The sequence below is a fragment of the Pagrus pagrus genome (assembly GCF_965226575.1).
Source record: "Pagrus pagrus genome assembly, chromosome: 20".
Taxonomy (NCBI): Eukaryota; Metazoa; Chordata; class Actinopteri; order Spariformes; family Sparidae; genus Pagrus; species Pagrus pagrus.
In genome coordinates, this window is record NC_140207.1 from 20,618,223 (window position 1) to 20,728,809 (window position 110,587).

The 110,587-nt window shown below is 41.5% G+C and overlaps 2 protein-coding genes across 3 annotated transcripts; both read right to left on the bottom strand.

Moving 5' to 3' along the window:
- Positions 1 to 20,815: 20,815 nt before the first annotated feature.
- On the bottom strand, positions 20,816 to 48,862 carry mkxa (mohawk homeobox a). The gene is made up of 7 exons (XM_084340994.1): positions 48,744 to 48,862; positions 47,365 to 47,568; positions 44,737 to 44,896; positions 41,506 to 41,659; positions 37,014 to 37,388; positions 21,686 to 21,719; positions 20,816 to 21,560 (listed from the first exon to the last, which is right to left on the bottom strand). The coding sequence occupies exons 1-7, from the start codon at positions 48,806 to 48,808 to the stop codon at positions 21,353 to 21,355; spliced, it is 1,200 nt and encodes a 399-aa protein (XP_084197120.1). The 5' UTR covers positions 48,809 to 48,862; the 3' UTR covers positions 20,816 to 21,352.
- A 12,888-nt stretch (positions 48,863 to 61,750) lies between these two features.
- On the bottom strand, positions 61,751 to 109,110 carry odad2 (outer dynein arm docking complex subunit 2). Of its 2 annotated transcripts, none has more exons than XM_084340993.1 (21): positions 109,021 to 109,110; positions 107,490 to 107,731; positions 106,991 to 107,148; positions 105,872 to 106,079; positions 105,551 to 105,657; positions 104,861 to 104,997; positions 101,836 to 101,952; positions 97,372 to 97,589; positions 96,693 to 96,836; positions 95,579 to 95,732; positions 86,650 to 86,796; positions 84,255 to 84,464; positions 82,964 to 83,197; positions 82,134 to 82,244; positions 81,818 to 81,972; positions 76,469 to 76,649; positions 76,304 to 76,365; positions 73,789 to 73,903; positions 68,980 to 69,168; positions 68,540 to 68,761; positions 61,751 to 63,042 (listed from the first exon to the last, which is right to left on the bottom strand). In XM_084340993.1, the coding sequence occupies exons 2-21, from the start codon at positions 107,711 to 107,713 to the stop codon at positions 62,926 to 62,928; spliced, it is 3,210 nt and encodes a 1,069-aa protein (XP_084197119.1). In that variant the 5' UTR covers positions 107,714 to 107,731; positions 109,021 to 109,110; the 3' UTR covers positions 61,751 to 62,925. The 2 variants fall into 2 exon arrangements, with proteins under 2 accessions (XP_084197119.1, XP_084197118.1); XM_084340992.1 differs by having other exon boundaries at positions 107,490 to 107,737; positions 109,021 to 109,109.
- Between the last annotated feature and the right edge of the window lie 1,477 nt (positions 109,111 to 110,587).

Sequence of the window (110,587 nt, forward strand, 5' to 3'; positions counted from 1 at the left end):
GCAGGTCCATCAGCTCAGCTCAACTCGGCACAAGTAAAACTGGTGATGAAAAAGCAAAAGCGGTTTGACACGGCACTGCTAAAAGTACTGGTGGAAAAAAATGGCGTTATTATTATCCAGACTTGAGACAGCTAATAGGACAGCGAACTGAGCTAACTTGCAAATGGCAGCTGTAGTTACCAACAGTTAGCTGTGATATGATGCCCCCTATTGGTTTGGAGTATGAATTCATCAGGTGGCCAATTCTTACATATTTCACCTTTAACCACAGTGAATATTTCATTTCAGGAGATCATTTTATCCTCTTACGTAAAGTACTATGGTTTTCTAGGCCACAGACTAACTAGCTGCACAGCAACAACAAAAAACAGCACAGAAGTTGGGCTGTTGTAGTGATGGAAGGCAGGACTAAACACTCTTTTGGCACATCCAGACTCAGTAACATGCCAAACTCCCAAAACTCCTCTGTCCTGCCCCACCTTGTTGCCTTTAGAAGCCTGTGAGCAGCTTGATGGACTGCTTTCTGTCTTGCTGTCTGTGTCTGAGCATGCAGTCAGACGCTAACCTAACAGAGCAGATCTGGCTCTCATTAACGCACTCTTGTCTCCCTGCTCCTCCTCTGCCTGCTGCTGTGGCGGTCCGTATGGATTAGCGCTCAGACGAGCTCCTCAGGAGAGCAGTCATGCTGTCATGTGTAAAAATGTTACGAGACATCGGGCATCGTTTCATAAGGTGTTGGGTTCCCAGACGTCACTCACTTTGTCATGCTCATTGCCGATTTGCTATCAGGTAATTGTTTTGCCATGCTAACTTATAAGAGCAAAGAAGAGAGTGAGAGGATGATTGGAAAGATCACCCTTTGCCGCAAGCACCTGAATTGTATTTCGTAGGGGGGAGCTAATATGTTCGCCATAATGCCGGCCTTGTGATAATGAGAATGTGATAGGATGGGGTGACAGGCCTTCTCCGACTTCTCTTTAACAGAGTCCTTGGACAAGAGAGCAGTGCCCTCAGGTCTTGGGCTAGAACCTTAAATGATAAGTTCACCCAAAAATGAAAATGTAGTTATTATCTACTCACCCCCATGCCAATGGAAAGTTGGGTGAAGTTTAGTAGTCCACAAAACATTTCTGGAGCATTTCACAGCAAAACTGAAGTAGATGGGGACAACCGAAAATGGCTCCACACAGCTCAACCGGCACAACCTAAAGGCCCTGATGCCCCAGGCTGATGGTCAGCTTTCGAAGTCTGTTGGGGCCATCAGTGAGCGTCCATGGTTGTCGTCTGTGTGGTGTGTCTCACACCGTTGGCGCTGGACGGCTCTTCTTGGAAGCCTTGAGGCCGACTGAGCATGTAGAATTGGTGCCGGCTAGTCGGTGAGGTAAATCACTGTTAGGGTAGGCAGATGCACAATGGAGAAACGGGAAAAGGAAGGGAAAGCCCATTAAACCTGTTGCGGTAGTATCCATGATTTCCTCCAATTAGAGCGGTTCCTCTGTATCTTTCACTAGTGCCATTTGCAACTTTTTAACAGACATATTCTTGATTAAATACAACCCCTTTGCGCTGTGTGCCTTCCTTTGTGCCTAGATTATCTGCCGTTTAACCAGCAAAATTGACTTGGACACGCCCTAAACTCATTTGCGCTATGCGCTTTAGATCAAGCCCGGATCAAGTGCCCTGAGTCTTAATAAGAGTTATTTCGCTGTGAAGCTCCAGAACTTTCCGTCACTATGGGGGTGAGTAGATATGACTGAATTACCAGATGAGAGCTGAAATTGTTCAGAATTGTGTGGCTCAGGTCAGAAGTGATTTTTGGGTGAGCTGTTCCTTTACAAACATAATCAAACTTCTCGTTTTTTCTCTCTCTAGATGACCTTCCTTGTTCTGGTCAAGAAGACTCTGAGGCACCTGTAGGTCTGCAGACTGTTTCACTGTTTACGTTCTGAGGTGAGGTAGAGGAAAATGCCCCTTTGCTCCCTCACTTTCCCTCCTCTAAAGTCAGCCAAAGTCGCGCTCTGGCCTCACTTAGGTTACCCTCTCAGCACCAGAAGGCTGTGAGGTAATGACCGGCATGCCCAGAACTGATGGCTCTGTCACTGCAGGTGGAAACACTTTGATTATGTGGAACCGTGTGTTTACATTGTTGCACCCGTTCACATTTAGACCCTTTGACATTTCATCAGCGATGGGGAGCGTTCCTTTTTCAGGACTCTGATGTGTTATGAGCTTTTTGACCTGCTGCAGGGCTTCCAGAGAAGTCAGTCAACCCCCCCTGATGTCTACCCACTATTTTTCAACCTTCATGTGTGGGCCTGCTTTATGTTTTTTTTATTAAATAATATTTAAGCTAAGGTGACTACATGAATGGTCGTAGTGTTAAATGTACAGAGTGAAAACATCTTTGGGGAGTCCTATCAGGACACAGGGGCTTACATACTCACGAGCAGCAGAGCTGTATGCGTACCCATCAATCACACCAGGCCCCTAAACTCAATAAGAACAGGCCTCAGGTAAGCAGAAAACCTCTATCCTTGTTTGGTGTGAACTTCTGGCCCCGGATCCATGTAAATCAATTCAGATAGTAATAGAACTGTAATTGAGTTTCCTCGTATTTGATACTCTGTCAATCTAATTTAAAAACTAAACAATAGTGTTGTAACCCACTCTTGTTATTTTCAAAAACATGGCGCCCTGTGTACGGGCCCTAAAGAAAACAGGAGACAGGGACTCAGAGCTCCTCTCGCAGCGGGGGTTGCTTTCATCCCAGCTTTGGGTTACTGCGGCAATAAGCAGAAGGGCCGAAGAAGGACCAACAGCAGGGGAACTGCATGATGTAGAAATGAAGCACTACCGCCCATGATTCTACTTGTTCACGGTGCTCCCGTTCCATGTGGCCCTCTCCATCTCAGATTCTGCGGGCCATGTCGTCATTCAGCGTGTCTGGACACCCAGCCGGATCTCGCTCATGCTACTGCTACAACATGGAAGCAAACAGGCATATACTCAAGCCATCGGTTTCTATAATAAACTAATCACTTTGTATCAACATGGGCTTGGTGTAAGCTTTCCACATGCTTCAGACGTTTTTGTGGACTGGCCACATGCTTCTACTGCTGTGCTTCACTCCCAGTTAAAAAAATCCACATTAATAAACTCCCCTTTGGGTGAGATGATTGGCATGTATAGAAACAAATTCATTATTTTGTATAAATAATCTGTGCCGTGTTGTAATTGTACTGCTTATTTTTCCTTGCCGGGTTGATCTCGATTTTGGGGTTGGACCAGAGAATTTGTTGTAAACCACCAAGACTAAAGACCCCGATTTCACTGACTTTGAAGAGACAAGGAGGTCCTAAAGGCCCTGGAAGATCCGCTGTTCCTTCATAGAAGCTGTTTTTCCACCAGAACTCAGCCCGGGAGAGTTTAGGGACAGAGTTCAGAGCTTGAACTTTTTGGGACTTGTGGAGTCTTGTCGCTCAAGGCCTTAACCTTATTATGACCATTTGCCCTCTTTTGTGCCGTGGATGTAACCCAAGTTCAGGTTTATTACTGCAAACCACAGGAAGCCACACCACACCAATACACTTTGACTGTATATTGGACAATTGAATTTGAAAACACAAAGCCAACCTCTACCTCTCCCACCCTCCCACCAGCAAGCTTAAGTTAAATAAAGCTCTCTCCAAGGAAATAGTACCCAGGTCACACAAACACAAGAAACCTCTCGTGTACGCGGGTTTCATTTAATTCAGACCCTGCATATCCACTATCCACTTTGTCGCAGGATTTCCTTTCAATCAGATTACGTAGAATAACAGAGGCGTGACAAGTGTTTTGTAATCACATAGCTTGCGAGAGAGAGTGGGGTTCAAGCACAAGTACTTCTGTCTGTCTAATGGCCATAAAGAGGACATTGTTTGATCTCCGGTTACTCAAAGCTACATAAAGATCAAGGAATCAGGGAGCAAATCTTTTTAATTAGGATCGTCCTTGTCAGCATGGCCCAAAGTTCACAGTAGATCTGTTTTGTTGTCATGTGCTGTAAAGGGATTTTTTTTTAAATGGCATAATCACAAAGAAACTACTAATCCGACCAAAGACATATCTACAAACACCTTGTATTTTTTACTTACTCCCAATTTACCAAGTTCAGTAGCTGCATTAGTGCTCTCAAGCCTTAAACTACGATGCTCTACCTGCTGCTCTAATGTCAGTTTTGCACATAAAAGTCTCCATGAACAAGTTAGCACTAATACATAATATACAACATCTGGTGTCACTTTCAATCTAAAGCATCCTGACAAGCAGCACAGTATGACATATTCTGACTTTTGGAACGTTTTTAATGTTGTCACATGGTCGAGGTTGGTCAGGCAATGAAAAAACTACTTGGTTAGGGTTAGGAAAAGATTATACTTGGGGTTAAAATAACTAGCGTAAGTGGTGAAAGTGACGTAAGTCACGTCACGTTACATAGCTGACGTCAGGGAGGGGCACTTCAAGAAGTGCCATAGGGGGAACCTGCAGTTTCTGACTTTGTTGCATGGGCCACTGACCAAGCTGCTGTATTGGAAATGAGAATGGACTGGTTTTGTCAGCCCTTGTGTCTATTTTAATTTATTATAAAGTGTAGTATAAACATACTGTAGTTTAACTGCACTTAACTGCATGAAACCTACCAGACTCAGAGGTTCTGTTGAAAATTCCTGCAACTGTGATATGCTAGATCCTTTATCAATATGCCTTCAGTTTACCTTGGAGGTCAAAACTTGGAGCTGAAAATGACATCACAAGAATAACAAAGTTGGAATAACAGTTCTAGCCAGCCATTGTTAGCAACACCAGTTAATAACAAAGCATTACACGGTATTTTGTGCCTAGAAACACTGAAGCAACATGTCAACAAATAGAAGTTTCTGTGTGTGAGACTGATTTAAAGGGACACAGATGAGACAGAAGTCTTAATAAACAATATCCGCTAAGGAGCAGCCGTCCTGGATGCGTCCGCCTTTCAAAGTTAGAAATCTGACTTCAGGGGGGCGTCACACTCAAAATCGGCGCCAAGGACCGTCAAAATTCCAACTTCTCTGATGAAATGGAACGCACCATAAGCCTGTAGCTGCTGCTACTCTAGTAAGCAAGGCTGTCGACATTTAAGAACAACTTTTTAGGGCTGTAATTTTTTTCCTCCAGTGTGATGGAGTTACCTCCTGCCTCATTAATGTGAACAGATTTAAACTGATGTTTACTGATCTGATACTGATGTGTCAGAAAATCAATTTCTGAATTCCAGGAAACAAGTAGGGAGAAGTAGCTTTACTCAAGGCTTGCTGAGGTCACCTCACAAACTAGCTTTACAGAGTTCTCAAACAAGGGCTAAGGTCTCAGGTTTGAACCTTTTAACAGCAAAAGTGTAGTAACTGCAGATTCACACATTTTACAAGATGATTTTTTAGCATAACTTTCTTTGGCATATTTTTTATATGATAAAAAGAAATGGCAGAAAGTCAGATTCTGGTCGTAACTCACTTTTGACTAAATACGTCACTTGTGTAGTATGTAGTATGTAGTCTTGGCTTTCTAGGGCGACGCTGTTATTGAAATTATGGAAGAGAATGGTTTTTGTTTGTTTCAGATTTCAGAGGAAACTGACACCTTCAGATACCTCACACTTGCTAACCAGATGTGCGTGGATGTCGGCATTCCTCCATGCCTGACTGCATGCAATGTCTTTGAGACTGTGTCTGTGTAAGAGCAGTGTGTTGTACTGGTAGCTACAGCACAGGGGCGGCTATTTTGTCTACACCTCACCACCTCCAGTCGCAATATGGCTCATGTTATTACCCTGCTGAGCTCCAGCTTGTCTTACCATAGAGCAGCACCGACTGCAGTGCTCTCTTCTGTCCTCCTGTGCTTTACATCAGCTTTCACAAACACTGTGCCCGTGGTGGGCTTGAAATAAAAGCCCCCCATTCACACACACCTCTACAAACACATTTCTACCCCACTGCTGCCCTCCTGGGGGTGTGAACAGATAGTGTAACAGCAGTGTGTAGGTGTAGCACGACTTTACTTCCCAACAGTTCCAACCTTGGCTTCTCACCCACAGGGCCTGGGGTGGCTCCCAAATTCACTTATAGTGCTGGATGCCTGGGCTCGGCTTCCCAGCAGGCAGCACTGCTCTCAAATAATTCATCCAATCAAGCAGCAGACAGTAGCACATATATATTTCAGTGAGGTCACGGGCTGCTATCCATTACCACCTCTGATGTGTGGAGATCAAGGACTAGTTCGTCTCAAGAATAGACCAGATATAAATGTGTATTGCATGGTATAAGTATTGCAGTTTTTCTCTGTTCCATTTCTTTTCTGGTCCTGCAGTGCTGGAGTTTCTGCTGTGCTCTTAAAATGGACGTGGATGTGAGTTTCCCAAATTGGGATCAACAAAGGCAACTCTTAGAAGCCAATTCCAAAAAAAGGGGAAACACTTTGTAAAACATAAATAACCTTTGAATGTTTTGAAAGTGATCGACAGTGGCCAACACTAGCCAATAGAGATGTGTCTTACATCTTTCAGTGTAGGTCCCGCCCACAAATGCAGCTCAACAGCAAACAAAACTTTTGGCTTTGCATCTTTAATCACAAATTTGTTTTACTTGCAATAATACATTTTTTAATTGGTGTGTTGACAGTTTTGCTCTCAAATGAATTCTGTTTGACTGCAAATAAAGACAATATTCCATAGAAAGACACACTCACACACACAGAGTGGTAATAACAGAAGACAACACATGTGTTATGGTTCCTGTGCTTCATGTACTCCCTCTTGTTTCAGACACATTTTTGTTTCAGTTCATAAGTTTTGACTGAACTGATTTGTCTCCCTAAATACAAACCAAATGGTCCATTAGGCTCTCTTTCAGTTGCTATATCTCACTGGTCTCCATACTAACTCCGGATCAGCCAAGCTGCCACGGGTGCATTAATTATGACAGTTGTTTCAGGTGAATGGTGTAATATTTGCTTTCTGTCATGGCAACACTGACAAGTTCTAAGTTTCACATAATGTTGGTTGAATGCTTAACATGTGATCTGCTACCACTGGCTTAAAATGCACATTTAAGTTTGTGTAACATGTGAGAGAGAACACAGACTTTCTGCTGAAGTATGACTATAACTTGCCATCTCTACATGCTCCTTGTTAGTAAAGCTGATTCACAGAATGGCCTCCTCTTCGTCCTTCCAACAGCCCTGAAATGAAGCCCGCAATGGTCTCCAACAGGCGACTCTGAATGAAAAGGACACTGTATGTGACCATATATGTCCTCATGAGGTGATCCCCCAGCCATCTGCACCCAAAAATGGTATAAAGTGTGATGATTAAACTTAGAGGAAGAATTCAGAGTGTTGCACAGTGTGAGCACTGTAGGCAGTGAAAGGACCATATATTCCAAAGGCCTCGGGAGGTCTTGTGTGGTCCTTGCCAAATGGTGCTACAGTCAAGCGTTGGGCTATAAAGCGCTACTGTACAAATCGCTGACATGTCCTCTGAGGCACATGAAGCACGGCTGAAGATGAGGCTACTGTATCTGCAACAGGAGGAAACCAATACCGTCACATTTTTGATGACATGTTCCAACCAATCATGCAATATAAAAGCATGTCCAGAAATCTCAACAGACTGAAGTCTGCAACTGTCAAGACCATAAATATGGAATACAAAAATTGCAATAAAAATGTACAGAAATACTATAACAAATACTATAGTTAGTATATATGTTTTAGAATGACAAAGCTGTACAGTTTTGGGCAAAACTCGTCATCATGGGATGTGCAAAAGTTGACAGTATAGAGAATATGTGTCATGGGATGATGGTCAAACATGTCAGCTAATGTAATGTATAGAGACAGAAGTCCACTGGGGGGCGGAGTTGATGAGACCAGCTGCATATGAGAATAAAGGGCAGGGTGATAATTCATCACTGGTGGTGGCTGGACTGGAATTCTGCTCCTAAAAAAGACAAAGATGTGACAGAGCAATTGTGACACATTGTTTTTATTAGAGCATGTTAGGACTGTGTTTATTATACAGTGTGAACAGTGATATGATCAGACTAAGATATAAACAGTGTGAACACTGTAGTGTTTTAAATGTTTTTTGTAAAGCCCTCTGTAAATGTAAGATATGATTAATTATCGATTTTAACTTTACAGACAGGAATTATTCATTATTTCACTCATAAGATGTCACAGCTCATAATACATACATCACAGTGCCATCTGCCCTCGTTCAGGAAGAAAGTAAGGAGCAGCTGTGTCCAAGACTAATGATTTTATATTGTCACATAGTGGAAACATGGACTACAGAGAAAAAACATGTTCATCAATCAGCCACATCATTTTCACAGGACACATGGTTTATCAGCAACTAAGATACTTTCTTGTCACTATCACTCAGACCAGTGGTTGATAAAGCAGGATCTTCCAGCTCTACAGGCCTTGGTCATTTCTTCATGGGGATGATGGCTGGACCTGCTCCTTGTTCATACCTGGAGCAAGAATTTCATGATTTGGGTAAGTGCTATGTAAGTGCTGCTGAAGCATGAAATTGCATCATCTAAATAATAGGACTGCCCCTCACAAAAGAAAAAAAACATAGCAATACAGTAGCAGTGTAAAAATACTAATATTCAACATTTAGTTAAGTAAACACGCAAGTATTATCAGAAAAAAATGCCAGAAATACTAAACAGAAAGTAGTTAATATGGAAGTCTGCCACTTTCAGGATAATGTATTACATAATGACACTACTTTAAAATACAGTACGAGCTTCATTTTATCCTGTAGCTGGTCCCAGCAGAGATAATTAGACCTACTTACTGTAAAGATGAGTAGTTCCATCTATAACAATGCATTATATTTTATAAATGGATCGTTTGTTTATTGAGTAAAATGGAGCTGCCATATAAATGTGGTCAAGTAAAAAGTGCAGTATTTTCCTTTTCAAATGTAGTGGAGTATAATCCAAAGGTACAATTACCTCAAAATTGTAGTAGATGTGCTTAATCGTTTTTCACCACTGGTGACCAGTTGCTATGATGTTGACAGAGCACCAAAGGTATTCTCACTTGTTTACACAATTAACATTGCATTAAACTAGATAACTAGACTAGATATAGCCTATACATATATTTTTAGCATGATGTATTCTGAATTATGGTAAATCTTTAATAACACATTAATTTATATTCATTGGATTTGGGGTACCTCACAAGTTAAAGCTGCTCTTTAATGACACATTACATTTATTTCTGGTCTATTATTGTCCATTTGTATTCATTCCATTGATATGATGAAAAAGTATTGTTGTATATTTTGTTGAGTTGTGTATCACTGTGCATTATCCCAAATGTTTCCAACAATGTTCAAACCCAGAGAAATCCACAAGTTAACTCAAAGTAATGGTCCGCTTGTAGCTATGACTTCGCGGAGCCTCAGTGAGGAAATGAAATCAGCGTGTTGTGACTAAACATAACTTGAATAAAACTTTTTTTTAAAAACATTACCTCATCTGTGAACACTTCTGCCTGAGTCACGTAGATATATTTTCATCGGCAGTGGCAGTTTGTTAAACAATAAAGACAACAACTCCCATGATCCCACATTACTTCAATCTTTTGTTTTGTTTTGATTGAGAGACCCCTACCAGCAGAAATGATATACCGTGCGTTTATATGTGAAAGTAATGCATTTCATCGACACGTGTGCGCAATTACTTATCACTTTACGAGAAACAAGCCATACAAATAAAGATGCATCACTCATCTTCTGAATGGATCTTTTAAAAGAATGATACGTGATGTTAATGTCAACAAAGAGATGAAGTTTGGTGTGAATACAATCACGTATGACTCTCCGCGAATGATTTACTCTGTACTCTAATTCCACCTTGTATTAATCACCAAGTCAGAAAAGTCCGAAAAAATGGTTTGACAATAAACACATCTCTAGTATTAAGCTCTAACATCTGGTTTGGTTGGTGATCAATAATAGTTGCTTTCAGCTGTGGTTTAAACACCGTGAAAACACAACACTACTCTGATGGCAGATGACTTGACTAATAGTTCAGTAAAAGTAATAAAAATGGGTAATTTTGCAAAGTACAGCCAGTGTATGAAGATAAATTTGTTACATGAAGGCTGCATAAATTAGACAAAGTCAGATAATATTTCCAAGTGTGGTCTTCCAGTGGAGGCATAATTTAAGACAAAGAATCACTCCTCCCAGCATTAATGGGCCCTGTGTAAAGAAACATGAAGACTTATCTTTACCCTGCATGTCTGATAAATGTCAGTCCACTCAGTAGAATGGCTGCAGCGAGTAAAGTCGTCATCTGAATTCATCAAACTGCAAATCACCCCTGACGGGATCGTGAATCCAGACAGCTCCGATCCATAATTTTACACCTAAGATGTGTATATATTTTTATGACGGGGTGAGGAAGAAAAAAAATCAAAATAAGAGTTCCATAACTAACATCTGGAGGAATGGGTGCCTGCGTTGGCTGAGCGTGCCCATTCGATTCCAGATTTATGGTAACATTACAGTTTTGGCTCCGGCTGCACACTTGAGCAATGTGAGGCCTATTTATTTGCTGGCCTTCAACACTGGCTGCCACACTGATGCCATGCTGCCTGCCAGGGCTACAGCCTCTCACTCCGTCTCTATGTTTCTCTCCCTCCACCTCCCTGTGTTTTTAAATATCACAATATGATCTTACAAAATGCTAAAATGTGTGTATTACCTTTTTAAATACCACTCTGTTCCGCAATGCCATCCTTTTTTTAAATATGTCCAGGGAGTTTCAGTAGGTCTGGACACATGGAGGTCCGCTTTGTGTGGGATTTTTTGACGATGAAGAGAGGAGACTGGACCCTCCACCCTGTCCCATTCACACACACAAACACACACATGCACATGGCACCGGCAGACATGAGATTGGATCCCGCTCAGTCCGTCAACAATGTATCGTTGTGCTCCCAAACACAAAGTGTTAACGTGAGAAGACCTTCCAGTCTCACTCCAGGCCGCGCTCGCTGCCAAACCGCATTCCTCTAGCAGCTGCCATTTTTTACATCTGCTGCATTGACGTGGTTTCACTTGACTGTAGTGAGGAATTTATTTAGCTTTTCTGTGATGAAATATTACACAGAGACACCGGGCCCTGCTCTCCTATGTGTCTTATTTGTGATCCCCGAGCTGTCATTATGTTATGAGTGGTTGTGGCTTCTGTTTTACTCCGTAGTGCTGCTGTTGCTACAACGCGCAACGGCTGGTGGAAATAGTCTCTGCCCTCGCAAGATTTCCAACAGTGTTCTGATGTGGACCTTGGCTCCAAAATGCTGTGTTAGAACAGATTGATCAGAGAGTCACCAGAAACGAACTGGCCACTTCAAGTCCCAACATGAGCATTTATAGGTGGTTAAGTTTGCCAGTCACTAAGTTAGTGAGGCTAATTTTAACTTGAGTTTTGAACGCACAACAAAACAGAATGAAAATAAACCAAACTATTAAAAACATCAGTTAAAGCTGCAATTATCTATATTTTTAAATTGACAATGGAAAAAATAATCTCATGTGATGCCAGAGGAATCATTTGATGATTTCAATTCTGCATTTCCCCTTGTCTCTAGCTGTTCCGAGCGGTTTAGCCTCTTTTAGCTCATTATGTTGTTTTTCTGGCCCCCAAACTTTAATATTTTGGTTCAGTCTCACTGCTCTCATCTGCGCCATTTTCAGACAAAACAGGCAGCTGCTTTCAGTGAAAAGGCTTTTAATTAACCCCACTGGATGCTACCTGTCCAACACTAGACACGGGGCAACATTATCTATGTAACTTCAGTTTTGTAACATATGTGACATCACTATCTTAGGAAGTCAAAAGAACGCACTGATGACTTTTGCATTCACACTTTGGCATTCACTTAATTCACTGTGGTTACACTGCAGAAGAGGCAGTCACCTGGATGAAAATCCTGTGCTTATTTGACCCAAACATTCATCCCCAACCTCCTCCCAAGCAGACTTTTAGCTCTTTATACGACTTCGCCTGACTTCCTCCTTTGTTGGTGGTCAGCGTAAATATGGGTCGTAATAACCCAGCCTTGCAGTTGACCTATATGGTTGTTTTTCTGTTGAGGCCTGACTATAATTATTAACATTTAAGAAAAGTGTATATTAATAACACTTACATGTGCTTCAGAGGTTTGAATGGTTCCATTCGTGTATAAAAAATCCAACCATGTCACACAGCACAAAAATGTATTGAATTGAGATTATTTTATTACACATACTGGTCCAAAGGTTTAGAATGCACCTCCCCACACAAGTATGTACCGTAAATAAATATTATAAAGCAATTTTTCAACATTTATACGCCACTTATAAATGCATCACGGGAGGGTGAGTGCTCTTCCTTTCTGAGGTTAAAAAAATCCAAGAATTTCTCCTTTACTTGCCCTGTGAACGTGGAGGGATGATACAGCCACGTCAATGAGACACTGTCTGTGCAAATTGCAAACCTTGTGAGATTCCACTTTCTTTAACAGCCCCGTCCACGAGGCTAAACATTTCAGTGCCTGGTTGAGGGCAAACTTTGCACGGAACGGGCAGTACTATCAGCTTTGGAGGATGAACCTTGGAGGGCAAAGCGGCGCTGCTGGTGACACCACAGAATGCGAAAACAGCAATCATGTAATCATGGCATATGGTGCTGCCATGAGTGTTATTTTTGAATTATGCTGCTTCGGTAAGTGGCAACACCCAAAGTTCATTCACAAGAGCCGAAATAAGACAGCAATGAGAGGTTTCTCTCAACGTGAAAATAATACCTTCTTGTAGGGAAATATTTGAATCATCATGACCATGACCTTTGTCTTTTCAACAAGTCCTCTAGAACGTTAGATCCTCCGTATCCCAACATCTATACTAAGGCCTTGACTAATGGTTCCCAAACCTTTTATAGCTGTTTAGTATTCCACAAGCAAAGAAGAGCTGGAAAAATAAACAGAACAATTTTTTAAATTATGTTTTCAGCATTTTCAGTCCTTATTGATGGTGACAGTAGAGGCGGTCAGGAAATATTGTGCAGGAGAGAGAGCAGGGTGACACGCAGCAAAAGCTGCTGTATAAAGTACAAATAAACATCATTTTGACTAAATATTAAACTATTCTTTTATTCAAGGTCCACTTCCTTTGCATTTTCCAGAGTGTACAATCATTTTCTTTTCCCTTGCCTAGGAGGCTATGTTTAAACCCTTGTTTGTTTGTTTGTTTGTTTGTTTGTTGGTTGCTTGGTTGGTCGCTTGGTTGGTTGCTTGGTTGCTTGGTTGGTTGGTTTGCCATTTGGCAGGATTACACAAAAATTATATGTTTTCTGTAAGATAAAGGGATGTACTTTCTTTAACATCGCAAGATAGGGCCTATTTTAGCATTCTCGTTAATTTCTCAGGGATTCATGCATGGATCTCGATTAATAAAATCAGGCGTAATTAGATGGCTGGCATCTATGAGTGACAACATTTTGATGCAGATCCTAATAAACATACAGATATAGCTGATTTAAGTATGCTTTTACAGAGGGTGTTCTTTTTTTTCAGACAAGTAGGGTTGGGAACATGAACCGTGCATTCAGCTGTTGTGGCAGACGTATTTGAAATGACTGGAAAGATGCAGACTTCCCCTGGTGGCAATTCACAATAAATTAGGAAATCAATATAAGACTGTACATAACTGAGCTTGAGAGCTTTTTCAAGTCAGTGATGTGAGGATATTCACACTTATCCACATAAAGGAAATTCACCCAATCAAGTTATCCTGAGGGTTTTTAACACGACTGGTGATGAATTCTTATATTGGCTCATCCTTTGTCACATAACAAAAGTTCTATACTTGCACTGACAAATGGCCAAACTGATGAAGACTGTGAGATGTGGTCAAAACCCATGAAAAAAGCCAGTGGGTTTACAATGTAATTCTTGAAGACGAGAACATGCCTTGATGCTCAAAGCATATTTTTTCCAGCCCAGTTGCTTCAATCTGTGTACAAATGTACGACTTTAAGACTTCCACCCAGACGACTGACGTTGGTGTCCCTCGAGAAACCAAAAGTCAAGTCAAGTTAACGGATATAACATATTTAACTTACAAGTTTGTTAATGTATGTAATGTTATCTTTTCCTCAACCTTGCCAAGTAGTTTTGTAGCTTTAACCTAACAAAACTACAAGTGTTGTGTGTTTATTCATTCATGACAACAATGATCAACTGAGTTTGTCTACTCTCCATTGAAATTAATGGGAAGGATTGGCATATCACAGGCATGCAAAAACAAACATTGGCATATGCACTGCACACAATGTAAAAGTCTTATTTGTACACAGATTGATAAGACTTGGTTGAACAGATGATTTTTGTTCTTTGAATTTCACCCCTTTAATCATCTTATGACCCCTCAGATTCTGCCGCTTATAACACCTGGCTCAGACCGACAGCAATATGTCAGAATTTGCCTTATTTAAAACTTTGGCCAACCATGATGGGATGAGTCAAAAAAAAGGATTGTTTTCTCGTAATTGGCCAATGTGAATCAGAAAATTGGAGTGAAAAAAGATGCAGTAAGCCCAGATCAGATGTAGTATTTCAAACCTGAGGCAGTGACTTTCTTTGGCTTTTGTTTTGGATCTAAAATGAGATGCAGTGCACTTTGGTGGGTTTCCTCTGGAGCCAGCGACTTGTTTTGTGAGTTCCAAATAACTACAAATGACATTATGTCTGACTGAAATTAGATAAGTTTCGAAAACATCTCAGGATAATTTCTGAGCACTGAAACGCTGAAATGCTAACTAGCGTCAGGGGATTTCATGTGTATATGAAAATAGATACGTCAACGTAACTTTTTCTGCCCCTCAGTTTGCACTCTGCTCTCCACGGGTTCCTCTGCATCGTCTGAATCCCATGTTGGCAGCTTGACCCACAAAACCTCTGGATGGGGTCTCGCTGTTTGTAGCAGCTGTTTAGTCGGCCCGTCTCGGGAGCTCAGAGAACGGCCAATTATCAGGATTTAGGCTGTTAGGAAACAGCTGAGGTGCACGCAGCTAGACCGCCTACTCCTCCAGCCCTGTTGCTGTGAGCATGTGTGGAAGTGACTCTTGGATGGACTGAGACATGGGATCCACGGGGGAAATTCACAGGCATTATCTTCCAATAAACAAACTGGGAGATCCACTGCATGTGGCTACGCACGGTGGGTCCGGTTGGAATGTTGGAGGCAAACGGAAAATGATCAGACTAACCTCCAAACAACAGCAGTGAACATGAGACTTGTTGTGTTGCAGGGCTTTGTGGTGAGACTTCAACAGGGATTATGTCAGTGGACAGCGAAGAGGAAGAGGAGGATACGTTCTGCACGGCTGACGCTTGAGTAAGTGCTGTCTCGCTGACAACACAGCGCGCCGCATGTACGAGAAATCGCGGTCGATGAAATCATGTGAATGAAAACTTGACACCAGGTATCAAAGCAGAGATTTCCTGCATTCCTGTTTCATTTCATGAAAAGTGCCTACTTTTTTCTGTGAGAGCGGTTTACTCTGGCAGCCGAGCAGAGCGTTTCTAAGCCATCTACGTTTATCCATTTCCCAAAGGTCTCAGGTCAGAACAATGTGCATGCCTTCACAGTCTGTTCTTACAAGCGCAACAATTGACCCTTTTTGTTTAAAACTGGCATGTGTCACATTTTTCCCTCTGTTTAGGCGCAGACCCTTTTCATAAAACAAAGAAGAGATGATGTCCACCTGGAATAACAGCCGGCATGTCCTCATTTGGCCAAACACAGCGTTTGCTTGTGGTTCTGTGTAAGCACAGCTCTCCCCCTCTTGTTTCTGGTGGTTTATGAAGAAGTTTATTATGAGAAATGAAGACAGGAAATATTTTTCAACTGCCTTGGGTTAGCTGAACACGGAGGAGACTGAGAAACTGCCTTGCAACATGAAGGAGAGCTGGAAAAATGTGGCTTCAATACAATAATAGAATCAAGAAGACAAACACAGAATGTATTGCTCACTTTAGAATGATTTGAGGAAATGATACATGAAGGAATAGAATATATAACAGTGAAAATGTCACGTCTGACACAAAAAAATGCAATCTGGAGGAAAGCAGGAGGGATCTAATTCTTATTTGGGTGAGAACAGCGTGGATCAAAAGGTTTTCTTCATGAGGAAACATTTCAAAGAATATTAAATGTTTAAAGGAAATCCAGAAATCAGAGCTATGACTGAAATAACACGTTGTTACCAGTGTATACCTCCTTCATTTAGGTAATTCATTTAGTCAGTAATCTCTCTAAGTGCTGCACAGTGTAATTCCTCCTCTGTGTTAGCTAATGTTTCTTAGTTTCATCGAGTGGAAGTTCCCAGTGTCACGCAAGCTCGAACTGCACTCACCTGTGGACCCGCCCGACTGGAAAATATGCTAATTTGAGGGCTGTAATTCGTCTGCGAAGTAATAGTGCTTCTCCGAGCCTTTTGTCTCCTGTGTGATTAGCTCCGGTTCAAACAGTGTCCATGATCTGAGCAGTGACCTGCACGCATCACCTCCTCCAACATCCATGAAGTTGCAGCTGGTCCAAAAAACGCCCCCGAAATCCCGAAATGATTGCAAGGTCGGACCAAGTTTTTAATCAGTCAATTCTTTCAGGAATCTAACAATTAGGCCTCGTAATTTTTCTCATATTTTTGTCCAAGGGCAGGAGTTAGCGAAAGACAAAGCCCTGGCTCTAATGAACTGGGGCTCCGTGGAGCATCCTTCACAGCAAGGTAACTAATTACTTCAGCATGCCATGGGAGTCATATTTCCTCATCAAATGGGAAATGATTTTCAGAACATCTGCATTCTTGGAGTTTATTCCGTGTGGTTTCGCCCGCTGTTGGTGGAGTTCAGTTTCTGGCGGACTAAATGGCCAAGGTGAAGTCTGGAGTCTGTCAAGTCGCAGGCCGCGCCAAGCGAGAATCTCCTCATGTCCGTCTCCTGCGCCGAGATAACCGTGCAGTTTCGCAGCGCCTTTCGAATCTGTCAGCAGCAACAGAGAGAGGAGGCACGGGGTGAAAAAAGAACGAAGGGAGAAGCTATAGGCAGCATGGAATATCACTTAGCTTTTCAATGGAAAACGTGGCTCATTGAAGCTGGGGTTTGGGGCTGCTCAGTGCAGAGAGGGATGAGAGGTCAACTAACCTGATAGGATTGTTGCAGGAAGCGTGAGGGCGAGCCATCTCACAGGGCCTTGCTGAGGTCCAGAGGCAGCTGATCCACATAGAAAAACAGCGGGGCACCTTGTCAGGGGTTTGGCACTCGAAAAGGCTGTGTCCTGATTGGTTATAACTGACAATGGAAACGCAGGGCCCGCCAACACTGCGTCTGTAACAAGTTTGTGGCGTTTGCTGCTACCAGTTTGGGGACAGTTGCTGTCAACATCTTTATTCCAGTCTCCCAAATCACTCCCTGCACTCTCGTTTTCTCCTTCAGTATCTTTCTCATTTCGTCTTTCATGACATAAGACGGGTCTTGGCCTCAGCTTTGTGGCAGAGCTCAAGTTCAGGACGAGCCGTGGCATGGTAGAGCCATTAATATTCAGGGAAGAGAATGGAGACTGAGCCCTGAGGGAAAGGACACACCTAGGAAGCATGAGACATAAATTCAGTCTTCCCCTGGCCTCCCTGCCTTCAGACTCACTACGCACAAAGACTCGGTTGTCCATTGTCGCTATCATACAGGATCCACAGTACCACAAGTATTCAAATTATACGTACAGACTTCCCTAGGTATCCACATCATGACAGCAGATAAAAAAACCTCAAAACTTTATAAAGTCTTTATTTAAAGTAATTTATCTCTTGCTGCTGCTGCTGCTGCTGCTGCTGCTGCTGCTGCTGCTGCTCCCTTGAACTCCAGAGAGGCAGATTGTGATCTGATCCTGGGTCGGACAAATAAAGTGAAACGCCCAACATCCTTCTAAAGGTAGCAAAAATACACAGGAGATAGCAAACGCTGGGGCCCCAACCACTAATGTGTGGTGTATGGCTGACGCACATCACCGCTGTATACATTCAGCTCCTCCAATGGTTTTTCATGATTAGTTTGTTTAGCTCCTAAAAACCACTCCGCCCTGTGTGTCGTAAACAAACATCTCCTATATTGTGATCAGTGTCAAGCTTAGAATCAGGACTGTAGCCTGCTGACATCAGCAAAGGAAAACTACAACTGCCTGATTTTGTTTTTGTGTTTACAACTTGTTCCTTCTTTCTCTTTTAAAATACATATATATATATATATATATATATATATATATATTATAAATACACGGACACGTTACCTAAAGCTATTTAAAGAAGATCAGTGGTTGATGATTTAAGTGAAATCTCCAATATTTCTCGAAATAAACAAAATGTAAGACTGCTCCTGATTGTAGCTGCCATTAGCGAGTTGGCTGAGTTAGCTGGGCAGCCCACCTCCAGAGGCTGGAGCTACACTATCAGACCATCATCTTTGTAAAGAACAAAATGGTATTACAAGACGGGATGGGCCGGGGCTAGCTGGCTCACATGCTAACTTCAGTAGACATCTTTGAAGCATAATAACATAATGTCAGCACTGTCACGTCTTCACATTCTGTTATCATGTAATTCATCAACTTAAAATCTTACACATTGCACCATTCACAAATGAATAAAACACACGATGCTTTTCATTTCATTCAGAGGTTTATTCATTGCTTTGACCAAGAAATGACTGTTTTTATAAAAGAAACTTTACATGAGCAACAAGGAGATATGCATTTGGTCATTGGATTGAAAATCCAGTCTCTATCAAAACAAACAAACAAAAAATCTCAATTTATATAACTTAACAATAAAAAAAAAACTATGGTCACCATTTTCTTTGTTTTTTACAAAGTCTGTAATAATAATTTATAGGCTTTAATGCACACCGCTGCTTTCCATTTGTCAGCATGGTTGTGATAGCACGGCTCGTGCTGGAGAAAGGTATGTACAGTACCGAAGTGTTGGCTGTAGTAACCCCTTTGGCTTGTACTTGTATTGTCGTCGTTGGGCAGCGACTGCAGGTGGGAACAACAAAGGCTGCTATGTTGTCTCCCGAGCCTCCTTCCCTCGCTCGGGTATCGTGTGAGGTGTGAGGGTCGCGAGTGGTCCAGAGGTTCAGAGGTGCGATTAGAAACACAAGGAGCTGTCCCGGCACTACCCCGCAGCTACCCTGCCTGGATCAAGTGTATAAAAAACATATGTGGGAGCTCTCAACCCCCATTGCATAAGCAAATAGTGCCCGGGGATTGGCTAGTGCGATTGATTTCATGATACTTCCATAGGCACGCTAACAGGAATAATATAGGGTTGTCCTTCATTTATTTTCCTTCTCTTCACCTTCATGTAAAAACACATTCAATCCATAAGTTCTCAATGGAGGCTGTGTGTTTTCTGACTGAAATCTGTAAGTGCAGCTTCTTCTTTTTTTAACAGTTTGCACATAAAAAACAGGTCAAAAAGTCACTTTGTGCAGCATCACTCCCTCTCAAAGTTCTTGACCACAAGCACAGTCTGGTTGTCCAAAAAAAAACATAAAGAAAAATGCATAATTTATGAAGGAGTGTACATTTTGACACACATAAACAGTACCTTGAAGATATACATAAAATTAAAAAGTCAGCACAGACAGCCAACTTCAGTTTCTCCCATAAGTCTAACTTGGTTTCCCCCAGCTTGTGAATTTGGCATCGTTCACTGCAAACGTTTATAACATATGCACTGTACATAAGGAGACTTTTTTCCATCGGATGACAAAAGGAGCTCTTAATGCCGCACGGTTAAGTGAAACCAAGTACAGAGATTTGTTAAAAAACAAACACAACCACACATATACAGACTGACAATAACAGATACTTTGAACTGTTGCTTGGCCGACAAATAGATAATACTGGAATGTATTTTTAAAGACAAAAAAAAAAAAAAAAAAAAAGAAGCGAGGGGGAGAAAGTCAGACTTTTAAGCCTACCCTCTGGCTTCTTGTAAACAGCAATTTGAACGTAATGCTAAACAGCTGAGAGCGCTGAGGATCAAACGGCTGGGGGAGCTGGCGGTGGCTTTTCTTTTTTACGTTCACTCCTGACTATCTTGTTTCTTGAGCGCAAACATGTGAAAAGGCAACACTGTCCACATTAAAACAGTGATAATGCAAAGCAAAAACATCCCTTTTAGGTGGTGGCATTCTTCCGTTGGGAGCAGATACCTTAATGAACCTTGCCTGTGGATCTACGTACATGTGTGTAACTGAGTGGGTGAACGTGACTTCATACGGGTCCAGCTGAGCATTCGTGCACGTTTCAGCAACTCAAAGCCCAGATAAGAAAGAAATCCTTCGCTCGGTTGATGAAATCCACGGCCGTGATGTGGAAAAAGGCGGAGAACGCTGGCTGCTTCCCAATCTGCTGCTCACGTTAGGGCAACTTATCTGCGTATGCAAGAGTTATTGTTGGCCTGCAGCAGTGAGAGGCTGACTGAGACAAAACAGTGTTCAGTTTACAGTCAATATGAGGACTCCAGTCAAAACAAGGACAATGCCTTTAAGGAAATGACTGCAAGGTATTTTCTGAGAGTGTGTATCGGCATGTGTGTGTGCTATTTGAGTTCATCAATGCCTCTGACAGTGAGCTCATTTAGTCCTTAAGGCACAGGCTGTTATGGGGAGGTTTCATTCACGAAACAAATCCTGAATCACGACTGCGACTCTGAACTTCGTCAAATATTCCTTCACAAAACTCTACAAAGAGGCACCTCAGTATCTGTTTGTTGCATTGACCACAGACGGCGAGTTATCATCTAAATAACAAAGGCACTTTGGCAAAAATACAAATTTTCGTAGCATAAAAAAATGAAAGAATAAAAAAAAAAAATCAGACTTATCAAAAATAAGTTAACATTACAAAATCGTCTTGTTTTTAGGGAAATACTGCAGTGGAAGTATCATCAACACTTGTCTGTCACACATCAACCCAGCAAAGAAAAATGATGGTCAAGGCCTCTTTTGCACGTTTTTAAGTCAAGAAAAGAATGAGAGTTCTCTTTTTGTTTCACACTTTCTCATCTCAAACACCCCCTCTCCTCCTTGAACAACAGTTGTCTTTTCATTCTCTCAAGGGGGGGGGGGGCCTATTTGGACTCTGAAACAGGAATGTTAGCTGGTTTTGCATAGAGAGATGTTAGGATGTAAGACGACGTCGGGGCTAATATTTCTGCATCAGCGGCACTTTAACAGTCTTGATCTCTGCTATATGGGAGGACTTCTGGATGATGCAGCTGGTGGTCCCAGAGGCCCTGTCCTTCCCCTGCGCCAAGTTGGTCAAGGCCATGGCGGCGTTGATCTCCCTCCAGTACGTCTCGTCTTTGCCCTTCACCTTCTCCTTCTGCGCAGCTCCGACGCCACCTCTGCCGCTGGTTATCACAAAACATGCACAGGAAAAGAACAAAACAGAGAGCAGGGGAGTTAGAGGTCAGCTTGTAATGAATGAAAACAGCGGATTTGATCTTGGCTGCGATGTAAAAGACAGTCCACTCACTTGTCACATTTACTTGATCCATGGTCTGTGGTTTCTGAAAGCACAAGAGGGAAAAAAAGGTTAATTTTGCAGCGTTCTCTCGGGTCAATGAGGATTTATTGAAATCTTGCTGAACATGCAGGCTCAGAAGCGTGTGTGCATGGTTTTTGTGTGAGGTCTGCGTGTGTACAACCACGTCCAGCGCAAACATGTGTTGCTCTGTTTTCTCTCTCAATCAGATGGTTGGACAAAACAGACATTTTGCAAGAAGCCGTCAAGAAACAAGGTGACTAATAGGATCGGGTTGAAAGACGTTTCTTATGACTCATAAACTCCATTCTCTAATATTTTGTTGGAAAACAAATGGGCCCGGGCCAACATAATTGAGTTGTCTGAGGAAATCGTATCAAAAAAATGACTGACGGGGGGATGGATGTCTGCTCTCTTCTTTTTTTACTTCAAATGGGAGCAATCTCTGTCTCACATGTAAAACATTAGTGGGGAATAGCAAAGTCATTAAACAATGAACCCAAACTTCTCTTCAGGGCAACCAGGGTGTTTACTTCAGCAAGAGAAAGGCCATGTGCACGTCGCGTGTGTGTGCAGTTATGCTGAACCTGTCCTCTGTCTTGGGTCCAGGTTTAGGTAAGTACTGCCCAGCAGCAGAGTATGATGACACAGGCTTGGCGTTTCGTGAGGCATTAAAAGAGAGCAGAGCATTTGGATTTCCTAGCTGCGCAGCCTCCAGGCACTTTCTTTAAGTTAGCTTAGCAGCTGGGACCCTGTGAGCTTTTAAGAAGTCCAATTTTGACCGGGTGTAGATGAGTGGCCCACCTTAGAGCGTTCAAAAGAGGGTAAACTGTCTTGAAATTTCCAGTTTGTCCAATGGTATCAAAAAGTTCATGTTACCTATCGCTCAGCAATGACTTCCTGCTCTCTTACAGTCACTATTTTCTTCAATTCCCAGAAGCCACACCACGAACACATCACCCAGGGACAAACAGTATCCTGCAGCCCCCACGCCACATTTTCCCGTAAAGCAAATGTCTAAACCTGAGCTGCCGCTTTTACAAGACCTTCTTCGCGCCACCGTCACCGCAACATAACAGTCGACGGGCGTTCCTGAGCGTTCCCTCCTGCTAATGAAAAATCTGCACCCTTCATTTTCACTGGAATTTCATTCCCATGATTGTTAGAAGGGACTGTAAAAGGTTGCGCAAGGACACTGTGTTTGGGGTTTAGCGTCGCTGCAGACAGCCACAGAGATGGAGAGCCAAACTCCCCCAACATCGGAGAAAGCACACACAGGATTTTTACCGTTCTGCTTCGTCACCTCCAGCCCTGCCAAAGCCCTCCATGGACTTTCCAAAGATCTTGATCCATAAGTGCCTAATTATTACACGAACACTTTGCTCTGTTCCTCCCTTGTTTCCCAAAAATGTTCCCATGTAGCGTGACCCATGCTGACAGTAACCAGCTTTGCAAGGAGGTGGGCTAATGTGGGCTTGATTTTGGAATGTCTTGTTGTTTTTCCATTCATTCTATAATAGGTGTACTCTACAGAGATAGACTTCACTCTTCACAATTTCTCTGCTGATGGTTCTTAGGCAGAAGAGAGGAATGTGTGCGCACGTGCGAGAGGGAGATGAGGACATGATAACCCAGAAGTACAAACCGCAGAATGAGATTTGAGGTTTTAGTACGTCAAAGCCATCCAACAAAATCCTTGCATTCTTGTCTGGCCACAACTCCCCGCTGTGCTATCTCTCCCTGGGCCTTTATCTCGCTTTATCAGCCAGTCCATTTTCCTTTATTGATATTCCTCATCCTCCGTCCTCCACTCGTTCACCCCTCGCTGCAGTGATTTGCTGTAATACCTCCAGATCCAGGTAATCAAGGCTCTAACGCAGCCCAGCCAAAACAAATGCAATGTTTCCCATCTAAGTTTTAATAAACGCTGGTTCTGTGCCATGTCGTCCACATTTCCAAAAGCTGTTTTTAAAAGTTCTTGATATTATCCATCACCTCTTCATCTGCTATTTGTTCTTATTCTCCATTTCATTGCCATTTTCCAAACGTGTGAAGGCATCCTCTGCACTCTATGTCCATCTACTCTCTTGATTGTTGCCTGTGTTTGAAAGGCGATTGGTCCTGATCAAAAAAATATACACCATTCCTTATAATCACAGCTCCGTAATTACAGGCCAATTACACGGTTTTCATGTGTTGTTCATGTTGTCCAAAAATATATTAGCTCAGTGTTTACAGCTGCGATGCTCAGTGTGCAGATTGGTTAGTGACAGGAGGAGGTCAGTAACAGCAACATCAAAGACAAACAACATCCAGATGAAAGTGTCTCTGCGCCTTGGGAAGTGCAGTGTGTGAGTCTTTCCATCCACAGCTTTGAGTGTTTCCAGTGTGTGTGAGGCAGCCACTGTCCAGATGCTCCGTTCAGAACATACAAAACAGTGTTTTCTGAGGTCTCAGGCAGGTGGTGAAGTTTCGGTCCAAAGGCTAAGAGGACCTCCAGGACAACATCCCCCCCGCCCCCTTGGACTAGGCACCAGCTCCTTCCCTCAGGACCCTAGGACCCCAGGATCTGGAAATGCACCACTGCGTAGAAAAACTCTATTTCCAAAGCTCTGTGCCTAAAACATCTAAAACTAAGATTTTTTGAAAACAAGAGCGGCGCCAAAGACTCAATAAATCGCTAATAAATCACCTTTTACTATTTTCTTATTCTTTTTTTCCTTGTTTTTTCTACTTTTTTTGCTTTAATACTTGCTACTGAACACTCAGTCCACTCTGCTGTTGCCTTTGGGCTCCACTGACAGTGGGGTTTCACAGACCGCCAAAGGGGAAAGCTAAGAAGTCTGATGGTTTCTGGCGTCATACTGGAAGTCCAAAAATACTAGCTCACTTAACATCACCGCAGCGTAATGTAGGAAAAAATGGAAAAAATAAACCTCGAGTAGTTTTAACAAAACTTGATGAAAATGAGGGAAAACAAGTGGGGGCTGACAAATTAGAGAGGGACTGAGGTTACACCTGTTAACGACTGCAGAGGAGAGCGGTCGACTATCATCGTTACCATCTGGTCCTGTTGTTAGCAACATACAACAATAAACACGGCAGGCCATGTTGCACAAACCAAGGACTGGGCTGAATTAGGCAGACAAATAAACACAAACACACACACACACACATTTAATACAACATTTACGTTTCAGGCTTTTAGTTGGTGGTCTTATACAAAGTGACTTCGAGTAAGTGTCAATTCTTACGTCACCAAAAATCACACGTTGCCAGAAATAAGTCGTGAGTAAGTCTAAGTTACAGCATAAAACTTATTGGAAACCAGAAATTGTCATTTTATTATGTCTGTTGGAGTAAAGACTAAACAAACAAGAAGCAGATTGTTGAGCTGTAGAGGAGCTGCTGGAGTGAAATGTTTGAACTGTGGAAAAACAGGCTTGCTTTTACTTCCTGCTTACAATTTGTGCTGGAATTAGAACTGGAAGAAGTTTTGCTTCCAGTCTAGACTCCCACCACCAGAACCATAGTTAATTCAGATATATGAAAGTCGTATTGATCTTCTCATCCCACTCTGAGCAAGAAAGCAGATAAGTATTTCTCGAAAATGTAAATGTGAAAATTTGTTCTTGATCTAGTTTGACAAGATTATCCTAAATCAGGGTCCACCTACTATCTTTTTCCTAAAGCTCTAGGACCGTACTAGCTACTACCACCTGTTAAAACAAACCAAAGTTCCATACTTCCATCACACAAAGACAACTGAGCCGTCATCTGCTAATGAAGACTGTGAAATGTGGTTGAAAGCTACAATAACGTAAGTGGGCCTTGAAGATTATTTCAAAGAAAACTAAAGAAAGTAAAAAGAAAAAGAAGAGGAAGAGAAGTTGTAACTTGTGGCTTTATGAATGGTTAACAAACAATTTTCTTTATATTTTCTATTAATTATAACAACTTCTGAGTTACCAGGTTGTGAAAAAAATGTGTTTTCTGCTGAGTCATTAAAAGTAAAGTTATTATTTCTAATACAATATCAAGTTTAAAGTTATAAATAGTTATTTATTGTAGCTCAAGTGTCAAACAGCAAGTTTCTAATATTACTCATGACACGTTACATTTTAGTCTTTTTTAATGTCTGGCATTGTCATCGGAGATGAAAGCGAGTGGTTGGGAATTAAGAGCAGCGGACTTTGAGACCATCGCAGCCCACGCTGTCTTTCGACCATCTAACCTGACCTGCTGGACCGCCCCGGGGAGGAAGAAAGTCGGAAAAGGAGCCATGTTAATCCAGTTTGGTTTAAGGCTGCTCCTGGCTAATGTCTGGTTTCAGGAAAAGGAAATGGACAAAATGGGACTCAGGCTGGCAAAACAACATGAAATCAGAGACTGTTATGTCCACGGAGAGCTGTCTCCACCACAACATCTCCGATTAAGCTGTTGCACTCGACGGGCAGACCAGGTTCTGAGCTGACAGAGCGCAGGACTACAGCCGGACGAGGAGAGCTGGACTCTGCGTTTATAACATCGATGCGTGGTGCTCACACAGTCAAAGTTTATGGACAGTGTTTCCCAGATGTCAAACTTTTGATATGAAGATGGCGACCACATCATCATCACCGTCATGTTGCTGCCGTTTACGCCCTGACACAGATGCACTACATGTATATTTGTATAGAAAAAACTGTAAACAAGATCTGTAATTTCCATATGCAACCCTGTGTTGTATAATAAATTGTACAAATAAATTACCTCGTACCTTACTCATGTTAATAAAGTCATTTAAAGGGAGTTTCTCACTTAAGTCATCAGAAAAAAATAGCAAGTCATCAATAATTATAAATATTACAATGCTATTGGTAAAAGCCAATAAGTCTGCAGTTGTAAATGCTAGTAAATACCTAATAACAGCTAAAAAGATAGAAGCAAATGTTTTATGATAAACACCGGTCAGAGAGTCTTCTTTCAATCACCTAGCAACTTAAAGGCTGCTTACAAAAATAGCTTAAATAAGTTATCTATAATGTATGATATACATAAACAAATAAATCTAAATAAATGCATAAAGAATCCATTACTCCAGTGGATAGAAGGTGAAATTTGTTTACTTTGAATGAGAAGATTATTCCACGACCATGGAAAAGCAGTTGGAAACACACACACACAAGTCCAAACTTAATTGTTGTGGCAAGGAAATGAGCTAAGCTGATTTCCTCATAAGCACCTGATGAGAACCAGAGTGGTGTTGCAGACTCGTTGCTGCTGACCTGTGCAACCGCAGAGCAGGTCAGGATGAGAACGGATCATTGTGTCATCATGCAGCTTCTTTGATTTCTCAGGCAGCCAGTCAAGAAGTGAGGGATGAGTCAAGACTTACTGTCACCACAGGTGAGTCACAGCGCTGCATCGGGCAGAAAACGCACAATCCTTCAGCCACACTTTACCTCCAGCAAAGCCTGTGTCCTGAAGCTCACTGAAGCCTACCACATGTAAAGTCACATTCAAATTAATGCAGACATGTGACTGCACGGACACGTTTCTTTTAGCCTCTTTGGTTCCAACCAAAATGGAGATGACGAATGCTTCAGGCGACATCTAGTGATGCTATCTTTGATTTGTCACCAGCCCAAACCACAGTCTTGAGCATGAGGTAGAACACAGAGCGATCACTCATGCTTCTGGGCTCCCAGGTCTATCTTTTATACATTTCTCTAATGATCTGTGCTTTTTATAATGTCAAGAAGAGTCTGTAAATGAAGTTAGAGATGCCTTGGCACCCGGCTGCCTTGAACTCTGCCAACTCTACTTTTATATTACCCCTCCCAGCCATTTCTCTCCCTGCCTCGCTCTCCTTCTGTCCCTACGGGTGGTGAAAAAGTCTGCGCCTGAGGCTCCAAATAACCGAACTGTCAATTCCACTCAGTTGGCCAAAGACATCATACACGGCGTGAATTTAATGCCTTCTCCGTTCGCCCTGACAACACTTTCATCACTTGAAAAAATATTGAAAAATTAGCTCTTTGGCCATTAAATTGAACATACACACAGTGACAAAGCCAGACAGATACTAAGCTGCTGCCCAAAAATGACTCTCCCATCCGCTGCATTTCTTCGTCTGTGTTGCTTTTTTTCCACGTCTGCCCGGCAGATGACACACTGGTGTGTCTGTGGCCAGCAATGAGGATTATGCTTTGTGTCTTCTCACTGCTGGATGGGGAAATAATAACAGTGTTTTGGGTTTTTAAGCGCTGCCAGGTTGTCATTGTGTTTACGAGTGCCAGTAAACAGAGTGTAATCAGGGCCCCCCGTAAATTAGCCGAAATGAGAAGAGCGTCTCGACGAAGACATAAATACATTGTCATGAGTGTCTTCTGTGTGACTGCCAGGGTGTCATAGACAAACAAAAAGGGAACCAACAGGCTCGTCACGAAGAATTGGGATTTGGCGTGACAACGGATGATCGCAACAAAATGATCATCGCAGAAGATTGAAAAGGAGATGATGATGGCATCAGAGAGGCTCATATGTGAAATGCTGACTTCATAACAGCAGGGACACATCAATGGAGGAACGGCACTCCTGATGATGAACAGATGAGCCTGTTATCGCTGCTTTGATACGACAGGTACAGACGAGACAAAACAACTGACTCCACCCGCTTCGTCACAGGTTTCTCAGTAACATCCTCGGGGATGAACGAATGTGGAACACTAAACACACACACATTAGGGGAAGAAGAAAAAAAAAAAAGCAGAAACCACAACTAAACCTCATTTTGATCTTTAAGTGTTTTTTTGTGCCCCAAAAATATCCTTTTTTCTGGAGCTGGAGGCCAAATGATATGTTTGCAGTGTGTGCGTGTGTTTGTGTGCGTGCATGTGTGTGTGTGTGTTCTGTGTCCTCGCTGGGTCACACCTCTGCTCTCTCATTAAAGCTCTCCTCCATCCCGTGGGAACACAATGGTAGCCTATTGTTCTAGACACGGCTCGCTTTTTAAAATGGAAACAATTTGTGTTTTATGCAGACCAGGGCAGCGTGGCTCGGTTTCCCCGGCTGGGCAGGCAGCTGTGTTTTCTGAATCTGATGAGCCGATTGTGTGTGTGTGACCTTGGCGTGGTGATGATTTAAAAACGATCAGGTTGAGAGGGCTGATTATTCTGCTCTCATCCAGTTCTATGTTAGGGGAGTATAAATAGCATCTGTGCTGATGTTTTGTCTGTTAACACTTCTCTGCAGGCTGACGGCAGCTAGGATGAACACTGTCTCCGTCTTGCCTCGCACCCAGCCTCTGTTTAGTGGTCGGAAGCCAATATCCCAGCAAGCCCAATGATAGAGCTTCACCATCAGGGCTTTTATTTTTTCCATCTCTCTCTCTTCCTCTGTCTTTTTATCCACCTTTCCATTCACATGAAGCTCCACCACAGCTCAGTGCCAGCATTAAACTTAACCTCTGCCAACTCCCAGTCATTCCCACTGTCAGACCGGCCACACCCTGAAGGACACTTTGCACTTACACACTCACTTATTGCAATCTTCAAACCTTTGTGTTAACCCTGCTTATCTGCAATATACAGACACACAATATACAATATACAGTCCTCAATCAAAGCTGATTTTAAAGGGCCAATTCACCAAAATTACACAACCACACATGTCTCAACAAACCTCTAATAGCAATTGAGACAGTTTAGATCTGCATCTTACATTTTCCCCCATTTCATTTGTGGTGCTCGCAGCATTAAGAAATGACATTTGGAAAAATAGAAAGTGGTCCTGCCTCGCTGACGCATTAAAATCTGAAAGGGCGGAGTGAACTCACTATCCACGGGTCTCCTGGACAACAAACAACAAATCCGTATTGCAAATATTCATAAAAGGAAACTTCCCATCAAAAATCCACTGGTCACCGTTCCCGACCATCTGCGCACTGCTTGCATATCTCAATCCTTGTGACGTGATACTTTCTGCTGCAACAAGAACATTCCTTGACACACAGATTTCAACAATCAAAGCTACAAACGTTGTATTGCTGAATAACATTGTCAAGAATAATCAGCTCTGATGGATTCTGTATTCTCCTGTGACAGTGATGACATATGATCCTTTACCGTCAAGGGGGCGCGCCCTGTTGAAACTAGAAAAAATATACCACTGTTTAGTTTATTTGAATTTGGTAGACAAGCGTATCAGGATGATGTGATAGGGATTTACCCTACCCGACTCTGGACTTTGCTGTTTAATCTAAATATTCAACTATTCGTCTCTTTCTCAGTTCAGCATCACACTAAAGTTCTTTATCAGCCTACATCAGTACAGTATGTTTTACCTGCAGCTTCAGGTTCGCATTCTCACGCCTTTCTCCCTCCTCTGTGATTTGAAAACACACTTCCACACAGTCAGAGAAAGTAAAATGTGTGTCCTGCTAATGGCTTTTGTTTGTAGTTGGCACCTTCATTACTGTATGTCTGACAAATTGTTACAGACCTGGGATATATATTTACAACGGTGGAGCTGCACACAGAAACTGTGGGGGGCGCCAAAAAATGCCAATTTCTGCTTAAAATACATTAATAAATAAAAAACTCTCTTCAAACATATCAAAACAGAGGAAATAAGCAACAACCATGATTTTAAAAACTCTGTTAAATATGCCAGAATGACTCATCTGCAAGGAAAAGTTATCAGATGCGATACTTGAAGCATCTAAGAAGGCTTAATAATACACAACACAATGTCAAGTTAGGAACTTGACCGATATATTGGTTGGCTGGCTATCACAGATATATCAGTATCAGGTTATATGTCGTCCGATATGCACTTATATGAAAACTTTTTGTTTAAAGATTTTAATGCAGGAAAGTTGCCTGGGGTCATTTCTAATTCTGTAATTCCCAGTGAAGCTTACTGTTTCAGAAGAGAAGTTGCAAAATGTCTTTCCACTGTGAAATATCTTGAATGTTCATCTGCACAGCAAGATAGCACAACATGGTAAATTACTTTTTTCAAAACAATTATTAAATAAAGCCATTATATTTCACTTAAAGGTGGGGTTAATGATTTAACAATCAACTGTCTGTCTTCAGAATCACTCACCCCATGTTAAATATCAATGGTCATGTGCATTATATAACTTTCATCAGTGTTGTTTTTTCAATTTTGTTCAAATAAATTCTTGAAGAAGTTTGGACAAGTTTTGGAAGTGCTGGTTCTCTGGTTCAACTACAGTCTCTCTACAGTTTCTCTACCAGAGAAAACAGCTGGCAGTGTCTAATCCAGCATTACTGTTTCTGGAAAGACATCTTGCTGTTGAATTTTTAAACTTTAAATCCTCAGAGGAGAACAAATGAAATTCTAATCACTTGTATTGCACAAGCAGACATTTCAGAAGCAGATATTCAAAGAGAGACTGTCTACATGGCCAGACAACACTTGGGGCAAGTGCAAATATATGAACAAAATATGAAAACTATGAATGTGAACTTACTAACCCAGTCCCTAAATCCAAGTCCTGTTCTTTTATCATCGCCTTGATACAGTGAGACCTTGTCAACTGTCCTCTTCTCTTTGTCTTTGTGAGAAGAAATACAATAATACACACAAATCCCTAAGTTCTTCCAGCCACAGCCTCTGTCTCTTTAGTGACCATGCTGTCTTTCTTCTCCCAAAAGGCCACTGCTGGAGAAACTCAACTCTACATCTGGATGGAACAAGTGCCTCCTTCTCCTCTTCTCATCCCCTCCACACTGATTCCTAAAGTCCAACCTGAACCCAGTGAGTCTTGGCAAATGTTGCTGCCTTGGAACAACATCCTAAAACCCTCCACCCTCTCACTGTCTTCCCTTTCTCCTTTCCAATGAAACTGTGGAAAGCGCAAATCGTAGCCAGTTCATCCACATCTCTGGATTCCTCCGATGAGGACTTGTCATCCATAACTGTCCGGGAGAGGCTCATTGTCACCGAGCAGGCCCTGGGTCGAGCATTGTCTTTCCTGTTGCTCTGTGGCCTGCAGTAAATTACACCGCCGCTCATCAGTCAGTGAATGTGACATCCGAGTCTTAAATCAGACACAACCGCCAACCCATCCCAACAACGCTGCTGTATAAATCATCACAGTTGGGTTTCTCTTTGGAGAGGAAACAAAAGACACATTAATGGTAAAGGAAATTCAGTTAAGTATATCTTGTTAGTCGAAAATGTGAAAACAGCCCTGACAGAAATCTTTTTTTATCATGAACGACTATCAGGTCTTTCTACCTCGAGACAAGAAATCCAAACATTCTTCTGTTTTTTCCACATTAAGATCACTTTTCTTCCATTCACCTTGACGACTCCAGAGCTCCTTAAGTGCCACTAAACTCTCCAGGATTCAATAACTGTCTGGCACTCACTGTGGCCTCATTTGAAAGGCCCTTAGGACCTAAGTGGCTGCCGTCAAACGCTGCTGTTTTCATTGGTTGTATTTCTAAGAAAACTAAGTGTTGAACAGCACCTGACTTAGAAATAAGTCATTTTTTATTTACATTGGTTGATGTGCAATGTAATTAACAGTAGTAACAGTTGAAAATAAATAATTAGGTCACTTTGGCAGTTTGAACAAATTTCAGGTTCTTTCAAAATAAATTGAAATCCCTGTGGTTATCCATTAACTTTTCATCTAGCGCCATCACCAGGTCAAATATTTAATTGATCTAATACTTTGGTTTATTGCCACATACTTCCAAATCTAAAGACACATATTTAGTTTTTGTGCTAATTAGCAAACATTAAAATGCTAACAAAATTAAAATGGTGAACATAGTGAAAATGCACGTTGGTTTCACATACCTTTAAACATGGTCTCATTCAGTGGTCGAGTTACCAATAACAAACACGCAACGTCCAGATCATTAGCAAAATATAGGCACTAAAACTACTTGGTTGGTTTTGGAAAAGATCATGGTATTGTTTAAAATAACTACCTCTTTTGTACAGTCATCACTGAAAATTGGGTTTACACAGGCCTCCTGGGTGAAAATGACTGAACCACCCCACCAACCCAAACCTCCACCAGACAAGGACTTTCTGGCTCTTTATACTATGTTTTTCCACTACACACTTTGGCACGAGATGTGGCTAGAAAAATATGGATATTAGCAAGACAGCTGTGGGATCCATAATAATGCTTAGCCAGTTCTTAGTTCTGGGTATTAGCATGCTAACATTTGCAAATCATCAATAAGTGGGACATGTGTGTACCATCAGTGTGTTAGCATTTTCACTATGAGCTTTTTTAGCATGTTGATGAGGGTTCAGCAAACAACTTTTCATATCAGTTCGGGATCTAAAGGCTTCCGGATACTTGGATTACACCGGACGAGCTTTATAGACATTTCATGTAAGTCCCCATCTACTTCAGTTGTTAAGGATAATGCTGCAGCGCTGTCTTGCTGTGAAGCTCCAGAAATGTTTTGTGGACTAGAAAATGTCTCTCTACTTTCCATTGGCATAGGGTTAAGTAGACAATGACTGACTTCTCATTTTTGAGCGAACTGTTCCGCTACCTTAATAGATGCACCCTCGAAAAAAGGCAATCTAATCATTGGAAACTCGCTGGTGGCCACTGACTTGCTTTCAGCTATTTGTACTTTTCCACATCAATAGAAGCATTGGCAAGCATTCCACATTCACCATCAGGCTACTGCACTCAGCTGTAACCAGAGTCCATAAAGGAGAAAACCTGAGAAAATGTACCACTGTCAACCCTGTGTAAAATGTCTGACCGAGATCTCTCAGTCTCCATCTGCAGACACGCTGCAAGTTATTTGCCGTATAATGATCTATATGATATCGGACGGGGCCAAATCTGGTACAGAGCAAGAAGAAAAACATTGAGCCAGATTCCTGCCATTTAATATCCCATTAAAGGGTAATTTGGCATGAAACCCCTGGCATGTGTGATGGAATTCTACTGCTCCTTGTGTTCAATGAAATTCCCCACTGGCTTTGGACTGTAGGTGTGTGTACATGTGGGTGTTTGTACTGGATATGTGGGTGCATGTGCTTGTATGGAGGGCTCTGAATGGTACATGAGTGTGTGTGTGTGCAAGTGTGTGAGTCCTTTCAAGCCAGCAGAAGTGTAGTTTTCCACTGGGGTAAATCTACACTCTCCATCTCCTGCCACGTCTGACTGCCCTTTGTAGTCACAGATAACACTGTGGGCTCAACAACAGCCAACTGGCCCATTAATGGACTTTAAGCCAATGGGACGATGGTTGCCAGGCACGCCACTTTTTCTTTGACCAATCAAAGTAGTTTCATGGGCAGGAATTCGGCAAAAGAATGTGCCAAAAGACACAGTTTGTGCTCTTTGTTTCAAGTTCAAATTCTTTTCCTCCCTACTGAAAATGTCAGACATTTTTGGGGAGCATTCAGAGTTTAAGTCTTATTTATTCTGACTTTTTTTTTTTTTCAGTATAATTGATAGTACAGATTTATGTGAAATCTGCTACTCAGATAAACATTTTCTCTCATCACGACACAATAAAACTATTTGTGGTAGAGAGATGTGTTCACTACCAAAATATCTGGGGGGAAAAAAACTACAGAGGAAATGATGCAAACCTGAGCTTCAAATTATTACTGTCTGCCTCCCTCTTTGATTTGCTGTCTGCTCCTGCGAGATCAGATGTGGAATTAAAATTTCATTTTCTCGACTTTTCTTTTCTTTTCTTTTCTTTTCTTTCTTGTTCGACCCGGCGATTGGATCGGAGGGCCCCAGCAGGTGTTCGATCCCGTGAGTCAACACCGCCTCGGAGAACTTTCCATGTGTGGATTCAAAAGCTCCTCTTGCATGTAACAGAGTAACACTTCTGTAAAGGTGCCAGAGCCTGAGAAATCCAAGAGGGAGACGTCAGAGCCAAGAAATTATATTAACCATAGAGATAAAATAGTTACTCTCTATTAAAAACAGCAGGCCAGCCAGGTGAATTAATCCTTTTTTTGGGATTTGTCTTATTAAAGTCTGGTACAGAGGGAGTTATAAGTCTCACTTGGTCTATCCATCTCTTTCTTTCCTTCACCATCTGTGAGTCCCAGCAGGTGCCTGGATGTGAAAAAGCCTGATGTTCGTTCAGGTCACAGGGTTTCAGGTTTTTTGATCAGGAGGACTGTAACCGTTGCGGCGGTTGATGCATTTCATACCCCACACACACGCCCCCACCCCCCCACCCCCCGCCCTCCTTAGCAACCAGATAATATGAAACACATTTGTCCGTGAGAGGACCTTTGAATGAAACACAATAAAATCTGCTCGTCGCTGCACTGAGCCCTCGTCCTCCGTCAGTCTGACACCTTAAAATACGCCCCACCTCCGGGTCCTGACCACGCTCATAAGGGAGCGAAATCATTACTATTGGTTTTGAAGACTCAAAAGACAGGCTCTGTGTTCTCAGCTGAAGAAGAGCTTGGACATACCAGGCTGATTGTTCACAGCTCAGATGGGCTGCAAGCTGAAATCTTTGAGGCATGCATTGTTTTGTGATTTGATGACTTTTTCCACTTTAAAACACGAGTTTCCTGGCCGCCTTGAAAATATGAAATAACTCGAATAATGGGCTCAAAGTTGGCTGTGACTTGAAATGTATAATAAAGACAAGATATGACTGCAAAGAATAGTTGACTGAAAGAAAATAAATTGCCAACTATGTTGATTATCGAGTGATCATTTCAATCAGAAATATCAAGGATTTGCTGCTTTTCTTTGTCAGTCATGATAATAAAGACACTGGGTTTTGGACTGCTAGTTGGACAACAGAAGCAATCTGAAGACTTCCCCTGGGCCTGTTGACACCTTACAGACTAATTAATCGATTAATGATGAAATAAATGGGCAGAGTATTGAATGTCATTAGTTGCAGCCTTTGCTGCAAGTAATGTATTATGAACAAACAGGACACATGTCAAGTTTCCATCATGTGTTCTTTTACTTGAAATTACAAAAAGGTTTAGCCCTCAAAAAAATGCATGCTGGGAAGTCTACTTATGTACCAATGATACTGCTTTGGAAACTGAATTTATTTAATTAAGTGAACACTCTGTAGTACTTTGTAGTAACACTTTTAAGTTGATTCAAATCAATAAAAAATATTTAGATTAAAATAAATTACAAAGAATTACTTGATTAACTTTTGATGTTTTACATTAATTACGCAGCATTTGTTTCTGTCTACATCTGGTCATCATTTTGCAATCTTAGCCATCTTTCTTTCCTTTAGTTGGTTATCATTGATTTGGAAAAGTTTACAGAGTTGAATCTAGCTTGAAATGAACTGCTGTATGACAAAGAAGCCCAAAATAGAAACACATGCCAGTAATTAAGTCCGTAAGGCAACATGTTGGAGGTGTCAAGAGTGTCAGAACAAATTGTGCACAAACACACATCCGGAGAAAAGAGACAATAAAACAGTAGCTTCATCTGGTTTTATCTCACTCTGGAATGTGTTTTTCATTCTGTCGAAATATTAATCACAGAAAATGACTTCCTCTGGAGCGAGCAATACGAGGCTGAATACCTCCAACTCCGCTGATCATTGGCAAGAACATCGGCAGCAAAAGTGCAAAAACAAGTGACCTACTATATCAAGAGATTCAGCTTTGTTTTACATGGCACTCGCTGCGTGGTATTTTTGTCGCTGTTACTCTTCTTTAACAGTGGCATTCACTTCACGTTAAAAAAAGAAATGTATGCTTTTTTACGTGTCGCACATGCAGTCTGCCAACACGCAAAAACACAGCCCGTTTGCCTCGCCCCTGCTCTCTCAGCGGGACCTCATGGCGGGATCAAAGGCATGCCAAACAGTAGTCTGAAAGTGAGCGTGCTCCACATGGCCTTGTTGTGTCTGGCCTGCTAAAGCCTGGTCAGAGGAGCTGGCTGGGGGGAATTCCTTCTCTGCTTTGGCTGCAGTGTTTGAAGTGACAGTACATGGGTTCCTCTGTTGTGGATATGTGAGCACGTGTTTATGTGGGCCATGTCTGTTTTTATTAAGGATCAGGTCCCTATTTACTGCACCTTTACTTCAGTGGTCACGAAAATCACATTTGGAAAATATGTTAAATACCACATGAAATGAAAGTCGGGAGGTGGAAGAAGGCAGCAGCAGTGTAATACAGAGAGAGGCAGGATGACGGCTAGAGAGGGAGACAGTTGGAAATAATGGACCAGCTGCAGGAATTAAAACAAAATGTGCAGATGGAGGGGACAAAAAAAGAACAAAAGTGAAGGATGTCGTGTGTGCGAGGGAGACTCTTGAAGGGAAAGAATGCAAGAAATGTGGCTCCTTACCAGCCCGATAAACAAAGTTCGCCTCAGCCTCAGAGGAAGACGGCGAGAGCAGCTCATCATCGTACTCGTTGGAGCTGAAGGAGCCTGAGTGGTTCCTCTTGCGAGCGTCCATGACAGCGTTGGCCACCATGACATGGCGCAGCGAGTCGTTCAGGTAGCGGTGCAGCAGGCTGCTCTTGTACTTGGGGGGAGACACGTAGTCCTCGGTCAGCGAGGCGGCCGAGCGCAGCCCCGCGCCCATACCCATACCCATGCCCATGCCCATGCCCATGGCCATGCCCACCATGGAAGAGCCCTCCTTCTTGATCACGCTCTGGTACATGGGTTTGGTGAGCTCCTCCGGGCCACTCTGTGTCCTCTGAGGGTTGTCTGCGTCTACACCATCGAGGGGCAAGATAATGAAAAATCATTCGATGCAATTCAGAGATACATTTTCAAAGTAAAGTCTGTCCAAGTATTTCTTCCTATTTCTTCTGTGCCCTTTTCTGTGATTAAAAAACTGTTTGTAATTCTATGTAGTTTCTGTGTTTTCATAAAACTTGCACAGGTTAGCATATTTAATTGGTTATTACTGAACACACTGATTTGCATCTCTATTTCAAATCTTGTGTAATTCTTTGTGTTTGTGAATGTTTTTTTTATTGTTATTATTTACATCTTAGCTGCTGAATACGGTAGAAACTCCATTTGAATTTTAAAATGTTTATCATTGAGCAATGATGTGTGTGAACCGTTTATTATGATGACATGTACAGTTTTACAGAGTTAAATGTTGTGATACACTAGATGCACATAGCCAGCACACGCAATCACATGCACCTTCTTCAGCAAATGCATCTCCAGCAAAGAGCATCTTTCCAAATAATTTTTTGTATTCACACTGATGCTGTCCTGCATTTCTTCCTATTTTTATTCCTCTGTGCCTTCTTTTCCACCCAAATATCTGTGCATAACTGTATGTAGTTTCTTTTGTTTTCATAAAAACCTCTGTGTATCAAATCATTTGCAATTCTCTATGTTTTTTCAGCAGTGTAATACTATTTTTTAGTATTTAAAATAATCCCATATAGACATCCATTGTATTTATATCTCAGCTCAAAAACTGGATTTGAATTTTAAAATGTTCATTATTGCGTACTGATGTGCGACTATGTTCAGTATGATGACATGCACAGCTTACGAGTTGGATTTTGTAATGCACTGGAGCACAGAGCCATAACACGCATTTCCTTCAACAAACGTTATATAAACTTCTGTGCAATGCACGTTCATCCCCACTGACTCAGGGTCTGCTTATTTCGAGCTAATCTCAAGTCTAAATACCGAGGCAGGGGGATTTCAACCTGGTGCTCCTGCCCTCCTGTTGGCATCGCCTCAAGAGCAGAAAGCCCAGCCGAGACTTAAGACGCATTACCAAACCGTAGCGGATGGTAGACTACTTCCTCTCCATCAGGAGCACATTGCCCCTCTATTCCCCTGCAGAAATAAATCATTTCCAGGGTGCTCTGCAGACGAAGAGATTGAATTAAAGCACAGGTCCGTACCTGATGAAAGACACGGGGAGGAAAGATAAAACACGGTACTGAAAAACCAGATATCCTCTGGCAGGAGGAAAATCAGGGAGAAGTTTACTCTAGTTACTGTCCCTGCCAAGACTGTGATTTTGTAATTTGGGAGGTTGGACATTTGATTCAGTCTGGGCCAAATTAAAATTATAGCTCCCACATATCAGAAACACATGGAGGTAGCGTACTTGCGTTCCTTCCCCTGAGCTTTCCGAGGTAGGATTCAGCGAGCGCTTCAGGATCTCCTGCTAAACCACACGACTGATAATAAATCCGTCCTGTCATTATAATCCCATGACAGCATTCATTTACATCCACGTCTGCCACCTTTTTAAGATAAAACTTCCTTTTCCGCACCTATGTGACAGCGTGGCCTCTCCAGATCCCACGCAGAAAACAGCATTTTCTCTCCCTCGCTTGCCGCCGTAGCTACAAAACAAGCTGGACCATTTAAGGACAGTAAGAGGAATGTACGACGAGTCAGAGGGGTCAGGTCTGGCCCCATAAATAGCCTCTGGAACAAAAGCATAGGCTTAAAAACATAATAGAGGGCCTTCAGAGCGTGGGTCAGGAGTGGGAGCAGGCTGCGGATAGCTTCATAACCATAATGTGACAGAAAGAAGAGTCACAGAGATATACAGAGCCTCCGGTGGTACAGTGGCCTGTGGCGGACACAATGCAAACACCATGCGCACATTCCTCTTTCAGCCACACGCTCAGCCTCTCCTCCTCAAAAATTTAATTAGAGATCACTGACACCACAGCGCTCTTCCTCTCTGTTCGGTCTTTCGCCGCGTGAGTTTGTATGTTTCATATTTTTATTTGTTTTTGACCATGTTTTCAGTGCTGTCAGTGAGTACAAAAACCTGTTGCTGTAAATACACGGCTGACAGAAAGCTGCTCATTTTCAATTGTAGGCTGGGAGACAGATGTTGGCTTAGCGGAGTGTCTTAATGACAGTGTGTCATAGCCCGACGGCCTCGACGTCTCCCTGCTGGGCCGCACACTCATTTATATACATCCAGAACATGGCTCTGCATAGCATCAGCCCGCTTTTAGGACGGGCCGTTGGCCTCATTTCATGTCATAATGCTAGATTCGAATTTTGGGGGAATAAAAGTATGATGTAAGGAGATTTTCTTGGTTACTGTGTACAAAGAGCATCAGGGTCAAACCAGAGTTTGAACTTTCTAACTGAATTCATCATTCTAACTGTTAATGTGATCATCCATCGGATTAATGGATAGAGCAGCTACATGTTTATGATACATATGTATGTTACATCCTATCAATCAAATAAATGCAAATGCAATTCTAGGTGGACCCCAACCAAAATTTACTCCTGGTCCCTGCAAAGTACACTACACCCCTGATTCCAAAAGTTGGGATCCTGATCCTTTATGACGTATAGTATAGTAAAATCCATACGATAAGATAAGACAGCATATTCTATGTTTTACCTCATCAACCTCATTGATTTTTGTAAATATGTGCTTATTTTGAATTTGATTCCAGCGACAAGTCTCAAGCAGGTTGAGACAGGGACAACAAAATAATGCTCCAAAAACACCTGTTACACCTGGAACGTTCCACAGGTTCATTGCTAACAGGTGACAGTATCATGATTAGGCATGAAGGGTGCATCCTCAAAAGGCTCAGTCGTTCACAAACAAGGATGAGGAAGGTTCAGCACTTTGTTAAACACATGACTGTATCAGGAAATAACAACAGAGCTCAGGTGCCCCAACTTTTTTTGAAATCAGGTTTGTAATACTAATTTTAAATTGGTACTTAATTGATTGAACACAGATTGCAGTAGGAAGAACAGGATGAGCACACTGCGTGCATGAGCGGTGCTCGTGCATGGCGGAACGTCTCGCTTTTTATTTCAGCGTCCATGTAAACTGGTTACAGCGGACACACTGCTGGCATGAGCGACGTGGCTCGCACGTGTCAAGTGAGACTGCAGAGGCGCGTCATCTAGAGATTCGGAGTCTCGCCTATTTTCAACGGGACATGCGTACAGTTCACGGCAAAAATAGATGCGTTTCACCGCGGTTTTAATGTCTGTATCTGTGGAAGATGTCACAGACATGAAGAGGAGACACACAGAAGGTGAACGGCAGTCCTGTGCGCATATTTCTTTCTTTCTCGCTCTTTCAACTGGGGTAAAGGAAAAAAAATGAAATCATTCTTACTGACGATATTCAAAGGCAAACTAGAGTTAAAATAAGGGCTGGCAGCGGCCACGCTGCGGCAGCAATGCTGTCTGCGTGGACACACACGGGTAGAGAACTGTGCAGCCGTCATGCACTACGCAGGCAGGCAGTGTGTTTAATGTGTAAGTATCATGTAATCACAATATAAAGTGAAACAATAAAGGTTTTGGCACAAAGCTAGGGTTATTTGTGTAACCATTATAAATACAAAAAGCTTCTCTGTGAGAATGGCCCGAATTTCAGAGTGCATTTTTTAATGTTCTCAACTAAATTGCCCCTTTAAAATCGAGTAAAGAGGTACTCCAGCAGTTTAGTATTGTAGTATTAAAGTAAGGTACTCAAAAAACGGGAGACAGATTTTTTTAAAAATCTATTCCCTATTTTTCCCTATCCCTTATTTTTAATCTCTGGTTAATCTCTACACAGACTGTTCACCTCTGCATCTCTGGTAGAGGTCAGGCTCCAAAAGTTGTGCATCCCACAATTCCCACAATGCAACATAGGAGCGACTTTCATTAAACAAACCTCGGCTCTTACACGCACACTTCTTTCAAACACCACCTTTCCAGTGTGTAATGTTATAAGTTTTAACTAAGTAGTCTGTAAAGGTCTAAATAGTCAAGCTGTGATGTGGGCGGTTTGTGAATTCTCCATTGTATTTTTACGACTCAGACCTCTTTTACTCAGAGAAAAGGGAAGGAGCCGTACCTTCTGAGCAGCTGTCATCACTGCTGACGCTCAGCCTCTCGGCGTTGCCCTGGACATATTTGTTGTAGAGCTTGATCCTGAGCGCCCAGCTCAGGTCTGGCTGCCTCACCGTATTCTTCAGTCGCCTCCTGGCATTCGCGAACCAGTTGGACACCTGAGAGAGAGAGAGAGAGAGAGAGAGAGAGAGAAAGAGAGAGAGAGGGAAGAGCGAAGACACGGCAAATAGACAGATATGTTATTGTTTTGATTCCAAACACCTCCACATCCATAGCAAAGCAAAGACTATCCTTTATGAAAATGTCTGCTCTGCGCCTGCCATCAGTCTCATTCAGAAAAACCAAGAGAGACTCAAGGCAGAAGACAGAAACAGAGTCAAGTTGCAGAGCAGCTCTCTGAAATTGAGCCTTAAGAAACATCCCAGACGCTCTGGAGAGACATCACAGCACGCATCTTTTCTGTATCGGTGCCATGTAGCAACATTTAACACCCTCCGAAGGCCGCGCCGCCAGCAGATGCAACGTTTCATTAACGAATGTTCCGACCGAGATGTACGTCCCCGATGCTTATTCTGGACCCACGCTGCCTCCCTCCAATAGTACATTTTTTCCAACAGTGTCCTCAAGATGCAATAAAAAAGACACTTGAGCCAGCGCTCTTCCTTTCACTAGGAAGGGAGACCATTAGATGTTATACTAGAATAACTTTTCATGCTCAATAGACTCCGAGCAGCTTACGCAGGGGCTGGGACAGGGGCCTTATGCTAGAGTACTTATTTTTCTGATCCCCTCTTTCAGTATTGTGTTTCTCATTAACTAAGAACATCCCACATCCCTTTGTCGCCAGCTGTGGCACGCCGGGTGAAGGCGGCATTGAGTGCATGCGATTTGGCCAGAGGGGAGGCGAGATGAGATGAGGCGAGACGTGGGACGGCTTGCTAATGACAACCGGAGGAGAGACAGCTGTCAATGGGGTGAGAGCAAAGAGAAAGGGTGGCACACCTGCTCAGATGACACCCAGAGAGATTAAAAGAGGAGGAACCCAGCTGCCAGAGCAGCCCTCTCACCCCGGCCTGTCTGCACTGTATGTACCGTAGAGGAGACGGCATGCAGGCATGGTGATGGAGAGATGGCATACTAGCACAAACTCTCAAGAAATAATTTACAACATTTACATGGAAAAAAGGGACTGTTTTGCTAAAACATGACAGATTTAGTTGCTTTAGATACCTGGTGCCAGGTGGGTGTTTCCAGGGAAAAATTCACATAAAGTGATGCAGTCCACATTGCTGGCAGCGGCAGCAGTGGTCTGTTTGGACTAAACAGTGGAAGAACTGGGTAGTTCTCAGCCTCCATGACCGGAGAGGCAAAGAAAAGAACGCCACTGAGGGCTGCACCAAATAATTATTTTCATATTTAATCATTTGTCGATTATTCGCCAAATAAATCGATTAGTTTCAGTCTAGTTGTAAAGGAAGAGTTCACCCAGAAATTAAAATTCAGTCATTATCTACTCACAGTGCCGATGGAAAGTCAGGTGAAGTTCTGTAGTCCACAAAACATTCTGTCTTCTATTTTTTACGTTTCTAAAACAATTCCCTGTAGATTTCGGTTGTTTAGGAGAGTGCTGTTTTCCTGTGAAGTCCCAAAAATGTTTTGTTGACTACAATACTTCACCCGCCCATCCGTCAACATGGAGGTGAGAAGATATTGACTGAATTTAAATTTTTGGTTGAACTTGTAAGTTTAGTTTAGTCTAAAAAAGATCAGAAAATAATTCAACTCACATGATCCCAGATCTCAGGGTGGTGGCTTCAATAATGTTTTGTCTGACCATTAGTCAAAAACCAAAATCCATTTACAAAGTTACCAATATTAGACATTTTACTCCATAAATGTATTAAACAATCAATCGATTGACAACGATTTAGCTAATTTATCTCTATATAAATGCGCTTTTTTTTTAACTAATAAAAAGACAAATCTCTACACAGACTTCGTCAATACAGTTTGAACTACAAACTGACTACAAAAAGAAACCAGAACACTTCCAATATGAAAAGTTTGTCCCTTGCCTATAGATTCTGGATTCACATGCAGGTACCTGTTTACAGAGATAATTCAATTATGACAATTTTCTGTCGATCAACTGTTAAATTAGTCCACTAAACGTCTATCCATTTGAAAATGAAAACAGCTTGAGTAAAAAATTCCGCAGACCTCCGTCATGTTGAAAAAAATGCAGAAAAAATAATTTACCTGCTCGTCATCAACCTCGTTCAATTTCCGTAAAATCATTGCCTGACCTCTGACACTGCTGCTGGTACTCGGATGTCAGCTTCAATGTATGCATGTGTGAGGTTGTGTGTGTTCGCTGATGTCCAACTCAAAGCATTCCTCTGCACTCTGCTCACCCTCACCAAAACAAACAGCTCCATCAGGCTCCCAAAAATGAGAAACAGATTAAGCGTTGTGGCCGGCTGCCCGAGAGAGCCGCCGCAGACTGTGTGAGGCTGTATCAGTGACCTTGTCAGCCAGATGATACTGTACATACACAGCCGAACGTGCCAGACGCAGAACACACTCACATCCACCGGTGGGTTTTCCTCTCGGTTGTCATTTTGTCAGCAGTCAGGTCGGCCTCTTTGCTCTCGTATTAGCAGCAGGGGGTGCAATAAAACTTTAAAGCGCGTATTTATAAGTATAATTAATTAGTGGTTCGGAACCACCAAGGGGTCTCAAGATAAATATGAGAATTCAAGAGGCAAGCCAAGAGGAGGAAAGAGGAAAATACATTTCTGTTACACAAAAGTAGGTTTGTTTTTCTAAATGTTCTTATGACATTCTGAAGAGTTTCTCCTGTTTGTACAGCTATAATTCAAAGAAAATCTAAGAAAATAAAACCACTTTTTTTAAGAGTTTATACGTCCAGAACAGAATTGTCAGCTGTAGCATTTGGAGGAAGGTAGAAATATTACAGACATTAACCACCGCTGCACAAGAGGTGTAAAATAAACAGCTCAAGATGTGAAAACACTTTCTACTCACAGCCTCTTAATTTCAAATTACAAGTAGAAATCCTGCTTTTCAGACCTGATCGGACAGAAACTCAACCACAGAAATCCAATCTCACTTTTCCACCTCACTGATCCCAGTGCAAAATTAAGAAATACCTCACTTTCCTGGCATATTTCATCTTAATTTTGTCTAAAAGGCTAACAGAAAGCAGACTCACCTGGACCAGGGTCATTTGCGAGCCGAGGGCCAGCAGGATTTTCTCAGTCTTGGTGGGGTACGGGTTGTCTCGGTGCTTGTAGAGCCACTGCTTGAGCGGCCGCGCCATGTCCTGCAGGGCCTGACGCTTGTGTCGCACTTTGCCGCCACTGGGACGACCCCTGTGGAGGAACACGTGGACCGTAAGCCAGATACAAAACTAAAGTCCCGTTACAGGATGTTACACAAATGCACATATAAAACCTTTATACTTCATGAATAGTGATACTTTTAAGGGACATTTCACCATTTCATTAAACCTGGACTTTTGGGGGTTTTTTTGTCAAGTATATTTATTCTTTTTTTTAAATCACTCTTTTAAAACGTATCTTCTAACGAATAAACATGCAGGATTTAGTCTTTCTTTATAGATTTATGAAGGCTGATTTGACATGTGAAGGGCTGCAACTGGATTTTTTTTCCATTATCGATTAATTTACCAGTTTTTTTCATGCATCATTGATTAAACAAAACAAAAGCATAAGACTTTTCTTTTACATTTTTGCTTGAAAGTAATCAAAATAAATAGCCATTTTTATTTCACTCGATTAAACGACCATTTGTTGTCCCTCACACACGTGCACATTCTGTATTCGTCATGCTCAGGATAACATGTTGGTAAACAGTTAAGATTAAATTTCCCCCTTTTAGAATTCAAATGAAAAAAAAAAAAAAACCTGATTTCAAAGCCATAAAAGAGAAGCCGGATTATGTTGTTTATTGAAGTCAACCAAACAATATTGTGCAGCTGCAACCGGAGTGGACGGGCATGTTGTCTGAGCACGTTAGTCATGAAGCGAACACTCTACACAGCATGCAATTTTCTCACCCAGAGCTCTGCAATTAAGCCGAGAGAGGTTGGATTAGAAGAGAGAGAGACGCAGAGACGCAGCGGAGAGAGAGAGAGAGTGAAACAGCCAGAGAGAGAGAGGGAGAGAAACGGCCACTCGCAGTTTATTTTTCATTACGTGTCCCACAAACCGCCAACACGTTGCAATGAAGCAAACAAAAACATCTTGCTCGGGGCGCACATTTTTGCCAGATTAACATTTTGCACCCAGGAGAAGTGACTGAGGAACAATGAGTTGCAGTCACAGCCAAGCCATCACACAGATGGCTGACAGAAAACTGAAATTATACTTCTGGTTTTCCTTTACAGAAAAAGTGCAGAGGATGCTGTAAAAACACCACAGCAGGAATATACCCTGATTAAAAATACATATATTCTAACGTCCCAAATCAGCAACTCACTGCTGATCTGTAGAGAATATTGTAGTGATAAAACACCACAAAATATCCACTATAAATTCATCACTGCAGAACAAGGACACCCTGTGAGTTTTTTCCACTCGCTTCTCACTGAAGTCCGTCTGTTGGTTCTTTCTTGCTCCATCAAGGACTCGGTCTCACCTTAGCTCCAGGTTTTCTGAACCTGTAGATGTCAGTATGGCGCTGTGCTCCGCTTCTCCGTTTATCTCACCAAAAAGCTCCACTGACAGCAGATGTAACATATTTTAGTCTAACCTCAGTTCTGCCTGAGGTTCATGTTCTACAAATATTTTCCTTGTAATCTAGATCGGTATGAACATCCGAAAGGATGTTTTACTGTGTTCTGAACGCTGCTTTAAACATACATACACACACATACACACACACACGCCTCTGTTTAATAATTCAATGTTCTTCATTAGAACTGATGCTTCCCTTGAGATGGTACATTACAGTCACAGAAGTTCATAATATTCACTCTCACTAGTGAAGGTTACTCCTAGAGGAGATTCCTTAAGGTCACTGCATGCTCTGTTCTCCCTCATATGTACAACATAAACATTTAAATAATGAATAACAAATAATGGAGTTACATGATATTTCCTTACACCTGCTCCCTGTCAAACAGAGGGAAAATAAAATAAAATACATGTTTTACAAACACAGTTTGGTCCTTTTGGGATTGACTGGACCACACAGAGAGCTGAAGGGCACATTTATGTATTGGAAGCAGATGGAGACCTCTATAAGACACGCTACTGAACAGAGCTGGCCTGCTTATTAATTTTGAAAATTAGCTGTGAACATCAACACCTAAATGAAGACCAGATTGGGAAGCGGTAAACGCTAATTCCTTCATCCATCAGATCCTGTTGCATTAGAGCCACGTGGAAGAAAAGTCAGACTGGACGATCAAGCGTGCGTCTCAGCCTCCAGATGAAAAGCAGTTTTTTGTTTTGGACTGATAATCTGGAAATTGTTTCTCTGGGTACATCAGTTTTATGTGTGTGAATGCGTAAATTGTGCACAGCTGCATCTATCCATTCAAAACTCAATGTATTATAGCACATATATTGATCAACAATGTCATTTTTTAGCAATTTAACCCAAGAAGCCCTATCAGAGCTTTTCTCCTCCTGCCTTAATTTTGAGCAAAAGATGGAGAGATAACCACAGAGCCCTGATAACAAAACCACTGCTGTTGTCCACTCCTTCTGACTGAAATGACCGCACACCTCATCAGAAAACCCACGCTCCACTTCATCTACATTTTAACACAGGCCACACATGCAATTAAAGATAGCAGAAGGGCTCAACATACCCGCTCCGCCTGTGCCTGATGGCCTGGTTGTCTCTGATGGTCTGATTGCTGGAGAGGAGGTCTGGATGCTGCCCGTCGATGACTTCCAAATAATTTCTGCTGCTCATTTCCACCTCTTTCGCCTTCTCCTCGAACAGGACCTGGCTGCTCAGCTTGTTAAACACGATGGTGTTCATCTTTGGCCAGATATTCCCCACAATTTCTCTGATGTTAAAAATTAAAAAAAGGAAGAAAAAATAAAAATCTCCTTGGATGTGTCACAGTGTCCCAGTCTCTCTCCTGTGGAACAAGAGTGGATACTATAGGATGTGGAACAAACTGATGCAGTCTTGAACCAGAAATATGACATTCGGTTGGAAATAATAAGACACGTGATATCCACTTTAATATCCACCATGCTCATTTCTGATGCTCATTTAAAATAAGTCCTGGAAAACACGCGCTTCCCGCATAAATAATAATTTGAACACCTTATCTATGGTGTGTGGTCACCTTGCAGTAGGATATGCGTCCTCGTGTATTAAACAGCCAGTAAGATTATCTTGAGCTGGAGCGAACCATGCGTAAAAGCGCTGTTGTTATGCGTCATTGTAAGGTCGTTCTTTGTAAACATTTACATCTGAGATTCCAAGTCATTACAGAGAGTTACGATTATTGTCATAGTACAGATATATTTGGAAATAAGTTTTAAAAATTCTGTAGAGACAGCAGGTTCACTGTGGGCAATATGGATAAATACATTCACTTAAAAAAAGGTTGTTCTGTCATAAAAAAACAAGTTTCCCTTTCTACAAACAGCAAGGCTGCAGTAGAGGACTTACTACAGTCACAGTGTTCAGACTCGGTGGTTTGGATTATAAAAGCCTGCCTGGAGTAAAACGCTTCAGAATTCCAGTTCAAGCATCTCACATATTTGAGCTCTGCCTCCTCTGCGCTCCGCTCCGGCTATAAAACTCTGGATGGTTTATTTTGACTCGTGCTCTCCCGTGTTAACGCAAAACAAACAGCCCCGCGCACTCTGACGCTTTGACATCATGTGTTTCTCTTCAGCTTCAATTTAAAAATTCCCCCGAAACAGGTTGATTATTGAATCTGTCACGGGCAAAACGCGCACGGTGATGTGGTGCCACCGGCAGCAGTCTGACTGCAGCCCACCATGGAGTGATGTCCACTGAGTCAAACTCAGACTAATTAAAGATAATACTGCCAGTGAGTTTAGAATTATAATCTTTATGTTTGAGCTTTAAATGAATGAGGATTAATGTGAGAATAAACTCAGTCCTGCTCATTCAAAGTTGGTTTCGTTGGTTTTATCCTTCACATATAATATAGGTGCATTCATTAAAAAAAACAATTGTGAGTGTGTGTCGGTCAGTTACCTGTCCCGGGCCCCTCCTGCGTCTCTCTGCTGTGTACAACAATAATCCTGTTTCCAGTCGCCCATTCCCCGCTCACATGTTCCCCTCCTGAGATCCTGAACTCAAACCTCACGGACAGCCGTCTCCTCCTCCGCTTTATCCAGCGGCCTGCGCCGCGCCGCCCGGGACTCTGAATAGCTCACCCTGCTCATGTTTCCTCGCACACAGCCCGAGCCTGCGAACATACTGTTGATGGTTTAGGCCGGTTCTGGGGCCGAGACCAGCAGACAGAGAGAGAGGGAGGGAGGGAGGGAGGCACCACACTGCAAAAAGTGGGCTGTCATTCATCGTGTCCTGGGTAGAGTTTGAAAATGTAACTTTTCCTTAAATCGAACCTGTCCATCTGACATGGGGGACACGGTCTGCTCCTCCAGTGATGCTGCTGCTGGCAGGGATTCTGCTGAAAAAAGATACAGCTGATTAAAAGTGCATCTCTCTTAACACTTCCTCATGACGCACACTTTACAGTCCAGGTGATGTGCGCCAAAGTTGAGGTAAAAGCATGAAACTTGGTGCAGCTGTTCAGTTTGCGGTGCTGAACATTTTCAGACATGGAGCCATGCAGGACATTTCACTGTCCGCCATAGAGGAATTATGTATTTTGCATCATGTCTCCTAAACAGAAGAAAAGACAGGAGAGGTGATGGCGACCACCTGTGTGTTGATGGTCAAGGATTACAATGATACCATGTATATCACTCATCTAGTAACAAGAAAGTGTTAAACAAACCAGAAAATCTTTTATATTTTATATTCTTCAGAGTAGCCACCTCTTGCTTTGATGACAGCTTTGCACACTCTTGGCACTCTCTCAGTCAGATTCATGAGGTAGTCACCTGGAATGGTTTCCAACAGTCTTAAAGGAGTTCCGGGAGGTGCTGAGCACTTGTTGGCTGCTTTGCCTTCACTCTGCGGTCCAACTCATCCCAAACCATCTCAATTGGGTTTAGGTTGGGTGATTGTGGAGGCCAGGTCATCTGACGCAGCACTCCATCACTCTCCTTCGTCATTGTCCTGCCACTGGAGCAGTGTGGGTTAAGGCGGGCCTTGCTCAAGGGAACCTCATGGGTGGTAAGGGGGAGGGGCAAGTGCTGCTGGTCCAGGGATTAGGCTACCACTGCCCCCCAATTTGACCTTTGCAATTTTGACTTCAAATAATCTGTGGGCTGATTTTGTCAATGTGATATTTGTCACAGCCCTGCAAATCACAGGTGTGTGGTTGAATTGAGTTAATGTATCCATGCAGTGCCAGCAGCGGTTGTACTTATACAGGGATTGTGATCTGTAGCTCCTCCATAAATCGGTCAACATTTTTGGCTGTCGCAGTCCCTCCTGAACAACACTCTTCTGGGGTTACACTCCTCCTCCAGAGCCGCTCTTCACTGCAGGAGTGTCTCAGAGTGAGAGAGAGCAGACTGGCTGTGTGTCTGAAGGGCGGGCTGCCCCTCCACGATCAGAACCTGCCCTGCCAAAACCAAGTAATGTTTTTTGCATCCAAGCTCAGTGCATGTCAGGGGCAGCGCATGCATCCACTCTGCCTGGCTCACTTGCTCAGCAAGCCGAAGAGGACGGTGTGTTTACTGGGGAAAGTACACCTGGCAATCCGCTGTATCTACTACTGCTGGCTGTAATATAAACCAGTTACCACAAAAACACAGACACAAGCAGATAATATGAGAATATTTGATTATGCAGTCGGATACAGTTGAAATCCTCCAAGCTGATATTTTTATATTTTATGTAAGTCAGTATAATACATTATATTTTGTATGTTAATATGGCCCTCTGGATAAAACACAAGGAAGTTAAAGTGAAACTCTCGCCAAAAAGCAACCGAGGCTTTATTTATGATTGGGTATGAGTCAAACCTTCACGTACAAGCACACTCATGACCAAAGAGGCACTTTTAAGATTTACCGTAGTTTCGTTTTGGGGCAAGCTCATTTTGAACGGGAGTACATAGGGCATACCACGACGGCATCAAAATGTCTATTTTTAGACCACTAAGAACGCTCCACACATCATGAAACTTTACTGGTAGCATCACCAGGGTCTCTACTCATGACACGAGCAGTAAGAACATTGTTTGTGTACACAAAGTGTGTGAAAAAGACGGTTTTGAACTACTTACGCTTAGCTACTGGGACTCCGGCGCGCCGCCGCCATTCCAGGCAAAAAGTGTCGATCTCCGAGTGCGGCCATCATGACGGAGAGTAACGGTGGGACGCTCCTCGGGCTTATTTCCAGATGAATTCGCGGATAATTCGTTGTCAACAACAACAACAACCACGCGAGAGGTTACGTGACATCACCGGCTGTTGATGCCGTACTGTTTGTAATATGTGGCTCCCTTATCAACATGGACGTCAGTGTTGCTTTTGACTAACGACAGAACAACGAATTATCCGCGAATTCATCTGGAAATAAGCCCGAGGAGCGTCCCACCGTTACTCTCCGTCATGATGGCCGCACTCGGAGATCGACACTTTTTGCCTGGAATGGCGGCGGCGCGCCGGAGTCCCAGTAGCTAAGCGTAAGTAGTTCAAAACCGTCTTTTTCACACACTTTGTGTACACAAACAATGTTCTTACTGCTCGTGTCATGAGTAGAGACCCTGGTGATGCTACCAGTAAAGTTTCATGATGTGTGGAGCCTTCTTAGTGGTCTAAAAATAGACATTTTGATGCCGTCGTGGTATGCCCTATGTACTCCCGTTCAAAATGAGCTTGCCCCAAAACGAAACTACGGTAAATCTTAAAAGTGCTTCTTTGGTCATGAGTGTGCTTGTACGTGAAGGTTTGACTCATACTCAATCATAAATAAAGCCTCGGTTGCTTTTTGGCGAGAGTTTCACTTTAAGGCTCCTAGTCAAGAAACAGTCCAAAACATAGCCCCATGAAAGGGAAACTTTGTTGTTACATATGGATTGAACTAACAAAACAGGCTACGACATGTTAATAGTTAGCTTTTTAGGTGGTAGTTGTGAATTCTATCATTGGATAGAGACAGGCTAAGTGTTTCCCTGCTTCTAGGTCTGTGTGCTAATTAAGCTAAGCTGTGCAATGTAAACAAAGCACAGGAATTTAATTCAGGAGACCGCTGTTTGTGTCTGCTGTGAAACCAGAAGGCAACGGTGAGTTATTCCACTTAACTGACGGAGTGAAATTGCATCACTTACATAACGTAACATAAGTTACTTTTGTAACGTAGGTACCAACACAAATTCTCCAAACAAGTGAAACAGCATTGGAGCTAAACAGAATCCTCTGACATCTGCAGAATTTGTCACGCTGCATACAGAGGACAATGTTTTAATGCTGAAACTGAGTCACTTGGTGGAAGTGAAACTTTACAGCCCCTGCACTGTGCGTGGAGACTGAGTTAAATCTATTACCAACTGTCTGCTGCAGAAATACTTTACAGTGTAGTAAACCTGTTTTGGATGCTTGTAAAGACTGTATGATGTTCCTTCACTACAAGATCACACCTACCACCTTGGGAGGAAACCTTGTACCTGAATGAAGCTGCCCATCTTCTTGTTGTTGATCTTCTTCATCTTCACGCCGCCTGAAGCTGGAGCCTATATCAAATACAGATCAGTGGTTTTGCAGCAACAATTATCCCATCAGAATCAAACCAAACAGAACAAGCTTGGTTTGGTCCCATTCAGAAAAAAGAGATTCCTACTGTATATAGCCACGCCACCGCTGATTACTGCCGATGCACCCTCTCATTGACTTCCATTATAAAAGCTGTCACATTATGGGCTCATGAGTCATAGGTTCTGAGGTCCTAAGCTGTGTGTTCCCTTGGGGTTTATCCAAGGTAGTGATTCGAAGGACATGACTAAGCAGCAGGAGCCATATGAGGGGTTTAGAATCTGTGTAATTATTGTTTATTTGTGCTTATTTTCATTTAACAGGGGAAGTTAACTTTTACTAACAGCTTGTGCAAACATGCTATGAATGGCCCAGTCGTGTAAGCACTTTAATTAAGGCTCGGGAGGGTTCATTTACTCAGGTTCAACACAACATGTACGTTTTCCTTCTCGCCTGAAGTGAACTTGTTACCTCCCGTGACCTTGTCACCGTTATCGGACCCTTCTCCGGGAAAATATAGAGGCTTGTCACAGCAGCAGCATCTCTTCAATCTTAATCCACCTTCCACACAGCCTCTGCTTTGACTCACTATGTCTCTGCTGCCTGCTGTCAAGTGTGGGTGGACAAAACGATTCAACAGGTAGGAGCGCAACATAAATCATGATGTCCCGCTTCGTAGGGGTTGGTGGCAGGCAGGGCTCTGCAAGCGATCTCAGTACACAGCTGTTTCATCTCAGGCTGGAGTTCATGAATTACACTGGCATCTGCTGTCTTAGTAGCTCCACTGCCAGGGTTTGACCAATAATGGTTTGTGAAGCCTGGCACCAATAGCAATATAATAATATTTTTAGTCTGAAGCTGCAGACAGCTGAGATTGTTCAGCTTTTGACAAGTTTTCTGCACAGAAAATCACTCTTGTTGTGATGGTAAAAAAATAAATAAATAGACTTTCAAGTGACACCACACTCTTTTTTTTTGCTTTACCTGGTAATTGGTACATTAAAAGATGAAATATTCAATTCATTTAATTAAAAAAAAAGGGTTAAGCGTGCGAACAATGTTCTCTGTGGCCATGATGTGATGATGTCATAGTGATGTCATCAGGGTTATCAAGAATTATATTTGCATCACCATCTCCTGTCTCATTGGTTACGTCCCAAGTGTCTTAAATTACATCAACGTTTCCCTCACTTGTGTTTTCCTTGCATTGTAGTCCCTCCCAGGACGACGCAAGGAAACTACATGAAGAGACCAGAAATGAGGAAATGTGTCTGTGTAATGAGTCATGTAAAGCTACATCCACCATCTCATTCAAACGTGCCAGACGTAGGGGGAGTATTTATACATGATGATGTTCAGCTGAAATTGAATCAATATGTTCCTTTAAAAGACGTGTTTTAGGGGGTTTGTTTTTCACCCTTACGTGTTTTAAGGGTGTAGATAACGTCTTTTCATACCAATCTGTGACATAAATGTTATATGCCAGCACCATTTTAGGAACATGAAGCTCTGTTGTTGCATCTTCAGTAAACTCAGTGTGTATTTATGTGTTATTCAGTCTTGTATTGATTTATGTTACATCTACTGGAGTTCATTTGTACGTGGATTTGGTCTGACCTGCCAGAGAGGTGGTTTAGTGAAAGTTTTATTTCCTTGCGCTCATAACATTTGTTTTCTTCTGACCACTTTACAGAAAACAAAACACACCACTTACAGAGGCAGTCTAATTATTTTTAAGAAATAAAATAATGCAGTAAAGACGCAGCAGGAGGACCGAGATGAAGATCAACATTGGTCAGCCTCAAATAGAGGACTTGTGTGTCTTTTATGAGACTGTGAAAGTAAAATTGAAAAGCAGACATTCATTACACATCATGGATCCAGCAGAAAACACCCTGTTTTTTCTGCCTTGGGGTACTTCATCATTCAATGTGTGTTAAAGATCTGGCTATGAAAGGTGGAAATTACATGAAATCAGTGTTAGCTTAGTGTCAACACCTTACGCCATTACAATCCAAATTATTTTTTAAAACCCCAGTCTCTGCCCCCGTAATGTGCCCCTCATTTAAGTTGATGTTTTCACTCTGGACTTGGCCTTAATTTTGCCATGTAAACCAAAGAGAATTACATACTGTAGCACATGGACTACTTATAAAGGCACAGACGTATTTGTCCAATATATTGCCAGCTTTGCTGGAAAATGTGACTGTGAGGTTGTTTAAAATGACCCAATTACTGTTTTCAGAGGGGTTTTAAACATTCTGGACACTAATCAGCGAGTTGAGACGTGTGCTGTCTGTCCATGTCTACTGAGGGTCAAATCAAGAGACAAAACCAAGTGCCATTGAAAGTCACTGAGATTGCTCCTTGAAATTACAGTGGGGAATAATTGCAACTTGGAACACCCAATACTTTTTAAACCCTACCATCCTGTGTTGCCTCTCCAAAAATGGCTTTCCAAGAATACACAAATGGCTACTAAATAGGCCAATACCACTTCACAGGGAGGAGATGCCAGTTCAGTATCCAGTGTACATGGAGGTGATGGATACATCTGTCAAAGAACATGCTTTCGTTGCAAACCCTCTGATTTTCTTGCATTGTTGATCCAAGTTGAAGTCAGACAAAGTGTGCTTTCTGAGCAGCTGAGCCCTGCCAGAACTACTCACTCAGGTTAGAATAACAGACACATCTGACTACAGTATGTAGTTTATAATGCCAGTGTGAAAAAATTCAGTCAAATGTGTCAGTTATTAGTGTGTCATCGCCTCTATAATTCTGGTCGTACTATCTTTGGTCGTTGAGTCTTCAGGTATTTTTCTTTCTGAGTAGACAGTTGCAAAGCTCTGAAGTATTCGGGAGTGCTTGGGCAAACTGACAACAGTCAGCTAGACTGGAACAGGGGGTTATTTATGCACCGTGTGGAGCGAAAGGACATTTGTTACTGTCAGAATCTAAGCTGAGGGGTCAAATAGAAGAGAGTAATAGTCACATATAAACATACTCCACACCAAAGCATAAAAAACATTTGAACATTTCTACAAATATTACTCTTAATTCCCCGAAGAAACCCAAGCCGACAGCATCTACTACAGCTCTGTACTTTGCTCTCATGTCTAGAAGCACGCAATCAGTTACAGATTTAAATAGGATGTTCCATAATGCCTTGCTGATGATTTGTTGATTTGGTGCTATTCCCCTTAGTTGCATGTCTTCCCCTCAGGTCCAGAGTTGTGATAGCTTGATGAAAAGATTGTGATGAAAACACTGGGATAATATAATTCTTGGTGGGGTGCCATACAGAGCTCTCAGGTTGGTTCATGATCCAGCAAAGGGAAACCTGGCTGAGCTTATGGTTCACAGCTGTGCAGCCGGGAGCATGTGCCAACTCATCACTGTCTGCTGTGTGAAGAACTTGGCATTTTTTAGCATCTTTACTTGACATTATCCTTTGTCTGCAAATGAATATAACTGCCTGTTGGCTATCACTATCCTCTCCTTTCCAGTTCGCCGTAACTGAAAGAACGAGAGGTCCAGAAAGGCTTTGGGGCGTGCAAAAACTTCTGTGAACACAAAGCTGAAAAGTGCAGCGTACATCACCACATGACACATTACAACGAAAGGTTGCACAGCGATAAAGACAAGCAAATCAGTGCACAAGAAAATACATGTTGTTCCTCAAAATAGATGCCTTTGAGGCCAATCAGTATGATTTTAAGAACTTAGTCATACCTTCCAAGTTTCATCAAATCAGAGCAATGGTGTCTAAGATTTCACAATTTCCTCAATTTCAAGGTCAGTACAGAGAGAAAAGCTATGATCTCTTAATGTGGTTGACAGGCATATCCTAAACCCCGTGCCCCCCCCTCCTTCTGCCTTACACTGACTACAACAGACAGACATCAGATCTTTACCGTGAGTAAAGACTGTTTCATTAGAAATGCTAAGATGTTGAGTGCTGGAACGGTTCAGGATGAGTCAGGATGAAGTCTTGCACAGACCATCCCACAATGTAATGTGGCTCTCGTATTCATCAGAGAAAAATGTCAGGGTGTTGATAAGAAAAAAAGTTGCACTATTGAATGTATTGCAGATTATGGCTCACGCAGTTGTTATGGTCTTGTCAAACCAGAAAAGGGCGCAGCGAAATATATCTGTGCGTCTTTGTGAAATATGTGATTTGAAGAGCCGATGACAAGGTACATTTACTGTCAGTTTTTAAACAAGGGTTTAAAAAACAAAAAAATGATTGAGTCCTTGAGTCCTGCTACATTTAATTTGGACAATGGAGTAGTGAGGATGAGTTCAGGAGTCTCTCAGCCTGGGGAGTGAAGCTGCTCTGTAGTCTGGTGGTACGGCAGCAGATACTTCTGATACTTCTGTATCTGCTGTCAGATGGCAGCAGGGTGAACACCCCACAAGCTGCAAGCTGTGTCGCTCTCTCACTGTCCTCTCTCTATAGCTTCCTCCTTCTCCTCCTCCTCTCTTTTCATTCAGGATCCCTTCTGCTGGACCACGGGCCCCTGGGAACCTCTCTCTCTCCTGGCTCCTGCTGCCTCACATATTGACAGATCTGGATCTTCATACCCTGGGCTCCGATGGATCATTGGCCTGTCCTCTTGTAGGTCATCACGGTGGGGAGGAAGTCATGTGGCTCAGGCACCACTTGGCGATGCTTCGGATCCACACACTTAAATATATTATAGAATTATTTGTATCAGATATTCTGTCACTGCAACTTGTAAATTGTGATGTTGTTGTTCTGTTCTGTACATGCGACATCTACTGCATGTCTGTCCATTGTTGGAGAGTAATCCCTTTTTTCCTCACTCGAATCGAGGGTCTAAGGACAAAGGATGTCGTTCACTGTACAGATTGTAAAGCCCACTGTGACAATGTGATGGTGCTTTTGGGCTCAGTCGCTAACCAGACAATGGCGCATGCACAGAAAAGTTTCTAGCTTCAAGGTTTACTTCCTGGTTATGTGGCCCACTGAATATGGGCCAGCAAGGTCCCGCGTGGTTTATAGACATTGTGACGACATTACAGATTTTGAAATCGCTTTCTTGGGACCAGAAAGAGGGTTGACAAATTTAAAACCTCCATGGATCAAAAGTTAGAAAGAGTCACAGCTGACCTGTTCACAGCGCGAGGTGTCCTGTCAACAGTTTTACAGACGTCTCTTTTATAATGGTGCTCAATGGGGAAAAATACTTTTTGGGCCACAGGGGAATTTTTTGCTGCAGTGCCACGAGTGGCCAACCGGCAAAATTGGAAGCAAGGCTGAGTCGCCATATCCAGGTCCAAATAATAGATTCATGCCTGGAACTAAGGCCACGGTTCAGTCATTGTGGCAGGCAGTGTGCTGAAGTGAAGCTGTCTTACATTCTTCACATAACTACTAAGATTATTTTATGTGTGCAACTGAATGAGACTTCAAATGTCTTTAAGGTGGGACCATCCAAAAGTGTGCACTGTTGTCCCCACTTATACAATGCATCACTTCTTGCAGGTTTTGTCAGGCTGCATTATTCTCATTTTCTGCCAGCACATACATACTGTACATACCCAGAACTGAACACAGAAAATGTTGGTTTGTGATTAACTCACATGACCAACAGCCACAGTTTTCACCACCCTGTTACTGACTCAGACACTGCTGTATTTGCCTGCTCATTTCTTTGTTTTTTGGATTTGGATTTTATGGATGGGACTGTCAGGATTCATTAGTGCTGTGAAAGCCCTATAAAAGTCCCAGAATACTACTCAGAAATGCAAGGGGATAACAGGACAGCACTTTAACCTTCAGAGGAGCGTAGAATTGGGAGATCTCCTGAAGGAAGGAAACGGATGCAGAGGGCCAGGCCGCTGAGCAAACAGCAGATGAGTATGACACGCGAGGCTCACTCCAACAGACCTGGTGGTGTGAGCATGCTGTAATGTTATAAAAACCTAATTTACAGATTGAGAAGAGAAGCTGTGTTCACCCTGCGGCCGTCGGCTACCAGAGAGTGCTGCTCTGTTTGGACGGAGCTCTGAGAGGCCGTTGTGTACATGCATGTTTTTGATGGCAACACCGCAGGCAAATCACACTGCTGCTGCCGCTGCTGTGCAACAGTTTGTGATTTTATATTAGAAATAGTCCTCAGACAGTGAAGGGAATGGAAAGCCACTTCTAATATCTGGAAAGAACTTTTACTGTTCGCTAGTTTCTTTTTATGAAATATTTCTACAGCGTGCCTGGGGAGATGTGGGATCTTTAAAAACTTCAAAAGAGCGGTTCCATTTTAAAACAATTGAGCTAATATCACAATATGCAGCACATTCTATGAAGAACGGCCTGACTATAAAAATAAGTGATATATATTTATTATCCTGTCCACCCAAAATTGCGGACAGACAAATTTCAGAACTTTAGAAAAGCTTTTTTTCCCACACGTAAATCTTGTGTGATGTGTAATAAAAATCCTCTGGTACGGTTGCGTCCATCACCCTGACCTTTGGGAAACCCCTGTTAGAGTCAGGCGAGGGTGAAAGTTAGGCCAGTGGTGGGACATACTAGTTGATATACAGGGGTGTGGCAGATGCCAGGACCCACGTTACCTCAGAGCAGGAACAACAACATCAGGGATCTCCCTCCACTATTTCCATCCCTTCCGTTAAGCGATGAGAAGCATCGGATCTTGAATGGTGACCAAACGGCCAGAGCTGGACATAATTGCTGCCTCTGCTGAGGCGTGGAGGCATAACCTCTAATTTCCCGTGAATAATGTCCCTGTGTCAGACGGCTAGCCAAAGAAAGTGGCAGTTTCTTTTCTCAGAGGGTTTGTGGCTCGACTAATACACTCAACTGTGGCTTTATGACCAATGGGCCCGAGAGCCAGGCTCCTGAAACATACTGCCACCTCTCAGCCTTTCCCCTGTGCTCTGCAAGGAATAACAAGAGGTTCAGAATGGACAGTAAAGCTCTGCTTCCTTAAATGTTGACAAACGAGGCTCGTCAAATTCTGAGGACATGATAGCAAGCTAATGTGGAGAGAAAGAGTTTCTTCTTATTGCTAAACATCGTCAGCTGTCCTGTGCACCCAGAAAAGCCAATTCCATGTATACAAAGAAGATCTTCTCCTGCCTTTATCGTTTTTTTTGCATTTTCAGCAGCCACATTAGGGGAGGTTGAAATGAGGGATATCTCGTTGGTTGCAATCTGCAGCCTCACCACTGGATGCCGCTAAATCCTAAAAAAAAATGCAGCTTTAAAGGAATTGCTGAACATTTCGGTTAATACATTTATTTGCTTTCTTTGCAAGAATGAGATGAGAAAATTAATAGTTTCATGTTTTTGCATTTGGTATGGAGCTGGAGTCGGGATGCAGTTAGCCTAGCTTAACATAAACACTGGAAGCAGGGAGAAACAGGTAGCCTCTCTTTGTACAAACAAAGAAAATAAGCCTAGCAGCCTTAGCTCGTGGTATCTTGTTTGTTTAATCTGTATACAAAGAGAAATGTAATCAAGACAGGTTTTAGTTTTAGGGCAAGCTACATTCTGAAAATAATTCAGGGCAGTGGACAGAGAAACACATAACTCCCCAAAGAAGTGCAAAATATGATTACATTTCTGTTATATCGGAATCGCCCTGCTTTCATTCTCCATGCTAATTTAACCTTATCCACTCATAACACACAGGAAAATGGAAAGTATAGCTAAAAAGCCACTACCCAAACTGTTGAAGCTAAAGCTAAAAGGAAAAGGTGCCAAAATGAAGAGAAATTAGAGAGCTAAATATAAAAATGTGAAGAAAAAAAATTCTGCAGGAGAAAAGGAAAAGCCTCAGCAGCCAAAAGAAAACAATTTCCCTCTCTGTTTGTTCAAGTGACTAAATGCTTTTCCTTCAAACCTTTTCAAAATCATTCTGACTCTGGTCATGCTGCAGACGCTGTTAAGCCTGCTGCATGGAATTAAAGAGCCATTAATCACTGTGAATTTATTAGACAGTGGCTTCTTTCAGCTCCTAGTTGTGTGTTTTTGGAGGAAGTTGCTTCTTCACAGTCGCCCATCTACTCTCCGTCCGTGCTCTGACGGTGACCCCCGCCAACAGCTGGTAGTGTTTAAACTTCAAAGAGTGATGCAGATTTTCAACCACATATTTTCAATGTTTTGCTAATTTTCTATTTCAGCACGCGTCTGATATTAATAATGAAAGTCCCATGAGATTTTGTGGCAGCAGCCGCTGTGGTTGAGGCCTGAACATCTAAGCTAACTGGGACCAGGACAGAGGGATCAGAAAGACAGAGGGCAGCGGTGTCGGAGGCCAACTGTCTTTGACTGAAATCTGCCGTGCATGAGGCTGTCAGGCCTGATGTGGCCTGTTTATAATGAACAAGAGCAGAACACAAAAGGATCAGACATGATCAGCTGCAACAAGCTACACCCACACAACATTACTACTGCAGTGTACAGTATAGGAACAAGGCAGGATTATAATGAGGGCAATAGTGTTTTAAAAAGATATTCTGCAACAAAGACAGCTAAAAATTAACTACTTTTGGGAAAAAGCTGCTCAATTTGTAGCATGTTCCCAAAAATCCTTTATTACATTGTTTTATAGTTGGTGCTGACTAAATGCCATGCAAGTGCTTTGGTACAGAGATGACCCCAACTGGCAAAGTTTAATATAACATTTTTGTTTTTACTGAAAAAAATAATGAGCTTGTTTGTATAATATATTTTATTATTTATAATAAATATCTCTACAAAATCTGAAATTACTGTAAATAAATTGCAGTAATGTGGAAAATCCCTAGTTCATTTTCATACATAATGTCTATGGTGGACACACACTATTGTATTCCTGATTGTTACAGACATTTCTTATCCACTTATGATAACAGTGCTAGAATTTATGTGTTCATATTAATGTCTGGTATTTATACAGAACATTTTTGCAGACTCCACTGGTGCTGTATAACCAACAGCAAGTTATTCTGCTTGTCTAATGGGTCGTTGCAGGCTGTGTGCTTTCTGAGTTTAGATGTCTCACAAATATTCATGTAGGTACAGCAGTATGCAGACTGTAGAAGATGAGGTTGAGCAACTCGAGCAGATGTGGCTACTGTTTAGACATTGTGGTCTTGTGTGGATTATTTAAGGAATGTTACAGCAGAGACACCGAAAAATGTACATGTATGAGGTATTTGGCCTGGGATCAAACATGACAGATTATTTGTATCAGTTTGACAGTCGGCTAGCAAGAAGAGGGCTTCCTAAAATGTTTGTCTGATGTCTTGATCAGGTAAGTGATGCAAACACAGAGCTTGAGATAAAAGGTTGCTGCTAGAACGGAAGCAGGAGCAAATAAAGACACTCATCAATCAAGACAAAAGATTTTATTTGGGACCTTTCTCAGATCATTTGATACAACATATTATTAGAACACTTGTGATACTAATATTTGTAACACTTTTCTCATTCTATTTATTTGAAACTTTTTTTCAAACACATTTGAAACAAACTCCGGTACAAAGTTTGTGTACAACATGACAGATGCTGAGGTAAATATTTGCCATTGATGTCAGAGCCAGCCCTGTGAGGGACTGTACAAAAATTATTGGGGGTGGCATCACGGACAAGGTTTGTCTAATTTTTCATTTTGTTGAATGGAGGAAAGTCTGGAGTGTCTTTTACTTTTCTTTTACGTTTAATAGTTACAATTCACACTTAATACGTGAATCGTGCTATGTAAAAATTGTTGTTGTGTTCACCCTGAAATCAAAAGTAGCCTGTAGTGCTATTTATCCATCAAGATTGTTTTGGTGTGAGTTGCAGAGTTTTGGAGATGTTGCTCATAGAGATGTCTGCCTTCTCTCCACTACAATGGAACTAGATGGCACTCAGCCTGTGGTGCTCAAAGGTCCACAACAATACATCTGAAAAACTCAACAGCAATATCTCTTCCCAGAAATCATGACCCGGTTCCTCATGATAATCCACATACCTTGTTGTGAGCAGTTTCAGGCAGGATTTTTTTTCTTAGCGTATCATGGCACAGACGGAAGTGTGCATTTACTCATTGACGAGAGGCTACCTTACTAAAGTTGCAGCTCAGCGAGGAGGACACCATTAATGTTTACATCCTGCGTTGTCACAAGCAGGGGACTCTCGTCCATAAGTAAATGTACAGTTCCTTCTGCGCGGTGACACAGTTGGGAGGTGTTATTCAGCATAAAGAAAATGGTTATTACATGAAAGTTTATAGAAAGAGACATTGCTGTTAAGTTTGTCAAATTATTCTTTTTTGGCGCTTTGAGAACCACAAGAATGGTTTAGTTCCATTATATACGAGAGAAGGCAAACATCTCTGAGGCTTAATTTTGGGGTGAACTGTGCTTTTAAGCTTGAAATTGTGAGTGGTCAAAAGCATGTTAATAACCCTGGGCAGAGTATTGCTATTTTAAAGAGTCAAACTTAAAGTTCAGCTCCTTTCCTCGCCCAAATAATTGTTGTACATTCCCTATTGGATTTCCAGAGCTGCTGTGATCATTGATTGTCAATAAAATAATCGGGCCTCCGTGTTCGCCAGAGCCAGTAGACGGATGTTGCGCACACAGCCAGCAGCAGCTTCCTGGAGCATCTCGTCATCAGAGCCGATGTAGTGGATGAGGGACTACGGGAGTACAAAGGACAGAGGTTACAGCAGGCATCACTGTTTTCCAACAGTCTACAGTGTACTTACAACCAGTGCCCAAATAGGTAGCTGGCTGCAAATGTTGCCATGTCAGCAGTAGTCACTGCACACTGCAGTGGCAGTAGCTACTGGCTGGCTGTATGGTGACAGGCTGCACTGGTCCCACGTGTCCCTCTGTGTGTGTGTGTGTGTGTGTGTGTGTGTGTATGCATGTGTGTGTGTCCCAGTTTACCCATCCAAACCATGCCTCAGCAAAGGGGTTACAGCTGCGAGCGCACATGCTCCTGCAAGTTTGTTCAGAAGAAAGTCATGCAGGGCAGGCTCAACATTAAAAACCTGAGTATGAACCACACCACTTGACAGCCTTTCCGCCGCTCCAAAGGTCAGATTCTATCCGACTATTAGTGGCTTGTGTAATGGATCTCGTTAGATCTTATTGCAGAACATGGTTTTGCGCTCTCAAGAAATCTGTAGCTTTGGGAGTTTATTTTTTGGTTACATAAAACTCAACATTTAAAAGATTTTCATACGTTCAAAGAGTTGTGTATTGTGCAGGAGTGAGCTCAAAGTAAAAAACTGGATGGAGGGTGCGCTGTTTTCCTATTTAATCTGCAGCAAAATCACTACATTATGTTTGTGGGCAGCTGTGGGGCTGAATCAAAGTAAAAGTAAATGTAAGCATAAATACTCTGGTGCACTGGATGAATCTAAATGTGTTCAATGTGTGCTCCCTGGTAAAATCACAATGGTGTGCCACTGAGGTTTCTTAAGCCACACTTGTAATTATTTCGGATCGTCTTGTTTACATCCATAATGAACCAACTGCAACATTACATCCCTCAGCTAAGCACTTAAGGACTCCCTGCTCCTAAACATAGTGAAGCTTTGATAAATACAGTAACTGCTCAGACGTCTCAGGCACTTTTAAGCCCCATATATCAAGGCCTTGTTCTCCACTGAATGAAAAGGGATTTTGAAAGAGGTTTCTTTACCAAACATCATGCTGCAGCCAGCTTACACCGGGTGTTTGAACACCATCGGGATTGTTTCCCTGGTTTCAGTGCAGCAATGTCACATCCTTGTTGATCCTGAGCAACACACAATATCTAGACTGCCACTGTCAAAGGAAGTGATCCAAGAACTAATCCTGTTTAAAACTTACACACAGCCACTGATTTAGATTTAGTTTAAGGCAGTGGAGTGATTTCAAAAGGTACTGGCTAACCTGTGTTTCTCTTTCCCCTTGTGTCCCTCTTATTTAAAACTCTCCCCTCCTTTCCATCAACATTAGAAGTGATGGGATTCCTTTGTTGGTTTAACACAAATGAAATGCCTCTCTTAACTTATACAATCAGTGATAGTTCGTGAGCAGACATTGCCTAATCTCCATCCAGCTGATCAGTGCTGAGGGCAAACCTGGCACTGTTTTGCTCTCTGGGTACCATTGAGTTCATAATGCATGTCAGAGCAGAGCTGAGGTTGACCCTGACCTCTCTCCGTGTTACATGCAAACTTTAAACGCTGCTCTGCACATTTGTGTGGTTAGCAAATAGCCAAAGAAGCGGAGAGAAGACATTCCCAGGATTTTCAGCGCAAAGACAAACAGTGAAAGGAAAACAGATGAAAGATGAGGTGAGCCTGCTTGTGTGTATGAGCAAGAAAGGGCTAACCTACACTATAAGTCCTGTTAAAAGCTGAGAAAATAATATCCTTCCTAATCAGCAGTCCAGGATGCCAGCTTCTCTCAATGCACCAGTGTGGAGGAGGATATGTGAAAGATTTGCCCTCGGGTTTTATATGATTTTTAAATAGCATCCAAAACACCTCCAAAAGCAAACTTACATTCTGAGGCTCCAGAAAACATGCAGCTTGCTAAACAAGTCTCTTTTGTGAAAAGAGAGGATGCCTGAGGAGTGCCAGAGGCAGCGTTTTTGCCAACCTCATAGCATGTTATTCAGACGTCGCCAAATAAGGTCTCCTGAAGCGCGCAGCTAGGCTAAGATAAGCGTGTCTCTCTTTGCTGCCTTTTTTCCTAGCTTGCTCTTTCCCTCCCAGCTGGGATGTGGAGGAATATAATACGCCGCTTGTTAGATATTCCCTGACTGTGGCAACATGAACACTTTTGTCAGTTTGAAAACTGCACTGCATTTTTTGCACTTCAGAGAGCTCCAGTGAGTCCTGACCTCCAAGACGGGAGCTGGGGAACGTGGCTGCGTGAGGAGAGGGAGGAGCCGGCGTGCAGTCTGTGAGGGCTGCAAATATTGTTGCATGTGAACATCCTACAGCACATGGAAGTGTCACGGTGTTAAGCGCACGCTTTTGGACTGCGTCTGCCTGCAGGAGTTCAGGTTTAAACTCCCCTGTGCCAGCTCTGACAGCCATTACAGCTCCACCGACCCCTCTCCATCCCAGCATTCCCATGTTTTAGACTCCACCGTGGAGGCAAACAGCACAAACAGACAGCAGTGTTTAGCTGAGGTTGAGGGGAAGTTAGTGAGGGAAGTCAAGGTAAACAACATTCCCTGCTGCATCCAGCAAGCCAGAAACTGCCTGTTCTGTGTCTCTAAAGAGGAAGAGGAAAATAAGGGAGGGCAGCTTTCAAATCCTTAAGAGGAACATTTCAGTCTGAACCTCAAGCCTGTTCAACCTGAGGAACATGGCTTGGGATTTCTGGTCCCAGCATGAGGGAGAGAGGCTCTAAAACATTACACTCAATAACATGGTAGTCATAACAGAGCAGGCAGCACACGGTGCTTGTATCATCTGCTCACCACACCCGCAACCTGATGTCATGTTCCCCAAAAACCAACAGGAAGCTGTCGAAGTAAACCTGTGATGCTCTGCTTGGTTTTATTCCTTCCCTAACATTTAGTGTAACTTCTGCCCCCCACAGCCTCACTGAGCACTTTCACTCCTCAAGTCTGACCATGTAAGAGAGAAAAAACACACAGCAACTGTGCCGAGGAAGGAGTGTGCTCGTGGTGACAAAAGCACAAACACTTTTCTCATTTACATTAGCAAAAGCCTAAAATACATACCAGGCCCTGGCAGGAGCCACGCTCTGGCAAACCTTCAGTTGAAAATTGCCAATAATTACCATCAGCATTTTGTAATTTTCATCCATTTACTCCATAAAGCTTTTCTTATGAAAGAGCCTCTTTAATACAAATAGCTGGCTGAAGCTGTCTACAAGAATTTATGATTTCAGCAAACAATCCCCAGTGCTTTTGGAAGCGATGCACAGCGCAGAGGGGGGAGGCGTGCTGATTCTGTGCATGACACAAAATGAGGCACATCCGTTTAAAACTGCGAGATACCAAGAGGGGATGTCAAATCAAACTGTGAGGGCGATTCATCTCTCAGGGCTAAAATTCTCCAGTTTCCTGTGAGACTGCGCACCCGAATCCCTTTTTCTTCAACAAGGTCTGATCTGGGAGGAGATTCCAAGGAAAATATGTTGTCAGAAAATGTAGGAAATAAAATAACAGATGACAGCGAGTTGTGTCCAAAACAAATCACAATGTATAACACCTAGTACTTTATACGTGGTACTTAGTATTTACTTTTACTTTTGTTAAATAATTTAATTGACTCCAGACTAAAATAAAAATAGACTAGGAGGGGTCACTAATGTGTTCTCCAGTTTGATGTACTTTCTTTTCAATGCTTAATTTCCCCAGTGAATCTTAAGGGACTTGGCCATACACCATTAAGTGTGCTACAGAGGAAAGTTACTTTCTAAACCAACTTTGGAGTGAGAAACCTCTCGCTTGGTGGAAATAGTATACTACACGTGGGTGAATGTGTTTTGAGAGCTTCTCCACGGCACAGAAAAGCTCTTTGATATACGGTTGCAATAATACGAGAGGCAGTCCAGAATTTTACACAGGGCCGTAAATTAGATGCAGAGCCTTGTATCAGTCCTCGATACACCCTCCCCGATCCAAGTATTGGCGATAACACATTCTCTCTACCAGCTGCCTGTATATCATGAAGCAGGGCATTACAGTGCAAGTCGAATCCAGGAGACTGACAAGCTCCCACACTGTAATGTGTCCTTTGGGGTCAGGCAGGTATCAGCCTCTGTTCCAGACTGGCTGAGAAGTGAACAATGAGGCTGCCTGTGCTACATTTCCACGTCCGAGATTAAGAACAAATGCAATGCTGGTGCAGTTACGTGGCCTTTGGTGATTAAGCTCTTTAAAAGTCCAAAAATACATTATGCAGTAGTGTTGCAACTCTTAACTGGTACATTAATAAGGGCAAACACAAAGACAGATTAAATAGGGCGGTATGTCATGGATTTGCACACACACTCACACCCACACGCACACGCACGAAGACTCACACTAGAATTTCAAATATAGACACACACACGCACACACACACATACACAAAAGGAGGGCTTGTCCAGTTTTTGTCGTGGCTCACACTACAAAAAGCATTCATCTTAACGACTTTTGCAAATTGGACATAACTCTTTCTGAACACCCAATGTTCAGTCCAGCTACCAATTATGGCTAGTGTTGAACCACATACACTGTAACAGCAGATCAAGCTAAAATACACCATTTAATGAACATGGGAAAAAAATATCTGGCTGCAATGGCATAACCACTTCGTAATTTATACTGCAGTTGTTATTTTGGGGGAGGGAAAAAGGATTTAAGCTCACTGTGGCCACAGACGGATTTCTCATGTGAAAGTCTCTCTATGTGAAACATGATAAAAAATTAGAGAATGATGCTGAAATACGGGTACATGATCATCTGTGACAAGACATCAGTTACAGCAGAATCTTAGTATAAAAATCTCTACGTCTCTGTCAAACACAGACAAACATAAACAGTGTCTGGAGCTGAGCATGGAAACAGGCTGACGGGCTGAATGTTAGACAAAACAATGCTTGTTTCTTTTTGGAAGAGCGCTACACAACTGCAATGATGAGGAGAGCTGGCAGATGTAGCGTTGCAGAGTCAGAAAAAATTGAACCATAAAAAAACATTGTTCACTTTTAGCCTGGAACAGCTCTGCCCCCACTCTTTGGCCTGAACCATATCGCTGCTACATTCTACCCTGATGTCCAGGAACTGCCCTTAGCAACAGTTACCCCCAACTACAGACCTTTGACTTGATCTGTAATGGCATCTAGGGTCTACCGGAGAAACACTGAGCTGTTTGCTTTTCTAAATTCCCATGAAGGCTCGAAAGTGGACTCATGTTTCCGCGGCAGAATAAAACCAACTTTGTTTCTGCTCCACTGGTCAAAGGCTCTCAAAATAGTCAGCTTTTCAAAGTTTATTAGTCAGTGTTTTTCACACATCACTAAAACAAGGGTGGTGGGAGGGGAGAGCAAATTTTCCTCAATCTAATTAAGCCAGATTTAGTCGCAAAAACAAATAAACTAGATAAAATAACTACTTAATGATTTATCTTCAAAAAAGCAGAAGTAAGGAGTCACAGCTCTACAACTGACCTTGACCACTCCTTTCCTGTGCATGGTGATGCAATTGTTGGGGTCTTTGGACAGCTGGTACAGGGCCATAGCTGTGCTCTGGTGGACCGCTCTGTCTTTTGACTTGAGGTAGCACACAAGGGCAGCAACTGCCCCAGCTTCACCGAAGGATGCCCTGTTGCTGCCCCACATGCAGCAGTGGCTGATGGCCTCAGCCAGGTGGCGACGGAGCTTGTCATCAGTCTGTGAAGAGGAGAACATTCTATTGGTCCCCGAAGACCAGTCTTTACAATTTAGAGAACAACAAGCTGTACTGCAGCTCTGCAAAGGCAAAATCTAACAATGTTATTCTCATTAGCTGAATTTGTGTCAGGAAAAGGCTAACTTAAATCCATTGTAACATGACAGTGAGTGCAGTGATGGTGAATAGTTGTTTCTCTCCAGCAGTGAGGTGTACTTACTGTGTTCGTCAACTTGGCCAGCAACGGGACAACCCCGTGATCAGTGAGAACTGCCAGATTTTCCTTGTCTTTGGCTATTTTGGAGATGGCAGCGCAGATGCTTGCCAATACCTCGTTGTTTGTTGACTCCAGCAAATTAACAATCAGTTCCAACCCACCGACAAGGGAGCGCACCATTTCCCCTGCATCCTAAAGTCAAAGGATGTGTTATTAGCTGGTGCTCAGTCAAAATGAACATGGAGGATGATGAAGAGAGAGGTAGTGTAATGACTGAGGAAAGAGGAGAGCACGGCAGACAAAACAAAGGACGCTTAATCAGTATTTTTACCAGCCAGGCAACAGTCAAAGTCCCATCAGTGCAAACTCCTCAACAGAACAATCTCTTTCTTGCTTTTCTTGCATGAAGGGACATTGGGAAATCTTGTGTTGGAGACAACCTACATCCTCCCAACAGCTCTAAGAAAAATATGTTTGTATGTCGCAGGTTAGGAGTTATGTGAGCTTAGTCTGCCTGACCGAATTGGGTAGGGTCTAAAAATGTAATATATATATGTTAATATCTGTTCACTTTATGCGTGACATTGTTTAATACAATTTCAAGTATTGCACAGATTGCAGTATTCAAAGACATAATTACACAGGATATTACCCAAACTTTCAACACACTGTGACAAATGTAACTTAACAGCAACAGCCTAATTACACAGTTATGGCCTATGTCCCACTTTGCAGAACTTATGGATAAGGATTTTTCCAGTGCCTACTGTTAAAAATCTGCATTCATGTAATAATCTTTTTGTTCTTGTTCACTTTGTAATGTGATCTGAAGACAATTTCTCCTGTTGATAAGGAATAAGTAATCAATTTCAGGGATACTGTATACCGTCATGTTAAGTTTTCTGATATATTGTTTGCTTGAAGGCGCAATATGTAAGAATTTGAATTTAGAACACTGAAAAATTAACTAATATTATCAACTGAGTGTGAAGAAATAACAGTGTTGACGTTATGTCATAGACATCTATGTATTGTGTTGAAGAGATATCTACTGAAGTTAACATGCTAACCAGCTAACCTGTGTCTGAAAACCTTTCTCTCAGCAATCCAAAGCTCCTGTGTTAGCAATGCAGACACCAACACTCCCCTGGTGGTCCAGCTTGCTGCACGGCTAACTGAGCTAACAAGCTAACAGTAGCTACAGTCATGGGTGTATAAATGAAATACAGTAAGCAGAAATTAGCAGTTACTCGGTTGTTTTCTGTGTACAACAGATGTATTCAAATATAACAACAACCTCTCCGACAGCAGAACTGTGTTGTGGATCTGAGCGAACAAACCAATAAATTTGACATCTTTGTCAACCTCTCCTACTCTCACCCTGACTTGTCATAATGAGGAGGAAACATAGAATTTAGAGCTTACTTAGAAGTGTCATTTAAAGCCTTGGCCCCAGACCGACACACAGTGTAGATTCAAGGCCTCATGGTCTGATTTCAAGGCACCAGCTGCTACCACAGGACTCTGAGCCACTTATGGGGCCGTGCCTACCAAACCGACAGGCTGGTAGGCAGTGCTGAGAGAACCACAGCGGAAGAGCTGGCAGAGACACTGGCTTCAGTATGGCTTGGCACATCAGGCTGCTGTTTAAAATCAGAACTCAACGTATCGCCAGCCACGGAAGAAGAGATCGAGGTGCCTGAGTCTGTAATGTTCAGCGGTTTGAAAATAGAACAGGAATTTCCCCAAAGGCTTACAATTATGGATGCAAATCACAAAGCATGCTTAATTGGAGTCCTTTTCAACATCAGTCTTCTTGTCCAGTGCTGATGTATGGCATAGTACTGTGGAATACAGTAATCACAGAATTTATAATGAGCACTCTGTGGTTGTTCTTCATTCTATAAATTAAGGTATTTCATCAAATTCAGCACTGACAAAAACTGATTTACAGTTTCAGAGTACAGCCAGGAGAGCTGGATGTTCTGGTGTGTTCCTCTCTGTAACAGAGAGCTCACAGCTGAGATCAGGCCAGGGTGCTGTATATGGACCCTGTGATGCTGTGCCAGAGGATGAGCCATGTGTGCGGTGCCGGGGGGGGTTGCCGGGGCCAGGAGCTGCCCCCCTGACACACAGGAAGCCCTTCCTCAGGAATACTGATGATGGCTGGCCAGGAGTCCCTGAGACAGAGGAAGCTCTCTCAAGCCACCAGCTGCGATTGACCAGCCAGAATCTCTTTCATGGCCTGGGCAGGCCCCCAGATCTGAAAGCCACAACATTATGAGGCTGCACACGGAAAGGTCTTTCTCACTATCCTCGCTCTCTCCCCTCCTCTTACCCAGGATGACATGAAATAGAAAACACACTATCTGCTGTGAGTGATCTCAAGCTGAGGGGAGCAAGCCAGGCTCAGACAGCAAGAACGTGCCTTGACCCGCTCTCTGGAGCGATCAGGCTACTATGCATCTAAATGTGCCTCTTTGTCCAGGTGAATTCATGATACACCCCATTACGTGTGACGGGGAAGGTTCTATTTCCTTGACTGAAGCAACAAAGATAGTTGAATGATTCTTTACAGTGGTATTAAGTGAGTTTAAGTTGTGGACCTGTGGGCATAGAGCACAGCGTCTGTGTCTGTGGAGGGGCTGCAGTACTGTATGGAGCATCTAGCAGATGCATTTATACCACGGCTCTCTCATAAATCCACTATGGAACCGCTAACTCAAACCACATGGGATTTTTATCTAAATAACGACTGCACCAAAGCAGCTGTATCAAGTTCCGCAACTCCATGGGCAAAGAGTGCTATTTAGCTCTTTTCAATGCCCCTGTCCCAGGAAAAATCACTCAAAAAGCATGTTCATGAATTTCCCTCAAAATTGGCACACTGACAACCAGACAAACATTGTCAAACTTTGTTAGCACTCAATAGTGGGTACGCGGTCTCCCTCTCCCTCCATATGGTTGCCATCCATCATTTTCACTACGTTCCTGGGCCAGAGAAATTCCTGCCAACAAAAAAAAAGGGGCTTCACCCCCAACATACCTGCCTGGGCCTAATATATCTGTTAAAACTTAACCACATTGTCCCACTGACAAGTGTTTACCTTAATCACAGCAACAATCTAATAGGACAACATTATGTTTATACTTGGAGATGATGTGATCAGAGCATCAAAGACGTGCTTATGTGTAACTGTAATTTGAGTTGGATGACAACACTGCTCTGTAACACTAAGCAAAAGGCCTGTGACGATGCCATGAAGGAACTCATAATGTTTTAAAAGGTATTCATTACACTTCCATAACACTGTCTGACTTTAGATTGACCGTTTTTAAAACTGTATCAAAAACAATTCGATTACAAGCTTTCTTCTCCCTTGTCAAAACCTGGCATCTATGTTACCCAAAATGCAACTCGACCACCAACAGTTTAGTCAGAGATTTGGGTGTGTTATGCTGGTAGTGGCAAAGTGTAAACCAACCCTGATGTCACTCACTGATTTGTAGACTGCTTTTATGAGGCCTTGAGTTTGGCATTACGGCCAAAGTCATCTAGGTTTTTAGAACCAGAAGTGGCCATATTTGGACGAGATGGTGGAGCTGTGGAAAATACGCATTGCCTGTATATTGATTGGATCTCACGAAGAAACCTAGGACCCACCGTGGTAGCTACCCAAGTGACATCACTTGAGGCAATTTATCAGCCTTCACAGTGCTTTCTCTAGGGGCACAAAAGGCTTTTTTGCATTATTTTTCACACAAGCAGTAGTGTTCCCCAAAACCTATACACAGAATTTGATGGGTATAAACAATTATTTTCTTTTAAGAAAACATCTGTCATGCTTATGGACTTCTAAACTAGGCATCATCCAATTATCATTATAGCATTATTTTTATGATTATCGGAATTGAGGCTTCTTTTCTCAGATTTGCAGATGAAATAATTAATAATTAGCAAAGTAACTAACTAGTAAGTACAGTTATCAAATTAACATAGTAAAAAGTGTAATATTTGCCTCCAAAATGTAGTGGAGTGGAAGTAAAATGTACCACAAAATTGTACTTAAGTACATTTCTTGAGTAAATTGTACTTAGTAGCATCCCATCACTTGCTATTCTAAAGTTTGACAGTAAGATTTTTATTTTTACTGTAAGCATATATCAGTTCCAAAGGCTGGTTCAGTCTCCTTGATTACTAAAAATCTGTATCTGCCCTGGAAAAACGTATCAGTTATCCCTATGCCAAACTTACAATTTTGTGCATTTTGCAGTTATATCTAAAATTATATAAGTAGTATTCATGGCAGTGTAATAGGTTCTTTTGCAATCAACGTGTTCAATGTTTTTATCAGGGTTCACAGAATCTCTCTATTACCCTATGCCCTATGCTTGGATTGTGTGCCTCTGTAACAAGTAGCATGTTGAAGGGAGATATTCAGCTGGGAAATCAGAAGCCGTGCTACAGGATATTACTCAGTCTTTTCCCTCTGCCTGCTTCCCAATTCACCAATCCCAGTGTGCCAAGGAGGCTTCTCTGCTTCATATTAGCCTGAGGTTCATTTAAGCCTCCTCTGACACAGCTCTGCCCTTGCTAACCTCCCAGCAGCAGTAGGTTAGAGGGAGAGCATAGCAGACAAGCGTGGTGATATAAGCAGGCCTCTGTTTTGTTAGCAGGATGACCCTTTATTTTGAAACAACACAAACCCTGCAGACCTCTTTGATTTAGAGGCTATCTATGTGCCTTGGGTGTGTTTCACTCATCAGTCACAGGACAGAGGCAGAAGACAAATGTTCTTCACTGGACTGTACCTTTGCATTCTGAATGCACGGACAAAGGGCCCATGTAGCACTGGACTGCACATCTGCACTGGGGTTTTTCAATAACGACCACACCAGTCGGACTCCGTCAAGCTGATCAATGATTCTGTAGGGAGAGAGAGACAGGAAAGTAGTGTAAATAGTGGTAGAGGGGAGACTAATGATGAAGGAAACAACAGAAAGAAATAACCATGGAAAGAATAAAGAAGATTGAGAAAAGTGTTGCAATTTCAATCAGTACTTTCATTAAGAATACATTTCTGCTTGAAGGATTTAAGAGTGTTACTGATCTGTTTCTCAGAGCTGGGGCTGTATCAGCCTGGCCAGTAGCAGTATAGCAACAATAGCCAAGTTGGATCAAAGCGTCGATTGATTTCAGCATTGGCTTTTCATCGCAACTTGCCTTCAGCCCTGTTCATTTCCTCTCCAGGCCTGCAACCCACCCACTGTCTGCTCACTCAAATCAATCTTCAAGGAAAAGCCTGGCGATTCTAGGGCCAGAGGTTAACTCGCATACATCTGTTTATAGTCCTTCATACATGGGTTTATAAATAGAAACTGAGACAAACTTACACTTTATGCTGGTCGCTTGTTTTTCAACCAGAGCCAAAAAGAGGACCTCTTTCCAAATCAAACAGAGCCAGAGACAGGTTGCTCTATATTTCATACAGTCTGAGTGAAGTTTACTTAGGCACAAGCTGTATTTCATGTCATATACATGACTGTAGTCAAAACTGCAGTCAGGGTCTGGGAAGCCAAAGAATTACGCCACAGTGCACCCGTTGTCTGGTGTAAATAACATGTAACGTATTCCCCATGTGTGCTTCCACCAACAAGGCCGACATTGAATGCTGTCATAATTACTTAAACACTCCCTAATCACAGTATCTCCGTGACTGGCAACGAGCGAACACTCATCAGGGACGTCCCCTGCACCATCTGTCTTCCGTTTGCACATAAATCAGTCTGGAGGGATCATAACATCAGATTCCAGTCTGCGGGGCCTCTTAAATCCGGACCAAAAACAAAAGTGAAGCGTCATATCATCCGCCAAAACAGCTCTGTCTTCCCATGAAGCAGGTATGAAACAGATTACCAATGAAGTCGCAGCTGACAGTGATGAATTAGAGGAGGAGACCACAAACCCTGGAGGCATTAAACAACGTGTGTTCACTCTTGTAGCTACACAGGATTCAGTGGAGGAGGCGCAATGTCATTAGCCACACACTGCCTACTGGTTGAGAATGAAAACAAACATATGAGTATTTCATGGAAAACTTGAAAGTGATGAGGGTTTGTTTTAGGCTCTTTGCAGTTATGGATGACCTGCATAAGAATGATGAGGAGAGAATGATTGAGCTGATCAACAGAATGTGGTATTTGAGTAAAAGTTTCTGTTGGGAGAATTAAGTCATGTTAACTGACAATAATGCTGTAGCTTACTGTGTGGTATTATGCATCATCATATTTGCTGGCAAGACAAACATCGTCTAATCACAGGGAATGTGAAAAACAGCTCCGGCGGTGTTGGTTTGGAGGAGGAAACAATCACATTTGAGTTATGTTAATTGCTCAGCAAACTACTGTACACATACATGACTAAAAATAAGCCACTGCCGCAAAACATACAGAGAGCAGCTATTGAAATAAGAATTTTCTGTTTACAGCCAATTGTGAAGGCTGAAAAATTACAGTCTGGCCTAAATTTATACACTGTGAGAAAACATGGAGAACATGATGAAGCAATGCAAAACACGCCTCTTGTGTGAAGTCAGTGGCTTTATTTTGATATGCTTCGCTTTTTATTGAACCCGTTGTTTTTTTCCTCCAAGCTATTGTAAAAAGCTCATATGATAGTCTTAACAGCTAACAAACAATATAAACTCAGTCATTAAGTTGTATTTGTGTCCAGTGCTAATTAAGAAGGGTCATGTAGTCCATAACAGCCTTGTAAAAGCAATGAAGCACAGATTGAGGGTGAGGTTAAAGGAACATTGAACAAAGACTGCTCTGGAATGTGGTTCACTGTGTTTTCTTGGCCATGTAGTCTTGGACAGACTAGGGCTTTAGGTATGTTCGTCTGACCAGCTCAAGTCCTAACAGTGACCACAAAGTTATAGTAAAGCACCGGGAATGGAACCACAACCGTATTTAACACAGCAGGTACAATAAACAAAGCTTTTAAAATCTGTCATTATGCTGTGGATGAAAGGGAAAAGTACCTGTATAATTACAGATTAAAAGAACATAGATTTTGTTAAGCATCAGCCCATGACACGTTAATGATATTGTGTTGAGATCCTGGAATTGATGTCTTTCCCTTGTCAAAACATATGACGTCAATAGACGGCCAAGAATATGTGTTTGAAGCTAATTCAGTAATAATAGTGAGTAAGCAACAAATCACATTTTAAAAGACACACAAAAACACACGTTGGCCTTGTGCAACTGTGCTCTAAATGTCAGTGCTAGCTGGTTGGATGCCCTGCAAGAGAGGGAGACTTACGCCATGTTGTCTCTGTCTGTGGCACAGGCGCCCACTGCCTTGGTTACATTCACCAGCAGCGCCTGGTTAAATGACACAAATAGAAAATACATGCATGAATCAAAATAGGAGTACGTTCTAAAGATCAGATGAACATTTATGTGGTAAGATAAAAACACAACATGCCTGGTTTGTTCCAGTGAGCAGGTTAACTAGCAACTTGATGCCTCCACACTTGCGGATGGTGGCCTTGTTGGCAGGTATCTGGGCGAATTCTCCCAGGGCTCCCACTACATTTACCAGAACCTCTTCAGGTTGATCAGTCAGCAGGGCAAGCAGAGTCTCCAGGGCTTTGTACTCCTGAAGCCTTTCAAGGGTGGAGAAGAGGAAGATAGGCATCTTATTAACTAATGGATTCACATTGTTTAATTATATTCACTACATCATTGAAATCAATGAACAAAATAGATGACAAAGACTCTAGCTCTTAGAGGCTTTGGCACGGGGGCTTTGTGCTAACTGCTAACTTCACAATGCTAACATGCTCAGAAATATAATTTTAATCACAGCATGCTGATATTAAGGAGGTACAATAGTTAATATGGTTATGTTTACATTTAGGAAAGGCTGTACTTAGGCATAGCTAAATGTGAACGGATCTTAGTTTAAAGGTCCTGCATTGTAGAAAGTGAGATTTCCTGTCTTTTGTTATTATAAAGCAGGTCTAGGTACTATATAAAAAATTCCCTTTAAACAAGCTGTTAAGGACATCTGTAAGGTGTAATGTCACAACTATACATCCCTCAGCCACACCCCCCACCATGGCCGTGGTTGCAAAAAACACTGGCGGAGTTTATGCAAAAACACAATGGGCGGTACCTGCTCAGGCCTTTGTGAGCTGATTAGTCAGAGCAGACTGGGCTTTTCAGGAAAGAGGCCTTAAAGACACAGGTACTAATGTGGACCATTCAGATAGAGGGTGCTAAGTATGAACCTGAATATGAGCATAATATGGGCATACTGATTCGCTAATTAGCACTGAGCAGAAAGCACAACTGAGGGTGATCGGAACGTCATTGTCGTTTTTGCAGGATGTGTGGTCATAAACAAAGGCGCAAGAGAAAAGGTTTTACAACTCATGCCGAGAGGAACAATGCAAATGTGCCTAATTTCATGGCAATCAAACTAATAGATAAAACACAAAACACAATAAATAAAACACAAAGGTCGACCTCATGGTGGCGCTATAGTTAAGTTGGTGGTTCACCATTTTTTTTTAGGATAAATCACCTGTGAATCATGAATGTCTGTACCAAATTCTGAAAAAAAAATGTGGAATTTTTGACCGTGGTGATAGATGAAAAGTTACTGGAATATCAAAGTCAGGACAATGAATGTCTGCAAAAACCAGCATTGCAATCTGTCCAATAATTGTTGAGATATTTCAGTCTGGACCAAAGTGGTGGACTGACCAGCTGACAGACAGACCAGCAGACCGACAACATTGCCATCCCTGGAGCCTCACGGCTAAACATGCTATTACTTATCTAAGTGCACACAGCCATACAGGCATAAATTTGTTACTGCAACCCAGTAGTACAGGCAGTTTTCCCACGGCCGCTCACAGTTGTCCCTTGTCCGTACTTCCATTTCCAAAGCTTTGCTGCGGTTTGGAAACTCTCCCTCCCTCTTTTGCTGTGATTTTGCCTTGTTTGCCCATGCTATAGAGTGGTAAACTATAGTAAACATTTAAAAGGGATATAACGTGGTTGCAAAAAACCTCAACAAACCTCTGATGTACAGTTAAATTCTATGACTGTTTTTATTCACAGTTACGGTTGCTGGCAGCACAACTCGTAAGCTATTGTAGATGGCCAAGGTCATTTGGTTTTGGTCAGGGTCCACTGACACACCTATTCTTACAAGTGAAAACACTGCTAATGATCAGAGGAGCTGCCAAAGTTAAGTTCAGTGAAAATCGCCATAAAGAAAAACAATGGTTTTCCCATGTCAGCGCTGAAGTGTCATCTGCAATTGCCTACAGTAGAATTATCTTGTAATCACAGACATAACTTTTGATAAATGAACGGTAAGTCATGTCTATTTTTGTTAAGCCAATCCCAGCTAATTACGTGATGGCAAGAGTAAAATTACACAAGACTGCCTGGAGCGGCTTCCACTGCAAACACTGGGCTCCACACAACGGGAAGCTTATTAAAGCCTGTCGGAGGACACAGGAACCACAGTGGGACTTCTGTGTAGCGCAATTTTATGACTGATTTCCTTTCTTTTACTTTTCTCATTCTTCTGCACTAGATCACACATTCAGCTAAGTGCAGAAAGCTTAACTGCTGCCTTTCATTCTAACTTTGGCTTTGAGGAAGGCCCATGTCAAAGTAAGACATTTCAGGGACCCAGAGCTGCTTAGCAATCATGACAAAATGAGAAAGATTGATGCTTGTGAAATTTAACTAACTGATCAATTTATTTCATTTAAAAGGACACAGCGGAGCAGTGACTTACTTGGGTGAGCAAAAAGCTTTTGTGAGGTAAGGAGAAGTATCATTTGGAGGAGCAATTATGGTGTGCTCATCATAGGGCTGGAACAGAGGTAAGATGGAGGGGTAGTCAGTAATTGAAAGCTAACCCCACAATCTTGACCCCAAACATTACTGCGCTGGCAAATACAGTCGAGACTTGGCAGTCGTGACTTTCCATTGCGAAGTTATTCCCTCAGACTTTTGTTGAGGCTTTTTACAGCACTTTTGTGTGTCAATAACACCTCAGTATACAGGCTCAAGGGGCCACATATCGATGCATGCATAAATCTGCAAAAAATAATGTTTCAGTGTTTCCACTTTTACAAAGGCATTTCCAGTTGCACATATAAGCCTGGCTTGGTACAGCCATCCATGTAATATTGGAAGCCCTACAAAAAACACAAGCTTATGTGGTCTTAAAACAAACACACTTATGTACTTCATAGTTATGAATGTAATTAGATTTCAGGGCATCAATCATCTCCCATTTTGATGCATCATTAATCAGGAAAATGGCTTACACATGCTGCTACTTGTCTTGAGCGGCGGTCCCCCGACCTCAATACTGTCCAGACCTTGCAAATCATTAGTCACATAAAAGAAAAAAGTGATGTTGTTTGCAAAGGGCCACGGGGTCTGTTTCATTTGACCATGTTCTGAATGAAAGAAAAGTGAAAAAATATCCACACTCTGCTACTCATATATATATGATAATATATAAAAAATATATTCTAAAATGATTTTCAATTCAGTACACCACTCAGCCGGTGATTAATTCTTAAATGAGTGCATGCCCCTAAAAAGCAGTTACCAGCCTTTGCCTTTTGACAGTAATGGCTTGGTCACTGACCTAGACATTTAAAGTGATTCAAATTGGCCTGACAGAGGATAAAAAAAACACATCCACTTACACATTCAAGTGTGCATTTAAAACATTTGCCATGCATCATGCTGGTTTCCTCCTGAAGAGGTAGCCACATATCACCTTTGTTCACATCCAGCTGCCCACATCATCCAAAAACCAAAGTAAAACATTAACACAGATGGGAAAGAAACCATGAAATATTATGGTCTCTTGGTAATCTCACTCGGATACCTTTGTGACATGGTAAATTTAGAGTGAGGGCAACCAAGTGTTTTTTAGTGTTTGCAAATGAAGTGTCACTAAATGTGGTTTACATGTGATTAATGGCATCATTATAATTATTTCTATTATTGTTATTATCAGTAGTAATATAAATATTTCACATAGCAACAGTGTGACAAGTCATTACAAATGGCAGGGAGCCTGTGCTGGCAGCAAGTGTATTATGCTGCCACATTACTCATGGCCAGTGCAGTAACTTTGTTTTATCATTATGCCAAGTTGCAGTCAGAAGGGTTCCCAGTATGTATGAGTTTCAGTATGAGTTTTTCTTTAATTAAAATTATCAAGAAGCCAGTTTGTAAGCTTGATTTGTACTATTAAACACTGTCTGTCTATAGAGTAATATCTATGCCACTACCTTTAATCATTTAATGACAATAATAGTATAAATAAATTAAAATAAATCAAATGAAATTGTTTTCTTTCATGACGCGTGTTAAACGGACAACGATCTGTCCATTTTGCTTTAAAAGAATGTTATTGTCATTCCTCCGCTCCTGTAAAGGAATCCTCGCTTAACTTGATGTGACAGCAGACGCTCAGTTCCAGTTGGGAGGACTTAACTTAGACTTTAAATGCAGGATATCATTCTGTCAGTTATGATATATGAGGTGAAGAAATGTCCTGAAGAAGTGCTTCTGCTTCTTCTTCTTCTTCTTCTTGTTATTTCTAGAATTCTACTGCAGCTCAACTGTACAGCCCTGCCTTTTATGAGTGAAAAGAAAGGCATACTCACATAATCTTACCTCAGTGAAAAGCCTCAAACTCTAAGATAATGTCTTATCAGTTTTATGGCTACACTTGAAAGAATAGGTTATGAATTGATTAATATGTTACAAAGATATATAATTACTGTATGTGTGTGTGTTATATATAATAGCCGGGGTCTCACACCGAATAAGAAAGTTACAGCTACACTACACACATCATTCTTTCAAAAACGCACCAGTGGAAATGCATAGTGCTGCCAGGGCATGCTCTCTGGCCATTATTTATTTTAGAGGGCAAATTACTGACTAATCATCTAACACTTAAGTACAAGTCAAAAACCCATCCAGAAATGTCACAGCTGAAGCATCCAGGCTAAATGACACTTAAATAAACCTCTGCCTTCCATGACAAATGATTAAAGGCTCTGTCAGCCTGCTTCCTCTGACATTAGACAATCACCAGCTCAAGGCTGATTCTTTCAGTATGCCTACATTTGGTTAAATACTAACAGGACTTGACTTACACATCACTGAAATCTATAAAATCAGCACACTGACTTGAGCATTTGTTAACGCTGGGAAAGATTGAATTGTAGCAGCAAACACTCACATAAATGATCGGAGCGGAAAGAATCCAAAAACTTTACATTTGAAGCAAATAATCACTTCAAGCTGGAACAATGGTAAAGAAAGGGAGACATGACAATAGCATGTGAGTGGAAAAAGTGACACAGCTAGTCATGAGTGAATAAAAAGTATAAATACTGTATGTGATGATGGCATGACGACCGTAATGCACGCAAGTCAGTTGAACCCCTGACTGGTGTTCTGTGTTCACATGCTGTATTCACATGCTGTAAACCACATCATCTTAGCGAACATTTTCCAAAGGTTAAGGCACGTGTGTGAAAGGCCTTATTGCTGTTAATCCACTCTCATTCTGAGGCTCATTAGACTGCTGTTCCTATGTATAACGACTGATTTATCAAAGTCATACTAATCTCTCACCACTAATTACAAACATATAATCACACAAACCAAAAGATATTACTACAATGTGTTTCTGTATCTGTGATATGTTGCGTTTGTGTGTGTATTGGTAAGACGTAATAAGGTGGGACCCTGAGTCGTGGCTTACTTAGCTACATTCTCCATACTGATGGAACACTTCCAGATGGCCCCGGTGGCAGCGGCCAAGAGCTGCTTGTTGTCCGCCTTGCTCAGCAGTGAAACCAGTGGCTGCAAACCTTTGTACTTACGCACCAGGACACGAGTTTGTTCGTCCTCAGCACACTACAAAGGAAAACAGTGGGTCTGCATTATTGCCTCTACAAGCTGGTTCTACTTAGGAGAAAATAAATAGTCTCAGAAACTATTTTACTCCTTGTCCTTTTTTTTTCCAGTTCTGGTCATTGCTTTCATAGACTATGGGCAAGAGTGTAAAAAACAGGTACCTTAAAGATCGCACTGGCACAATGCATTTGTAGCTCATCATTGTCACTGCTTAGGTTTTTGACCAAATCCTTGATCATGCCCTCCCTCTGAATGGCAATCCTGTAGCTTTCCTGCAGTGACATGACAATTGGCAGACCACATGAACAACATCAATTGTTGAATGTGTAGTTATGTCACATATATTTTGTGGCTTGTTTGTTGGTTTGTCAGCAGGATTACACAAAAACTACTGAATGGATTTCCATGAAACTTGGGTGGAGGACAGGTCTGGGCCCAGAATAGGACTTTTGGTACGGATCCAGATAAAGGGATTCATCCATAAATGCTTTTACACTTTCTTATCATTGTGAGATGATTTTTGTGAGATAGTTTTTCAACATATTCATTCATTTCTCTGGGAATAATGCATGGACTTTTTTGATGGCTTATGTGTGCCAAATGAAGTACAGTATACTGTACAGTACATCACCCTCAAGGTAATTATGGTTATCCAAAACTAAACTGAAAGCTAAAACAGTTGAATGAAAAAACATTTCAGTTAACTGAAATAAAAACAAAAGGTAGACTTCAGAAAAAATAAAACTGAAATGATATTTTGTACTTATTGTAATAACTATTCTGAACTTCTTATATCTTGCTCCTGACAAATACCCTCCATACTGCATTAAAAACAACTAAAACTAATACAGAAACCAAATAATAAAAATGAAAATGAAAAGAGCAGACCCTCTGGAAACTGAAACTAACTCAACTGAAAACAAGAAAAATTGAGAACATAAAAAATAAAAACAAATGAAAAACACAAAACTATAATAACCCTTTCCTTCACCTCTGAAGCGCACTCCTGCAGGGTGCCTACCACAGGAATAAGCATGTTCTCGTGTGGAGACTTGAGCAGGCATCCCAGCAAAGGGATACCCTCAGCCTTCCGGATGGCTTCCTTGTTCTTGGTACTCTTGCTGCAGCTCCACAGAGCCAGAGCCCCACAGCGAGCCACCTCGACATCCTTCTCTTGGTTTGCAGTCAGATTGGCTAAATTAGGCACACATTCCAGCAGCTTCACCTGAGCAGAGAGACAAGGGGCCCGCACTTACATGTGAATAAACATGAACATGAAATGTGTGCAAACAAGCAGACAAGACCACACATGTTTAGCAGAAAACTTCCACGCATAAATTCAAGGACTCTGAAAAGTTTGCTTGCACGATTGGAGTGATAATGTACTGTTCCAGATGGCACTGGAAGTTGTTGGCTGTGATTAAGGGTGTAATTAAAATTCTATTACCACTGGGTCTGCAAGGATGAAAAAGCCAGAGATGCTAGGAGTGGAAAACTGTCAGGATAGATGTTGATGTTAGGCTTGAAAAGCCCAGTGTGACGGTTTATGGCCATCATTCAGTGTTCTAATCTGTAGCTCCTGGCCAGTGAGACAGAGCAGGCAAAGCTATAACACACAGCACAGTTCAAAGGTGGTCTTGTAGCATAGCGTGAAATTAATCTGCCTCCGCGAGCGACTTGCACATGAGAACATCCGATTTGGGGCTGAGGAAAATATACAAGCCATGGAGGCTTTAATCACAGGTCCCTCTGTCAACAAACATGAATGCAGGTCAGAGGATGTCAGGGACATTCTATCTGTTTTGCCCCAGCAGCCACTCTGCTGTTTTCAAAACCTGTGTGAAAAGGGATGGATGGGATGCTATCTGGCATTTGCATACAGTGTGAAAAGGGTATGAAAGGGTGACTGACTTGCAGTGCATACAGTAACATACAGTAGTTCAGGAGAGTCTGGATATGTGTTTTACACTTTAAACAAAATAGTAATGGTAATACGTGGATCAAATTAGAATAAGGCACCATCCTGTTTTTCCAAAGGTTCCATGGTGTCTGTGGTTTAGTGCGAAAACGTTTGTACTAAATCACAAACTAGACACAGACATAAACAGACAAGTGTTTTTAATGGAAACTCTACCACTGTACTGCATGTACATTAACACCAATACGGACAGATCAGGTTCTGCTCCGCAGTTTTCTCTTCTCTTGCACATCATATTGGCAATACAGAGAGGTTTTTAATAATTTTTTGTTGCACCACTAACCTGAATTTTAAGTATACCCACCAGTTTTTTTATACCGCCGTACTGCCTGACGGTTCTCCTTGCTCTGCGGAACTTGGCCACGTTGGCAATGGTCTCAGCAGCTAGGGCCTTGAGGTCCTTGACTGGTGAGTCCAGGATCTTCACGATGCTCTGCAGGCCACCCATATCAACAATGGCTCGACGTATTTGCACGTTGTGACTAATCTTTCTCAGGATCTTCAGAGATCCGATCTAATGACACACAGATGAAACTTTCACACTTATACTTATAGTGAGGTCCTTAATACGCGTTACTTAAAGGTCATATTGATAACATTTTTATGTTGATAAATCACTTTCTTTTTTAAATAATACATCTATAGAGCTTGTAGAAAGGTGCAAAATAAGAGTATCTCTTTTCCTTAAAAACATTACGATGATTGTGAATTAATAATTGAAAAAAATGTTGTCAGGTCCAAAATGATTGTGATGTTTCATTCATCTCTGTGTAAGAATGTTGACAGCTGGTTCCAAGTTCGAACAAGGTTTTCAGCCAATAATATAACGACGCTGGTATCACGTTGAATCTCTGTTTTGTCGGTGATGAACAGTCTTGGTAGCTGCCAGTTTGTGGAAAAAAGACAACAAAAAAATGGCTGAGTTACAGTATGCACCCAGCGCTAACGTTAGCTAGCAAAAGCAATCTTAACATTAGCTAGCAATAGCAACGTTAACATTAGCTAGCGATAGCAACATTAGCTTGAGGGGGTAGATGATTCGAACAACAGTGGGGTTCTGATGTGAATCCAAGGGTAGAGGGGAGATGGAACTCCACATTTAGTGGCTGAATGTTATCAATAACATCTTTAAAGGTATAGTTGGTAATCCTGTTCAGCTGCAGGCCTGTAAAAACTCTGACCAATCCCTGCCTCTCGGTCCGAGTTGAAAGAACCAATCAGATGTCTTCATGTCTCGTCCTGCCTGCACCCCCCTCTGCCCCCCCACCCATTGTTTTAGTTGTTGTGCTTCGGGGTTATTTTCATGAAATATGTAACGTTAGCCAACTTAGCTACTTTTGTAGCTTGTATTAGCCCAGTGCTAACGGCTCTCCTCTGCCCTGCTGACGGACTGTCTGATGCACGTTCAAGTTTGTGGGGGCGGGGCTTTGGACGGAGCACTGACGGGAGGGGGAGAAGGGGGTGGAGCTTAGACGAGGTGCCGCTTTCAAATCTTGCTAACTTTCCAACATTACCAACTATATCTTTAATTAGGTAATACGACCCCTGTAAATCCTTACAAGACATATATTAACATTAATACACCTATGTAAGTGTTAATAATAGCATAATAAACATGTAAACACGATTGTGATGCTATCATTATAGGGTAGTTCCGGTATTTTAAACCTGGGCCATATATTTACATGTTTTGGGGTGTAAATGATTCATACTAGACATGTGATAGAAGTCTCGGTAAGGGTAAAGTCTCACTCTGATATCTGAGGTGAGTTTTCATACAGGAAAACGACAGAGTCGGAGAGTGGAGTTTGGAGTTACAAGGAAATACCAGTCAGAATTTATTTCCAAAGTCATGGAGGAATATTGAACTGATTTTGACAATCTAGATGAGGCAACTACAGTAACAACTTACCTCACAAGATTTCAGAGCGACACTTCTCCACAAGCAAGATTTGTGTTTCTGGTCACTTTTTACCAAATGTGGTCTAATGCTGCAGGAATCTTTTCTATAATGTCATCAGACACTTAGAATAACAACCTCAGCCTGTCGGTGGCAAAAAACAAGCACTTTTAATTGACGTAATTCTTGACATTTGGAGTTGCCCCAAAGGATGACTGTAGCTGTGTCGCAGCTGCCAACTGAGCCGATTTACTGGACCAAATCCAAAACTTTTGGGTCAGTATAAATCATTTACAAACCAAAACACGTAAATATAGGGTCCAGGTTAAAAAAACACCATAATACCTTTTTAATACTTATATAGTCTATTAATATGCATCTTATAATAACTTATAAGGGCCTTTTTACTGTACCTTTTAACTAATGCTTATAACATAAATATAAAGCATTATCAATATTTTAAAAATGATAGATCTGTATTGTAGAAAAGAAACTATTGCCCCAATGCCAACATGAGGCCTTCTTTCGTACTAAGACTACAGAGAACAATATCCAGTAGCCAAACATTATCCACATTTCTACTAAAAATAGACAGGACAGAAAGCCGTAATAAAATCGGGTTAGAAAGCACCCACACATCATTAGGCAAACTGGTGAATAATTGCTACCCTGTGTCTTTCAAAGGCACGCTCTCTACCCAGTGCTAGTGTTTCTGTAACTAAAACACAGGCTGGCACACATAGCCGGCTCTGTTTATGCCTGTAGGCCATCTAGGTCCAGCTTTGGCACAGCTACTCACTTTGCATTTGACTTCATCTGTATCCAGCAAGTTAATGAGGAGTTCAAGGCCACCTACATCCCGGATGGCCAGTTGGCACGTCTCCTGCATCAAATTAAAGTCCATCATGGCGCACAGGGTGAGCACAGTGGCCGTCTGATCGCCTCCCTGTAATAATAATGCCAAACATGAATGAATGAAAAAGAGGAGACAGAAAGGACCAGAGAAGGGGGGAAATTAAACATTAAACAGACATTTGGAAAGGGAGGAGGATACAAACCTCCTTCCACCTCCCCGCCCTCCCTCTCCCTCTGTTGTTTCCCCACATAATATCACTCCTGCTGGGGTTGTTTTGTTTAAGCCACAGCCTGCTAAGTGTTTGTGGTTTGTGGCGGTAAACACTGATGGAAAGAAATTATTTGCTAACAGAGCACTGAGTACTGACAACAAGGTCAAGCCTAGAATCCATTAGACATTGCCCTTAAGATGACAACTATTAGGATGACTAAAACCCTGAAACTAATGTTTTGACAGTTGCTAATACACACAAATCATTTAAGACCTGCACCCTAGCGATTAGCAACTTAGCAACTACAACATTACTAAATCAACAAGTGTTTGAGGGGAGAAAATCTGCTGTTTGATTTAAATACAAGCCCATCCGCACACATGGGGCAGGAAACTGATTAGGTTTTATTGCCACTGAACTACACATTCACATGTGTTCACGAAAAAAAATAAACAATACACAGATTTAAAATTGGACATGTGTGGTCACAACCTAACATGTGTGGTAGTGGCAGACTAAATTTAGTGACCAAATACTTGTTGTCCTTTTTCAGATTCTCCTCACAGTGCATAAATCCACATAATATCCTCAATGTGGATGGATGTTGACAGTATTATGGCACTTAAAATACTAGTCTCGGGGTTGGTGCTTCGAGAATGTTAAAATACCATCCAGGCGGGCAGCAATGGTGTTTTTAATATCACCATATTTAGTCTGCATCATACGCAGTTGCATACCAAACTTTGTTGACACGCAATGGTTTTGATCACAAGAAGGGGAAAAAATCAGTAGTCAGATAAAACAGAAGCTCATGGTACGAAAATGCATCAGTTAGCTGCTGTAATACTAGACCCGCTACATGGCTTTGATATGTGACACTGAATCGTCCAGTCCAAAGTCTCCTGGCAAGTGAACAATCAAATATTATTGCCTTTTTTTGCAGCGGTTTAAATGTGCAACAGATAGAATTCTCATCTAGCAGATTCAAGGTCGCCTCAATCCTTCCAAGATTCAGAAGCCTTTATTAGTTGCACACTTCTCAAACAATTTGAGACTTCAGGACCATCCTAAACAGATTATTTAACTAAACGTAAGAATGTGGCATGTCCTACTACCAGTTACCTATATACGTAAGTAGAAAATAGCCTATCACTATATAGAAGGCTGCGGCAGTAATCTGTTTCATGCAGCTGTTCATCAGCGTGGACCAATACCACAGTCTCAAGTGGTGTTTGATCATATCTCCCTCACAAAGCAGCGCTCTGACACAGCAGGATAACAGCCACATGTGTTCTCCATATCGTGATGCTAGCCTAAATGTGAACCATTTGCACATTAACAGCAGTGGATCTACTGCTTCCTTTGTCTCCTCCACTCTCGCTCTTCAAAGGATTCAACAGGCAAGGTTCGTACCTTGTAAAAACAACGAAAAAATGGCTATGTTTAGGAGTAATGGCTGGGAAAACAGATCATGTGCTTTCATTTTTGTGAGCTTTGGTCTTGAAGTATTGTCGAAATTCTTTAAAACATTGACAACATCTGACTATCTTTAATGGTGAAAGATCTTTGACTCTCTGAGCATGATGGGGCAGATGCTTAAAGTGGAACCAATTCAAACACTATTCGACCTTGGAACAAGAAATTCAACAAGACTAGGTCAAAACCTAGTTCATGGCTGGACCGTATTTGGTCATGGTCCGAAAATGTGGTCTATTTATGATATGAATTCCTGGATATGAAATGCTCCTGTGCCAAAATGAGCAGATAATTCCTTTGTCAGCATGCAGTAGTTCAAGAATAAGTTGAATGGTCATTACATTCACAAGTTACATTCATAGATTTCTTTTTTAATATATATTTTACTAATTATTAAGACAGCTACTTTAATCCTCGCTACATTTTTGATATATTTTTTTCTATTTTTTCGCCTCTATGCCCCCCTCTACTGAAGCACATTTTGCCTATGATAGAGATGCACTCATCAACATCAGAAAAGGAAGTATGGGGTTTTTATTAGAGCAGATTGAGAGAGGATCTCCACCAGCGGCCTCTGCTGAGTGGCCAGCCAGACCAGCGGGACCAAACATCACAGAAAGCGCTGCAAACACCCCAGGAAGAGAGGAGATAAAGGCCATCAGAGCTAAGCTGACCCAACTTGGACCAAGAGCTGTTCCTCTATCAAGCCTTCTTCTGGCTAATGTCTGATCGCAGGAGAATAAAGTGGAAGAAGTGCGACTCAGCAACAGGAAATCAGAGACTGCTGTGTGCACATCTTCACAGAGATGTGGTTAACCCCTAACTTCCTGGATCAAGCTATTGAAGCGGATGGGCAGACTTTGTTCAGAGCCAACAGGACACAGGACTCCAGTAAGAGGAGAGGAGGAGGGCTTGAGAACAGTGAAACCACAGCTCCCACAGTTACACCTGAAACTTCTAAACCACAGGTATGTCGAGTCTGTTTCTCTCTGCTGTTGTTCTTACGTACGTGGTACGTAGAACCAGGCTGGATTAAAGTAGATTTTTAATTGACATTATTCTGGTCTGGCGGTCCTGCTGGGGATAGATCTGATGTTAGCTAATGTCAGCAATCACAGCTAAGATTAGCTAATGTCATCTAACACTACTAACATGAGGGTCCATGTGACAAACAGCAGCAGAAAGAAACAGACTTATATTGATGATAACTTTGACTCATATCTTCAGGAGATTAAAGAAATTGCAGTGAGTCTGAACTGCACAGAAATCACACTGACCGCACACCGGTGGCTTTCATGGGTTCACCTTAAACTGGTGGGAACAGTGAGATCCATAATAATGCTGACATTAGCTATTATAGAGAGCCGATGTCACGCCCCTTCTGGTGGACCTCCTGAGACCTTATTTTGGGGGGGAAAACTGTACAGTAGTCGATGGGATTACAATTTTGATTCTGTTTGACTTATGTTATGAATAACACATTTGATGTTTGTCTATTTAAAAGATAATTTTTCCAGTCAATAAAGTTGTTGTTGGTCCTAAAGATCGTAAAATACCGTGCGTTCTGAATAACATACTTTTTCTTTTTAATTTCAGTACATACTGCAGCTGCAGTTGGATGCTGTATGCATGTAATTGGGACTCATGGTGTGATCCATTGCAAGTTGGAATTTGGTGAGTATTCCAGACTTCCGATCTAAAAGCGCCCCCAGTGCATCTGCTCAGAGAGACATGGATGCTCGCTGCAAACGGGTGTTTTGACAAAAAGTCAGATCAACTAAATGAAAGTGAAATGACAACTACAAAGTTGTATTTACTGCATGTTTTACAAAACAAACACTACATATATGAGTAAAAAGTGATGAAGAGGTAAAAAGTAATTGTTCACTTTGTACACTGCTGAGACATCGTGTGTGTTTATATTGGCGAACTCGGGCTACACAGATCTTGTCCAACTCTACATTGCACTTTTCTGTGTTGGACATTGTTTATTCCGAGTTCCGAGTTCCAATGGAACGTACTGCATGAACACTACTTCATCATAACAGTGCATCGTGAACTTTGACCCTCTTGCTCCTACTGTATATCCGTTGCAGCCTCAGCAGGAAAAAGAACATAGTACTGGGCTGCTTATATGTGCTTAAATTGCATCTGTCATTCTGTCAAATGAGCTGTCATCCGTCAGTGAGCTGTCAAATGTTTGTGCTCTCTCGGCTTTGTTAACATTCGTGCAACACGCTGTGACGTATGTGATGTATCTTCTGCTGCACAGAGGATTGTGGGTCAGAATAGCCAGAAAAGCATGCTGCAACCACATGTAGTAGGACATCCTGGTAATTTTGCGGGTAATATAAACTAGGTTTAGCCATTTGATTATTCGCACTTAACAGAGAGTACCATTGAGGCTTATTGGAATGTCATTTTGTAAAATAAATGAATAAAGTTTTGCTGTTACTGACAGTGACCTGGTTATGGAATTAGATCTCTAGGAAATCTCCAAAGTCAGTAGGATTCATCCTGCGAGGAACATGAATGTGTTAAAAGAAATCATATTGCGATTATTTTTTATTATATAAAAAATTATATTTTTATTTTTACAGATACAGCGATTGCGATGTGAGTCAAGATTAGTGGGAATGATAATTTTTGCATCACAATTTTCATTTTCACTGAAAAATACTATTAAGATTATGATGATGTGACATTTATTGGGGTATGTGCCTGGAAAACATGTTTTCTTCTTCTGGAGAAGCAAGATTTGTAGGCCAATGCATCTCTGCAGTACTTCATCATGATGCTGTTATGTCACACATTTTACCTTTTTAAAAAATTGCAGCTTCTTGCGATTTGGATATTCCACTTGGCTATATTGCATTTTCGATTATATTTCGATAAATTGTGCAGCTCTGCTCTGTACCAAATTTGCCAGCAATCCATCCAATAGTTGTAAATACAATTTCACTCTGGACCAAAATGCCAACCCCATGGTAGCGAGAGGAAAAGTCAGGGTTCCGCCAATGTGATGGATTTACTTCTGGAAACTATAAATGTATAAACTATAAAATTTCTTCTATCCATTTGTTAATGAGATATGTGAGTCTGGACCAAAGTAAGATACGTCGCCAGAATGACGTTGCCATCCATATGGAGCAATACATGTAGTGTTACATACATATAAATCACAATGCAAAACACTAAGGTAAAAGGAAGTGACAGATAATATGTAAACCCTCTTCAGGCCTAGAGAATTATGTAACGACAGCGTATACAGCAAACTTATCCAACAATACTGATGCAACTACATACAGGACATCTCCACAATAACACATTCCATTAACAGAATTTAAAGGAGTACCACTCCTTTGCCACGTGCTATTTAGGCAGATAAAAGTCATTACTCAGCAGTTCAGTGGCAGCTCATCTAGTAATGATTATAGGCAGTTGTAAAAATAATGTATCCCCTTGTCTGATGACATAACATATAGTCAAAAAGGGATTCAGAAGAGACTGCGCAGTACGAGGGATCAAATTCCATTCATAAAGTGAACCCGATATCCGCCACTTAAAGATGCTTTACACATTTTGTCTCTTCCTTAACTGTAGGTGTCTCAGCCTGAGCTACTTCATAGCTGATGCCTTTATATTACTGAATGGAGGTCTTATTCTAGTCTGGTTCCTCTGGAGCGACAGGCTGGATTGTGCAGACACAGACTGGCCTGTCTGAGCCACTCCAGGACTATAAATCATAGCACTCAGCATGTGGGAGCAGGTATGGGGTTAATAGGGCTGTCAATGATACCCTGTTGACCTCAGGCCCTTTTCGTAAACCATTTTGTTGTGAATATTTTGTGCATATTGTGTGTGTTGGCTTGGACTTGATCCCAGCAGGGGTAAACGTGCATATTGAATATAAGTGCTGAGATACATAAGAGTGCACGTCTACAATGCTGGACTGGTGACAAGTGGACTTGGGCGACTGCCAGCCATAGTAAAGAGAAGTAGCGTGTGTTGGCAGAGGTCGAGCCATAGACGATGCATGAGGTTTCATACTTCTCTGCAGTCTACAGCAGACTTCATAGCAACGCTACTAATGACAAGAACAAACCCAATCTCCTGCTCTATTATGGGAGCGGTACCGCAGGGATGAATGAATGATCACTAGTTGTTTCTTGCTTCGTATTTGACACAAGATCTCCTATAACGTAAAACTTGATCACTTAAGAGGACTTGCTGTCATAAAATGAGTGCAGTGCACGCTGAGCAAACGTCTAGTCAGCTCTTTGAATTGAAAAGCTGCTGCTGAACTAATGAGAAAGAAATGATGCAATTATTCTTGTGCGTAACTTCTCCAGACAGGACATGCTGTAAATGTATTTACAGGCATTAAAAATTAAATGTTTTAATTCAGGGCTGTAGTTGTTAAAAAAAGCACGGAACATAATTGACTTTAAATCCACTTCTGCTGAGAAAATGAGCCGATACTGGCTCTTGTTCACTGGAGACAGGATTAGTTTTAGTGTAGCAATTAGTAGAATGGTTCTCATGAGAGAAGAGCAGGGCAGTAGTTCTGTGAATGCCCAGCAGAGGGAGAGCAACCTTAATGAGGGCTGAACACAATACCATGTGTGTCAGGGACCCAGCTCAGCTTGTTAATCTACAGAACTTTAAGGGAAACTTATAGTAACTGAAGAAACAGAGGAAGAAAAACTGCACTAAAGGTAACTTTTTCTAAAAATCAGTCCTCTTCATTTTCCTTTGATTGTGACTGTTTAGAAAAGCCATCTGCTCAATAAAAAATAAAAAAATAAAAATTATGAATATTGTAAAATTAAATTATAAACATGTTTACAGAACACAATATTGAAGTGTTTATGTGTTAGTTAGAAACATATTGCTTATCAGACACAATATTTATATATGTGAGAAAATGAAAATTGTTTTATGTTTAGAAAGACACAGGCCAAGCTAACCGATAGCAGCTGGTGAATTTTCGCTTTATTTAAACAGACCACACCATGTGATGTTATTCAGTCTTGACTAGCAAAACTTCCCTTTAGTCTTTTAAGCAAATTTTGACTTTGCTTGTCTCTATATTCCGTACATATACGGACATAAGTACTGTAAATAAAAAGCATGATAAAAAGTTTGCATATACTGTGGCAGTGACGCACTACAGACTGGAATAAGGAAAGGTAATTATATTAATACTGTTTTCCATGTCCGTGTTACAGACATCTCCTACAGTACATACATACACCTGCACAAACACACACACATACTATATGAACCTATGCTTGCTGGATTTGGTCAGAGACCATGTAGCTATTTTAAAGGTACAGATCTCTAGTCATACAAGTAAAAAAACAAACACAAATCGGAACCCGAGGCAAATACTCCTACATAAATATCATTAAAACACAAAACAGAACATCCATGCGTTTCTTTATGAAAGAGTTAAACCTCCCTGAGTACAAACGGCTGTCTATAGTGCAAGGGGGAAAGAAGTTTGGTGTGGTGTGTGTGTGTGTGTGTGTGTGTGTGTGTGTGTGTGTGTGTGTGTGTGTGTGTGTGTGTGTGTGTGTGTTGGGTGGGGGGGATCTCCTCCTAAAATAAAACAGATATTTAACTTGGCCCGTGCTAAGTTTCAGCATCTGATGGTAATGATATTATAAAATGACTACTGGACAAACCCCATAAATAACTGTGCTGTGTGGTTTCCAGGCAGACAGACAGCTAGGATACGTTGGTTACTGCACTGCTGCATCTTGCTGAAGTAGGGACACACACACACAACCCCTAAAGCTGACGCCACCATTCCACTGAAAAGTATGAAATACACAAACCGTCTGAATTTGCCTCTTTCATATCATTTACATCTTATTTTTTTTCCTTTCTGGAAAGGAATGGCAGCCTGCTTTTAGAGTGGGAATTTCCTTTTGTTATACTCTACTGCATTTTGCTAAGCTAAAAATATCAACCTAGATTTGAACTTTACAGCAGTCAAGATCTTCTCATTTTCACCATGAACGATCTCAGCCACAGAACACAAATCTGTTGGTAATATCAAGAACTGTCACATTGTATTTAACTATGCTATGTAGACTATTATTACCAATGAACTACCATTAAAGGAACAGTTTACCAAACAAAGAAAATTCAGACATTACTGTATCTACTCCCCCCAATGCTGATGGAAAGTTGGGCTAAGTTTCGTCATCCACAAAACATTTCTGGAGCTTTCAACGTTGCAGAATTCTCCTTAACAACTGAAGTAGCTGGGGGCTTATTTTCCATTTTCCAGCCATTCTCCAGAAATGTTTTATGGGCTACAAAACTTCCCGACTCGCCATCGGCAAGGGGGTGAGTAGATAATGACTGAATTAAAAATTTTGCCTGAGCTCTTCCTTTGCTCATTTAATTTGTCTTTCAGTTGAAGCAGCATTTAAGGTGTTTCTGCTGTTAAATATAAAGGGATAGGTTCATAACAAAAATAAAGTAACGCAGTCAGTTTTAATACAATCTGCTTGAAAAATACAGACCAGATAAACAGATAATAGAGACCACTCAGTGAGGCAGGGTAATCACTTAAGTCAAGTGGTCAGTGCGGTCAGTCTGGGTCTTTTGCACTTCTATCCTATTTTCTTCTCCCTCCATGTTTTGACACATAAATATTCACCATATGCCCTGTCAGACCTATCAGGAGCGCTTCATTTTTATGCTTCTGCGGTGTGTGCAAACAATCCCTCCAGCCTCTGCCATCAGACAGCTTATTTCCCTCCGCCTTGGCACATGTGCAACCAAAGAGGCCCATGTCAGAAACCAGGGACCCACACGCCGATCAAACCACATCAATAAGCATCTTCCAAAGCAAACAAACAATTTATTTCATCTGACATCCTCTTTTTTAGTGAGTGGCACCTTGATATGAGTGAGGCAAAACAGATAGTTTGGATTATGTGATTGGTCATGATATCTCGCAGCTATCATAAGTCATGACTAAATATCATTTTCCATGGATTGCAATTCCTGAAAAGTTTTTGAAAGTTGGAACACTGACTCAGGACAGCATCAACATTCTTGCACGGATGGAGGAGGAAAAGAGCACGGACTTCATTGTTTCCTGTCAGTTGCTTGAAATCAATCAGAGGAAGAAAAACAGTTATGCACAGGGTGACATTCTCGTACCTTAAGGTACTTGACCAGTTTTTGGATCTGCCAGTATTCAGAAGGTAGGTCTGTGTTATTCTCTGGACGGCGCTCTGGCTGCTCTTCCTCCTCCTCACTCTCAGATGAACTCTCACTGAAAACGTCTGTTGGCACGGCTCCTGCTGGGTTTTTTCTGAACAAAAAAGAGCAGATAACAGTGCAAGTTAGACTTCAGATAACAACCCACAAAGGTTTAGTTTAGTTAGTGTAACAAGCAGACGATTCATAGCTGGACAAAACGGATGGAATCTCTTTTTCATACATTTTAAATAGGAAAAACAGCCTGGTCATCCCACACAAGGAGACCCATTAAGGATTTTGCAATTCAAGTGTCAAGTTTGAACTTCCTCCTAATCCGAGCAGCAGGAAAAGAAAGACTGGAATAATCAGTCAGGGGAGGACTGGAGTCTTCATCATATACAGAGCAAAGACTTGCAAGGTTATTGATGCAAACAGAAACGCAGATGGCTTTTTAAGGCCACTTGGATGACTGTATTATGAAAATTGGGCACTGCGGAGCAATGAAATTTGGTACGCTTTCAAATGGGGCCGCTGAGAGACAGTTCCCATGTATGTAGAAAATAGCATTGCCAGGGGAGCATATTATCAGAAGGAGCGAGCCGATATGAAGGAGTGTTTTCCAGGAAGCAACATGATGAACACGGAACAAGACCTTCATGAAGCGGCCAGCCTGAACACTGTCCTGGGTGGTGTGCAACAACAACTGTGATTGAGTGAATGCACCCTGTAGTCTTTTACTGCCTTAACGCTAAGTGATGAGTGGTAAAGAATGCTATCATTTGCTAGCATCAATTTATGTTGCTAGCAGTCTCTGTACATTGGCAGATGTACTGTAAGTATGGCGGCAGCTGAGGAAATACACCTGCCAAGAGCTGAAGGAAGGAAAAAGCTTTTACATAGGTTCTTGTTCAGTACAATGGCTAATATATTTGCAGCTTACACATTCCACTACACACTTCACAACTGCTTAAACAGCATTGTGCCCTTCTTATATGTTCCTAAATCTTGTGTAGGTAACTCCACCTGAAGAGAAACAGTCCTAATAGATTAAGAGCTAGATCTGGACACTTACATTTTCTGGGAGGACAGGCGTCCTGGTAAAGAGGACACAGAGAATTCTGCTTTCATCTTGCTCTTGGCCCCCAGCTTTTTCTTCTGTATTTCACCAGACTTCTCCTTCTCGGGGCTCTTACTGGGATTTTTTCCCTCTGCTTTCCTAAAATGATGTGAAGTAAGAGTCATTATGCCTGCTTCTATTTTGAAAACGGTTATTTTTCTAACATAATCATTATTTAACAACTCAAGACAAGAGGTTCAGTGGGCACTTTCTTTAGAGATACTTTTATCATGAGCCAGTTTCTCCTCAAATGGGTATAGTTATCACAAGGTACAGCTGCAACAGCTCAGCCTTGCTAGATCTATCAATCAAAGACCATATGTGATAGATCTTTTGGGATTTTTTCTTCGACTTTTTCCCAACATTTCTGTCGGTAATTGGGTAGAAAGGGTTTCCACACTGTGAACGTATTTATGAACTCAGATCTTGGTGTAATCAGAAATATTTGCACTTGCCCTAAAATTTAGAAACCATAACACCGTCTCTTGTCTAATGTGTGACAGCTGGCGGACGCACTTAGCACATGTGACGGAGGCTTGACATCTAAAAAGCCACTCTTTTCTACAAGTGGGATCCCCGGCGCGCAAGTTACGTCGTGGCCTGAAGATATTTCAGGACACATCTAATCACATACCCACATGGAGACACGAGACCAAGATTCTTCCATCTCGTATATGGTTCATATTTCTTCTCGCCGCCTGCCTTGTTCGGCGTGTACTGTTGTCCCGCCTTCTCATGCACATTCTTTTCCTGTTGCTCGCAAGACCTCTGGGGTTGGCCTTGTTCCTCTGCGTCAACCGATTCCACATGCTGGATCTTTTGTGTTGATGGAAGCTCTTGAACTGCAAAATCCTGTCAGTAAGTGGAAAAAGACAAAGTCTGGAGAGTGAGGAAAAAGACCTCTCTCAATTTGCACCAAAAACATAGGGATATACAATAAAATTTTGTTTCGTAAAACTGTATGTACTCGAGTTGTGAATTCCTCTGAATGATGCTTTTTAAAACAAAATAGTCATTCTGATGCTTCTTGTGAAGCTGTGTGACATATTTTCCACGCATCTGACGTGATGCCATTCTTCGAGCCACATTACATTTCAATGACTGACAAAGTGTTTACTCCGAGAAGCACATAAAAGCAACAGAGCAGTATCAGTGACACATGAAAAACATAAAATTCACATAAAAGAACTTTCTCAACAATATGTAGACCTGCTTAACAATTCAGTCTTTATTGAGGCACTGGAATAAAATAACACTTTCCTAAAGCTTTACATAAAGGAGGTCCCCCTCTGTTAATAAGCTGAACAATATCAAAAAGTTTATTGTTTCGGTACATTCCTCTCCCTAAAGCCTAGCAGCTTGGCACAGACAAAGTAACGCCTTTGTGTCACTGTTATTCAGTTATGATTTTTTTTTTCTTTTACTTTTGAAGGTCTTTATACCAAACTTTACAACCTATACACGAATGCCAATAAGACACATGAATGGTTTGCAGGCAGGAGAGTTTTAATCGCAGACACCTGCTCTGCTGAAATAGCTCAGACTGTCATTGTTTGTTAGGGGCTTAACATTTTTAAGGGCAGGGAAAAAGAATTAAGATGTATTTCTATGGCTTGTGTTCACGCACAAGCTGGTGCCAAGCATGCCTGATCGCTTTTCCAAAGACTTGTTTTTCATAAAACACAAAGTGACCTGCTATTGGAAACATACAAGTCAATTTACCCAACCACAGACCCACAGTCTTACTTTATTAGGCTAACCAACCTTCTTTAATGCTATTATATGTAAAATGGACAAAGTCCATGCTTACAGAAGGGAAAGCTACAAATTCCCTGACATGCCACAGTAAAAAGTCATATTACAGGTGCAACTCTGCATCTGAAAACACTACAAGCCTGGAGACAAATAAACCAGACTGTCGCCTGCACTTTTTTTAATAGCAGGTGACATTCACTCATTAGCACTTTTCTTTTTCTTCATTTGTCTTTTTCTTCATACTATTTAGCGACCTTAACTCCAACTTTTTACATGTGTTTGGAGTAGATGTGTATCTCATTACTTGATCCATACTGATGGAAAATCAGCAGGGCAGCAAATCTGAAGCCACTGACCATAAAACATCTGTCAGTGGCAGGATTCTAGCAGTCTCTGCTGACTGATTATGACAGTGAGGCAGTCTATATCAATTTCAGGATGAGAATAACAAAAACAAATCTACAACCCAGGGAGTTTTTTTGTGTTTTGCTGAGCGTACTATGCATGCAAATACACAGCATGTCCAATTTCCAATCACGCTGTGATGTCAAAATGAATCCACAACACTGAACAGAAGAGGCGAGTCTGCTTCCTCCCTGTGTTGCAGACCTCGTCTCCTTTGGCTGCCTCTGCTCGATTGATTGAGGCTGTCTCATCTAATATAACTGTTAAAAGAGACCTGCTTCCTCACATTGGGAACAAGCAGATATATTTGGAGATTAGGTGCTGTTATCTTTGGCTATCGCCTGTCGAGTTCAGGCTCTCTGTGTTGCAATCAGGGAACTGAGCCACAATTGTGTTTCTGACAGACACTGCTGCGATTGCTTACTCAAATTAAAACTGGAATGGCTCAAGTCCACAAGGATGACTGCAATTACTTAATATCTCAGACACAGGATCCACATTGCACCATTTGATTGCCGTCGTCAGAAATCAATCAAATGAATTTCAAAGGCATGCGTTTTTAAAATGACCCGATCATATGAAGGTGATTAGCTCAAGCAGAGGCAGAGAGAAAGTCTTCAGCAGTGAGAGTGAAGCTGAAGTTACAGGACACTGTAAGGCACATATCAAAGGAGTTCAAGAATCCAGAAGAAAAAGACCTTGACAGTGATTTGTGCCTCCACACACTCATTCACAGCATTTTTTACTGCTGCTGTCCATCACTTTTAGATCGTTCAGACATAAAGCATCACTCTTCACACAGGAGTCATAAAACATAAAAGCCTGAATGTCTTTTTTTTTTACACAATTCAGCCTGGCACTACTCATTGGTTTATTTAAGTCTTGACTAACCCCATTCCAGCTTACTACTCTGGCACCTTTAGATCTATCATCTACTGCAAAGAAGTCATGTGGACCAACTTCACTGATATAATAGAGGCACTATTCTAATGTTTTCTAATTTTTTTTTTTTTTAAGACTATGGCTGTGTTCAGAATAGTCCCTCATACACTCATTCACTATTTCCAATATAAAGTACTGAATACTCAATAATGTTCTACATGCCATGGACACTACTTTTTTCTTTCCATTGTGGGAATTTTTGGACTATATGGTGCATACAGTACATTTCAAACAACCTGGGACAATCCAAAAACAACATGGCTGAGAGTAAACACTACGCACTATATAGTAAATTTGGAGTCATTTCCGACAGTCTACAGCTGAGACACATATCCTGCAGTGGCACGTGTGCATGGTGGAACGTCTGGCTTTTCATTTCAGCACCTATGTAAGCAGGTTAGAGCAGCCACACAGCAACATTGCTCACTTGCGTGTTATGCGAGGCTGCAGCGGCGCGTCGTCCACAGATTCATAGTCTCGCCTAATTTTTCTGCGACATGTGTGCTGTTCTCTGCAAAAATAGACCTGAAAATAATCTGTAGACATCATACCAGTATCTCACAAATGTTTTAATGTCTGTATCTGTAGAATGTTACAGACATGAAAACAATATACACAACAGGTGAAGGGCAGTATTATTCTGGTGCGTTCTCTTTTTCTTTCTCTCCCTAACCCTCTCCCTCTTTCTCTCCCACTCTCTCTCTCTCTTAGTGAAGGTAAAGGAAAATCACATCATCATCTTTATTGATAACTATCAAAGGCACACTCCGTGTTGAAAGATAGGTCTGGCAGTAGCAGCACTGCATGAGCAATGTTGTCTGTGGGGACACACACACACGAGTGAGCCACAGCAGTTCAGCACGCAACCATCAGAATGTGTCTCAGCTGTAAAAGAGAGTACAGCAGGAGTGCTCATATGTTCTCCCTTGGATGGCCTAAACCACAATTTAATGGTGTTTGTATTGTATTGTTAAGATGCAAAATATGTAGGATCCTAATTTCTGTGCTCCAGGTGGAGATTTGAATTGATGGATATACTGTAAGAGACAATTTACAGCAAATGTACAGCATTGACTGTACCAATCAATTCAAGCATGGAAAGTCACTTGGGACAATTCAATAAGCATTCTTGTTTTGTAGACTTATGTATGTATGTTACATGCAATAGTTCTTTCTGACTTGTATACATACTCTGGTGTATACTTTTGTAGTGTTGGCCACTGGTGACGTTAATATACTGTACACTATATACTCCTTCTTTGCACATTCTACTGTTGTGTACCATCCAGTGCCATTTACCATTCTTTAACTTATTTGGCCAGTTATTGTTGTCCTTGCACAGCAATGTAAAACCAGAGTCATGTTCCTTGTATGTGAACACATACTTGGCCAATAAAGTCGGTTCTGATTGTGAAATTTTTACAGATTCTATCTAAGTGATCTTTAAAGGCTTTGATGAGCCTGTGATGATGCCACATTTTCCATCAGACAGTGTGAGTGAGAAAAAAAAAAAGATCATATTTTTAAATGATTACCAGATTTTTTGGGTACAGCTGGAGTCTATTATTGAGGCGATTTGTTATGTTGTCAAATTACTAAAGCAGGAAATAGCACTTCGGAATAAATCGAGAGTGTGTCTGTCTGTCTGTGTGTGTGTTTGTGTTGAGGGGGTGGGCGGTGGGTGGGATGGAGCTGTGCTGTTTTGAACAGGGAACAGGGAGGAGGTCCCTTCAGAAATTTTTCAACACAGTGACAACCAGACACTAGCTCACTAGTGTGGAGCAGCACAGACACTGATTACACAATCCTAACTCTGTTTATGAATATGAGTCACACGGCATCAGGGATCAAATCAGAGGAGAGAAGGATGTTGTTCAAGGGACAAAGAGGCATTTCAACACCCACACATCTCTGCTTAGAGAGCTAAATTTCAAGGCTGCAAAAAGGATGACTTATTGTGTTGATGATAATTGCATGTGCCTGTAATTCACTGTACCTGCTTGTTTATGTTCTCAGCAAAATGTGGAGATCTGCTATTCAGAAGTGTTACCAGGTCTTGGTACATAATACTTGTTTGCTCATAGCCACTCTCCTCTCCATCCTGTTTTATGCCCTGTGAAAACAAAGTGAAAAACAGCTTAATTAATTCTCAAAACCACAATTATAATGTGACCCACATGTCAATTGGAATAGCTGAGGTTAGAGTACCTCCAGGCAGCCTCAGAGAGGAAGTGTAAGACCATGTTAACCACTAAACTACTGCTCTTTGATGTTTCCTTTGCATCAATGTCACCAATTTGGTTTGAGGTTGCAGTTTTTCACCTTGGCTGAAATATTTCCAGGTGAAGAAACACAGGCAGGAAGTCTAGGGCTTGTCAGCAAAGTCAGTGGAAGAGTGAAAAGTGCTGCAGCATGAACAAATCCTCACTTAGAAATGACTGCAAACACACTTGGCATTTTAGATTGGAGACTAAGATTCTTGGCATTTAGCAAGTATTTGGAAGCTCTCTGGGTGATTTTCTAATGTACAATTTTCAGGTATATTTATCAACGTAAATGAAAACTTTGCAATATAGTTTATATCATATCACCTGATCGTAATTAAAAACATAGGCCTGTTCTATGAGACTTTAAGAGACTTTAAACAGCATCAGAAAATATTACTAACTTAGATTTTTTGGTTTTATTGGATCATGGTGATTTGCTCTTGCCTAGTGTTCAAAGATGTTGGATACCACATTGCCCTACATTCTATTACGGGTGTGGTTATCTTGTAGCCCACTGCACTTTGTGTGAATACTCTGCCCCTTCCAGATGGAACAGTGAACAGTTGCATTTAAAAATGACAGGAGTGATTACTCTTGGTGAACTCAAGTCAGTCTTAAATGATCTGGAAAACAGCACTCTTGGTCAGTGCCTTTGCTACTTAATGCTTTGTTTTTAACTGAAGTTTTGATAGTTTTGGAAACTCAAAAGTGTTTTCCATCTTAAAATGGCTTTAGTAGCATATGATAATTTGATAGAAGGATCTCCGTGCTGTGAAAGAGCTCCAAGGACTACAAATCGGTGGCACTGACCACTCACATCATGAAGACCCTGGACAGATTATATATACACATACATATATATCTTTGGCCTATGCTTTTGTATTAGTCTTTGTCAGTTTGTCTGTTTTTGTCATGCGTCTCCTGAGTTCCTGTTCTGGCTCCCCACGTCAGCCTTGTGTTCCTTCTTGTATTTCCACTTGCTTCTTTGTACTATATTTTTGTATTTTTTTAGTTCTTTTGTTCTCCAATCTTTCCCTGCCTGCTTCTTGTGTCTTTTGCCGCCTGCCTTTTTGTTTCTTGCATTTTTCCCATTGGATTTTGTACTGCTTGAGTTTGGACTTTGGACTTCAGCTTTATGTTAATAAAATAAGCTTTTTGTTCAGTTACCTGCCTGCCTGTGTGTTTTGTGCTTGGGTCCCTTTTTTTTGTCAACCTGATACCTAGGTGCACAACAGAGTGTCAGTCCTGCCTTTTGCCATCAGGCTTTTACACTCCTCCCTCAGTGTCACACTCTGTGAGTCAATAGACTGGCACTTTGACTTAGTTTCTCATCCTGTAAATGGATTATCAGTCCAATTTTTGTGCAATACTGTATCTACTCATCCAGTTGTTTGTTTCAATTAACAGTACAATATGATGCAATATTCTATTGTTCTTGTTGAAGCGTTTATTTAGCATTTATCTATACTGTTAACAATTGTCAGGTATTACACATTGCATTATTACTCATTTAATATCTATACTGTAGTTACAGCATATTACAAGGCACATATCATTTCATCACTATTTCCATTAGTACTTCTACGTCAAGATATGTGTGTATGTGTGTGTGTGTGTGCGTGTATGTGTGTATGCGTGTATATGTATATATATATATACATAGTGTATATATATATATATAAATACTATGTATATATGCAAAGTCCTTACATATTATAGACGTATGTTCATATTTGTTGTTGTTGTTTTTTATAATTTAGTACTTTATATATTTTATTCTTACCTACTCTTGTCGTATTATCTTTCTCTGTTTAAATCGTGTTTATATCTACAGTGTGACAATTTCTATTCTAGAAGGAGCAACTGAAACGTACGCAACTTCCCCCACAGTGATCAAGTATTTCTGATTCTTATTCTGTGGTTTGATTTATTGCTGTAACCATGTTTTTATGCCCTCTTAAAAAACAATCTTATCTTATCAAAACTTTTATGTGGTTGAAGAAAGGTAACAGGAAAAAAATGTTTAAGATCAAAGGGAGAACTAAGTATTTTTGTTCACATTCATGATCACAGATTGTAACTTAATTTATTTTGTCTTGAGAAACTTACATAAGATTAATATGCTATTGGGCGCCAATTAGCTCAGTTGGTAGAGCTGTCAAATTTGAACTGTCCTATCAATAAAGCCATAAAATGGCCCAAAAAAAAAGAATATTATGCTTTTACTCTAACTTCTTAGTTGTGTGGCTCCTTTAGTCATTTATCTAGATGAATTAATAGCCTGAGGGACAGCTGTGGTGGTGACATACACATTGTTTCCCTGCTTTTCCTCAAAAACTTGTTGGGCCATTTAACGAAGAGCAGAAAATAGTTAATTATATACAGATGATGGATTTTGTTGAACTGAACTGACAACTCTGCACTGTGATTTTGCATGAGATTGGTTTTGTAACAGTTACTGAAGAGGAGGATACACAGTAACAAAATTTATTGAGGTCTATGTCAACATACATTCAAGATTTATGATTAAAGGAAAGTACTTAAAGCACTCACAATAAATCTTTTCAGAATCACTTGAGCGCTGCATACCAAACATAAAGAGGTGAATTTGCTGCCACTTAACTCACTGTGCAATGATAAACTGGTCTATCAGAAATTTGCCAGACAGTATCCTCCCTGAACATTTTCTCACAGAAAAAAGAAAACAACAGTATGTTGACTGTTGCAGCAGATGCTTTATCTTCCTTGTCTTACCCCATTGAGGAAAGCTCCAGCAGCGCTGCAGGTAATGTAGAGGGTCTCAGTGTCACAAGGCTCAATCACAAGATAACATATTTCACCATGCACCTGTCTCCACGGAGGGGCACGACAGCCATTTGAAAATTCGTAGTCTAAAAGGTAGAGAAAAAAGGTTGAAATTTGTAGCAAACTTCATACTATACTAGCCTGGTATCAAATCACTACAAGTTTGTCTTCAGAGGAAGGAAGACACAGGGGAAAACAGTGGAGCAAAAAGGAGAACAATCACATGTGCTTGGGCTGCTGAAGAGGATGACACAGTACTCCAAGCAGCACAGGTCGGAGACATGAGCCAAGTGGAGAGCAATAGTTTCACTTACAATATGAATCATCCACTAAAAAAAAAAGCCACATGGTGACACTATCATATTTTAAGGCTTGTTGGGAGAGTATTTTCATATAAGGTGTCAGTTCAACCTGAGAAAAGGAAAGTCTTTGAATATCACTTAATAGGGCATGATAGCTACACTGCAATAAAGCAAAAAACAGGCACTGACTTGGTAAACTGCAATCTGACAGATATAATGACTTCCATGTCTTTTGTGGCAGCAGAACACTGCCTTTTTATATTTTGGAATATCCAGCATTAGTGTTAACAGCAACTGCTTTCTTTGCAACCCAGTGAAATGTGGAGATAATTCAAACCTGATGTGTATCGAACCGACTTCAACACCCTCTCCTCCCCTTCGGTGCAGAACCGCCTCAACAGCTCAACTTCATTCTTCACTGCGGTGGGGTCAAGCTTGACTTGTCTGAGATGAAAATATAGGAAAAATAAAACAAAACAAACATCCAGTATAACTCATCTATTCATGTTTTCTTTTCCAAATCCAATGCCTTTTTTCCAATAAAAAAACAACCACATGTTGAAGTAAAACTAGTTAGGTCTGAATGAAGGATAGCCATGGAGGATGGAAGATAATGAGAATGAATACTGAGAGAGCTGCAGATAGAAGAAACACCTACTCGGATATCTCTTTGAGGCACTTGCTGAGGAGCTGGGTATCCATATTTTGAAGCAAAAGGATCAGTCCGACCTTGACCTCCGAGTCTTTGCCTTGATCTTCCTCCTTCACTTCGCCTATCAGACTTAGTTCATCAGTATGGGCGCCTTCTTTCTCCAGGAGGCTGGCAAAGCTGGGACCAAGAATGTTAACAACGGGGTGTCTGTTTTCTGTAAAATTAAGAGTATAGTGTTATTGTTTGGGGTTTTAGTAGAGTAATTTCTTTTTTTTATGTTGAAGGAATATCGCCTCATGTGTCACGTTTTGTTTTACTTCTTGTCTTTGTTTTTCCTGCCTGTTTTCTGTGTTCACCAGTGTTTCGTTAATTAATCAGTTTATTTAGGTCTTACATGAGTATTTCTTAAAATTAAGCTATCCAGGCACTTGTAAACGGGGCTTTAAGTCAGTGAAAATGGAGCTTTTGAAAAACTCCCAGGTGAAGATGTTCAGAAACTGTCTCCAGTGTTTACTTGTGGATAGGCAGAAACAGAGATTTTTGGAAACAACACAAAAGTTTATCAGTGTTTGTAGCATCACTGGCAAATGTGAACTCAGAGTTTGTATAATGATATTGGAGTTCTTGATTGTACAGTGAGGGAATGTATTGTTATATTGCTTAGCGTTATATTTAGAACAAATGGACACAAATGGACATTGATAATACAATGATGGAAAAGAGACACAAAAACGGTGGCTTACTGTGTTTTGCTAACCAATAATCCAAAATGTTCTGTGAATTCAGATGTTGATAAGTAAGTTGGGTTTATTTTGAACTAACTACACAGCAGGCTTCTAATGTATTTTTCCACATGGATTTCTTTTCAAAAACTAAGCCAACATTCCCTCTCTATGAAAAAATCATAATATAGTCTGCTGTTATACTAATACATATTACCTTTTTTCTTTTGGGCAGTGGCCCTAAAGTTAATACGTATCTGTTAAGAATTACCAATGGCAGCATAATTGGATGGTTGCAGAGAGTAACTAGGAGGACAAACAAATTAAGTCTGTGGGTTATGAAGGTATGCTTGTGGCTGGACTGCTTAGGATGCAAATCTCATCCTGTGGTCATTGCGCTTACCTTGTAGACATGCTTGAAGCTCCTCCAGCTTCTTATCATCTGCCAGATGAATGAATTTAGAGAGCTGGCTGAAGCTGCGTACGTAAACAGTGGGAGGGGAGAACTGCAACAATGGACGCCCTTCACTGTCTTTCTCGTGGGACTGTACATCTGAGTCACTGAGGAGAAAAGAAAAAAAAAACTGAAAAACTCTTTAATCTCTGTTATGACTGGTGTTAGATTATAAATACCAATACACGTATTGCTTTTGTATTTCTCTGCTTCCCAGCCATGAGATAGAAACCTAACCACACACTAAAAGTAGACCAGAACTTCTGATGAAATAAAATGGAATGTATTCAGTCTAACTGAAGTTGAAAAACAAATTAATTATAGCCAACTGCTTTGAGTATAGCCAAGGTGAAATACACTTGGACACGATGGTGACAGCATATCCTGCACAGACACGTAATACTGAAAGCAGTGGCCAGCCAGCTGCAAGCCTCATGATTAGGCCAACCTGATGTCATAGTCTGTTTTGAAATCAGATGCCACTAAAGTGGTACTCCACTGGAGCGGCTCCTTGAACACATGTTCTGCCTCCTGTGGGTGTTGGGAGCTGAACTGCTCCACAAAGTGCAGGATATCGTTCAACAAGGACTTATTCATCAGTGTTGACTCCATTTTGCCAGTGCCAGAGCTGGCCGTAGTCCACTGGGCTGCCCTGGACAGTGACACCCCCATTGCACAGGCTGGGATATTCTGAAACTAAAAATATAAAACAAAACAATCATTAACTCTGTGTGGCTTATGAGGGTTGTTACTATGCTTCAGTTTACTATAATTCATATTTTATCAACTTAGAGCTTGGGGCTCTATGTAGAGATATTAATAAAAGACTGTTTGATATATGTGAGATATTTTTATGACATATTTCAGAGTTGAAATAATTAGTCAATTAAGTGATTTTTTTCTGATCAACAGAGAAATATATACATAAATAATAAATATAATAATATATAGAAGATTGTCTTTTTTAAGATTTAATGGCACACAATTCCCAGTTGCAGCAACTGTGAGGATTTGCCTTTTTTGTCTTATGTGATAGTAAATAGAATATCTCAAGGGAATTGTGATGGTCTTTTTTCTATATTTTCTGACATTTTATAGCTTAATTGACTAATTTATGGCCATAAGACATGGTCATCAGATTAACTGATAATGCAAATAATTGCAAGTTGCTGTCCTAATTACATTTTTTTAATCAAAATGAAACCAACGTTATAACATATCTGGAATTTATAGCCTATTTAATCTATAATGAGCTTACTGCACCAGGCTGTAAAAAAAAATATTATGCAAAAGTATGTCAAACTAATGTTCACATGACAACGTGATAACTGTAATGAGTTTGGGATCTTCAAAATAGATTAAAAAAAGGCCATGGAAAGGTTTAGAAAACATACAATATATACTTAATCTGACTTTCATGTCACTCAAACACAATCTTACAAAACTAGCTACAAGTACACCTTTTTAAAGCCGAGTAACCTTTGTCAAACAGACAACACTGAAAATGTAATTTTCTCAAGCAAATTTCGCACACCTGTTTGTTGAATATGCATATACAGCATATTTTACACTGCATGTACTGCATGAATGAATATTTAAAAAAGGACTTGCTATTAATTTGAATAATGTCGAGAGGTTAACGGTATTTCTGTAAAATTATTTTACCTAATTGTTATGTAGCTAGGTCGGATATCTGCACATTTGATATCATATCTGCTTCCGTGGTGTTTTATTTGTCAAGTTTTCGTCATTAACATTGATTTTAAACGTTTAGACAGAACGCTTACTAGCTTACTTAGCACTAACTACACCAACCCCGCAGTTTACGCTTTAGCCAATTAACAAAACTGCTATACAGTCTTTAGCTCACGTTGGAGGAACTGTAACCATTTTTTAGCATTTTCTCGTCAATAAAACACACATTACCTGTTTCTACACTAACTGTCACATCTAGAGTCGCTGCTTTAAAGCAAACTTACCGTGTATTTCAAGTTTTTTCTCTATTTCAAAACTTTTACCGACGGTTTGCTGTCCATGGAAACCTGTTGCAGTTATCCGCCCCCCTTTGGTTGCTAGGATACATCCAAACACAACGGAACGCGACTTGGGCCAAAAATCACCAAACCCAAAACTAAAATGATGAAATGAAACCTGTGCAACTCTCACAGATGACAACTCAGTGATCTGCACATGGAGTAATAACAGCGTGCATGGCCAATGCACTGTAATGCAATTCAACTCAGACACTCTGTCTATAATATTCTTGATGTTGGAAATGTTGTTATGAAAATAGCATTTTATTTCAAAGATTTAATTTCCAACATGCTCATTCAGTATGCATGCAGTGAATTACAGGATCGCTACAAGAGGCTAAAGAGACAAGTAGGCAATCAAGAAAAATAACAGCTTTGGAAAAAGTTATATAAAATTCAACTATAAAACATGTATAGTAAGTCTAACATTGGATATGCAAGTGTTGTGACTTGCATGGTCAGAGACTCTTAAATGTCAAGTCAAATGTTGTCATCATAATAAAATCCCTGTATGCTTTCCTTTTAGAGTGTCCACATGACCGCATATTTGAGAGCCTATTTCCTCTGTCACTTCTGGTTTGGCACTGTCCTTCAGATAAACATTGCTGGGTGAAAACAGTCTATTTTGGTGGACACTCTCCGTTTCACCACAGCAAGTTCACTCAGTTCAAAGTTATTAGGCCCATCAACACAGGTCGCCTTATTCTTGACATGAAGAGCCAAAGGTAAATAAACACTTTTCAAGTGGAAAAGCCACTGATATCCACATTCTACTTTTGAATTTGATATCTAATTCTGTTCTCTCTTTCTCTTAAAATATTACTTTCCACCAATTTAAAGTGGACTAGTGCAGCCACTTAACATGGTGGCATATAATGAGAATGATTTGCAAGTACAACATGGGCAAGAAAATAATACTTTGGACTCTGTTTATTGTACATGCTGAAACCAAACTCACTCAAAAGTGATATGAGACAGAAACAGTAAGAAAAATGCAGGCCAAGTGAGTTCAAGTATGCTCCCAGACACATGATTCATAAATGGGGTACAGACATGTTTCCATTCAATGTGATCAAACCCTTTCCCTCTTAAAAAAACAAATTTGTGTCCTAATTGTTTGGCAGCTGTCCAGCCAGGGGTGTCTCATGGTCAGTGAAACCACTGATTTTCTCTGGTGCTTGCCTTGTTTGGCACACTGTCCGCCAGGAGCGGCTATAGAGACCTAGTAGTAGCTCATCTCTAGTAGTAAGAGAAATGATGCTGGATGTTGCTGTTGTTGTTGTTGTTGTTGTTGTTGTTGTTGTTAGAAGAGTGGATTTATGAGTTTGACTCCCCCTCCAGGTAATCTATTTGGAACAAGGGGAAAGCTGTCTAAATTAGGAACCGTTGAGAATCTGCAGTGGGCTGCTGGGGCAGTGGAGCTCAGACACGCCGGCGAGTGAACTCAGACAGAGCTGACGTAAAGTGTGTGCAACTGTGTGTGTGTCTGAGTTTGCCTGACAGCGAAGCAGTA

Coding starts and splice junctions, on each gene's coding strand:
- odad2 (XM_084340993.1), bottom strand. CDS start 107,713: ATGGGGGTGTCACTGTCCAGGGCAGCCCAGTGGACTACGGCCAGCTCT. Junction 105,658..105,871: donor TGCCTCAAAGAGATATCCGA/GTAGGTGTTTCT, acceptor TTTTCATCTCAG/ACAAGTCAAGCTTGACCCCA. Junction 82,245..82,963: donor TGCAGGAGTGCGCTTCAGAG/GTGAAGGAAAGG, acceptor ATGTCACTGCAG/GAAAGCTACAGGATTGCCAT.
- mkxa (XM_084340994.1), bottom strand. CDS start 48,808: ATGGGCGACTGGAAACAGGATTATTGTTGTACACAGCAGAGAGACGCA. Junction 37,389..41,505: donor TGATGACAGCTGCTCAGAAG/GTACGGCTCCTT, acceptor TCGATGGTGTAG/ACGCAGACAACCCTCAGAGG. Junction 21,561..21,685: donor GGATCAAGTAAATGTGACAA/GTGAGTGGACTG, acceptor TGTGATAACCAG/CGGCAGAGGTGGCGTCGGAG.